Source organism: Vombatus ursinus, unplaced genomic scaffold, assembly GCF_900497805.2.
Source record: "Vombatus ursinus unplaced genomic scaffold, bare-nosed wombat genome assembly UNPS02014861.1, whole genome shotgun sequence".
In the NCBI taxonomy this organism is placed as follows: Eukaryota; Metazoa; Chordata; class Mammalia; order Diprotodontia; family Vombatidae; genus Vombatus; species Vombatus ursinus.
In genome coordinates, this window is record NW_020954639.1 from 10,007,929 (window position 1) to 10,129,824 (window position 121,896).

At 37.9% G+C, this 121,896-nt stretch overlaps 1 protein-coding gene and 1 pseudogene across 1 annotated transcript; both read left to right on the top strand.

Moving 5' to 3' along the window:
* The first annotated feature begins 42,406 nt into the window (after window positions 1-42,406).
* Window positions 42,407-114,315, top strand: KIF5B (kinesin family member 5B). The gene is made up of 26 exons (XM_027841521.1): window positions 42,407-42,554; window positions 61,030-61,117; window positions 68,582-68,655; window positions 69,729-69,833; window positions 70,559-70,607; window positions 71,056-71,111; window positions 71,200-71,287; window positions 71,427-71,551; window positions 75,052-75,156; window positions 75,547-75,692; window positions 76,499-76,647; window positions 78,286-78,479; window positions 85,430-85,498; window positions 85,939-86,145; window positions 87,097-87,240; window positions 92,314-92,502; window positions 100,714-100,831; window positions 101,573-101,634; window positions 101,728-101,837; window positions 102,510-102,611; window positions 103,634-103,694; window positions 103,774-103,845; window positions 103,990-104,094; window positions 105,141-105,357; window positions 108,698-108,830; window positions 111,758-114,315. Exons 1-26 carry the CDS (start codon window positions 42,429-42,431, stop codon window positions 111,762-111,764), a joined length of 2,901 nt encoding a protein of 966 aa, XP_027697322.1. The 5' UTR covers window positions 42,407-42,428; the 3' UTR covers window positions 111,765-114,315.
* On the top strand, window positions 92,717-94,892 carry LOC114027457 (annotated as a pseudogene).
* Window positions 114,316-121,896: the final 7,581 nt, after the last annotated feature.

Here is a 121,896-nt window from a genome sequence, read left to right on the forward strand (position 1 = left end):
GCAGCCACTGTGTCATGGAATTTGAGTGGATGATTGTGACACCTTAGTATTCATGAGCTACAGTATTTGAAAAGATAAAAAGTATAAAAATTTTTTTAAGTTGCTGCTTAGATTTTTTTGGTAAAGTTTTTTTTTTTTAAGTAAACCACCCTTCTTCAACTGCCTTTAAATTACAAGATAAATCTCATGGGAAGAAACATCTACAGTATAATGAAATTTGAGTTAAGTATTCAAATTATAGTCCTGTTGCTTATGTAACCAGAAGCTCAAAGCTTCTTAAAAAAAAAAAGTCATAAGACTTTCCTCATGAGTGGAGATTGATTAACTCAATCCACCATAACTGAGGGGCAGAGTTAGTGAAAGTTTCAGAGAGGAGAGATCTTAGTTTCTGGCTCCAAACTTCAAGAGAGAAGATATATAGTTCCAGATTCTAGAGGTCTCTGAAGGGAAAGACTGGAAAAAAGCCCTCATTTGGGGAGCTAACACTATACTCATGTCCCTATTCCCAGCTTGCTATACTAGAGACTTTTGGAGAATTTCCCTTTGGGTAAGATCCAGTGGTTGAGTTGAGATACTTCCAAGTGGGAGATTTCATTCACTCTGTACTGTATCTTTTCTGATTTCTATTTACTATTGGCTTAGATAGATGGGTATATTTGTTATAGATTATGTGTGGTCTTTGTGTAACTGGCATTTGGTGGGAAGAGGGTCAAGCCTCGGAAAATTGGTTTGGGATGTTCTTTCCCCATTAAGGGATAGTGATCAGGAATGCAGTTTGAACCTAAAAATTATTTTGAGCAGACAGACAAGATTTGGTGAGGGGGGTGGATAGTTGGGTAGATACAATTCTAGCCTTGTAGCCCATCTCTGAGGAGAGTAGAACCTTTGGTACCCATGTCTTCTTTCTCCTTCTGGCAGCAATCAAAGTCTCCCTTATAGGAATGTAGGCAGAGAAGACTCAGGAGATATCTTTTCATGACTCCTTGCAAATCACATCTAAGCAGACCCAGGTGGACACACATAAACTACATAATCAACACACACACACACACACACACACACACACACAACACTCTATATTTACTACCTGTTTGACATTAGACAAGTTATTCCCCCAACTTGGATTCAGTGACCTCATCTATAAAATTAAGGAATTGTATTAAATGATCCTCGTGGTGTCTTCTAATTCTAAAATCCAATGTTTCTGGCATTGTTTTCCCAAATTCTGATATGGAGAAGGAAGAGAAAGATATGCTGGGATATGTTGCTAGGGAGAAGCTGGACAAAGGTCATCAGCTTTCAAAATGTCCTAGCCAGCACAGCAGCTACTATTTATGTACAATAGAGAGGCTGCTTGGATAAAGTTAAAGTTGTTTCTTGATCATAGCATGTCCCAGTCTCTTTTTCATTTGAGAAAGTACAGCCCTGGAAACAATTCTGTAGGTCAGGGGATATGATAAGACCTAAGAATTACTATAGGGGCAGCTAGGTGGTGCAGCGGATAAAGCACTGGTCCTGGAATCTGGAGGACCTGAGTTCAAATCCAGCCTCAGACACATAACACTTACTAGCTGTGTGACCCTGGGCAAGTCGCTTAATCCCAATTGCCTCACCAAAAAAAAAAAAAAAAAAGAATTACTATCACAGGCTTCCTCCATAGTTGAACTGAGAGTCTCAAAAGAAATAGAAGTCAATTTAGTTCAGACCAGTTTAGAGAATAATTCTGTTAAAAGAAATTCAAAAAAGAGTATAGCAAACATAAGTAATCAATAGAAGGGTTATTTTCAAATGTATTCCTCCTCAATCTTACCTAGGAAGTCATCATCTGTAACAAAGAATAAAAAAGAAATAGAGGAAAAATAGAATAAGAAATAGAGGAAAAAGAAAAGTAGGTCAGCAAAACTGACCCTCACATCAACTGAGTCTGACAGGATAGTGAATGTTTTGTTTCCATAACTCCCACCTCAGCAAAGCAGGAAGGCTGCATTTTCTTATCTCTTCTCTGGGAGAGAGACATAGGCTCAACTAGTGAAGGTACCTTCCAAATCTGAAATTTCGTCATTCTGATTATGAAAAGATGTCAAAAGTCAGACCTTATCTCAGCCCAGACTCTGTACCTTCTGGAGAAACCTTGTCAAAAACAAAAACTTCTTAGTCACCGGCTGAGCTATCTAAGGAAGTCATAGAGCACTTCACATCTAAAGAAGGCTGAAGGAGTTAAGGAAATCTCAGAGCTATAGCCTTATCTGCAGAAAAGAGACTTATTAACCACAGTGGACATACACACACACACACACACACACACACATCCCTCCCACACTCAGTGGAAGGTGGACATGGCTAAAAGAATTGATGAAAGATCTGTACCCACAGCCTTCTTAGTGTATATGGTACCAGGTATTAGGCATCCCTAAAAATAGCCAGAGTTGGCGACCAGCTGGAGCCTAGAGCAGCTCTAGGCAGAAAAGTAATGGAGAGCAAAGTCTGGCCAGGAACAGCATATTCTGAGCCATCGGCAGAGAACGCATTAGCACCCTTGAAGCATCAGTAGCATGAGCTGCCCTTGCACATAGGAAAGTGCATATTCTTTGACACAGGTGCCTAAACCACAATATTCTGCATGAGTGTATGTCCCACACTTATTTCCTTTAAAGATCCACTTGTCCCAACAAGTATGTATTTATTCATGAAAAACTAAATTCAAGATTTGTGGGGAAGAATGTTATACCATATGTTATATTATTCAGTAATTTTTATTACTTTATTTTTTCATAGCTGACATGGGGCAGGGTGCCACAGTGGATAGAGAGCTAGCCATCAAACCAGGAAGATCTGGGGTTCAGTCCCCCTTCTGAAACATATTGGTATGTGTGACCCTGGGCAAGTCGAGAACCTCTCTATTTTCTAGACAGCTCTGTAAGACTATGATGCCAACCTGCACTGGTAAAGGGAGTTTCCTCACCTAGTAGTTCCCTCACCCAATGAAACCACAGGTCCAGTCCCTATCACTATTTATTTGCATTGCTATTTCATTAAAATGCCTTTGTTAAGAACTAAGTGTGTTCTATGACTAACTAGTAAAAGTAAACCACATTGGTAGGGGCTCATGAGCTATGGTACGGTTAGAATGACCCATAAAATACTGACAAACTAGAACAGCAACCTGGGGAACTCAGTAAAGGTGTTCCCCATAGGCAAAACCGAAATATGGCTAACTATAAAACAGCCTAGAATCTGTGCACAAAAACACTATGTAACCATCTGGAATAGTAAGTAAATGATACCATTATACTAATCTCTAATTCTGAAAATTTGAAATTGTATACATGGGTGGTTAATGACAAGATATCCCAACCTCTTTGTGAGTTGGAGCTACTTTTTTCATTTTCCCAAAGCCTTGAGATCATAGAGAAGATGAAGTCCATGAGTCTGGGGATGCTGACAGTAAATTCCTTCTGCCAATCTGGACATAGGGATGACCCTGCCAGCTCTATGTCCCTCTCTCAAGGGAGGAATGGGTGTCAGTAGCAACAAGCTTACTTGGCTATTTACCTTTTGAGATCTTTTTGGTTCATTTCTGTCCCCTGGCTGGGGAGAACTATGAAATCACTAGCATTTCAGGCTATTTGTGCTCAGTGCTAGAATATGCATCCTTGGGATATTTCAGACAAATTATTGCAACATGAACATTTTTACAAGATGCTAAACTATCATTTCGAGTCCCCACAACCTAGAACTCTCAAAATTATTTTACATCACATCTGAGAAGTAGCTATCACAATATCTGTCCTTTCCAGTTAGCACAGAGCAATAGGAGTGACTGAAAAAACATTTGAAAAACACAACATCGCCTTCTTTTCAATTAACCTTTTCCTGTCAAAATCAATAAACCAAATATTACCTTTAGGTTTCTAATCCAAGTCCTACTGAGGTTAAGACTGAATGAAAGATGTAGAACTTAATTCCAAGTTATTTGAAAACCATCTCCTCTTTTGTTTTTCTCCAAAGAGCAGGAGTTAGGAAAAGGCATTTTTCTGCAAAAAATCTTCCTTTGAAATCCAAGGCTTTTTAATGAGACATAACATAGCAAAAATGAAACAGTGGGCCTCTAGTCCATTCCTGCCTTCAATCTTCTCTCATTTCACTCTGCTCAAAATATCTCCTGTCTTTTCTAATTATTCCTTTCTTCCACGTCGATTTCCATGCAGTCTTTCTCATGTCCTTGTCTATGAAAGGTCTCAAATGTTTGCTTTACAAAAGGGGAGGCTTTAACAACCTTAAGAAAGAAGGTGGAATAGTGGAAAGATGGCTGGATTTAGCATTAGAAGTACCAGGTTTGAATTTGGGCTCTTCTACTCAGTACCTGCAGAACCTTAGGCAAATTACTTCCCCTCCTGGAGCCTCAGGTCTTCCATAAAAAGTGAGGAGTTAGTTAGACTAGATTGTTTCTGATATCCCTCCAAGCTCTAAATTCATACCCTCTCCCCATGCCAGATGATTCTCCAGTGATGGCAGCATTGGGTGGGGTTTGTAGTTTCCAGTGGCAGCCACTGTTTGCAGAGCTCCTCGATGCTATAAAGTCATTCAAAAGCAACTAGGAGAGTAGGTGCTTTGTTCTTTTCTCCTGTTGCTGTGCCCAGGATGAGAGGTCTGCTGTGGTTTTGCAGCTTGTGGCAATGAAAGCCTCATTACTTGGACCTTTGTTTCAGCAACTGGCTCAGACTCTGACTCCTGGCTCTCCCCAACCTTTGCCCTGAGCCAATGGCTTTATGTTTTCTTTCTATCTAATGGTCGGTAAGTGAAATGACTGTTACATTCAACAGCACCTGCCATATCGTTGACACTCCTATAGACAGTTAAAAAGGGTAAACAAAGAGAATTCTAAAAGTGGGTTTTTGGGGTTTTTTGCACTCTATTGGTCAATGAGTTTGCATTTTCGGAAGAAGTATCTTCACTGGAAAGACAGGTAGTAAACCCTATCGCCCATCTCCTCCCCGTCCCTCCGCCCTATCCCAGCCATCTTTACCTAGCCCGAGGCTTTTGACTCTTATAGTTGATCATCTATTTTTCTTATTTGGTTTGGATCTGTGATTTCACCAGGATCAGGAAGTTTCAGTATGGAAGCTTCCTCCAAAGGACAAGACTCCAAATCTGTAGCCAACTTGTTGTCATTGACATGACAGCATGTGAATAAACTATATCAAACTGCCTACCATTTTCAGAAGAAGGGAGGGAAAGGAAAATCTGGAACTCAAAATCTTGTAAAAATGAATGCTAAAATTTTTCTTGATACGTAATTGGGGGAAAAATAAAATACTGTTCAAACCACTTTAGAGTCATTGAGAGATGCTTGGGGGGGCACTGAAAGGGTTAAGTGACTTGTTCATTGGCAACAAGCAAGTCCATCTTCTATTCAGATCCACACCTCTGACTCCTGGCCCAGCCCCCATTTCCAACGAATCTCCCCTAGACCAATGTGGCAAACACCCAAGTTGGAGATGGAAAGCATCAATGAAAAAGAAAGCTAGGTGAATAGCAAGGGAACAGCAAAAATATCATGTTCCGTGGCATTCATCCCAGTGGATAGAGCACCAGGCCTGGAATCAGGAAGACCTGAGTTCCAATCTAGCCTCAGACACTTACTAGCTGTGTGACCCTAGGCAAGTCACTTAATCCCTGTTTGCCTCAGTTTTCTCATCTGTAAAATGAGAATAATAATAGCACCTGCTTCCCAGGAGGATCAAATAAGATATTTGTGGTTTAAAAAAAAAACACTTAGCATATAGTAGGTGCTATAAAAATAATTATTCCTTTCCGCTTCTCTGTCTTCTGGAGCACTAGCCTCAGTTCCTAATTAACCCTTCTTGAGTCAGGATAAGGAAGGGAAGGGGTTGGGAAACAACCTGTCAACATGGAGCAGAAGGAACTAAGGTCAGGGGACAGGTGCAGCACTATCATTCATTCATTCAACAAATATTTATTAAGTGTTTACCCAGTGCCAGACATCAGGGATATAAAAACAAAAATGGTCCCTGAATAAGAAAGAAAATTTTTAAAAATTGGCTCTCTCTAGGAAGAATGTACGCACCATATACTTTTAGTGTATTATTAACTGCATCATTAACATTTTTTCCATCACTTAAAGTCTAGATAATCAGCAAAACAATAAATCAAGCCCTGATATGTAGCATTGGCAGATTTCCAAGTTGTAAATGCTCACAATGAAAATTTAACAATCTGCTCCCCATGAACCAGTAAACTGACTCCGGGACACTCCTGACCCAAACCTAGAACTTGTAAAGGATGAGCAAAGTGCAATCAGGGTATGGAGGCAGATTGTGACAAGTTTTCAGTGCCAAACAAAAGAGTTTGTATCCTAGAGATAAATGGGACCCAGCCCAGACCTTCCTGAGCCATAAAATTCTTGAGGTTTGTTTCCCTGGGGTCCTACATCCTCTTGGGACCAACTGGACTGTACTCTGCAGTGTTTATGGACTGACCAGAGTTCCCCATAATGACTTTCCCGGCCTCAAGTTGCCCTATTACTGTGCCTACTTCTCTCTCGTTCCTGACATTGCCTGGCTGAGAACCATTTCCACGTCTCTTCGTCTCTGCTCCCCTGTGTTAGCGTCTCCTCTTTCGAGCGTATAGCCCTCCACCTTATCCTGCTGCAAGACTCCCATGCTGCTTTAAACTGAGTGGGATGAGGCCTCACACAGACTCTCGGAGATGAAGTTTAGAGCCTCTTGCTGAGGAAACAGACTCTTTACCCTAAAATATTTTGGGAACATGGTATCCCAGAGAGTTTCCATATATATGTCTTGACGTATTCAACCAGAACTGACTTTCCCTTGTGTTTTTTACATTGGTAAAATAGCGCAAGCAAGTTTAATTTTTGTTATTGTACCTATTTTCGTTTTGTCTAGAAAATAAGCATGATTTTTTTTTCCCTTTCAGGATATGAATTAAGAAGCCATTATTAGTTTGGCTTCTTTCCTACCATTAATGGAAAAGGAATTTGTCTGCTGCATGACCTTAATTTACACAGGGGATGAAACTGATTGAAGCTTCTACTTTCCAAAGAGAAGGCTAAGGGGGAAAACTCTAGTACTCTAGCTAGGGTCCTCTATCCTGCAAATTTCTGGAATAAATTCTTTCTTATAAAGAAGGAATTCTAAGTTTTTCCTATGACGGCCACTGACTCAGTCTGGCATCACTATAAGCTTCTTACATGATCCATTATTTCCAAAAGAAAAACTTTCTAGGGAACCAGTTAAACCAGAAAGAGAACTCCTCAGGCACTAATGTCCTTCAACTCTCCAGCATCACTTTGACAGAGCACTCCACCAAAACAGCCTTTAATAATTCACACAAAAAGACAATTTAAAGAAATCAAGAGGCACATGAAGAGGGGCATTATTTTTTGTCAATGCCTACAAATTAGAGCCACAGACATATGAGGAATTGATAGCTGCCCATATTAGTTGATTTAAAGGATGACATAAGGTTCTACGAGGTGAAAAAATTTCTCCCATCTGCTATTGTTTGCCCTTCATTTTCAAGGTAGAGCAATGACATCGTGACATGAGTGATGCCTTGATCTGCAAGTGAATTGGATTTCAGTGAGGCCCAGTTGCACAAAGTTTTAGCCTCATTCCCTCTTCCAGAGTCATTGAGACAACTGGTTATCACCCAGGGTGCAGTGGTTGTCCTTGGCATCTTCTATGTCTTACTAATCTCTAAGCGCTCCACAACACTAGCTTCAGTGGCAGGTGGAACAAATTGTTCTCATCCACCCATTCCGCCAGGAGAAGTCTTCAGGTGCTTGGGTTAGGCATCCCCCTAGCTCACCAATGGGTTTGAAGCCGGCAGCTACCTGCTATAGAGAATGGTAAATGCCCACATCTGGAATCATTTCTTTGAATTAATATATTATCTTCAGAATGGAATCAGGACAGAAAGCAACATTACAAAGAAGGTAACATTTGCCTGTGTTTTCTCCCATGTAATTTTTTGGTATGTAGTGTCATCCACCACATGGGACCCCTACCACAGCATTCTGTCCAGTGCCATTAGCACCCCAGGCTTCAGACCTCCCCAGCTAGTCCCTACTCTGCTTGACTACCCCAATTTACCTGCTTTGTATCCTATTCCTTTAAGAAACTAATCTAATTTAATCTATACTAAAATATTCATTTATTCAATAAACATCTGTTCAATTCAATTATTCCACGTGTAGTACACTGAGCTAAGAAATAGGGACACACCCAGCTTCCTCATTTTGCAGAAGAAACTAACCAGTGGGGTCAAGTGACTTGCCTAAACTCACACAGGTAGTAAGTGGCAAAGTGGGTTTGAACTCCGGTCTTTTGACTCCAAATTCAGTATTTGTTTGTTTTTCAACTGAGATTTGATCAATTCCTCCTTCTGGTCCTGCTATTATCCAGTCCTTAAAGCCACATGAGTAATTTTAAGTCCTCCTAAAAGAAAGAAGAAAAGAAAAGAAATAGGGACATAAATGAGTAAATAAGGTAATTTTTTATAATCATACTACCCTTCCCAAGGTGATATTTGCATATTAACAAATTCAAAAGAATTAATTAACTTAACTCAAAAGAATTTCAGGTACTTCCTGAGAGAAATATTTTGGTATAGGAGGGCCTTTCCCTTTCAAATCATCACATTTAAGCAGTGACCAAATCCACTTATTTTTAGGGTCAACTCCATCCACATGAATATGGAATCAGGCAATTTCCAATCATAGGAGAAATTTCTTTATCTGCGTTAATGCTCATTCAGGGATGGATGTGACAGCAGAGAGATCTAAGTGTCAGCAAAGTGCAAGAATGGGCAACCAGGTTCTCAAACTTTGTAAATGCATTTCCAGCAGGATACTCAGAACTTAACCCCTTCCCTTGCCAAAAGCTTTTAGTTCAGTGAATTGGAGGATTTTTTCCCCCATGGGATTTCTGACTTTTTAATCAGTCACTCAATAAGAAGGTATTAATTAAGAGCCCGCTCTATGCTTAGTTCTATGGTAGGTGCTAGAGAGCAGGGCATATTTGTTGGATCATAGTAGGAAATAAGGTTGAATAATAGGGGAGCCAGACATATAGAGGCCTGACTGCCTTAAAAGATAAGTAAGGGATTTTAAACTTGATACATTAGGAAACAAGCAACAAATGATGGGTTTTCCACGTAGAAATGAAAGGAACGGTAAGAAAATTAGATTTTCTTTACAGAAATTTGCCTTAACTACCATCTTGTGGTAGTTAAATATTCTATAAAGTGAGAGTAAATTATATAAAGGTAGGGATAGGACTAGATCTGTAATTTCTTTTCTTTTTTCTTTTTTTCTTTCTTTTTTTTTAAGGCAATTGGGGTTAAATGACTTGCCCAGGATCACACAGCTAGTGTCTAAGGCAGAACTAGAACTCAGGTCCTGGGACAGGTAGGTGGCACAGTGGATAGAGCACTGGCCCTGAAGTCAAGAGGACCTGAGTTCAAATCCAGCCTCAGACCAAATATTTGACACTTACTAGCTGTATGACCCTGGGCAAGTCACTTAACTCCAATTGCCTGGAAAAACAAAACAAAACAAAACAAAACCTCAGGTCCTCCTGACTCCAGTGCTCTATCTACTGCACCACCTAGTTGCCCCTGGATCTGTAATTTCAATGGTATAAGGAACTCCCAGGTAAGGAAACACCCTCTATCAATGCAAGTTGACATCATTTCCTCAACTTAAAATCTTGGAGAGTTGACCAGAACAAAGAGGGTTTAAAGTAACTTGTCCAGGATCACATAGCCAGGCTGTTTCAAGGGCAGAACTTGAATCCAGGTCTTTTGGTTTCAAGAGCAACTATACAATCATACAGTGTTAGAGCTGGAACAGAAGCAGCATGTATAGTGAACAGTCAGATGGTTTTGTAGTCTGAGAACCTGGGTTCAAATTCAGGCTTCTGCTAATTGCTATTGTGTGGCCTTGGGCAAATCACTTAACATCTATGAACCTCAGTTTCCTCACCTGTTAATAAGGGGGTTGGACTCAATGATTTCTGAGTTCTCTTCTAGTCCTAATCTGCGATTCTACGATGGGGACTGGAAGGTCTTCTCATCCAACACACAAAGAATGAGCCTCCAAGGAACCTTACGTAGTCACATAAATCCCATGGTTTTCATTTTGGCTCAAGGCTGATAAGTAGCTAGCTAGCCAGATATGACAGATAAATAAATGTTCACATTTCTATAATGTTTTAAGATTTACAACACAAAATACTTAGCAATTTCTAATTGAATACTAAACTAAAGTTTCTGAGGCCCAGCCTTATCCGTGATCTTTTCTAGGGTCAAAAGCCAAAGGGTTAATTTATCACTAGGGAAGATTAAAGCAAAAGGAATCAGCTTCTCAATAGCAGAGATAGACAGACAGACAGAAAGACAGACAGATAGATAGATGGATAGATGGATAGACAGAGAGACAGATACACACAAATATACATATATAAAAGTATATATACACACACACACATACAATCAAAATTCAACTTTTGTGGGAGTAACATTCCTAGAAAATAGCACAAAAGTAAAAAGTGCGAACATATGGGAAATAGGAGGTTAGATTCCCACAACCATCAAAAACTGTAGTATTTTGCCAAAGATTGCTGAAAATACACTTTTCTGCATACAGTTCTTTATAACAAAACATTAATTCTGATAATATGCACTTTTCTTAAACACAGTAACCATGAAATAACCCATAAAATGCAATACACAAAATAAAATTTGTAACATGAAAAATATTTTTTTCTCGCTAGTAATTCCCTAGAATTCTATGACCTTTTGTGCTAACACCTCAATTTAAAAAATTTAAAAATTAATTAAAAAAATTTTTTTTAAATATTTCAGACAAGATTCACTTTTTGTAACAATCACTGATTGTTACACCAAATTGGTGGGTAACCACAGCTACAGACGTTCCTGTATGAAGTTTATTTAACACCTTTACTTTCTCACTAAATCACATCACTGACTTTGCATGCTTGGGTTTAGAGCCCAAAGAACTTGGACTATGCTTTGGAGGCATAATTGCAATATAAAACTTGAGTTTTAAAGGCAAACAATGAAAATACATAACAAATGCACGGAGAGCTCTTTTCCAGGTAAGGTAAACAAGACAGTGAAGCGCCTAATAGGATACCAGCCATTCTACATACTCAAACACATTGGGCCTCTCTATTTTTCTCTGCTACGTGTACTGTGAATGTGTGGTTGCCAAAACAAAAGTGAAAATGAGATTACTAATAAAATCATGAAAATTAAACACACAAATGTTGAAGATTGAATATTCGTATATATGTACACATATATACATATATTTTCTCTAAATCTATTAATTATCATTTTTTTAAAAAATTCCCACAAGTCATGGGAGAGAACATAGGAATTAACTTATTCAGATAATATATAAATAAAATGCTACCCTAGTTACGTTTAACTATGTGAATAAACTAAACTAACAACCCCGTTGAAGGTCAAGTTATTGCAAAGATATAAAAACTGAACAAGTGTGGGCAGAGACACATGTGATAGAATTGTGAAGCAGTTGTAATCTATGAAGCAGGGCCTCTGGAATGTTGGAGAAGCAAGAATGTCAGTAATCAGTCCAAGAGGACACAGAGGTATGTGCTGGGTAAGCCAGACCCACCTATTTTAGCCACAGCACACAACTTTAAAACAAAAGATATTCATTCTCCACTTGGTCAAATGATATTTTGATCACATAAGCTAATAAAAATTTCCTTAAAAAATATAAAATGAAAGATGATTCTCCAAAATTCTGAAATTGTGGGAAGACTTTTCCTAACTAAAAAGGAGGCTGAAAAAAAGGCTTCATTTAAGCAGAAGTCAAATCAGTATTGAATTTTACTCAGATACACTATCAGCCGCCATGTAAAACAACTGGTCCTAGAGAGGGTAACACCATCCATCCTGTACACACTCAACAAAGATGCATTGATGGTGAGAATAAAAATTCAATTCAATTCAAATCAACAAACATTTATGAGGTGCCTATTATGTGCTGGGTAAGAAGACAAAAATGAAACAGTACCTGCACTCAAGGAGCTTATATTCTACTGAATGAAAAAGAGGATAAAATATATAGGATTCCCCCTGTGGTCTCATTCTTCCAATCCCCACTCACATTGGCAAGTTGGGTGCCCAGAGGGTATCTACTTCTCCACTCTGCTTTCCCTCCATAAGGTTCTATAAAGTAGCCTTGAAGGGCTTGTGCTTCTAATTCTGTCTCACAACCAGTATGCTTCCCAGTATCCATCAACTAGTTAACATTAAATGAGCTTTAGCAATGGGATATTCTTCCTGGGAGAATTAGCTCAAACTTAAAAGTACCATGTCAATGAGTTATACATGCAGAAAATGTCTGGAGTCCAGAGGTGCCTTGTAACTCCTGGCCCTAGGAGGTATTTTCTCTTTCTGGAGTCCATACCATATTCAATAAGGGACTGATTGCTCCCTTGCTCAGCTAGACTGGCTTCTTGCTAAATGTGTTATCTGAGCTGATGAGGATGATGTGGTGATGATGATGATGATGACGATGATGGTGATGATGATGATGACGATGATGATGATGATGATAACGATGATGATGATGATGAGCAATCTACTGGGTTGAGTCAAATGGGACTTTTAGCTTCTCTGATCGTGCTTCATTGGACCTGACTCCTGTTACCAACTCTAGTGGCTGATGGGAGGCTCCTCAAATGACTCTGATAAATTTCTAGGCCTCACCAGTCACCCTCAAAATGATCAAATGAGGCAATATTTGTAAAGCACTTAGTGCAGTGTCTGACACATAGTAGGTGCTATACAAATGGTAGTTCTTAATAGCATTAATAATATTATTGTTGTTGTTATTAAAGTGCACCCTTATCTTTCCTTTTAGGATATAAGGGACACAGAGGATTACTGTTCTTGTAACCAAATAATAGACATGGGTGCTGTAAGTCATATCTATTTGGGGCTTATACTGAATATATGTATAAATATATACATATGTGTACGTATGTAAAAATTTATATATGTATATATTGTATCTTTGCATCTCCATATCTCACAGTAGGTGCTTCATATATGTTTGCAGAATGAATGAATGAAGAAAAGCGTCACAGCCTGGAGTCTGCACTGGGTGTAGGATCAAATGCTAAAGAAATCATTTATGTTTACAAAACATAAATTATGGTTAAGGCATGAAATAACGGTTCTTCTAGCTCCTAGCTAAAGACTTCAAATAGCCTAGAAGAATTTTCTGGAAAAATTTAAGTATTAGAATAAAAACAATGATAATAGCTTCTAGAATTTATAAAGCTCTTTAATGTTTACAAAGTGCTTTACATTTATTATCTCATTTGATTAGACACTATAAATGAAAGTCTCTAAAGATGGAAACAAATGTGGCATAGAATACTTAAAGGTGAAGAAATTCTAAATACCATTATGTTTCTTGGAGGCTGGCTGCTTTTGGACCCACTCCTGGTGTTCTGGGTCTGATCTAAGGGATCCTTGGGAAGTCTGGCCAGACCCATGATCATCTGTAATCTGAAGGATCCAAGAGGAAACTGAGCTAGCCAAATCAGGAATTCAGGTTCATTGCATAAAAGAAGGCCCCAGATTCCAGCCTACTCTGTGACCCACACTCACCTAGGACCATCATGGATACATTCTAGACCCAGTCAAGGCTATGAGACATCTTTGAAATTGGCTTGATTTTATTGAAGTACTTTATACAGGGAATGATCTGGGGCTGGATGGGGTGGGAACAGGGATAGGCAGGAGACTTAACTAAGGTTACAATGGCATAGTTTATACCCTGAGTTTAGAGAAGAGCTGTCAGACACACAGCCTGTTTAGGCCACAAGAGGTAGGCAACATTTCTCAGTGCAACCAGAATCAGATTAAAATATAATTGGGAAATATTTAACAAAATTTTTAAAAAATACAATAGAATATAAATAATGTTAATGTGGTTTTCCAAGCAGGGGTCCTTTTGCATGGTTTAGTGAATCCCATTTCTATTTGAGTTTGACCCCCACGATCTAGAGGACCCAGGTTTAGGAACTGGTTTGAGCAAAGGGAATATGGCTAATGGTTTCTCACCTCAACGCAATTTATTATTGTTCTAGGTACCCAGTAAAACCTTCTCAATCAATATTTGTTGATGGGTTAACTAGACAGGAGTCCTTCCCTGCCCAGCTCACACAACTAAATGGTATCTGTTGTCAAAGTTCCAAGTGTGATAGATGTTCCCTAAAAGTATGACAAGTTCATTTGTTCCACCAGCAGAAACAAAATATTTGGAGTACACTCAGAAAACTGCAATCACAGTCAGCTATTTACTCTAAAAATGGAAGTGTTCCGTTCTGAATAAGTTATGAAAGAAACTAAAAGAACAGTCATGGCACTCAACCTCTAATGTCATCAAGAATATAAAACTATTATGATGCTGGACCTTTGAATGAGAATTGAGTATTTATTGCAAGCGTATTAGAATGTTAAATTTTTCATTGCCTGTGCTCCCAGGGCCCTTCGTCAACTGAGTGAAAATAAAGAAAATGTGTTCATCACATCTGTAGCCACTTTCATTCAAGATTTGGGAGAGAAACCTTTAGACCCAAAAGAATTTGTGTCCAACTGGTATGCTGAGGCTAGCTCAATTATGATTTGATTTAAATCCTATTCTGGAGGTCCTTTAAAAAGACAACATTTGCTGGGGAGCTACTAACGCCTGGGGTACTGTTGGTAAAACATTTTTAATATTAAAGAATCAGACTTTTTTTTAATGGAGCCCAAATAATAGTGGACAGAGAATCTGACTTTCAAGCGACACAGAAATCCCATGGGATAATCTATCAAATTATTTTATACTGTGAGTAAAGTTTTCTTTGAAATTTCTTTCTTTAAATTTTCTTTATTTCTTTTGTTGCCCATTTCTTCATTTTCATTATCTACTTTATGGCAAGAGTAGCTTGGGCAGCACTTGGGGGGTGAGAAATGCCTAGAGGTATCTCTCCAATTTTTTTTGATGCCACTTTTCAGTAAGCTAAAACCTCCTCAAGGAGAATGCTTTTCTAACAGTTGTTCTGCCTAATGACAAGCAAGAGAAAGAACCAAAGGACCAGGGGTCATGAACGAAGGGAAGGGGACATAGTCACTATATCACCTTTGGTTTCCCTCCACCTTACTCTCCCATTGTCTATTACGGATTGACCTATTTTAGATCAGAAGAAAAAGAGCATGGCATATTCTGATTGGGCAGGGATGAGGTTAGCCAGCACACAGCTGGAGTCATGGAAAGTTTGCCAGGCATTTCCTGATTTAGTAAATCATGTTGCCTCATATGATCATAGTCTTTAAAGTGGGTGCCCATATGGGCTCTAACCCAAGACTAAGATACATCTTAGCACAACTGAGAAGGAGACCAGGTACTAAAATCTCCATGGCAGCTACATTTTCATCCTTCACCCTCTCCTACCTTGGGTACAACAGCCAGATCCCAACTGGAGCTGGGGATACCCCTAGTGTATGGGCCCTCCCCTTAAATGATATAATGGTGGCAGAGCAGACGAAAGTCTTGGATATTCTCAACCATATCCTATCGGGAAGTTAGCTTTTAAAACCCAGTCATCCTCTATTTATAATCATGTTTTCTTTTTTTCTGGCCATGTTTGTTGATAATTTTCCAAGATGATTCAGTGGATAGGCTTTTATTTTTTAAAAATATATTTAATTCACCCAATTCTCCTTGCTACATAGGACTTATTTTCAAAATCCTCCTTTCTGTTCTCACTGCAAGGGTATAGACCTGATACTTAATTTGAGCCTTCTTCATTAATATCCTTCCTATTTCTAAAACTTTTTTGTCATTAGAACTCACTAAAAAAAATCTAAGTAAGAAAGTCCAAGATCTGATTCCCTTATTATTATTATTATTATTATAAATTATCCCTAAATTAATGGCTAGATTTCTGTTTGATTGTGGCAAAAATATAGCCCATTTAAAACTAAACGACTTTGGTATCAGTGGCTTTACTTTAAAGCTAGAATTTTGAAAAAATGCAAATCATCTTAACAATAGACAAGGGAAGTGTTTGACTCTTCTTACTTAAAGTTTAAACTTAACTTTACTTAAAATTTATACCAAATATCTCGCAGCATTGTCTAGGCAACCAAACTTTGAAGAAGCTATATATGTGGAGGTAATACTGCATCTGTGAGCTTTGGCTTTTGTTCAACTTTAAGAATTTAATCTAATAGCATGTAGGGAAAAATCATGAACTGTGGGAACAATGTTCCATTGTACTAAGTTAAGTGGACACATTACCAGCAGTGGCTGTTATTACATAAAATTCCAGAGGCAACTTCCACCATGAAAAAAATTACCCCAAACAAAAAATAAACAACAAATCTTAAATTCAAAGAAACCAATCAATAATTCCTAAGTGCAGTGCTAGGCATTAAAGGCACCAGAGGAGAGAAATACTTAAATCATGATTTAGTAATGTCCAGTGTTTTGTTATCCAGCACTTTGCAGTGGTCTACAGCAGTCATTAAGCAGGCTAAACATCCATTGTACGACCTTTGTAGTCAATCAGTGTGCAAGTTTGAATTTTATCACTCATCAAATGGCAAAAGTTTTATTTTGGCTCGTCATCCCCAGTTTTTTCATGCAAATCCTTTGATTCTGCCAAAGAAATGTAGCTAGAGTTCTTAAGATTTTTTTGTGTCATGGACCCTCCTTTGGAGGTCTGGTGAAACCTATGCACCCCTTTTCAGAATGTTTTAAATAGTATAAAACACATAGTACTACAAAAATTAGCGAAAATAAAGACATATTTTTTTTCTCCCATCCAAGTTTACAGAGCCCCTGAAATCTACCCACAGATGACTTGGGTATCTATGGACCCCTGGTTAAGAACCCATGTTCTACTGAGATCACAGAGGTATGGATCATTTGACTGGAATCACATCTTTAACAAAAATATCAAAGTTTCAATAATAGGAAGAAGTAGAAAAAATACATTTACAGCAGTCACTTTGAGACTCAAGAATGTGCATCTCAATGATGAGTGAATCACACTTGCTAAATACGGACTGAGGCAATGTTTGACAGTCTTTTTGCCTACCAGAATCAGCCATCTTACTTGGATTAAATCCAGAAGGTCATACTTAATCGTTCTTTCTGAAATTTCTTAATCATCCTTCCAATTAATGAATTCAACAGTTACTGACTGAGAATGAAAAGTATTCCAGGAGTATGAATTTGACAACATGGATGCCCAAGCACCATATGCCCATGGCATATGGGCAGTGTGTATCATGTATACTCAGGCACACCCTAATAGCTCCAACAATTATTTTGGTATCTCGTGTTTTAAGTTCACATTTTTAAAGTAAATTTTGATGTTATTTTTAAAAATTAATTTAAAATTAAATGTTAAATTAATTAAAATTAAGTTTACTTACATATTGTTACTTTGGTTTACTTCATGAATTAAAAATAAGGTCATTTATACTTCAGTATTCAATAAATGTTCATTTTTAAATATATATAATTCCTTGGGAGCATATCCCGATAAATTGTGCTGCTCAGAACACTTGATAGCAAGATGTCTCAGAATTTAGTTTTCTTGTCCAACTGATTCTTTGGCAATATACTAACTTACAGATTTTATAGAATCTAATGATGCAAAAATTAACTCATGCATGCGCCCTTCATCTTCCGGGCATGAGCCTTGGCAAATCCTCCATAAGAGGCCCTTTAACTTTCTAGGGGTCATCCTCTAGTTCTCTTGACATTGCATGTATAACAATAGAACACACAGGCTATCCCTTGCTCTTAATTGATTTCATATGTGTGTATAAAATTTAATATTATATAAACAAATAATTATATATTATATAACTTACATATAATTTGCAATATTTATATATACATATGTGAATGTATGTGTACATATATGTGCAAAGCAAGCTGTTTTATATATATTATCTCATTTGATTAGACTACATATTTTATATGTGTGTATATATATGCATGTATGTATGTGTGTATGTATGTATGTATGCATGTATGTGTGTGTATATATATATATATATAGCATATCTTTTTTAATGGCCACACATATCTCTAAAGATAATATCATTTACACAGTTTCTTCCAATTAATTCTTCATTGTTAATGTGTCATAGTCTATCCGTGCCCACTTTGTATCTCTTCACTGCCCTTGGGTGACCCAAAGCATTAAGTTTCTCTTGTTGTGTGACATCTCCATGAGAGCAGAACAGGGAGATGGATTGAGAGAACAGAGGATAGCTGGGCTGGGGTTTACAGGAAGGATGAAGAACAGTTTTAAGTAAACGGAGAAAGTGGGAGAATTAGAAGGATCAGAGACTGTCATCATAGAGGGTAATTTCAGAGTTCCACATCAAGGAAATAGAACAGTTTGGAGCCATGATGAAGTTGAGGGTAGTATTACCTTTGTGGTTGGTTGAGAAAGTGTGAAGGAGGAGGTTATAGAGGTTAAGAGCCTGACAAGCTGAGTGGCTGTGGCATTTTTTTAAAATAATTAATTTCTTTATTTTCAGTTTTCAACATTCACTTCCATAAGATTTTGAGTTTTATGTTTCCTGCCCCTCCCTCTCCTCTTCTCCTCCCCAAGACTGCATACAATGCTATGGCATTTTTAAGGGATATACACATACATATTGAAGTTACCAAGGATCAAGGCAGGGGAGGGAGTAAAGAGGATGATTGTGACCCAGGCAGCCAATTATTTGAGAGAGAAGAAAGAGTGTTGTGGAGGTCAGTAGATGAAAGCATCTGATCTGGGCAGGTGACATCCCAAAGATAAGAGGTTGCTGAGTGAGCGATAGCCACAGAGTATGGAAGTGGTAGTGAGAAATAAGGAATATATCGACTCCTGCTGGCTTAATATGTCAGGGGACATGACAGAAATAGTCAGCAGCACTAGAAAGAGTGACACGTAATGAGGAATCTTCAGAAGAAAGGCAGATCTCCTTAAGTGACTAAAGATGGAAGGAAGGTAAGAGCAAGAGATCTAGAATAAATGCGTGTCAATGATAGAACAGGAGCTCCAGATAGCGTTCCAGACAGGGACATCAGACGTAGATGAGAATGGAAGGAGAGAAGGCAGAGGAAAGCAGGTATGGAAGGGGACCCTGAGGTACAAAAATCAGGACAAGCTGAAATTCACCAGCCGTAAGAAAGGGGGAGACAGAGGATTCAGAAATTTTAAAACTGAATGGATCCCAAGGTTTTCATTGAAAAATTGGCTAGAATGATAGGCCAAATCAAGTAAGAAGAAGCATAGGGGCTAAGTTGTTTTTGTTATGTAGTCATTTCCAACTCTTTGTGACTCCATTTGGGGTTTTCTGGGCAGAGGTGCCGGAGTGGTTTGCCGTTTCCTTCTCCAGCTCATTTTACAGATGAGCAAACTGAGGCAAACTGGGTGAAGTGACTTGCTCAGGGTCACACCGCTACTAAGTGTCTGAGCCTAGATCTGAACTCAGGGAAATGAGCCTTCCTGACTCCAGGCCTGGTGCTCTATCCACTGAGCCACCTACCCGCTCTATAAGGGTCTATGCTTCAGTTCAAAAACCACCTTTACCAGTATAGAACAGGGAAGAGGTGGCTAGACAGCAATAGTGTTAGACATAGAGAAAATGCCCACAAATATCTGATAAGTTCAATTGATTTTTACAGCTCTTATGGCCTAATGCATTGAACCTCACTTTTTTAAAAGGAAATTTGTGTATGTATTGTTTGGGTCTGTCTATACTACCTATGTAATAACACAAGTTCTGCATAGAAAGTAACTAAGTCCACTCCTTAAGTGTCAGGTGACTCTCCAAAATCCTTGCAGGTGGCTGGGGAATGTGTGATGACAGCATGCCCATCCCCCATCCATCTTCTCAGGTGCAGCCAAGCGGAGTAGTGGGGTCTGGAATCAGTGGGGCCCGAGTTCAAATCCAGCCTAAGATACTTACTAGTTGTGTGACTGCAGGCAGGTCACTTAACCTCGGTTTCCTAACCTGTAAAAGTGGGTATAATAATAGCATCTACCTCCCAGAGTTACGAGGATAAGATAATGTTTGTAAAATGCTTTGAAAGCCTTAAAGTACTATGTAAATGTTAGATATTATTATCAAGCTTAAAGTGCTTACACTTGAAGGCATCATATATCATAAATGTCATGGCTTTGGATTTTAATTACAACATATAAAGATAACCACCCAGTCATGACCTTGATCTCAGAACATGTTAGTTTTCTTGTTTCTGCATGAAATAGTGCTTTACCACGGGGGGAAAATAACATAGCTCGTATAGACTTGCTCTTGTAATAATATTGTATCATCCATTAATTAAGCTAACAAAACAAACTGGTTTCCAGGTACAGTGTCTCGAAATGCAAAGTCTTTCCCTGTTAGAGATTTCCTGGTGTTTTATTGCATATTTGCACCTTAGGTATCCTTGAATGTGGAAATATCAGTTTTTCATCTAGGATAAAATAGAAGCTTCTCCGTTTGGCATTTAAGGTCCTCAGCAATCTGGCTTCCACCTACCTTTCTTGACTTATTTTATATTAATCTACTTTGCAAACTATGCGTTCTAGCCAGACTAGAGTACCAGCTGTATCCTGATCAAGCTGCTCCACTGCCTACTTCTTCATGGTCTCACAAGCTATCCTAGTCATGCCTGTGTAACACAAGTTACCCTGGTCCTCACATCTGAAAGGCAGTGTTACACTACTATCATAGCAGAAGAGAAGATGGACTTAAGGCTAAGCTTTGGATTTGTGTCTAGGGTGTCCCCACAATGATGATAACGTAACAAACAGAACAGCATGAGAAATGAATCCCAATCCCTCCAATGTCCAGGTTCTAAACCCATCACTAAACTCAGTCTAGATGCAGTGTGTGGGACTGGAACAGATGGTCTCCTTAATGGAAAGGGAACAGGTAAACCCCCCACCCACCAGGGTTCACTATTGTTAAATACAGATAAGGAAACTGAGGCCCAGAAAGTTTAAGTGACATGCCTAAGGTTACACAGATGAGTCTCAGAGCTAGATTTCAAACCCAGGTCATCTGTCTCCAAACACAGAACTTTTTCTACTTTATTCCCCATTTTTGTTCATGGTACCATCTTTCTGTGAGTCACATAGTCTCAATTTTTTTTTTCTTTCAGCCAAAGGCACGGTTAATTAGAACATCTGCCATATTGGCCAGACTCTTAAGGAATCTGAACATTTCTGAGCCATTGGCTAGATTTTAAGAATCTGAGCCAATCTCAAATTTTTTTAGTAATCTTCAAAACTCTTCCCTTTGTTTCCATCTCTATATACAGTCATTAAGTCTTGTTCATTATTCTTTCTAATATACTTTTCAATTCTTTTCTTATATTCATTCTTTTTCTTTTCATTCCCTAACATGACCCCTACCTCACACCGACATTTTAGGCCCAAACTACTGCAAAAGATTCTGAATTGGTTTTCCTGCCTCTCCTTGCTGCCCTCTCTCATCTGTCCATCATTGTGTTATCTTAATCTTCTTAAAATACCACTTTGGTCAGGCCATTTCCTCTCTTCTCAAAAACCTTCACTGGCTCCTGTTGCTTATAGAATTGGAGCTTCAACTCAGAGGAGCCAAGTATTCAAAGCCCTCTGCAATTTGGTCCCAGCAGAAATTTCCAGTCTTATCTCCAGCTACTCGCTTTCCCCAACCTTCTTCTCCAGCTAACTGGTCTGCTCAAAATTTTCCTGATACAAGCTTTTATTCAAGCCATCAAATGACCTCTGCCTTTTTCTCTTGCTAATTAAACTTTAACCATCCATTAAGACCCAATCATCACAGAATCTCAGAGTTTGAAGGGACCTTGGAAGACACATAGCCTAACTCTCATGCTCCCTCAACCATGAATGCAATAAGTTTCCAAGCCTTGTTGCTTCACCCCCACAATATCCCTTCCATTCATCACCTCTTCTCCACTCACAGTCACCAGTCCAGTTAAGACTTTCACCAGCTCTCACATGGAAGGTTGCTTTAGCCATCCGATTAGTCCACCTGCCTCAAGAGTCCACCTCTCCTCTTCAATCTATCCTTGGCAAAACTGCCAAAATGATTTCCTAAAGTACAGATCTGATCTAAAGTGCATATCACTTCCCTCCTAACTCCAACAGCTCACTATTGCCTCTAGGATCATATATTATCTCCTCTGACTTTCAGAGGCCTTCACAGCCTGATCCCAACATTATCATATATTACCCTCCTTCTCAGATGCTACAGTGCAGCCAAATTGTCCTTCTTGCTTTACCTGAAATACAACATCACCCATCAATTCCATGTCTTTGCCGCGTCTGTATCTCACACTTGAGACACACTTTTTCCTCATTTCCACCTCTTAGAATCTCTTGTTTTATTCAAAACCCTGCTCATGCACCACCTTCAGCATAAGGCATTTTCTGATCCCTTCAGCTTCTGGTGCCCTTCTGTCTTCCAATTTACCTTATATTTATTAATGTACCTGTTGTCTCCCTTGGCAGAATGTAAGCCCATTGATGGCAACAACTATTTTTCTTTTGTCCTTGTAACTTTGTTACCTAGCACAATTTACTGCACATAGTAGGTTATTAATAATTATTCCTTAACTGATTCTCATCCCCATTTATAGAAGGGAAACGTGCCTAGAAAAGTAAAAGGGCTTGCTCATGGACTTGCAACTAGCAAGTTGTGTCTCCACGGTTTGAAAATTTCTCTATTTTCAAAAAACTCCCAGTCTAATAGTGGAGATATGGTGGACAAACTAAGATTCATGTAAGTATGAGCAAGTAGACATAATAATGATGCAAGCACATTAGTGGGAAACAGTAAGTCAAAGAGTATGTTTGTGGTTTGAGAGATGGGTGGGGTTAATTAGATAAGATTTCCTAGATAATATGGACCTTGAAATATGGAAAGGAAGAATTTGGTTTGGAGGAATGGAATTCCATTGAAATACTTCAAAGGAATGGTATGTCCAAAGCCACAGGCACTAAAAAGAAAGGCATTGGAACCCAGCATTTCACTACATTGCTACATGCCTACATGATAATGCTATAAATATCAGCTTAATAATATACTATAATTACACTAAATAATATACTGTAATATAATTGAATTATCTTATAATACAATAGTAAAAACAACATCAAAAAGAAGAGAAGGGTTTAGTTATTACGATGCTAGCTATCAGTCAAAACCAAGTTTTTACTTTGCCTTTAAAATAAATGCATATATACACACATTTATATATAAAGATGGATAAATACAAGTTTGTATGTGTAAGTAAATCTCCATATCATATGTCTATTGAGTCCATTTTTAAACCCTGATATTCTCTATCAAAACAGCTGGACCCACAGTTGTCAAGGAAAAAGAGAGAGGCTAGATTGTTTGGGGGAAATTGCAAAATTCCCCATCTTTCCATCACAGGAAAGGTCCATCTTTCCAATGCAAATTTTTTTTATCAGTGTTACTGTATGGCAATGACACTTGGAACACCACTCTCTCTGAAGATCTAAAGGCAATGAAAAGGCACATGATAGATGTGAGCAAGCTGCAACATATAGCCAATAAAGACAGAAGTAATGGATGTCATGTAAGAATTGTAAGACGAAAATAGTAGGTGGGAAGGTCATGTGGTGAGAGCAAGGGATGACAGGTAGACAACCAGGGTGATCCACCATGAAGGAAACTCTCAACATGGGCAGAAAGCAAGAAAGGTTTCCAGTGTATTGGGTGGATCCCCATGGGAAAAGATGAGAAAAGTAGTATGGGGTGGGCAAAAATGAATGAGTTGCAATCAGTATCTTTCAAGGTAACTCCTAAATCTGTAAGATTACAAATCTGTTTCAGTATTTTTGAGTGTTTTCTATGAAAGTTTCATCACAAGATTGGATTCAAGTCAATTTAAATTTTCTGCCACACCAATTCTCTATCTACTAATGTCATAGAGAGGATGTTCTCCCCATCTGTGAAAGTCGTACCCACACCAAAGAAATCATAGGTACCTGATGTCACGAAGTAAGTATTCTCTTCTGGCAATGCTACACAGAAGAACAATATAGAATAATCAATGTCAAAACAACCAAAAGGCAACAGAAATATGTAGAGGGGGTACACATGGAACACCATATATTCTCAACAATGGCTGGTGCATCAGTTATATAACAGACATCATCAAGGATACACATAGCTTGGTTCTAGCTCCTTAAATAGAAGGATTGTTTCATTTACCATATTTGTGTGCTCAGCACCTAGCAGATGCTTGTTGGTTGATTGCTAGGAAGAAGGACTGGGCCTGTAAGGTATCATGAGTGAAGAATAAAAGATGGAAGACACAGATAATTTTTTTCCAGACACCATACACCACAGACTCTACTGAGTGTGGAAAGTTGCTCTTAGAAGCTCTGCCAATTCCCTAGGTTCTTTCCCTTCCATAGAAGGGTTTACCTATTGATTAAAAGATTTGTTTTTCATATCTAGTAGAGCTGGATTCCAGGAGTGTCCTTAAAAAGAACCAAAAAGGAGGGGCAGCTAGGTGGCACAGTGGATAAAGCACCGGCCCTGAAGTCAGGAGGACCTGAGTTCAAATCCGGTCTCAGACCAAACACTTGATTCTCACTAGCTGTGTGACCCTGGGCAAGTCACTTAACCCCAATTGCCTAAAAAAATAAAAAAAGAACCAAAAAGGACAATTTGCTCTAAAGCATAAACATCAGCACCAGCTAGAATGATTCATCTCTTTACTATAAGAGCTTAGAATTGCTACACCCCTTGACCCTAAGGCTCCCAAAGAGCAAAAAGACCTTCTTTTAGTGAATGTTGAAGACTATTACTAGGGGTAATTTCAGCTTGCAAAGAAACAACCCCAGCACTGAGGAGGTTTTCCATCAGCATTTGAGACAGCTCCTACATTGAGAAACTCTTGGGCCTCACAAAGCAAGCTCTAACTCAACTCTTTGAACTTCTCCATCAATAATTAAGACCAGAGATGCACACGAAGAAACATATGTTAGAACTCTTGTTATTAGAACAGTTCCTGGCTATTATGTCCAAGGATCTAAAGAACTGGGTATAGAGAGGAAAGGGAAGGCAGTCCTAGAGGATTTCAAGAGAGAAACTGATGAACCAGTTTCATGTGCATGGACAGGAAATGCTCTTGGAAGAGATGGATGTCATCCATGAGAATAGCTGTCACAAGTGTCTGTCTCAATCCCAGGAAGACCTAATTGAAATGAAAAAAAATGGGAGCTCCGCCCATTACAAAAGTGGTGCTGAAACCGAGACTGAAGATATGGATCCAGTCAATTAGGAAGGAGGAAGTTTCTGAAGATATGGAATCAATTGGGAATATCTCTATGTGGTAGATTTAGTGTGTCCACTTCCTGGGGTCTTGTATTCAAAGAATACAGGAAAGATTGGAATGACAACCCAGAAACCTTGGGGCATGGGGCGAGAGTGGGAGAAGATAACACAAATGTGATCCATGTGAGAAGGTTTCAGACAAAGCTCAGACCTTAATAAACATAAGCGAACACACACAGGGCAGAAACCCTATCACTATAATACAAATGAAAAGCCTTCATTTAGCACTTCCACCTCATTGGACATGAGAGAGCCCAGACTGGAGTGAAATCCCACAAATGTAATGAATGTGAGAAAGATTTCAATGGTTGAGCAGGCCTCATTCAACATCAGAAAGTCCAGACTGGAGAGAAATTCTATGAATGTGATGAGTGTGGGACAGCCTTCCCTGTGAATTGGGCCATTATTCAACATCAGAGAATCCATACAAACATATTCTATGGATGAAATCCATAAAAACTAGGAGCTCAGGCCTCACTAGACAGCATAGGACCAAATACATAGAGAGATTTTATGAATGTCCTACGGGGGAAAAGCATCAGTTACCATTGCAATTTTATCTGGCATCAGAGTAGGCACCTGAACAAAATGTATTTCTTTTAATATGTCAGATTGCTTGTGCATGGGTAAGTAGTATTTTTAAAAGATTTATGTTGTCTTTATATGTTTTAGAGAAAGTTATTTACCAGTAGGCCCTGGTACTTCACAATATTTTGAGGGGGATGAATAGCTTTGGAGACTTCTGCTCCTCCTGCCTTAACCTTCTCTTCCAAATTCCATTCAATCTGGACACCAAGCATTAAGTCAACGTATGACATTGGCTAAGTCACTAACTTGGCTTCCCTGGCTTCCTTCTGGTCTCAGTTAGAATTCCTCCTTTCTGCTAGAAGCCTTCCCCCTTAATTGGCTGTGCAGTCCTAAGATGATCTCCAATTTATCTTGTATGAATCTTGTTTGTACAGTTTTTTTTTTTATGTTGACCCATCTATTAGATTGTGAGCTCCTTTAGGGTAGAGACTGTTTTTGCCTGTGTTTGTATCCCCAGCACTCAGTACTATACCTGGACATAGAAGGCACTTGTTTACTTGAAAACCTCTCTTGCCTCAGTTTCCCCTTCTGTAAAATGTGGAAAATAATCCTAAACTACTTATTTCAAAGTTATGTTGTAGGAATAAACTGAAACAACCAATAGGGAAAGAAATAATGAGGGATGGACAACCTAAGTGCTAAAGTGATGTTCATAAAATATTCAAAGAACCAAAGAAAAATTTCTTGTGTATTGGATGGATCTGTGGGAAGACCTGACCCAGCACTATATAAGAAAAGAAAGTGTGCAAAACCTGCAATATGCATTAACACAGGAGTACCTACATGAGATCATGAGGTCATATCTACCTGAGGAAATATTTGATGAAAGATTGATGTTATGAATAGATAATGTGGTCTGAGGGTAGCAGAGGTGTAACACTCTATCTAATTAATAAGTAATCATTTATACTTCAATGAGAATGAGTTTTAGGTCCTTCCAGAGTGCAAATTTGATAAGGCGGAGAGATCTAGAGGGCATAGCCGCATCTGAGAGGGGAAGAAAAGAATATTTAGCGGGCTAATTCAGTTATGTTGAAGTATGGCTGGCCACACTTCATCTTCACACCCTGAAGAAACCTGTAGGCTAGGTTCCATTCTCCTGATTGGTGGCTGCCTACCCCTAGCATTCTTTGAAGAGGGGTATCAGCCATGTTTCACCTCACTCACAACTTGGACTTTCCAGACTTCTCCTCTCCAGCTGCCTTGTTCCACTACCCCCCTTCTATATCTCCTTTTGTCTTTCCACTATTGTCTTTTACCATGAAAATATAAGCTTCTTGGGAGTAGGGACCATCTTGCTTATTTCTAATTGTATCCTCAGTGCTTAACACAGTACCACATGGTACTAAAAATTTTATCTATCTATGATGAGATGAAAAAACAAAAGGGGGGGGCATGAATTCTGCAAAACTCAGAACTCAGTTAAAAGATCCAGACAAAAAGGAATTCTAACTGCATGTGAGTCCAACCTTGCAATCGTTTATAAAAGAATCAATTACGTTAGAGAAGCATCAGCAACTGTGCCAACGGCTCCCACGAATTTCCATTCTTGGCTCATGACACATTCTCCTTCTGTGCTAAATCAGCACTTTTAGAAACAGAGGCTCCTGACCGAAGGCCACAGCCTCACATAGCTTTCACAGAGATGATTCAATTCAATGAGTACTGAAGAGACACCTTTGTTAAAAGTTCTGAAAAGTTATAGAAATGCTGTTCATTCCAATTTGATCAAAACTTCTGTGGGTGGTAACAGAGAAGCATGACACTTTGGGGATGGGTGTGTGGAAAGATTAAATGCCTACTTGTCTACCCTGTACTATAACATGAAAAAAAAAATCTTCCCATATAGGAAAAATCTCATACCTGCTGATTGGTCTAGCTTTTTAGTTAATGAGAGGTTTTTTGTCGGTACATATAATACATATTCATTTATGGGGAGTTGTTCAGAACCATAATTCACCGATCACATAATTCTTTATAGCAAAAATATTGGCAAAGATAGGTGATGATGTCAAACTACCTAAACAAGTTATTTTAGGGGCAGCTAGGTGGCACAGTGGAAAGAGCACCAGCCCTGAAGTCAGGAGGACCTGAGTTCAAATCCAGCCTCGGACCAAACACCTGACACTTACTAGCTGTGTGACTCTGGGCAAGTCACTTAACCCCAATTGCCTAAAAACTAAAAAAAAAAAAAATCTGAACAAGTTATTTTTAAATTGATCAGCATAATCAATCGGAGAATGGCTGAACAAGTTGTGATATACGAATGTAATAGAATACTATTATGTTGTAAGAAATGACAAGGGGCAGCTAGGCGGCACAGTGGATAGAGCTCCAGCCTTGGAGTCAGGAGGACCTGAGTTCAAATCCGGCTTCAGGCACTTCCTAGCTGTGTGGTTATAGGTAAGTGACTTGCCTAGGCACTTACCTTCTGTTTGCCTCATTTCCTCATCCATAAAATGGGGATAATAATAGCACCTACCTCCCACAGTTGCTGCGAGAAACAAATTAGATAATAATTGTAAAGTGCTTAGCACAATGCCTGGTACGTAGTAGGTATCATATAAAATGCTAACTGTTATTATTATTGCCTTTACTTTCTTATGAGCACATAGCTTTATAGCTGGCAGGAAAACTTTGCTCTGTTTATTTTTCAGAAGCAAAGTTTCAACATTACCTCATAACTTTGCCAAGAAGGAGGGGGTAGAATTTGATGTTTACTTTGAGATCCAACCTCTGCATTCTTAAATATCATGTTTCCCACACTTAAAAAGCTCTAAAAGAATTCTTTGATGAAAAGGGGCTCTCTTACACATTCCCTGGGGTACTAATGATTCACCTCCTTTGGAGTTCCTTCATTGTTAATATTTTAAGGGCTGGTAGTCTTGTGACCTTAAGGTAACTGCCCTTGTCATTCACTCAATGCATTATCACACACCCAACTCACATTTATATACTATTCAAATGTGTACAAAGCACTTTCCTCTCTATTACCCTGTGAAGCTGGTAGTTGGGAAAGTATTATTGTTCCAAGTCTACAGACAAGGCTCACCAAAGGTCATATACTAATGAGGGCCAAAGCTCGAACCCTGGGCCCTTTACTAAGTCCACTGTACTTCCCCCTGCATCAGGCTGACTTTAGCTACAACCCAAGGGTATTCTTTATCTAGGAAGCATGGAACAAAGATGAAGCAAAGATGAGCTTTAAATATGCCGTTGGTTATTCAGTGGAAAACTCACTTTTTCTAATTATTTGGAGATAAAGGTGAGGAACATGAGATCAGTCACTTAAAAAGAAGTGGATGTTAAAAGGAAGAATTAAATTGTGGGTTGGAAGGTGCTCCTTTGTTTTCTCTGACTGAACAGTGGTATGGTATTTTTTAAATAATATCAATTCTGTTTCTTTATTCTGCACATGCTACAGATGTGAGTTTAAATTCCAGTTATCTGTGAAATGGACAATGAGAGCTGTTAGAGAGCATTTGGACTCTATAAAAAGCATATAGTGCTAAATTAGTATGATTCATTCACATTTATCAAGCACCTAGTAAGGGTACTGTATTGTGCTAGGGGCTGGGGAAGATCCCCTTCAAGGACCTTATACTTCAGTGAAGGTGATAAGACATTAATATATAACTATAGTTAATAACTATATAGTTATATATAATAACGATATAATACTATATAGTTAACAACTATATAGTTATACATAATAACTAAATAACTACAACACAAATGACTATAACACAAATTAACTATAACACAATAATAACTAAACACAAATTAATATATTAAAAGTGAATAAAAGAAATACAAAGTGCCATAAGTGCAGAAGTCTCAGCAGAGTTTTAATAGTTGGAAAGGGCTGATAACACATTTACAAGGTAGCTTGTTAGGCACACAAGAGGAATATAGGTGGTGCCTAAAGGTGTGGTAACCAAACTCCTCCAACTCTGGATTTTTATTGAACCCAATCCATGTAACAGTGGGGCCTAGAATACTTCCTGCTCCCTAGAAAGAAGGAAAATCTGATCTGAAACATGAGGTCAAAATAATTCTGTTCCATTTTAAAACTGAGGTCAATCTATGTTGAACCTTAGCCACCAGAGTCCATGCTGAGTACCATATATAAAAATGGGAAGTTCGGAGAAACACAGAGACAATGTGGACTAGTGAGCAGATTGCCAGACTTTACGTCAGAAGGACCTGGGTTTAAAACATGGCTCTGACTTACATGACGATAAGGAAATAATTTAACTTTTCTGTGCCTCAATTTCATCATTGCAAAATAGAGATAAAAATAATGTTTATGTAGTGCTTTAAGGTTTGCAAAACACTTTCCGTATTATCACATTTTATAACAATATCTACGGTACCTACTTTGCGCAGTTGTTGTGAAACTTACATAATAAAAAATAATAGGATTTATATTGATCTTTAAGGTTTGCAAAGTGTTCTGTTAATATTATCTTATTTTATACTCACATCAACCCTGGGAGGTAGGTATTATTATTATGCCTGCTTTATAGATGAGGAAAATGAGGAAGACCGAGGTTACGTGCCTTGCCCAGTCTCCCAGCTAATTAAGTGTTTGAGGCTGGATTTGAATTCAGGTCTTCCCAATTCCTGGACCAGCACACTATCAGATGTGCTACCTAGCTAATAATGTGTATAAAGTGCTTTGCAAACTTTAGAGTGCTATGTTAAAGGTAGTTATTATTCCCATTTCCTGGTGATATTTGAAAAGAACCTGTTCTGATGCCTCATTGTTGCCGCAGCTGTAACTTGGAGTTCTTGAAGACTAGATCACTGGAGCCCGAGCTTTGGTAGATGTCACGAAACTGAAAAGGTTTTTTACCTTTAATGAGATAGCTAGGGTCATTTAGATAAAAAAAAAGATTACTGTTTTAAGTCGGAAAACCTGTATTTGAATCTTGGCCTTGCCACTTATCATCTGGGTACCTTAACCTTTCTATGCTTACTACCCACTTCATAGGGTTGATGTAAAGAAAGAACTTCATAAACCTTTAAAAATGCATAAACAGAGTTGCTACTATAGTCCCAGAAATAACTAACTATAGTTATTGTCTGAAGACCAGCTCATTGTGAAGGTGTTCAAAACGAGAGCCATTAGGTGATGCTCAAAACCAGAACCATTAGGTGATGAAATTATTTTTAGCCCCAGGAACTTAAGAATATTGTCTATTAAAGTATAGAGAGATTGTAGTTTGCCTTGGTAGAGGGAATATCTGCACTGATAAAGTCAACTTCTGACACACATATTTGAAATTAAATAAAATCAAATGTTTTACATTTTTTTTATTGGTATAGCTCATATTACACTCAGCTCTGTATTCATGGGATCTCATGAGTTCAGCATGGGGTATTTTGGATGACAAATGTATCCCACTTGGCTCAAGCTCCCTGGGTAACCTTTAAAATCATCTGAATTCAGTTTATACCAGGCTAACAACAGACAAGGCGTTTAAATAAATGAAACAATCAGGACTACTGCAATCAGCAGAGGAAGAAGGAAAACAATCTATACACACACATTCTGGGGATCAGGGTCTCATTCCAAATGCAGAGAGTGTGGGAAACAATTTACTTTTTGAGACTAGTTCTCTGGGGAGGGAAGGGCATGGAAATCTCTCTTGCATGGTTGGATGGAAGGGTGGAGGAGAAGATTCAGTCATGCAATGTCTGAATCCCTGGACTCACGCATAGCATCTGCCACATTCTGTCTTCTGCCCAATCACAGCGGGACGACTTCTCTTTTTCTCTGTGCTCTTTCTGGTTTGTTCTGGGCAGCTGGCAGGCAGCCTGCATTGCTGTTGTCCATCCTGTGCTCAGTTCCATAACAATCACGTCTCCTCTTAGGTTTCCATAGCCTGTCTGTTGGAGTTGTCCTGTGACCAAGGTGCACAGTGTCACAGGAACTGAAGTCTTAGGAACTTCATCCAGGGCCAAATATTCTTAGGGTCGTGAACCTGGGTCTTGAAGAACGATAGGGGAACAAACAGTTAGTTTTCACAGAAGCATTGTTTTCAGAAGTGGGCCCAATTTGTGTGCCAGAATTTATATTTTTTGTCTTTTATTTTCAGACACATTCTTTGAGAAAGATATCTTCCAGTAGAACGCTGACATACGTATTCGAAATTAAGTAAGATTGAATAGTTTTTAAATAGTTATTGGTATAACTTACATTGCGCACAACCCTGGTTTAATGTGAACTAGTGGGTTCATCTCATCAAGTGCAATCCCTTCATTTTACATATGAAGAAACTGAGATGCAAAAAGCTAAGTAGCTTGCCCAGGATCACACTACTAAGTGTTGGAGAGAGGATTTGAACCCACATGTTCCTGGCTCCAAGTACAATGCCCAATCCATGACATGTGAGAAATGATGTCCTTCCTCCAGAAGTGTTCTCTGTAATCTGGTTTTTTTGTTTGTTTGTTTGTTTTGTTTTGTGGCTAGGCAATGGGGTTAAGTGTATAATCTGTAAAATGAGGACATTAGACCAGATGAATTCTAAGGTCCTTCCCAACTCTAGATCTATGTATTTATGAATGTGGGGTATATGAGAAGGATCTTGTGTCTTTCAACTTACTCAATTGTTTTCCCTTGGTAAGTCTATTTTTCTATTGTTGTTTTTTTTAATTTCTCACTGAAACAGTTTTAATACTTCTTGGAAAATAAATTACTCTGTTTCTAAATGTAAGAACACTTATGAAACTCTTTATATTAGGAGTTCTAGGTTGCTGTGATATTTTTTAAAAAATATTAATTTCACCAATCCTCAAGATCTTCCCAAACACAAACACCTGAATAATCAGTAAAGTCTAGAATTCACACAGAGGTTCTAAACATTTTTTCTGTAGTACTCAAAAAACAAAATGAAACAAAACAAAACACAAAAACCAACTGAAATAGTATTAGGAAGCAAGATCAAGCCTAATTTGGCAAACCATTCTTTAATCTACTTCTGCATATTGATTTGCAGATTCTTGACACATACTGTACTTCGATTCTGGTAAATCACTTTCTTATTCTCAGCACATTGGCAATAACATGGGGGTGGGGAACCTACCTCTGTTTGAATTATAGATACTGTATATGGAATTTCCATTTTGATTTGCTAACTCAATATTTTTTAAGTTCCATTTAATCACTTACAATTCTATTTAAATTTTTGAGTATAGTCTAATTTTTTTTTAATTGTCCAAAGCTAGATTGCTAGATGTATGGTACAGATAAATTCTATAGAAGATTACACTTTCCTAAGTAGGTGGTTTGGGATGGGTCTCCATAACACAAGGAAATGAAGAGAGTCGGCAATCTTCTATTTGGTTTAGACTATATAATACGTTGTATAACTTATTCCCCCACTCTCTCCAAATTAAAATTTGAAGACTAATTTATCAAATCCTCTTACACTGATCAAATAAATTGGAATTCTCCTTTTCATTTTGTAAGTAAATCAAGAAGATGAGTCAATAAGAGTCACTTTTGCATTTAATAGCTTTGTTTCTGTTGTTGACATGTATGAATAAAAAGGTTTTTCAATCTAATAACACCCCCACATAAAGCTACAACTCTTAATTGTATGAGTTTTATATCCTCCTATTGACAATGTCCCATAAATGAAGACAATCTTCAAAAACACAGACCATTCATTTCTATGGTTATGAATAAAGTTTTTGGTGCCCACGTGGGCACCTAAATTGAACACCAATAAATGAGGTGGTTAGAACATTGTTTTAATATTAACATTATTCAAGTATAACACTTAAATGAAATATTTCTAGCTCAAGGATCTTGAAAAGCACCATAGTTCCATTTACAGAGTGTACACACATCTTTGACACAGTAAATGATAATTATTAAAGTGTTTGTGCAGCTGAAACTCAGAGGTGAGGCTGCAGTTGCCCTGATTAAGGCAGTACCCTTCTGCAAAAGGTTTTAGATTGGGCTTGTTAAAACATGACTATGATTAGGATGGCAGTAACTTTGCCTCCCCATTCCTGAAATAGTCTCCGGTTTTAAACCTTTTCATAAGAAAAGCTGCATAGTGAAAGACAAGACCTCACAGAGAGAACTCAACTTTTGGCAACTATCACACTGTCGGGTCTCCAAAGGAAGAACAGAAGTGTTATTGCCCTCTTTCTAAATAATCTTGTGTTTGACTTCTAGTCTTTCAGCGCCATAGCACTGAATAGAACTGAATAGGAAATGGGTAGTGATGACACAAGAAGGCCCTGCCCAAAGGTTCGTCATCATTAAAGTACGTATTGAGGAGAAGCCTAGTCTAACTACCAGTTAGAAAAGCTGGAAGTACCAGTACGTTGAGAATGTGTCCCTAGAAAATGGAAATTCATGACGTTGTCTCCTTTGCTTCCTAACCAATCCATTTAACGCTGGAGTTTTTGTCCGTTTATTTGTTTAATTTAGGGGAAACAAATTGCTACTGCAGTAATGCTAGATTTGGAGTTGAGTAAAAGGGATTGAACAGTCATTCTTACCATATTCATATTAAAAGATAAAGTCTTGATAGTCCCCTAAATGGACAAGGTGTCAGAAACATTCACTTCAGAGAAGGTCACCTTAATGTCCAGTCTGGACTGTTGCTTTAGCAGTTGGCTTAGAGTAAATGAAGTGGCCATGGGGAACATCTCTGAACAAGTTTGCAGGGGGAGCTGTAGGTATGAGGTCATCTACAAAATAAAGTAAAAGTGTAGAATTTAAATAAGTCACAGACTCTTTCTTTGTGTTTCTTTTTTAAGCAGAATGACTGAACGAAGCTGACCAAGTCTGTCAAATCATATTGTATGAACATATGAATGTTAGACAGAACAAACTATACTTCTTGTCACTTTCTCATTTATGTATATATCCTTCCATATTATAAAGGACACTGTTGATAATGGGTCCTTCATAAACAAAAAGGGAGGCTTCAACTTTAGCTTTGACATAAAGGGTTCAGAATCATGATCCATCCAGTTTAGTTTTCAACCTGAGAAGCTCATGCTATAGGGAGGGCACGGTCATCCTTTGACCAACTTCAAAGGTTAGGGAGAGGCCCCAGAATTTCCCTCCTTAAATGAATAAGTATTTCTTCAAATTTTATTATGTCTAGTACTGGTAGGGATAATAAAATTCATGAATTTGAAGCACTGTTCCTGCCCCCCAGGTTATAATCTAGTTAATGCAGAATTATCGCTGGTGAAACACTGAGGAGTTAAGCTGAATCATTGTGACTATAAGTGTAGTAAGTATTAACAGAGAAATCAGTATGTTTGGAAAAGGCTTCAGAAAGGAGATGGGCCTAGAGCAAGGAAGGGTAGGATTTAGATTCGTTGTTCAATAGTTTTTCAGTCATGTCCAACTCTTTATGACCCCATTTGGGGTTTTTTGGCAAAGATAATGGAGTGCTTTGCCATTTCCTTCTCCAGCTCATTTGACAGATGAGGAAACTGAGGCAAACAGGATTAAATGACTTGCCTAGGGTCACACAGCTAGAAAGTGTCTAAGGCCAGAAAGATGAGTCTTCCTGCCTCCAGGCCTGGTGCTCTAGGCACTATGCCACCTCGCTACCCCAGGATTTGGACAGGCAGAGGGAAAGATGGAGAATATCCAGGGCAGGATAACCTAAGCAAAGGCTCAGAAGTTTGAATAAATCTGATATGTAGGGGGCATAGGGAATATCCTGGCTTGGCTAAAGCCTAAACTGAACTAATTATCTCTCTCCTCCAGTTCCCCATCCCCTTCCAAATTTCCCTATTACTGTCACAGGCACCATCCTTCTAATCACCCAGGCTCAAACCTAGGTTCTATCTTTGCCTCTTCACTCTCTCTCAACCCCCATATTCAACCAATTACCAAGTCCTGTCATTTCTACTTTCATAGTATATGTACGTCCCCATCTTTCTTCTGACACCTGCCCAACGAAGGCCCTCGTCACCCCCCATCAAGTCTACTGCAACAGCCAACCTAGGTGGCTGGGTGTATAGAATTCAGGGAGCAGGGGGAGACTGGAAGGGAGACCAGTTTAGAGGCATGAAATGGGGGGAACAGCAGCTGTGGGGGAAATGCCCTGGATTTGGAGTCAGAAGAGCTTTATGAGTTTGGACAAGTCTTTTAGCCTCATCTATAAAATGGGGATAACTGGGTAATGTACTAAACTGCACTGCCAACAATAAATCATTCTACAAATGTCACTTGTTATTTGAGCAGTAAGAGTGAAATGGAGAGGAAGGTGTGAATTCCAGAGAAAATTCAAAGGAAGAAAGAATAAAAATGGATCAGAGGTTAGGTACAGATTGTCATTATTTTATGAAAAAGTGGTATTCACAAAGTTGGCTTATAAATCAGTTGTTTGGAACTCAAAACCCATTTTTCCATAGGAACAATATTATAAATGGGTGGTTAGGTTCTCAAGCCAGCCCATAAAATAATGTTTAACTCTGTGGTGTGCCTGAAGCATAACACTATTTAAGCTATACCTAACTATCCCTCGTAATATTGTTTCTATATAAAAATGAATTCTGAGTTGTAACTAACTACTTCAAAGATGGAGGGAAGGAGATGAGAGAGGTATAAGTGGTTTATATTCTCCAGGGTACCAATAACTACTTTCTAGATCAGCCTAAGAAAACATAACTCAAATCAGAGGACAATAAACCCCTTGGAAAACAAAGACCTCAGATAAAGATGTACTGTAAGCTTTTTTACATTTCATTCCCAAGTTGAGTATTAACAAATTAGGGATGGGGGAAGAAGGAAGAATTAAAGACCACTCCAAAGTATTTAGTGTAAGAGCCTGAAGAAATAGTATTAACTCTAATAGAAACTGGGTTATTCTGAAGGGAGTCTTTGGGGTTGGGGCAGGGAGAAATGATAACCTACGTGTATAAAGTCCTGTAAGGCATAAAGTCTTTAAAGCACTTTTCTCACAACATGAGGTATTTGGTAAATGTTATCATATTTATTTTACAAGATTGGAAACAAAAGGCTATGAGAGGTTAAGTGAATCACCCAGCCATTGCTTACCTGAGATGGGGATTTAAACTTTTAAGTCAACACTGAAACTCTTACATCACACTGCCCCTCTCTGAGTTTAGAGAATCTCAGTGAATAGAATCAGTGTAGGAGGCTTGCCAAGGATTGGGGACTGGCTAAACAAACTATGGCGCATGGATGCAATGAAATATGACTCCACTGTAAGAAACTTTTAATACAAAAGACACAGAGAAGCATGAGAAGATTTATATGAAAGAGGGCAGCAGAACCAGGAAAACAATATATGCAACGACTACAACAATGCAAATGGCAAGAAAAAAAACCAAAACTGAATGCTGTATAACTATAATGACCAAACCTGGCCTGGAAAAAAACGGAGATGGAAGATACACCTCTCTCTTCTTACAGACTTAGAAATCTATGGGTATGGAACAATGCTTCTGTTGTCAGACTCAGGAGAGGTGTTAGTTTTGCTGAACTGTTTTTTTCTTCTTTTTAAAAATCATTTGTTAAGAGGGATGGCTCTGTAGGCAAGGAAGGGGGACGGCTGTATTCAGAAATAAAGTTGATTAAAAAAAAAGAAATGCTTTGATGGTGAGTAGCTTCCTTAATAAACCATTATGGACCTATTTTTTTTTCTTTTGAATTCCACTGATGATGTGAGCTCCTGGTGAGTAACTTCCTCTATCAGTGCAGATCAGGGCCTTCTGGGTAATTTAAGAGTCTCCAAATGTTGCCTGAGGCACTGGCAGGTGATGTGACTTTGCAAGGGTTTACACAGCCAGATGTGTCAATGGCAGGATTTCAACCAAGGTCTTTTTGACTTCAAGGCCGGCTTTCTACTACACCACCATGTCACAACTATACTTTATTAATTTGTGGGAAATTTTTTAAAAACTAATTTTACTTTATGCCTCTAGCCCACTTGAAGAAGTGTGTTCCATATATTTAGTATTCCACAACATGGCCTTGTGACTAGAGAACATCCAGAAAACCTGGATTTAAATCTTGGCTCTGATGTTTCCTTACTAGCTATGCAATACGGGCAAATTACTTACTCTCTCTGATCCTGTAACTTCATCTGTACAATGGGAATAAGACCTATAGCATTTAGCTTATAGAGTTGTTTATAGTGAGGGTCAAGTGAGAGATATACAAATGGTACTTATTATTTGTGCTAACTCCTCCTCGTTTTTCTTTATCTATGTTTCTTTGGCAATCATCTTCATTTTACCTGCAATAGGGTGCACATGTCTCTATTTTTGCTCTCATTTTGCTCCCTTTTTGTTTTCTTACATCCCTGATCTGGGCGTTTTCTGACACCTCCCCCTAGGATTGGAACATAAAGCCACAAAACCTCCAATCCTTTCTTTTGTTCCGGAAATCCCAACCTGATGAAGGGATGCTTCAACTCTTCCTCTCCCTGCTCGGAAAGGAAACATTTTTTTGTACAGTCTTTGATTTAAACAAACTATAAAAAAAGTGATGTTAACTGGAAGTGACCCCTAAACAGAAAGATATGTGACTAGGTCAACTGCCAGAAGGAAATGAATGACAGTGAGTCCTACATAGAGTTTTCTTAAAACCTGCTGCCCCTTCCATGAATAATAACAATAACTAACATTTATAAAGTGCTTTAAGATTTGCCCTGTGTCACTCCTACTGCTCATCACCTTCACTCTTACATACATGATGCTGAATGAAGATGGAGGAAAGCACACAACTATTCTGTGTTCACTACAAATTTGTTACACAATCTTAATTGGGCCCTCATTGCTGCTAGGCAATCCTACTATACCCCTTCATCAACTCCCTACCCCACTCTCCACAGCAGCTCTTCCAAATCCTTTTTATCCCTCCTCAAACCTCGAAAACTTCTCCCTCCCCTCACCACCTCAGACGAGAACCTTGCCTCACATTTTATAAAAAGAATTGAGGCCATTTATCATGAGGTCCCTCTTCTCCCCTCTTCCTCATCTCCTATCATTCAGATGCCTTCTGCCACCATCTCCTCCTTCACTCCTGTCTCACATGATGAAAGGGTCTTACTTGTTAAAAAGGCGAGCCCCTCTATTTGTTCCAGCGAACGTACTCCTTTCCTTTTCCTCCAACAGACTGCCCCCTCTGTCATCCCCACCCTGTCACTTATTTTCAATCTCTCCCTGTCTACTGACTACAACCATGCCCATATCTCCCTCATCTGAAAAACATCCTTTCATCCCTGCTAACTACCCTATAAATTTTCTGCTCTTTGTGGCTAAACTCCTTGAGAACGCCATCTACAATCGGTGCCTCCACTTTCTCTCCTCTCACTCTCTTCTTAACCCCTTACAATCTGACTTCTAACCTTACTGTGCCATTGAAACGATTCTCCCCAAAGTACTAATGATCTCTAGTTGCCTTTTCTCTACTCTCATTCTCTTTGCCTCTGACACCTGCTGATCACTCTCTCTTCCTAGACACTCTCTCTCCTGTCTAGGTTTTTGGAATGCCATTCTCTCCTGGTTCTCCTCCTACTTTCCTGACTGTTCATTCTCTGTCTCCTTTGCTGGATTCTCCTCCATATCATGCCTTCTAATTCTAAGTGTCCCCCAGGGTTCTGTCGTGGGCCCTCTTCTCTTCTCTAAACTACTTCACTTGGTGATCTCATCAGCTCCCATGGATTTAATTACCATCTCTAAATTGATGATTTTCAAATCTATCTATTCTGCCCTAACTTCTCTACTAACCTCCAATCTCACATCTCCAACAGCCTTTCAGATATCTCAAACCATATTTAATGTCTAGTCAACACAGCAAATTCAACATGTCCAAAACAGAGCTCATCTTTCCCTTCCTAAGCCCTCCCCTGCCTGATACCTTCCCTATTACTGTAGAGGACAAGACCACCCTGCCAGTCCCTCCGGCTCACAACCTAGGAATCGTCCTGGACACCTCACCATCTCTCACCCCCCACAACCAAGTTGTTGACAAGGTCTGTGGATTCTACCTTGTAACATCTCTCAAATACATCCCCTGGTGAAGGCCCTCATCACCTCACATCTGGATTACTGCAATAGCCTGCAGATGAGACTGCCTGCCTCAAGTCTTTCCCCACTCCAATCCATCCTCCATTCAGCCACTAAAGTGATTTTCCTAAAGCACAGGTCTGATCATATCACCTCCCTACTCAATAAACTTCACTGGCTTCCTATTGCCTTCAGAAGCAAATACCAAAATGCTCTGGTTGACATTCAAAGCTTCTCATAAACTAGCCCCTTCCTACTTTTCCAGTCTTCTTCCACCTTACTCCCCACCACATACTCTTCCATCCAGTAACATTGGTCTTCTGGCTGTTCCACAAACAAGGCACTCCACCTCCTGGCTCCAGGCATCCTCTCTGGCATCCCTCCCCATCTTCACCTACTGACTTAAGTCCCAACTAAAAACCCACTTTCTACAGGAAGCCTCCTAGAACACCTCTTAATTCTAGTGTCTTTTCTCTGTTGTTTCCTATTTTTCCCGTACAATTTCTTTGTTGCCCCTCCCATTAGACTGGGAGCTCCTCTAGGGCAGGGAATGTCTTTTGCCTCTCTTTGTATCCCCAACCTTAGCACACTGCCTGGTAAGCTTGGAGTAGTGATGATGGTGATGGAGTAGTCTTTTATTTCCCCTCAGGGCCTGATAGGGGCTTCATAAATGTTTATTGATTGATACTTGTTTTCATTTGATTTGATCCTCACAACAACCCTGAGAGGTAGGTGCTATTATGTTCCTCAATCTATAGATGAGGCAACTGAGGCTCAAAAGAAGTTAAATGACTTGTCCAGGATCACACAGCTAACAAACATCAGAGTTAGGAACTGAATTCAGGTTTTCTTGAGTACAAGTTTAGCAATCTATCCACTGTCCCAGCTATTTTCCTTATTCTTAAATAAAAAAAATTATTGGTAAAAAAAAATCAAATTAAAAAAGTTCAGTTGTCATAAAAAGGTATTAATTGTAAAAAATAAAAATCAAACTTAAAAATTGTCATCAAAAAGTATTAATCGTAAAAAATAAAAATCAAATTTAAAAAGTTCAGTTATCTTAAAAAGGTATTATTGGTTTAAAAATAAAAATCAAATTTAAAATGTTCAGTTGTCATAAAAAGGTATTATTGGTAAAAAAAAATAAAAATCAAATTTTAAAAGTTCAGTTGTCATCAAAAGGTATTAATTGTAAAAAATAAAAATAAAATTTTAAAAATTGTCATCAAAAGGTATTAATGGTAAAAAATACAAATCAAATTAAAAAGTTCAGTTATCTTAAAAAGGTATTATTGGTTAAAAAAATAAAAATAAAATTTCAAAAGTTCAGTTGTCATCGAAAAGCATTAATTGTAAAAAATAAAAATCAAATTTTAAAAATTATCATCAAAAGGTATTAATGATAAAAAAAGAAATTTAAAAAGTTCAGTTGTCTTAAAAATGTATTATTGGTTAAAAAATAAAAATAAAATTTAAAAAGTTCAGTTGTCATAAAAAGGTATTATTGGTAAAAAAAAAAAAAACTTAAACTATAGTTTATAAAACCATAAACTATAAAATAGTTCAGTTGAGTCATAAAAAGTAGGGTATTAGTGAGAAAAAAAAAAAGTTCCGTTGAGCTATACATTTCTGGGACACACACAAGTCCCACTAGAAGCCGGGCAGGAAGAAATGTGCCTAGGAGTTGGCCAGGGCGGGGGGAAGGGAGCAGAGGCAAGGAAAGAGGCCCCTTCACGCCTGCGCCCTAGCCCTCCCTCCCTCCCTCCCTCCCTCGCTTCCCGGGCTCACCGCCGCCCAGAGTGGAGCGGCTGCGCACTGCATACGGGCCGGGGCCGGGCGGGCGAGTATTCCCAGAGCCGGGCGGGTAGGCGAGCAGAGCAGAGCGGAACCGGCGTGGGCTGAGCGGAGCCGAGCCCAGCCTGTCGTTCTCGGCCCGGGGAAGAGGCCACGCTCCCGCCTTCGCGGGACTCCGCTTCGCCTCTGCCGCTTCCTCTGCCAGGGGTGGGGACGCCGCCGGACACGCCGGACGCTTCGCCGGTCGCCTCGCCGGTCGCCGCCGCCATGGCCGCCATATTGAATCGGAAGTGAGGCGGGAGGGGGCAGAGGCGGCTGCCGGCGCCGGCGCCGGAGGAGGTTGGAGTCGCTCTTCCCGGCCGCCCCCGCCCCAGGGGAGCCCGGCCCGGCGCGCGGCTCGTAGCGGAGCGGCTCGGTCGGCGGAGCGCGGCCCCCGCGCACAGCCCCGCTCTCCCGGGTGCCGCGGCTGAGCGGCGGGGAGGGGCTCCGGGCCTCGGGCCCCGGCCGCGAGGAAGATGGCGGACCCGGCCGAATGCAACATCAAGGTGATGTGCCGCTTCAGGCCCCTCAACGAGGCCGAGATGGCCCGGGGCGACAAGTACGTCGCCAAGTTCCAGGGCGAGGACACGGTCATCGTCGCGGTGAGTGTCTGCCCTGTCCGGCGCGGGCGCGGGCTGGGGGGGGCGGGGTGCGGGGCGAGGGGCGCTGCAGCCTCCTTCCCCCCAACGCCCTTTCCGGCCGGGACCGCGGGGTCCTGCGCCCCAAATTCCAGGGCGTTCGAGTTGCCCGCACGATCCAGCTACTTGTTGGTCCCCATTGGAAACTCTGCCTGTCACTTCGCTGGGTCCAGGGGGCGGGGGGAGGGGCTGGAAATTAACATTCCAACTAGAACTGGGCTCGGTCCCTTCCCACCCCACCGCCCGACCCTGTACTTGTGCTTCGTTCAGCGAATGCAAAGTTGTTAGCCATTTGTTCAAAGTGGCCGTGAAAGAACGAGCCAGCTTGCTTTCGGAATCAGGCTGCCAGATTTTTTTAGACGAGAAATAGCGAAGTGATCAGAGAGGGATAGGTCCCTCTCCCTGCCCCACCCCCAGTCTTTTTGCTCTTTGTCAAAAGGAAACTGGACCGAGTTTTAAATTTTCGTTTCAAAAAAGGTAATACTGTCGTGTTGTATTTTGACCCAAAAGGAACTTCGCTAGAAGAGATGGATCGGTTAACTAGACCTTGTTTTCATTTGATTAGTTACATACCTGAAAATGTAGCCAAGTTGTCCCGTGCAGTCCAGGCCTGCCACAAAGGAAATTACAAAGTTACTTGGTGAAGGAAGTGAGTCCAATAGTGCTGTCATAGTTCCTATCTGCATGAAGATGCTAGTAGTGACTAAGCTTTCTCTCGAGTGAGGCGAAAGACATCGAAGTTAGTTTAGAATAGTGTACTGGACGAAATATTTTAGGATACGTTCAATATGCTTTCCCATATATGTGGTGACCCTAAAGTGGATAGTAAAATAATGCCTGCATTGAACTGGTAAAGACTTAATTCTTGTTTTCCTGATGATGCCGGGGCAGTCTGTAATGCTAGTTAATTACTTTGTATTTTAACTTATTTTAATTTTAGCTGCTGACAGAATTTTAGCTGCAAATATTCCATATTTAATAACACATTTAGGGCAGTTTAATTTGGAAGGAAAATCAGAGTCATTTGTAGCATTTGGAATAGTGGAGAAGTTTTAGAACCTTAAAATACATGGTAAAGTGTTTTATTTTGTTTCTTCCCCCTCCACCCCATTTGGTCTTCCCAAATTCAACTTCAGAAAATGAATGACAGCTCTAAGATGGTAGCTTTTCAGTACGGTACGGGTCTTTGACAAACAAAAGTTGACTAAGTGCCAACAGATGGATTGTTGAAGGACTTGATATCAGTCTAATTCTTAGTCGGTAGTCCCTCATATCAAAAGCTTTTACTCTAAATTCAGGAAATGAATAAGTATTTAGGCTTGACCCAGGAGAAGTCACCTTCCAGAAAAGGACACTTATAGGGTATATTACATGATAAATTATAACCTTTTTCCTTGTAAATTTATTCTTCACATATTATCTTCCACAGTTGTATTTGTTAATGTTAGTATTTATCCTAGGATTTGGTGGTCATAAGTGTAATAAAAATTAGGTTGCAAACCCAGACACAATGTGTGAAGGAAAAGTTGGAAGAAATCATTGAATTATTGTCCCTACTAAGCATAGATGCCTTAATATTTCATTATTCAAGATTTCCTTGGTGTAAACAAATGGAACTAGGTAAGGCAAAAAAAAAAAAAACCAAACCACAAACAGGTGACCCAGTATGAATCAGTCATGAACAGTTGGGAAGATTTGGCATTTAGATAAACTAGGGAATAATTTAATTTTGTTTGAAAAAAATACAGTACAGGGGGTTGCAGAAATGCAAGTATAGCTTTCAGATTTGATTATGAGGACTTCAGAACTGATGTGTTTATTATCAGTACATCAGTTGTTGATTTAGAGTGGCTTTTTTTCTCTGGATATACCTAGGGATTTTATTTTCCTCAAGACCTGAGCCTTGTATTTTTGTTGAATTCTAGTAAATGGATTACTTCTTTTTTTAAGCAGGTAGTTAAATGTTTTTGTTTATTTACTAAAAGTTTTCTAAATGTAACCATTAGTTTGCCATTCTTTTTCCTGAGTCATACTGATTAAGCAGGTAGTTAAATGTTTTTGTTTCTTTACTAAAAGTTTTCTAAATGTAACCATTAGTTTGCCATTCTTTTTCCTGAGTCATACTGATTTTTTTCTTAAACATGTCTCCCCTCAACTCAACTAAATAAACTTTTATTAGTGAAAGGTACAGGGAATACAAAGACAAAAAATGAAATAGCTCTTGTCCTTTTAAGGAGTTCATCTACCAAGATTGAAATATTACAGCAGTCTGAATGCTGCTATGGAAGTTAATGTAAGAATCCTACTTTTCTTCAGCATTCATTTTCTATTCCTCCATACTTAAATGCCTTCCTATCCTTTTCATAGATATGACTAATCTGCACACACATCAATCTCATTTATAGTCAGTTGGTCTCTGTGTAGCCCTTGTCTGTTTCCTGATTCATCATTTCTACAGGTACAATACATATAATGGATAAGTTTGCTATATGAATTTAATTAAAAATTAATTTGATTTAAAAAGAATTTCAGCTAGTACAAAGTTTAATACCTGCATTGCCCTCTGAGTTTTAGGAAAACAAATGTTTATAGTTCAGAGAATTAATGTATTTTGATTTTTGCCTTTATATTTGGAAAATAAGACTTGATGCCACATAGAAACAACTTGTTTAGTTACAGAAAGTAAACTTGCTCAAACATCAATAAGAAAAACAATTCCTACCTGTTTGGGCAACATTAAGGTGGAGGAACATGCTGGTTTGCATCATTTTTAGTAGCTTTACTGTATAGGAGAAACTCAGCATGTAGACATAGAGAAAGTAGGTTTCCTTAAAACAACAGGAAAATGAACAGGAAAAAGTACTTCCTACCTGTTGTTTCACCAATTAGGTAGAGCATGCTAGTTTGCATCACTTTGCTAAGCAGCATTCCTTTTATGGTGAATGACTTCACACAGTGGAGTCTGCCAGAACCAAGTATAGGCAGTTGTGGCTCTTGAAATGAGAGGTGGATAAAACTGATTAGGTCATCTTGGCCATTCCCTGGCCTGAGGAGAACAGAGTAGCTTCAATTTGAAGTGCTTAGTGTGGTTTTTGGCGCTTCTGGCTAGCCCAAGATGGACATTTGATATAGTAGTAGATAGATAGTAAAGAGAGAGAGAGCAGCATCTCTGCCTTGAAAAATATAGAGGAGTACCTCTAGACATATTTGTTGTTGTTTTTAACAGGAAGTCTTCAAAAAAGTTGGTTTCTATCAAAACATAAAGTAAATGGATATAAGGTTGTGATAGTAAACCATAGTTGCGTTTTGGATTCACCAAAGTGTTGGCCTAAGTGAGGGAAACCTAAAGTAATTTCTATTTAGAATTCCAGAGGAAGGCTGATTCTTGAGCAGAATTATATGTTTGACTTTGTTAATAACCAAATTTGGCATTCAGTTTAGTCTGTATGGATGTGTGAGAAAGAATCATCATATATAAAAAATGTAGGATACAAACATAGTCCAGGTAATTGACCCATTTCCTTTTTTTTTTTTCTTGACTCCCAGTCATGTGAATTCATCTTGTGACTGAGTGCCTGTATACAGGAAATCTGAAACTGAGTATGTCTAAAGATAGGTAAATGGAAAAGTTCCATAATATATGTGTCTAAGGACATGTCTGTAGTTAAGGACCAGGTTCTAGAGTGTGTGCATGTCAGAAGTTTGAGTTTTCTGTTGTTCACGCTTCAGTTGGAAAGTTGTTCAAGATGTTTCAGTGGCCCCCTATTACCTCTAGGATAAAATACAAAATCTAGCATGAAAGCCCTTTACAAGTGTGGCTCCAGCCTACCTTTCCAAACTTATTTCATGTTACTTTCTTTCTCATACTCTGTTGTGTTCCAGTTCGACAAATCTTTGCCTCAAGGCTGGCCCACCTCCTTTTCAGTATTTCTGACACTATTTCTTGAGTGTATTAATGGAAGCATGCTAAAAATACACTTGCACCTAGTCTAGCATGGCTGCCGAAGAAATGTTCGTGTAAATATCATTTTTGAATTTTTTAGTCTTTAAAGTGAGGAGTTTTTAAACTACTGAATTAGATATACTCTTTACTCCCATTTACTCCACATATCCAGTTAAGTCTTGTCATTTCTACCTTTCCATCTCTCCTCTGTGTCCCCTTCTCTTCCCTTACAACACATGCTGCCCTGATGCTGGTTTCAGTCTCCTCGTGCCTCACTGCATTGCATCCTCCATTCAACTGCCAGAGTGATTTTCCTAAAGCACACATCTGACCATGTCACCCCACTTCCCCCCAGAAAAACTCCAGTGGCTTACTATATTACCTCCAGTCCAGAAGCTCTTCCCAGTCCTCCCTCACTCCTCCCACTTGTAGCATTATTCTTCTGAGATTATCTTCCATTTATAATCTTGTATATGACTGTTTATCTTGTCTATATATACCTTTTTGCATGTTGTCTCCATTAGGATGTGAGCTCAGAGGAGAGGAACTGTTTTTACTTTTTTTTGAATCCCTAGCTCTTAGCACAGTACCTGGAACATAGTTAATTGTTTAATAGATTCTTGCTGACTAATACACCAAATATGATCAGTAATTATAAAACTTCTTAAATTGCTTTCTAATATAAAGTATCATTTATATTAAAGCCATCTAATGCTCCTAACAGGAAACTCAGGTACTCAAATGGATGTGTCCTTTCTACTGTGCAGATAGCTTCTAGTCCATGCCTTTTTTCCTTTCCCAAGCTACCTGTCTGCTCCACCTTTTTGACATAATGTTTAGAATGGGTACAACACCAGAAGTATTTTAAACTTTAGAAGTTAAAACAATTAAGACAAAAGAGCACTTTTGAACAATTAGAATTTATTAGCCATCATGGTCCCAGAGTGAAAGCCTTCTGTTTCTTCCTGGTTTGAATTGTGAGGTATACTCTTCAGTTTTAGTTGTCATCTCTATGTCTTTGCACTGGTTCCCCCCCCCCTTTTTTTTTAATCGGGTATGGAATTTAAAATGTGTTTGCCATTAAGATAGCAATCACAGATGACGGAACCAAGTTTTATACTGGCTGATAGAGGGAGCACTTGTTCAGGCTTCCAAGAATGAGTTTAAATAAAACCCTGACTCTTGGCCTTGTGATTTCTACCACTGGACTAGATTATTAAAACAAATAACTTAAAAAAAAAATCCTTGAATAGGTAAGGTCTTCAAAACTGGAGTAGACAAGGTCCACAACTGTCAAATTTGATCCTAAGGGTTTCATGACTCCAGTTTTTTTTTTAAAAAAGACATCTCCATCCTCCATTCCTTTTCATTTCTGCGGCCACTCCCCCCCCATCTGTACCCCATACCTTACACCTATATTTCTTGCACTTATTTCTTAACAGATATACCTGCCTCTCTACTTTCCACCCCACATATTAGCCAGCTTAATCTGCCTAAAGAAATACTGTATTTGTAAATGTTTTTAGAAATATTTCTTTAAAGTCTTTAATGGTTTTTTAATTTTTGCCTATTGCCTACCGAATAAAATCTGAACTCCTTATTCTGGCACTTAAGACAGTCTGGCTCCAATTTATCTTTTCAAAGCCTTTCCTTACTATTCTTCTACCTTTATTTTTTTCTTTTTTTTTTGGAAAAAAAAATTTTCTTAGATTTATTCATTTTGAACTTAAAATACAAAAAGACTAAAAAAAATTTCCAAATACACAGCACAACATAAAAAAAGGATTCAGTATAAAACCATGAATTTCCATTTAACACTGTTTGCTTTTTTTGAAAAACTATTAATACTAGACATTGCTTCCAAGGCTACACTGTTTTTCTGTGTTTCCTTCTAAGTTTTCTTTTGTTCTCTGCAGTGCATTACTCCCCTAACTTTAACTTTATATTCTGTACAATCAGGACAACTTATTATCTGATTGAAATATGCCAGGCTTTCTGAAACCTTCTTCATCTCTTATGGCCCTGCCTATTGAAATCCTACTCATCTTTTAAGGCCCAGTTCAGATTCCAGTCTTAGATCTCTGATCCTTTGATTCAAATACCTCACCTTCTCCATAATGCTTTCCCTGATCACTAAAGCCAGAAGTAATTCCACCTCCCTGAGTATTCTTGTAACAGTTAGTTTGTACCACTAACATAGCACTTAATACAAACAGCTTTGTATTGTAGCTATTTGAATACACTTTAAAATTCTTGGTAGAATCTAATCTCTTTAAAGACAGAGACCTGGTCTTTTACATGTCTACTTCACAGTGCCTTGCACGAACGAGTTTTTGAATAAATAGTATAAATATAATTATGATGTAAAATAAATTATTTTAGTTCCATAGAAAGCATGTTTACATGGTTCATTATAGCTGTAAGATTCTGTATTAAATGCATTTATTTCTTTTATTAAGGTTTTTTAGAACTGAGAAATTAAGTTTTTGTTCTGTTTATAGTTGCAATATAATTGAAGAATGAAAGTATAGCATTTTTCTTTGAATTTTTGTATAGCAGTACTATGAATCTGTTTTTTCAAAAGAAATGTTTTAGTCTTTATTTTGGAAGGGTTGAACAATAAAGAACAATATAATTGGCTTTTTCTGTGAGTTTTTTTTTTTTGGCTACAGAATTTTTTTAATCATCAAAACAGTTCATTGTCCTTTGTTATACAGAATTGACTAATAAATTTTTATTGAAATTTTAAAAGAGCTCTAGTAAGGGATTTTTTAGAAGACTAGGATAAAACTGAGTAAATGTCTTCATGATGAAGTGAAGTATTGAAGGATCTTGAAATATCACCCGAAACTCCCACTTACAGGGCAATATTCCTTGTTCCTCATACAATCCATAAAGCATCCAAAATAAAAGAAATTCAGGGCCTACTTCGCTGTCAAGTTTGCTCTGCCTTAATTGCCCTATCCCTATAGTATTTTTATCAGTCAGTCAATAAACATTAAGCACCTGCTATGTGCCAGGCACTGTGCTAAGTGCTGGGAAGTGGTTTCTGTTATTTAACCTTGACTTTGGTTAAGTTTGAACTCTTGGGAGGCCAGTGATTACAATTGTTTTGCTGAATGACTACTTGCCTTCTCCTTCTAGAATTTTTAAAATTTTTTTGACTTTCCTGGCAGAGTAGAGGTGAAGCCAAGTAAAAGTTTACTTCCGCACATCCATTTCAGCTTTTTTACATATATTATATCCTATATGTTCTTCATCTTAAGAGGCTAGGTTTTAAAAATTATTTAATTTTCATTTACTCATGTTGTATCTGACCCTCTTAGTATAAGTAATCAAGAATTGACTGCTTTTTAAATAGCATAGATTGAATTATGAAATACTTGGTTCATAATAATTGCTTGTATTTATGTAGCACTTTATTATTTACAAAGTACTTAAAACAATCAAGTAAATATAACTGCAATAACAATCCAAACAATATAATTGGCTGGTTTTTTTTAGGGTTTTTAGGAGTACAAGGCTTACATTTGTTTGTCTACTCCACATAGTAAGCACTCTTTAAATATTTGTTGTTTTGATTTTCAATAAGAAAGAAGTTTGCAGAATTTTTCAAATCCAGATCCTTTCAGTTAAATGTACCTATTGGTTAATATATTGTTGATATTTTCTTTGTAGCCAAGGAAGTAAGATTCAAGATATTTTGTGTTCCCTCTGTTTTGTGTCCCCTCCGAAGATTGCTGAGATTGTTTACTAGGTAGATGGAGACACATAAAGCAGACAGGTTGAAGATTCACTATTTCTTTCAGAGGTAGGAAACTATTTGAGAGCTGTTTTAATTCCCTTTTCCTTAGTGAAGACATTGAGATAAATTTAAAGATGTGTCACAGGTGTGCAATAATAATAATAATACCTCATAATTATATAGCACTTTAAAGTTTACAAAATACTCTCCTTAGAACTCTGTGAAGTAAGTAATACAAATATTATCCTCACTTTACAAAGATACTGAGGTTTGTAGAAGTAAAAGGACTTAAATAGTCATCCATTTAGTGAGTATCAGGGCTAGAATTTGATTCAGGTCTCCATTTATTATCAAATAAGACTGAGTCTGCTCTATCGTCTTTTTTTTTGTTTCTGTTCTCTACCTCCATATAAATATGGTCTTCAATTGTGGGTCACTACTGCTTATTAGTTTTGTTGTGTCTTATTCTTCTTTGTTATCGCCTACAGTGGCTTACCACAGTACCTTTCCTGTAGTAGGCTCTCAGTAATATTTGTTGAATGAATGATTGGCCAAGATTTCTAGTAGATAACAAGGAATGTGTTATTGTATTCCATCTTAAATAGCAGACCAAGTGGGTTTGAAAGGGCTTACTGCAAACATCCCACTGCCTTGTCTTATAGCTTCTGATGATTCATCGTTTTCTTTATTATGCTTAGCTCAAGGTGATGGTACTTGACATTTATATTTTTTGCAGCTCTATTGTACCAGCTCTGCTTTGGTTTAAATGGCGCTAAGTGATTCTCTAGTTATATTGGAAGGTAGCATGGCATGTGGAAGAGCCTTAGGGAGCATCTTGTCCAATGCCTACAATTTACAGGTGAGGAAACTGAATTAGAGGATTATAGATTTAGAGCTAAAAGGGATTGGACATTGAGTCCAACCTTATTTTACTGCTAAGGAAATGATCTTTCCTCTCTCTGAAGAGTTAGGTTAAGACTTGTCTTCTTAAATTATACAACTAGTGATGTTCATGATCATTCAGTAAATGATCTCTTAACTCTTAGTTTACTTAGTTTACTGTAGGAAAGTATTCTTATTTTTACAAATGAGGAAACTTAGACTTAAAGGTGACTCATCTACAGTCGCACATGTATCAGAGTCAGGGTTTGAACCTTGATCTTCTGAATTTAAGTGCATTGCCTGTTTTACTAATCCCTGTTGCCTTGGGAATATATAGAGGTTCAGATGACAGTGGACCAAAATTATACAATTTAGTTCCCTTTTCTTGTTCTGCCACCGGCCTCGGGGGCAGCTGTCACAAGAGCGTCATCGAATTTGGAATCAGGATGTGGGTTCACATTATGGTCCGTTGGCTTATTAACTCTGTGACTTTGACCAATTCACTTACCTCCTCTGAGGCTGACTTTTTCTTGTCAGTAAAATTGAAGGGTTTGATTATAAGTTCCCTTCTCTAAATTAATCAGTTTTCTAAATCTTTAAATTATAGCATATGGCATAGCGACTAAGTTAATGTATCAACTTGGAAATCCTTTTGGAGAAGAACTAAAAAATTTTTTTGCTTGTTATATGAAAATGAACTTTTTCATTTGAATGTAAAATGAACTTAATCTGCTAGGTAGTTTAGTAGTTCATTCTGTATCAATTTTTATCTTTAAACTATAATAATAGGATAATAGTAGTGTCTAATCACAAAAATAACTAAGCCATTTATCCTGTTTTTAATGATTTCCAGAGTCAAGTTAATATTTACTCCCTGCTTTTCAAAGGAGTTGAAGACATGGGTGAGGACTAGGGAGACTGACAGAAAATTACACGTAGGTGAAATATGAATAAGTAAAGTACTACTTGGTTTTGGCTCCATTTATGATTTGGGCTTATCCCCAGGGATAATGGTAAGAGGTTCACATTTATATAATATTTTATGGTTTCATAGTAATGGCAAGCATTTATATAGCACTCTGAGGTTCACAGTGGTTTAAAATGCACTTTTCTCACAACCCTGTAGGAAAGTATTCTCATTTTTACAAATGAGGAAACTTAGACTTAAAGGTGACTCATCTACAGTCGCACATGTATCAGAGTCAGGGTTTGAACCTTGATCTTCTGAATTTAAGTGCATTGCCTGTTTTACTAATCGCTGTTGCCTTGGGAATATATAGAGGTTCAGATGACAGTGGACCAAAATTATACAATTTAGTTCCCTTTTGAAGCCAGAACACTCAGGCATGTTCTTACCAAATATCAATAATAAAATACAAGATTATTAGACCCTTTGTATTGTTTTATATTTATCCTGAAGTATATTGTGATCTCCATGTTGGTGCTAGAGCTCCTTTAGCTTCTTAGAGGTCTTACAACCTGGAGATAATCTAAGTAAACATGGAAATTCATAATGGGGAGAAGGAGGTAAGGATCATGTGAGAGAGTATTTCTCTTGATTTTTTTCTTTTCCTGCCATATTCATGGTGAGTTAATACAATATAAATTCTCAACAGACAAATATTGGAGGTGTATAGAACTGAATATTGAAAGATAATGTTAGTTGAACATGGGTCATAAATTAGTGCATATTTTGTCATCAATAAAGAAAATTCTGTATCCTATTAGAACTACCAAGTCTAACACATCTATTTATTGCCCTTGCAGATATACCCTCTTATAAGAAGTTGTGCCATGAATCATTCCCTCTCATATTCAATTTCTCCTTTCTGCCACTCCTTTGCTACCTACAAACGTGATCAGCTCTTCTCATCCTAAAAAATTACTTTGACTCTGCTTCTGTCTCCTCAAGCTGTAGCCACAGAAATCCTTTTTATAGTGCCAAGTTAGCGAGCCTCTGCAGTTGCTGCTCTTGGCTTCTTGCAATCTGGCTTCTGTTCTGTTCTCTCCAGGGGTACTATGGTCTCTTACCTGCTGAATCTGGTGGTCTTTTTTGGATGCTCATCCTCTGCAGCTTTGGATATTCTTAACACCCACTCTCATATATTCTTTCAGCCTTTGACTTGTATGTTAATCTTCCTCCCCTTTTTTTTTTCCTCTCTGTTTGGTTATTCTTCCTAAATACTCACCTCTGTTTTTGCTACTCAGTTCTCTCTGGGTTCTGCTACCTGACTGACTACCCTTCAGTCATCTGTGCCCTGCCCCCATCACCTGTGAGTGTTCCACAAGTTCAAGAACTTTAAAATTCCCATCTGACCATAAGCTCCTGTCATTCCATATTTGCTTATCCTTCATTCCTCCTGAAGCTATTCTTCATCCCACTGTGACCTCTAGTCTCTTTACTTCTCAGTGTTTCATGGATCAAAATGAAGGTAAACTGAGGTACAGAGTTCTGAGCACGTTGAATTTATTGGTAAGGCTAGCAGTTACCAATAAAGGGGGTTTGTTTGTCAGTTGCCATGCAGATGACTTCCAGATTGCATATAGTTTCTCTCCCGAGCTCTAGTCCTTGCTCTCCAGTGACTATTAGACATTTCCAATGAAATGTTCCCCAGACATCTCCAATTCAAACTATCTAAAATGGAATTCATTTTTTTGTGCCCCAGACCTTACCCTGCTTGCAGACTTCCCTTTTTTCTGTTGCAGGTACCATCATCCTTCAATAGTTGCTCTGTTTGTCAACATTGGAGGCATCGCCTACCCATCCCTTGCCTCACCCCCATATCCAGTTTAGTTGTCAAATCTTGATTCTCCCTCCATATATCATATGTGTCTCCTTCTTTCCACTTATATACCACCCTAATTCTGGCCCTCCCCTATTACTTCTGTCTTGGACCGTTATCGTAGTCTCCTGTTGGTCTCCCTGCCTCAGGCTTCACCCTTCCATTCCACACAGCCACCAAAGTTATTTTTCAAAATCAAGTCTGACCACATCATGTCTTTAGTCAGTAAACTCTAGCGGCTCCTTATTGCCTTTCGGATCAAATATAAGCTCTTCTATTTTTAAAAGCCATTCACAGCCACCTATATTTTTTGCATCTTTATACATGATTCCCCTTCCTGCACTCTCTAATCTAGTGAAACTGGCCTTCTGTCATTTCCTCACACATGCTCTTCCATCTCCCAACTCCTTTATTTTGCACTGGCCTTGCCTCAGTTTTGTATTTTGAATACCCTTGCCTGTTATTCACTCTTTCTTCCTTACTGCTGCCTCATTAGAGGACACAACTCAGGCTCCAGCTTTTGCCTGAAACCTTTCCTGATTCCTGACCTCCCCCACCCCCAATGTCATCTCTTTCTAACTATCTTGTACTTCTTCCATGTGTGTTTACATGCATTTTGTCTCCCAAGATAAACAGTTAAACTCCTTGAGAGTAGGAGTTATTTATTTATTTTGTATTTGTATCACCAGCACCTAATACAATGCAAGGCATGTTATAAGTGCTTGTTGAGTCATTGATTCCTAAAGCATAGGTCTGACCATGTCTGTCCCTTACTCCAAAACCTCTATTGACTCTAAAATGGAAAAATTCTTTATTTGAAATTTAAGCCCTTTGTAGCCTAGTTCCAGATGACACTTTCCACTCTACTTTCTAGCCATAGTGGTTTTTTACATAATATTCCATCTCCAGTTTCCATGCCTTTGTCTGAACAGGCTGTTCCTCATGCCTGGAATACTCTTTTCATCTCCACTTATTTTACATATTGTTTTCCTGATGGCATGAAAGCTTCCTGAGAGAGAAGCTGTTTTGTTTTGTCTTTGAGTCAACAGTATCAGGCACCTAGTAGGTCAGTAAGTTGGTCAGCTAGCATTTATTCAGCACCTATGTGCCAGGCTTCCTGCTAAATGCTATGGCTACAGAAAAGGTCCTGCTCTCAAGGAGCTCACAGTCCTTGGGGGGAGACAATGTGCAAACAGCTATGTGCGAGATAGAAGCAGAAGAAGTTGGGGGTAATCTCGGAGAGAAAAGCGCAAAGATTAAAGAGAACTGGGAAAGATGAGACTCTGGCTGAGACTAGAAGAAAGCCAGGGGAGGTGGGAGATAGGAGATGAGGAGGGAGAACATTCTAGGCATTTGGAGCAGCCAGTGAAAATCTCTAGAGTAGGGAAATGGAGTGTAGAGGAACAGCATGGAGGCCAAGTTTCACTGTATCCTAAAGTATGTGCATAAGGTATAAGGTAAGGTATTAGAAAACTAGAAAGGTGGGAAGGAGCCAGGTTATGAAGGACTTTCAAAGCCAAACTGAGGATTTTATATTTGAAGTAATAGGGAGTCACTTGAGTTTATTAATAGAGGGGGGATATGGTCAGATCTGCCCTTTAGGAAGATGCATTAGACAGCTGAATGGAATATGAACCAGAATGGAGACCAGCTAGAAGACTCTTGAAATAGTCCAGGTGTGAAGTGCTGAGGGCCTGCACCAGGTTGGTGCTGGTGCCAGTGGAAAGAAGGGGGCATATAGATGAAAGATGTTGGAAAGGTATAAGCAACAGACTTACCTATTGTTGAAAGACAATGAGGAATTGAAGATGACAGCTAGATTTTGAGCCTGGCTAATTGGGAAGATGGCGATACTCTTGACAGTAATAAGAAAGTTAGGAGAGTCAGAGAAAGATAAATTAGTTCAATTAATTTCAGTTTTGGACGTGTTGAGTTTAAGATGTTCACTGGACATCTAGTTCAAAATATTTAAAATATCCAATAGGCATTTGGAGATGAGATTAAAATTCAGGTGAGAGGTTGAGAGCATCTCAAGTAGATCTGGTCATCTGCATAGAGATGATAATTGAATCCATGGGAGCTGATGTGATCGATCAATAAGAGAAATAGTGTAAACGGAGAAGAGAAGAGGACCCAGGACAGAGCCTTGGGGGACCCCTTTAGTTAGTGGATATAACCTAGATAAAGATCCAGGAACAGAGACGGAGAAGGAGCAATCAGGTAGGAGAAGAGTCAGCAGAGACTGTTGCTTTGAAAACCTAGAGAGAAGAGAATATTAAGGAAGAGAAGGTGATTAGCAGTGTCAAAGGTTTCAGAGTGGTCAAGAAGGATGAGGATTGAGAAAAGGCCATTAATTTTGGCAATTAAAAGATCATTGGTAACTTGGGCAGCTGGATGGCACAGCCAATAGAATGCTGGGCCTTAAGTCAGGAAGACTCATATTCCTGAGTTCAAATCTGGCCTCAGACGCTTACCAGCTGTGTGTCCCTGAACAGGTCATTTAACCTTGTTTGCCTTGGTTTCTTCATCTGTAAAATGAATTGGAGAAGGAAATGACAAACTACACCAGTATCTTTGCCAAGAAACCCCAAACGGAGTCATAAAGAATCAGACACAACTGAAAAACAGCTGAACAGCAATAGTAACTTTGGAAAGATTGTTTTGGTTGAATGATGAGATTGAAAGCCAGACTGTAGAGAATTAAGAGAGTGAAGAGAAAGGGAATAGAAGCACTTACTGAAGATGCCCTTCTCAAGGAATTTACCCAAAAAAGGGAGGAAAGCTATAGAACAATAGCTAGTAAGAATAGATGGATCAGGTGAGGGTTTTTTTGAGCATAGGGGAGACGTGGGCATGTCTGTAGGTAGTAGGGAAGCCGCCAGTAGATAGGGAGAGATTGAAGATTAATGGGAGAGCAGGAGTGATGGGTAAATTTGCTAGAGAAGATGGAATGGAATGGGTTCATTCCTGCGTATAGAGGGGTTTGCAAGGGGAGGCCCACCTCTTCATGTGAAACCAGAGGGACAGAGGAGATAGTTGAAGAAGGCATCTGAATGACATTAGATGAGGAACAGAAGAGAAGATGGAAGGCTCTACTGATGACCTCATTTTGGGGGTTTTTTTGTTTTTTTCCCCCAGTTAAAGTCAAGCTTCTCAGCCAATAAGGTAGGGGAGTGGGGAGCTGTGGGAGACTTAAGGAGGGATGAAAAGATTTGCAAGAATCTCTGTAGTGAGTGGGTTAGTGAATTGATTAGGATGTCAGATGATTGCCTTACCATAGTGAGAGCCCAATAGAGGTGCTTAAAAAATGCTTGTTGATTAATCTGAAATTCAATATCTTGCCTGAACTTCGGTCTCAGATATCTTTAATACTTAATCAAAATTGCCCTCTGGGTATCCTATTGGTATCTTTTAACATGTCCAAAGTGTTACTGGATATTTTCACCCTTAAATCCTTCCTTCACCAGACATCCTTTTTCTTAAGAGACAACCACCATCCTTCTAATTTCCTCAACTTTATACTCCAGGAGTTATCTTTGATTTTTCCCTTGCCCTTCATCCCAATCAGTTTCCATATCTGTTTGATTTTTCTTCCTTGGCGTTTCTTACATCTTACTGCTCTTATGGCCCTCTAGGTCCTCATGTGCGGCCCTTTGACTGAATCTAAACTTACAGAACAAATTCCCTTAATAAAAGGATTTGGTCTGTAAAACTTGGACCGAGGCAAAAGGCTGCACCCAAGGACCTAAAAGACCACATGTAGCCTCAAGGCTGAAGAACCCCTGACCTAGCTACTCGTCTAATTCAGAGCTTTTATTACCTCTCATCTGATCTATTGTAATAGCTTCTTAATTAGTCTCTTTACTCCAGTCTCTCTTCTGTCCAGTCCATCCTGCACAGTTGTCAAAATCTTCCTCATGTTGGGTAAGTCACCCAACATGTCTAGGACTGTTTCTTCATCTGTAAGACAAGAGGATCGGACTAAGTGGTTTCTAGTGCCCCTTTTAGTTCTAAAAACATGGTGTTATTAACCTTCTTTGAAAATTTTATTTTAAAAGAGGAACAAAAATGGCATAATAATTATCATAAAATTGTAGATGTAGACCCAGGAGGGACCTCAGCGGCTATCTATTCCATCCCTCCCATTTTACAGATGAAGAAACTGAGACCCAGGGATATTAAGTGACTTGCCCAAGGTTCATAAGTAGTTAAGTATTAAAGGTAGTATTTGAACCAAGGCCCTCTGAATCCAGAATTAGGGCTCTTTTCGTGTACCATACTCCAAGATGTCTAAGACCAAAGAAAGCTTTATTCTAGAAACTCTACATAATCTGTAGTCCTGAACTCAGAACTAAATTTAGTGTCCAGAGAACATTTTCCTGAAAGAGGGAGGTGGGAAGGGAGGACTTTACCTGGCACAAAGTAGGCGCTATATAAGTGTTGGCTGGTGGTAGTAATGGTAGTAGTAGTAGTTGTAATATATACAACTCCCTGTGAGGAAACTCTTTATATGTACCTTTTCTTCAATTTATAATCTTAACAGAGCTGCCTGGGGCATTGACAAATTGTGTTTTACCTAGGGTCACAGATTAAATGTCAGAGGTGAGAATTGAACTACTCTCCTACCTGATACTGCATATCAAATATAAAGAATCTCTGTTGGGCCTGTATTACATTGAATTGTCACAGAAGCAAGCAGGTGACCTGAATGAATGTAGGACTGAGGGTATTTGTAGTCTTAGTTCTTTTAAACTGTTGGATTTAAATAAGGATTAAGTTAATGATTTACACATCCTTTAGACAACAAAAATTCAAATGATTGGTGGTTGAATTTTTTCTTTTTAGAAAACTGTTCTGTCTTGCGATGAAAATGTACTTTCTCTGAAAAATGAATTCTGAAACTATATTCATCTTATTTTATTATGTCCAAAGGAGGAAATATGAGCTAGAGAAGAAACATAAAACAACTTCAGCTCAGCGTGCCTACAAAAAAACTAAAGCATTTTGGCCTACTTTGGCTACCTTCTCAAAATGAACTTGTATAACTGAAAACCAGTGGTTGTTAGTGTTAATCTGTGTATCAGCATTATGGCACTGGTGTTTCAGAGCTAGGGAAAACAGTGGCTAATTGTCTTAAGTCAAAGTTGTGGGGAATGTTTAGAAGCTAAAAATAAGATAAATTTATGTAATTTCTTAATGATTTGTTTAAGTTAAGCTAGTGTGCGTTTCTTGAGCAGTTGTAGGAAGTGTGCAGAATAAATGATGCATGCTATGTGTGTAGCAACAACTCCCAAGTACAAGATTATCAAGTATAAAAATACACATAGTGAAGCAGAAACTAAATTTCATACATTCATATGTAATACATTTTAAATTCAATAAACATTAATGTACAGCTGCTGTATGTAAGATGTCAGGCACTGGAGCAGAGGACATAGCACCAGCTGGTGGAGGAGTTTATAGGCTCAGAGGGTGAACAAACATACAACATGCACAAAAAAAATATATAAGGTAGAATGTGATGAGAAAAAAAGAAAGATTCAGACAGAATTCTTTAGGAAAATGTACAGAAGGGGAAAAAAATTCTTTGCTGCTGCTAGACTATAAATTCTGTAAGGGACAGTACTGGTTTAGCCATGTATATGCCCCAACCCCTAGTACAGTCGTCTGTACTCAAGATTCTCAATAATTGTTTCTTGAAAGAATGAGTTAAGGAATGACTTTCAGGGTGAGTTACTTGAAGGAGATAGAACTGAGCAAAGTCCCTGAAAGAAGAGAGCTGTTTGAACACGTGAACATGAGAAGGAAGGAAGTGTATTACAGTCATGAAAAATGGCCTATATTGTGGAGTACATGGAGGTAGAGTTGGGTTCTGGGAACATTTTAAAAGTCTACTTTGGGGGGGAAGGTATGTGTTGAATGTTGCATGAAGAGAAGTAATGTGAATAAATACAGAAAAAGTAGGTTATTGTCATTAAATTCTAGGCTAAATAGATTGTATTTTATGCTATAGACAATAGGGTGCCACTGAATATTTTGGAATAAGGGAGTGATATAGCCAGACCTGTGCATTTTGAAAGTTATTTTGGCAGCTTCATAAAGAATGGAGTGGAGAGAGAAGAGACTCATGATGGGGTAACCAGTTAGGATGCTTACTGTAGTGACCCAGGTAGGAGATTGAAGGCCTTAACTTGAGTGGTGGCTGTGTGTGTATGTGTGTTCGTGTGTGTGTGTTCATGTGCCCCATTGACTGGGTAAGGGAGAAGGAAGATGGACACAGAAGATAATCAAGGTGGTTAAATTGACAGGCATCTGATGGGAAATGAGGGGTAAAAGAAAGGAAAGATTCAAAAGTATCTGAAATTTTGGGACCTCAGTGACTGGGAGAATCAAAATGGGAGGAGCAGGAGGAAGATGAGTTCAATTTGAGACATTTCAAAGTTGTGGTGCCAAGAGTTTTTAAAAATCAAAGGAAGACCTCTGAGAATTTGGTTAGGTCCTGTGGGAGAGATTTATGAAATAAGTGGTCAAGAATAGCGTAGGCTGGGAAGGCACGAAGAGATCATAGCTGAACTGTCCCCAAGACAAAGGTCTGTGTCATGCCAGTGTCACAGGTATATCTCTAGGGCCTAGTTTAACATAGTACACTGCATTAGTAGGAACTTTAAATGAGAACTGAATTGAAGGAATGGCATTACTTATTTAGCTAAGATCTTAGATACATCTAAGCCTTTGCTTAGGGTAGTGGATACTAAGGAAAGATTGATGAGTATGTATTTTAGGACCTGCTGTGAACTCAGTATTGCCACTATTCTAGATCAGTGGTGTCAGATTAAAATAGAAACAGATTCTTGTGGGCAGCATACCACAAATTAATATTATCTATGTTGCATTGTATTTTTATTTAGTTAAACATTTCGCAATTACATTTTAATCTGGTTTGGGCTGCTCAAAAGTTTTGCTGGGAGAGTTTACATTTGTGTAGAGGACTTCACAAGGTATTTTGCTTGCATCTCCTTTGGTGGACTTTGTTTAATTTCAATTTTCTTTCTTTCTTTTTTTTGTGTGTGTTTGTTTGTTTTTCAGTCCAAGCCTTATGCATTTGATCGTGTATTCCAGTCAAGCACAACACAGGAGCAAGTATATAATGACTGTGCAAAGAAGATAGTGAAAGGTAAATATAAGTCATCTATTTCTGAAGATACTGTTTTGTGTGAAGCTTCATCCTGGGATTCTTCTCACCTTACAGTGTCATTGTAATTTTTAAATATTCTTCTAAGTTAATAATCATGGAGGGAAATTGTTGTATTTTTAATGCAAAATGATGATGGTAGTTGTCTTTAGTAAATATTTTATTATGTGGCATTGTACAAATGATCCTGCATAAATTTGTGTAATGTCCACCACCTCAAAAACCAGGTTATGAATATAAACATAGTCTTATAGGCTAGGTTGAAAACTGAAAACTTCATTTCTTACCGTACTTTTTTGTTAACATTCACATCACAAAAGAGTTTCTAAGGTAATAAACTAGAATTAACGCAGCACAGCAGCAGAAAAAAAATTGCTAGGCAGATTTCCAGCAGCTTATAGAAAATGACAGTTCTTTCTTAGTGCATGCTTCTACTCCATTATTATTTTCTTCCCAAAGACCCCTTCTAGCAGTAAGCAGGGAAGCTGCAAGGGAATTCAGCAACAAAGATGATCCAGGTAGATGTATTCCAGGCCAAAAAATTAAGTTAGTATAAGCCCAGTTGTATTTGGTTTTTGTTTTGTTTTGTTTTGCTGGGGGGAGGGGTTGGGGGCATTCTTATTTTTCATTCCACAGATTCACAGAATCTTAGAATTGAAAAGAACCTTAGCCATTATGTAGTCTAAACTTCCAGTGTAGGACTTCTTTCTCTACCAACTCTAACAAATGGAATGGCCCTCTAACCCTTGTCCAATTATGTTGGGTGGTGAGGGCTTAACTGCTTTTAAAATGCAATTTATTCCATTTTTAAAACTACACTAATCATTAGAAAGCTGAATTTTACATTGAATTACACCTACCTTTCTTTTTGTTTTGTTTTGTTTTGTTTTGTTTTTAGGAAATTGAGGTTAAGTGACTTGCCCAGGGTCACACAGCTAATAAGTGTCAAATGTTTGGTCTGAGGCCGGATTTGAACTCAGGTCCTCCTGACCTCAGGGCCAGTGCTCTATCCACTGCACCACCTAGCTTCCCCTACACCTACCTTTCTAACTTTCCTCAATTCATTCTAGTTCTGCCTCCTGGAGAACCCCAAAACAAACTACTTTATTCACATTGATGCATTTTTTAAAATGCCTCTTCAAACTGAATGGCTTCAATGCAACCATTCTTGTGCTATCATTTCCAGGCCCCTCTCCATTTGGATTGCTCTCCTTTGCATACACTCTAGGTTGCCAATTTCTCTCTCAAAAGGGGAGGATTGAACATAATATTCAGGATACCTGAGTGCAGAGCACAGTAGTGCCATTACTTCTCATAATCATTGTGATTAATGCTGCCTTTCATTGCTTTAGCAGTTTTAGTGGCTACATAACACACTTGATTCATTGAGTTTTGCAATCGGCTGAAAACCCCAAATCTTTTTCAGGTGAATTCCTATCGAGTCAGGTCTTCCAAATCTTATACATATGCACTCATACAATTGAGTTTTTAACCTAAGTGCAAGAATTTAACTCATTTTGTTGACTTAAACCAGTGTGTTTTAAACTTTAAAGATTGTTTTGAATTTCAGTTCTTACTAGCTAGCTTTCCAAACTTTTCATCAAATTTCTAGCCAAATGGATTAGTAGGTACTTATTAAATGCTTTCTAACTGATTTATGAGCGTGCCATGTGCCTTCATATAAGTGATGTTTAGAGAACATTAGGGGGGCAGCTAGGTGGCGCAGTGGATAGAGCACCGGCCCTGAAGTCAGGAGGACCTGAGTTCAAATCTGGCCTCAGACCAAACACTTGACACGTACTAGCTGTGTGACCTTGGGCAAGTCACTTAACCCCAATTGCCTTACCCCCCCCCAAAAAAAAAAAGAATATTAGGGAAAGAGCTTTGTCAGAGTCCACTAGAAACCTTCCTCCTGATTAATACCAATACATTAATCAGTAACTGGAGTACAATTGTATAATCAATTGCAGAGCTGCCTAACTGTACAGTCACATAAACCAATTCATGAAGAACTTTGTCACAGATTTCAATTTGGAAAGGACCTCGGTGTTCATCAGATCAAACCTTCTTATTTTACAGACGAGAAACCGGCCCAGAGATGATAAACAACTTGCCCAGGGTCACACGGCTAGTACTTGTCTCAGGCAGGATTTGAACCCAGGACTTTTTGACTACACCTGATTTGCCTGGGGTTTCTGTGATATCTAGTTTATTGACACTGTCTACAGAAGAGTCAGTTTAGTTTGGTATGGTTTATTTTTTGTAAACCTATATTGGCTCATGGTTCTTACCCCATTGTTTCCTAAAGACTCATACACTATGTGCTTAATATTCCATTCTCCATTTTTGCCAATCATCAGTTTGGGCTTATTTATCTATACTTTCTGAAAGTTGCCCTTTACTCCTTTTTAAAATGAAGACATTGTTCCATCCCCAATCTTCACGCTATTCTTCCTGATATCTCAAAAATTACTGGAAGTAGCTCTCAGATCAAATTTGCAAGTACTTTCAGCAGCTTGGTATGTAATTATTTATAACTATAGACATATCTCCCTTGAGAACTGGTCCTATTACTCCTTGCTTTGATCACATATTTTTTAAATGGCCTTTTCTATCCTTAGCAATTGTCAGTCAGTAAACATTTACTAAGTGCCTACTATGGGCCAAGCACTGTGCCAAGCCCTAGGGATACAAAGAAAGGCAAAAGACAGTCTAGATATGTCTCTGACTTCAGGGAGCTCATGGTCTGATGGGGCAAGAAAACACACAGAAAAGGGGGCAGGGGGAAGAGTAGGAGAGGGGAGAGGGGTAATTAAGGCCTATAGCTGAGTGGGAAATGATTAGATCGATGGCCTCCTAAAATAGAACTCTCTGATGTCCACTCCTCCACCCTCTCCAATCAGAGGAAGGAAGGGGCCTCAGAGGCAGGGGATATTGAGGAGGCTTGAGTTTCAGAGGTGATATGTTCTTTCAGGAACATGAGTTTCTGGAAACAATGATGAAGTCCAAGAGAGCTGCCAGGTGGGAAATGGTTGTTGTGAGCTAAGCACAGCTTTTTTATTTTTGGAAAATAGAAACATTATTATATGCTCGTTAATTTGAGAATATAAGATAATATATAAAAAACTGTAAAGTACTCAGCTAATGTAACATTCCTCTTAGATGTGTAGCCTACCTTTTTACTGCCCTTGATTTTCTTGCCTCTCCTTGCATATTTTGCACATACACAACTAGGTGATTCAGTGGATAGAGTGCCAGGCCTAGAGGCAGGAAAGTCATCATCCAGAGTTCATATCTGGCCTAAGACACTTAGTAGCTGGGTGAGCCTAGACAAGTCATTTAACCCTGTTTTGCCTCAGTTTCCTCTCTGTAAAATGAGCTGTTGAAGGAAATGGCAAGCCACTTCAATATCTTTGCTAAGAAAACCCCAAAATGGGGTCACAAAGAGTCAGACACAACTGAACAGCAACACATCACACAGTTGTCTGTATAGCAACACTTATTTCTTTAAGTTCATTTATTTATTAAGGGAAATGTGAAGATGCCTTCATGGAACTGTCAGAAAGACTATAACGCACAAACAACTCTACATCATTATGTGATAACTGTGCAATAACGAGTATAGACTATAACATAAGAAGAACATAGTACTGAGAAATGAGGAAGGACAGATTTCCAGGTGGTGGGATTAGTGAAGGCTTCATAGGAGAGTTGTACCTTGAAGGATAGGTAGGATTTTAAAAGGCCCATGTAAGGGTAAGGGATTTCCAGGTAAATTGAGTACTATGAACAAAAATGCTAGGTGGGGAAGTGCTTAATGTTTATTTGGTATGGTGGCTGCTCCAGTTTGGCTAGAACATGCTTCATGTAGAATGGCGTAAGATAAGGTTGCATGAAACTTTCCTTCTTCCCCCTCATCATAAGTAACTTTGGTCCTTAAATCTCCTGTAGCACTTTGTTCTCCCCCTTTCCAGTGTACTTAACTATAACATAGACTGTGACATTATTTCTGTGTTTGTCATATGTGTCACCACCACCCCACTAGACTGATGTTTAGGACAAGGCATGTGTCTTATCTAAACCTTGTATCTTCCCCAGAGCCTAAAATGCTGTCCCAAATGGTAGGTGATATATTTTTATTGAATTACAGGGTTATCAGGTTGTAGAGTAACTTTTATGCCAGACTGAGGAATTTGGACTTTATTATATATTCAGTAGGCCCCGAGTTGATAAATGCAGATTAAAACAACTGTGAGATACCATCTCATACCCATCAGATTGGCTAAGCTGACAGAAAAGGAAAATGACAAATCCTGTAGGGGATGTGGAAAGATAGTGACACTGATGCACCATGGGTAAAGTTGTGACAAGTCCAACCAATCTGGAGTACAATCTAGAACTGTGCCCAGAGGACTGTAATACTGCATACCCTTTGATCCAACAATACAAATTCTAGATCTATACCCTAAAGAGATCAAAGGAAAAGGACCAATATGTACAAAAATGTTTCTGTCAGTTCTTACTGTGGTGCCAAGAATTGGAAACTGAGGGGATGCCCATTAGTTAGGGAATGACTGAACAAGTTATTTACACACACACACACACACACACACACACACACACAAAGAGTATATACATGTAGTATATAATAGTAGTATATTAGTAATAGTAATGGTATAATATATACATATATAAATGTGATGGAATATTATTGTGCTATAAGAAATTATGAAGATGATGGTTTCAGAAAAATCTGAGAAGACTGATATGAATTGATGCAAAGTGAAGTAAGCAAATCCAGGATGAAAATCTGCACAGTAACAGCAGTACTGCAAAGATAATCAACCATGAAAGACTTAGTAACTGATTGATACAATGATCCACCATAATTCCAAAGGACTCATAATGTGTAAAATGTTTTCCACTTCCAGATAGAGAACTGATAGACTAAGGGTGCAGATTGAAGCATATTTTCCTTTCTTTGTTTTTCTTGCTTTTTTCCCCCAGATCATGGCTAATGCGGAAATGTTTTGCATAGCTTCATATATATATATAATGGGTGTCATTTCTTGCCTTCTCAATGGGTGGAGGAGAGGCAAGAGGGAGGTAGAGAATTTGGAACTGAAAGTAAATTTATTTTTAAACCTAGTTATATTCAGTAGGAAAGCACTGAGGAATTTTGAGCAGAGGATAGACATGAGCAAATCTATACATAACGAAGATTAATCTGGAAGTCATGTGAAGGATGGATCTTAGGAAGGAAAGACTAGAGCAGTGGTATGCTGGCACCAGCTCATTGGCCACAACTGATTGTTAAATTTTCACTATGAGCATTTGCACCTTAATAAAGTGGCAAATGCTAAAAATCTGGCCTGATTTATTGTTTTGTTTTTTATCTAGACTTAAGAAAGTGATGTTAAAAATGTTACTAGTGCAGATTAAACTTAAAAGTTATATCATGTGTACCTTTTTTTTTTCCTGAAGATTCAGTTGTTAAACAATTACTAGCACACTCCCAGACTAGGCACAGGGAGCTGCAGTAGGCTGTTGTAGACGTAGGGTCAACTCTTTAAGGGCAAAGTCTTTTAGTTTTTCCTGATCACTTCCCTGATCAAGCAGTTTGAGTATCTTCCCAATACCTTTAGAATCAAGTATACACTCCTTTGGTATTTAAAGCATTTCACATTCTGGCTCCATCCTGTCTTTTAAGGATGATTGCACATAATCCCCCCTCTCACTCTAACCCCAGCCAAATTGGGTGCTGTTCCCTGAAATGGAGAGTATTTCCCACCTTCTTTGCACATGCTATCCCCAGTGCCGGGAATGTTCTTCCTCCTCAGGCCCAGCTTTAGTACCACTCCCTTCAAGACACCTTTTCTGATTTCCCCTTATGAGAGTGATCTCCTACTCCCAAAATCACTTTGTCTGTATCGTACATTTGCTTGTGAACATATTGCTCCCCTCAAGGTCAGCAGTTGTCTTAGGTTTATAGCTGTATCCACAGCATCTAACACATCGTGGGTGTTTAATAAATGCCTGTTGAATTTAATTGAATTGGTTAAGAGGCTATTTCAGTAGTCATCAAGTAGATAAGATTCCCTGAACAGTGGTAGTTGTAGTAGGAATTGGGGGGAAGTGGGATTGATGGGGAGAGATTGCCCAGGTAGGATTGACAGGTGACGCCTGATTGAATCTATAGGGAAAGGGAGGAGTCAAAGATATCTCCAAGATTTGCCATCTTACTTAGGTGATTAAGCCTAGGTGACTGGGTAACTACTTTGACCTACTCATTTAGGTGGTTTCAACTTAAAGGGCCAAGCCAGCCCGTGACTCAGGTTTTAGCAGGAAAGATAAGTTTGTGTTTCATAAAGTGCATTGAGGGAATTCTACAATAATTGAATATTACGAAGACTAATTTAGGAACAGGGAATTTCATAGGATGTTTCTGATTCATGATTTTATTCTGGAGTTGAAGCAAGGACCAATAAAATCTATGAAATTCCCCATTTTCCAAGTTTATAATGAAAGAATAACAATCTCAAATGTTGTAGGGGGTGCAGCTAGGTGGCGCAGTGGACAGAGCACTGGCCCTGAAGTCAGGAGGACCTGAGTTCAAATGTGGCCTCGGACCAAACACTTGACACTTACGAGCTGTGTGACCCTGCGCAAGTCACTTAACCCCAATTGCCAAAAAAAAAAGAATGTTGTAGGAGAAATTTATTCCTGTTTGTAGATTTAACATAAATCATAATATTCCTTTAATTTAACACTATTTCACTTTTGGTTATTTCCTTCAAGGTCTTATAATAATGGTTTTGTTTTGTTCTTTTTTAGTAGAGGCAATGAGACAATAGATAGTGTGCGCTAGACTGAGATTGAACATTTATTAAATACCGACTGTGAGCCAAACATTGCGCTTCCATCTTTCAGGGGGAAAAAAAATCAAGTTTTATCAGTCCCTGGTAAGAAAGAAAGGCCCTGGGTCCAATCCCAGTCCTGACATTTACCATTTCTGTGACCCTGGGCAAATCACTTAACCTGTTGTGCATCAGATAACTCTCTAGGATTTATTTACTAAGTCTTAGATAAATTGTATTCTGCTCTGGCAAAGGAACTGCTCCACTCTCAAATCAAAAATCCTTTTTACAAGTCATAAGAATTAAACTTAGACTTTGACAGGTTTATAACTTAGAATTTTAGTAGACTTTGTTATATATCAACTAGTTTGAAGAAAAATTAACTTGAGTTTTTTCTCACCAAATTTTGCAGGATTTAAGAATTTAGGCAGCTCTCTTAAGGGTTTTAATTATTTGAGAGTTTTTTGTCTTGATAATCAGGAACATATAACATTTTCTTGCAACACTTAAAAGCAGTTCTCTGAATTTTGTTTAGGAAGGCAAATTTCCTGACATAAAATTCTTTTTTTTTTTTTTAAACTTCTTATAGATGTACTTGAAGGATATAATGGTACAATATTTGCATATGGACAGACATCCTCTGGGAAGACACATACAATGGAGGTAACAAATTGTAAAATAAGTTTTCCTCTCCTTTTTTGAGTAGCATGTCAAGGCCATTAGTGTATTTTTTCTATTGACAGTAAAATTCTTTTAACAGTTATTTTGGACTTTTTGCTACTTCTCTCCAAGAGGCAATGTATTTGGAATTATTAAAGGTTTATTTTTTTAGTGATGTTGTCATAGCCACAAAATAGGAAGAATTTGGGGATCTGCTTATGGTACAGCAGCAAAGTACAGAAATCAAATAATTTTCTTTTCTGGAAGTTGATTTTTTTAAATAGTTTAGACAGTAAGTTAAGAAGAAAAATCGATCCTATTGGACCCTAAAAACTTTGGATCCTATCAAGTGGCCCACTTTATCCCTTCTTTATATTAAGCATTTGCTGTAGTTCTTAGCAGCTTTTTTGAGGAGGTTTTTGAATGTTTATATGCTGAAAGTTCATAATGGTGATATATAGCAGGTTTGGTTTTTTGTTTGTTTGTTTTTTAACTCTGTTTTTGGAAAAGAGACAACATTGCCTTTTCTTTGATCAGTAGGTTGCCTCAGTCACCCACCTGTTCTGAGCAGGAGGTCTGAGCGCAATCTACTGCTGCTTTAGAAAACAGTATGTTGAGCATCTGTATTGGGGAACTAGTTTGATTACAAAAGTCAGAAGTGAAAATCAGTTGAGGCATTTCTAATATTTTAATACATTTGAATTGAGCCAGAAGGAGAAAGAAGATTGTTGTAAATAAGGAATTTCCTTTTTTGGATATGCCTATTATTCCAGTGACCTGGAATAATCCAAGCTTGATTATTAGAATACAATCCTAAGAATAGTCAGGTAAAAAATAATATTCATCCTTGGGATCATGGTGATGGTCTGCTATATTTTGATACATGTATGTCCAGAAAATTTTTTTTTGTCTGGCCATATTTAATAAAAACACAATTATCATATTATTTCTGTCTTTCCTGTTCACTATTGATTCATTTTAGTTGTAAAAGGTTTGCTCATAGATTTTTTTTCATTAATTGCATTAAACATATGTAGCCCATTAAAAAGTTGAATGTTTTTTGTTGTTCCATTCAGGGTAAACTCCATGATCCAGATGGAATGGGTATTATTCCAAGAATAGTACAGGATATTTTTAATTATATTTACTCTATGGATGAAAATTTGGAGTTCCACATTAAGGTAAACTTTTGAGAGATTTATTTTCATTCAGCTTTTAGGATGATTACAGTTAAAATGTACGTTAAGTGGTTGTCAGGTTTGTATTTGATAAGTTTTTGAAAAAATGAGCTTCAGCACTTCAGACTTACTTTGTACTTAGTGTACTCAGTCTTGTGTTATAATTTTTTGTGTGCATACCTTATGCTCTATTAAGTGATGGGGTTCTGGGAGGCAGGGGCAGTATCATCTTGAAGTGATAGCAGCTTGCACAGTGCCTCTGCGTAGACCTGTAAGAAGGTAATCTGGTTTTGGATACCTGTTTTTTAGTTTTGTCTTTGTCCTAGGTGGGATGGTTCCCAAAATCATTTTCTGGCTTGCCTTGTTCACTGCAGCCTGCCCTCACACCAGCAGATCTGGGTTCTGGAAGACAGACCATTTTCATATGTCTAATTAAAATCTCTCAAGGTCCTAGTCAGGGAGAATCTGTACCACATGAAGCTGCTTCTCTGCAGATGTTTAACACTCCTTTGGGACAAATCTACCCCTATTTTTTTAACTGATAAAGCCAGATAGCCACATCATCCTCGACAAATCACTTAAAAGAGAAAGAGAAGGAAGGAAGGGGAAAAAAGGTTTTTTGGCTTATTCTCTTTTCACTTTCTCTGTGAATAGACTGAGAATATGTATTATGGAATGTAGTGGCAATTGAGTTTTTTCCCTTATTTAATCTTTGTTTTTTCCTTTAGGTATCATATTTTGAAATATATTTGGATAAGATAAGGGACCTTTTGGATGGTAAGTTGTATTCTTTCCTATTATCATCTCTCTAGGAATAATAGTAGTTAATTATGTTATGTCAGAAAGAACTCTAAAGATTTCTTTTTCTAATAGAAGAGCTTTTGGTTACAGTATATTAAAATTGCCTTAAATTATGCAAAATGGCATTTTAAAATTATTCTTGTAAATTACAGTTGTGAGCCTTTTGATAACACAACTTGAGGCATATATTTATGGATACTTTAAAAATATTGAGTATTGATAATTGTATAAATCTTTTTGTTTAGTGGTAATGGAGTAGTCTTTTATTTCCCCTCAGTGCTTTTGAAGGCACTTTTAAAATAGTAGTTCTTGTCTGTTTGTCATACTGCTCAGAGGGGAAAAATTATAATAGCAATTTCTTAGCTAATGTCACATTTCAAAGGATATTAGTTACCATCTGACAAATAACGTTTTCCTATTTCAGTTTCAAAGACCAATCTTTCTGTTCACGAGGACAAAAACAGAGTTCCCTATGTAAAGGTCTGTATAAAGACTATAGAATGATTTTGTAAGAGAAAGTACACAGTGATGGGAAAATAATCTTCATACTTCAAAAATTATTTTCAAGGGTTGCACAGAGCGTTTTGTATGTAGTCCTGATGAGGTTATGGATACTATAGACGAAGGAAAATCTAACAGACATGTAGCAGTTACAAGTAAGTAGAATGTGTAAACTTTAAAAAAAAATCCTTTGCCATTGTGTTTCTAATGTAAAATATGCCATCTTAAAAGAAATTATCAGAAAAGGAAATTAATGGCTAATCAAATGATTGTTTTAATATGTTTTCATTATAGATATGAATGAACATAGTTCTAGAAGTCACAGTATCTTTCTTATTAACGTAAAACAAGAAAACACTCAAACAGAACAGAAACTGAGTGGGAAACTTTATCTGGTAGATTTGGCTGGTAGTGAAAAGGTAACATTTTTCTTTTTCTTTTTTTTTTAAATATTTTTCTAGGTGTATACACATAACTGGATTGTTTGTTCTTATGCAGTGTTTTGTATACCTTATTAATTTTGGGGGAAAATATGTAAAATATGATATAGTCTATATTTCAACCCCTGTAACAATTGTTATGGGTCATAGTGTGATTAATTTGATTGTGTTTAACACTCAAACCATTGAATTTTAAGTGATATAATATAAATAATATCGCATTCCATGGTCTTATTTATAGTGAGACACTTGACCTAAATATTTGGTAATGTTTTCAGTGTGGATATATTCAGATTGTATTTTGTGTAACTAAGTTCTATTGGATATTGGGTGTATGAATATGCTTGTCCCATAATAGGTACTTCAGAAATATCTGTTGATAGTTATTTGTTCAAAAGTTGTCTCATTTATGGGTCAAGATGGATGAATTTCAAACTTTTAGTTATACTTACATTATAATGTGTAGAGGATTATTTTCCCTTCAGAGTCCACTATTACCTGGTCCCCTTTACCTGTCCAACTTTATTACCCCTAAAACTAGGCCTCTCTTCTCACTCTCATCAGTATTTTTCATGGACATTCTTGCCTCTCTGGCTTTGCTTATGTTTTCCTCGCTCTTGCATGCTTACTCACAGTCTACATATTTTTTTAATATGATTTCAGGTGCCGCTTCTGATACAAAACTACCCCTGAAAATGCTAACCCATATTGATAGCCCATCTTATTTTAGTTTATATTGCTAAATCACCTAGTTAATTTAATTTAGGGTTAAATCATAGATGGTGGTAGATCTAGGAGTATTCTTAGAACTCATATAATATGTCAAATCCCCTTACTTTATAGATAAGGAAACTAAGATTCAGAAATGTAATTTATCAGAGTTCATATAAGAAATTGGTGAAAGAACTTGGGGAGTAGAACTTGGATCTGCTGACTGGTAGAAGTTGTCCTATATGCTACCTTTTTTTGTTTGTTTGTTTTTTTGGCTAGGCAATGGGGTTAAGTGATTTGCCCAGTGTCACACAGCTAGTGTCAAATGTCTGAGGCTGAAATTTTAACTGAAGTCCTCCTAACTCCAGGGCCAACGCTCTATCCACTGCGCCACCTAGCTGCCCCGTGCTACCTTTTATATACACTAATTGTTTCTTGTTTAATGAGTGTGTGTCCATAACTGGATTATTAACTTTTTAAGGGAAAGACGTTATCATTTGCTCTCTGTTTTCTGTCATGTGCTAAGCCATATATTGGCATGTACAGAAAGTGCTGGAGTTAGAATCACAGAGACTTGAGTTTGAAGCCTGCCTCCGACATAGAGGCACAGTGGTGGAGTACATGGAGAATGTACTGGATTTGGGTCTGAGGCCCTGGAGTTAAATGCTTGCCTTCTTGTTTACACCTGTGTGACCTTGGGAGCTTAAGTTCACTTACATGGAGCTCAGTTTCATCTGTAAAATAAGGGGTTTGAACTAGCGGACCTCTAGGGACCTAGTTTTCAGTCTTTGGTACTTGGAGTGTACAAACTATATGACCCTAGGTCCCTTAACTTAATTCCTAGCACATAGTAGATAAGTCACATGTGACTTGTGATTTATGTGATTGGAGATGTTCCCAGGACATCCCACAGTTGCTTTGAATAACCTGTCACAGCACCTAGTAAAGTACTAAGGATATAATAAGCAATCAGATATTTTTGAATCTAATTGAAAAGTTTTGTAATCAATAGTATTTGATGTCATTCATGTTTCTGAGTGTCTGGTATGGGATTAACACGTGGAATCATGAAAAAATGTGTGATGCAATGGAAAGAGTTGTTTGGCCTAGCAGTCTGGATATGGGCTCTGAGTACAGTCGTGGTTGGATCACTTGCTAGCCAGGTGACCGTAGCAAGCAACTTAAGTGCCCAGAGCCTCAGTTTCCCAAGTATAAAATGGGATCCTACACATTCTTAGTTAAAAATAATGACCTTTCAGGGCAGCTAGGTGGCACAGTGGATAAAGCTCTGGCCTTGGAGTCAGGAGGACCTGAGTTCAAATCCGGTCTCAGACACTTACTAGCTGTGTGACCCTGGGAAAGTCACTTAACCCCGATTGCCTCACCAAAAAAAAAAAAAAAAATACAAAAATAATGACCTTTCCCCTTTCATTCTTAGTGTGTCATTTGGTTTTGTGCCTCTCTGGTGCATTTATCATGTATCCATGTGTTTTGTAATTATTTGTTATCTGTCATGTCTCCCTGTGTGATTACCCTTAATGAAATTAAGATTATCTTTCTCTCTATCAAGATTATCTAGACTTTATTCTCAGCACTGTGAAGTGTTTTATTAAATACTGAATTTCAGTTCATTTGAAATAATTATCTAAACATTTCATGCTTAAAAGAAAGAAACCATTTTAGATAGTATTTTCTGGCCATTGTACTATATGTCCATCAACATTATTTAGCACAAATAAGTTAGACATTGTCACATTTCTGCATAAATTTGGAATCTCCAAAGTAAAAAGCAACAAATGTGACATATTGAAAAAGGGAGAGACTGGTAGACTTATATCCAGAGCCCAAGGTTACAATAAAAGAACAAAATAATAAAATTTGTAAAGTATTTAATTATTCCGTTTCAACTATGAAGCACTGATACCATATCAGCAAACATTTCAGCACTATGTACAGAACAGTGCTCCAGGATTTCCAATTCTTAGGTAAGACATAGTCCCTGTCTTCTTGAACTTTTTAGTAGAGAGTTAGAATGCATACAGAAGTAGTTGTAATACAAAATAGCAAGTATAATTAGAGAGGGGCAAAGAACTCTTATGTTAGTAATGGTGTCTGCCAGTCCTGCTCCACCTTCTCCCCCAAAAATATCTTTTTCAGAAATATAGTATATGAAAAATATCAAGGTAACAAGTTACGGCATCGCTAGTAAATAATTAAGATTTTGTTGGGAGTGAATAAAATAATGGGATGGAGGGGGCCCGAGATTTTATAGATGTGGAAACTCCCTGTATGGGTACAGATTGGTAACTCGTAGCTAATTTAGATTCTTAGAGATTTGTCTGGGACACTGAGAGATTAAATGCTTTTGCTAGGTGGCACAGGAGATAGAGTGACAGACCTGGGGTCAGGAAAACCTGAGTTCAAATTTGGTCTCAGACACTTACTAGCTGTGTGACTATGGGCAAATCACTTCACCCTGTTGGCCTCAGTTTGTTGATCTATGAACTGGAGAAGAAAATGGTAGACCACTCCAGTGTCTTCCAAGAAAACCCCAGATGGGCTCATGAAGGGTTGGATATTACTGATAATGACTTAAACAACAGCAACCCTCTGAATATATTTCAGAGGTAAGACTCAAACCCATGTTTTCCTGGCTTCAAAGCCTGCTTCTATATGCTGTGTCACACTGCTTGTGTCAAATTCCAGCAACTTTACTTTAAAGAACATAATATTCTTGTGGTTTAATTTTTTTTAAATTATGCATATAGGTTAGTAAAACTGGAGCTGAAGGTGCTGTGCTGGATGAAGCTAAAAACATCAACAAGTCTCTGTCTGCTCTTGGAAATGTCATTTCTGCTTTGGCTGAGAGTAGTGTAAGTGTCATTAACTGTGTTGTTTTTAAATTTTTTTTAAATTTAAAAACTATTCTTAGATATATACACAGAAACTGTGATCCATTTCTAATAATATAAATTATATGGGAAGCTATTGTGCCCTGTATAACAGTGCTGAAATATTTATTGGGTGAATGAAATCGTTATCAGTTTTGGATTTCCATTTTATAGCAGTAGTGAAGTTAAACAACTACCTCATTTCAGCTATCTAAATTAGGCAATTAACGTTAAATGGACACATTGAAAAATATTCAAGACAGTCTTGCTCTGTGGTGAATTTTATTAAGTACCTCATGTGCTTTATTTCAGAACTTTATAATACATGATCCTGAATGCCTAAAAACTATATGAACACACTTTTTTTTATAGACATATGTTCCCTATCGAGATAGTAAAATGACAAGAATCCTTCAAGATTCACTAGGTGGCAACTGCAGAACCACTATTGTCATTTGTTGTTCTCCATCATCATATAATGAGTCTGAAACAAAATCTACACTCCTATTTGGTCAAAGGTGAGTTACTGAAAATGCAAATTATACTCTTAATAAATATTTGAATAAATGAAGTTTGAACTTTTAAAATTTATTGTCTTAAAGCCCTAATAAAACCTTGTTATATAGATTTTTTTTTGAAAGCATATATAACTCAGATTAACTGACATGTAAAATATATATACACCTTTATATAATTGGTATCTATTATTATTAGAATCTGTATTTTATATTTAAAATATAGGTGATCCAATTTGGTTAACTAAGTATTACAATTTTCATCAGTTCTTTTGAAACTTAAGATAAGGTTATGACTAAGGAAAGAAAATTTAATTTTGCTAGGATTAACAGAAAAATAAAAAATTGGATCATATCATAAAATGAAACCAGTATAGTTTTGACAAAAGTTGTTAACTTAGAGCAGCCGTTGTGTGCTCTGGGATGAGGAGTACTTTGAATTTCATAGTAACCATAGGAAAGTCAGATCATAACATTATCATTAACTTAAAATATCCTGAGGTCAGCTTTGCAGGTGCTATAAAAGTTGTAAACCATTCCCCCCCCACTTCCCTTTCCTATTAAGAGCTTCTTACAGTTTGCAAACCCTACACACTGTCGCCTCTTAAATACACATTAAAATTATCCCTTTCTCTTTGAGTAAACATCTTTCTGTATTCATTCTAAAATGTGGCGCTTAGGTAAGAATGGATAATATTCAATTAAGTTGTATACACATTTTATTACGTAGTCATAGAATCAGTTGGAAAGTAAATATATTTGAAAATAACTAGTTCATCCTTGTTTAATTTTTTTTCCAATTTCATTAGAGCCAAGACAATAAAGAACACAGTTTGTGTTAATGTGGAGCTAACTGCAGAACAGTGGAAGAAAAAATATGAAAAAGAAAAAGAGAAAAACAAGACATTACGTAACACCATTCAATGGCTAGAAAATGAACTCAATCGATGGCGAAATGGTAATGAAATTAAGCTATCACATTTTCATGCTGGTGAGCCCATAACTATAGAACAGCTATTTAAAATGTTGGGGAATCCAACATTAAGGTAAATTAAAATACAGACCAAAGTAGTTGTCATTTAGATAGCTTTGAAAATAGGTATTTAAGAAGAAAATGTCAGATGTTCTCATAAACTATCATTAGGCTCTCTAACAAAATGACCCAAGATAATTGAAACAAAAAGAGTTAAGAAAAAGTGTCAAAATTCAGCTAAATATCCAATTTAATTCAGAATTATATGACTTCATTCACTTTTTCATGACCGTATCAATACTCAGCATATCTAGTTTTAACTTGGCCAACTCTAGGGTATGATGATCATGTCTCTACTTTACTTTTAAGTAGTAAGGAGGTAATGGTTAATAGGTTAAAAACCAAAAATGACCAGGAGTCCAGAGTTGTAGGAGTAGGTATATGTAGATGATTAAAAAGAAGCATTTTGTATATATGAGACTAAATAACATAAAAGGACATATTTCATAATCGTAGGATTAATTACCACCTTATCAGTGTCAGGAAAATGTCTTCAGCTGTTAATACACTTTTTAATTCTCTGATTTGTAGTTATTTACTAGCATGACTAAATTTCGATGAGTGATACTAAATTTTTGTACATTTATGGGTTCTCAGTTTTTGGGTAGACAGTTTCAGTCATTTAACAAGCATTCAGTGTCTTCTGTGTGATTAGTGTTGTACTTGGTGGGGGTGAAGGTACCGAAAAGTATAAGCTATATTTATAAGCTTACAAAGAATTTACAAATATGAAACAAAGCAAACAAGACAATATATAATTAAAGGCTAAATTGTATGATATGGAACAAGCGCTGTAGGGATTCAAAAGAAAGAGTGGGTACAAGAATAATTAGGAAAGCTGAAAGAACTTTGTCTTGAACCGCAGACAGGATGGATAGGTGGGAAAGCAAACAAAAGGCCACATCTTTTTAAGAGAACAATGTGAGAAAAGACAGAGTTGAGAACAACTATAATTTATTTGCAGGACATAGACCACCAAATGTGACTGAGGTATGTTGGAAATAATGGAAATGGATAGGCCGGGTTAACCGTTGATTGTGGGGGGAGCCTTGAAAACCTTTGTGGCTTGGTGTGGGTGGATAAGGTGGTAGATTAGCTTGCCAGGATTATCAGGATAGATTAAGGAGGGATGCAGTAGGAAGACTTGCTATAAACTATTGGAGTATTCCATGTGAAGGGATGAGAGCCTGGATTAGGGTGGTGATAATAAAATTGAGAAGAGACTTTTCTTTTTTCTTTTTTTTTTCTTTTTTCTTTTGGTTAGGCAGTGGGGTTAAGTGACTTGCCCAGGGTCACACAGCTATTAAGTGTTTTGTGTCTGAGGCCGGATTTGAACTCAGGTTCTCCTGAATCCAGGGCCAGTGCTCTATCCACTGCGCCACCTAGCTGCCCTGAGAAGAGACTTCAAAGGAAAATCATCTGGGTTTGGTGATTGACTAGATATGAAGAAAAAGGACAAGTCAAATATGACTAGATATAGACAAGGAAGTTGATAGGAGAAGGTTGAGTTCAGTTTTAACATGTTTGGTTTTATTAGACAATCATTCCTATGTCTTATTTAAGGGGAAACTGTGCCGGTTGATGAGCAGTTTGACAAAGAGAAAGCCAACTTAGAAGCCTTTGCAGTAGATAAAGATATTACTGTCATCAACGATAAGCCAGCAGCCACAATTGGAGTTACAGGAAACTTCACTGATGCTGAAAGAAGAAAGTGTGAAGAAGAAATTGCTAAATTGTACAAACAACTTGATGATAAGGTAGGAATTGTTCTTATTCGGGATTGTATTTGAATTTGTGCATATTATTTGCTTCTTGACAAATTGTTTTCATTTGGATATGAATATTTTTTCAACTAATAATATGATGGTCCTTATGACTTTATTCTAAATGCATCTTTTTAGTCTCTCTCATTTCAGCTGAATTTCTTCGCTTTTATTTGTATTTCTATCTTTGGCATATACCATTTCTATCTTTTTGCATATACCATTGTTCAAATTTATTATATCTCTGGTTCTGCAACCATGCTGTCGGATAATTTCACCAAATTCAGGAAACATTTATAAAATTCCTGTTATATGCTAGGAACTGTACATAGGTGCTGAAGGTACAAATACAAACATAAGTTTCTCCCCTTGAGGAACTTACATTGCAATGAGGGTGGGGTGGGGGGCTGACAATATCTTCAAATATAAGTAAGTACAAAATATCGGCAGCATTTCAGAAGGGAGAGAAAGTTAATACTGGGGGAAATCAAGAAAGGCCTCCTATGAAAAGTGGGCTCAGCTGGACTGTAAAGGAACCAGGAATTCCAAGAGGTAGAAGATAACCTGGGAGTGCATTCCAGACGTGGAATTCCACCTGTACAAAGGCATATAAGAAAGGGATGAGAAGTCACGAGTGGGGAATGGCTAGCAAACCTATTTGACTAGAATAAAGAAGGCAAAAAAAGGGAATAATATGAACTATAGCTATAATGAGAAAAAGAAGTCGTATTAAAGAGAACTTGAAATGTGCCATATTGAGAATTTGAATTGTATTTTATCTTAGAGGCAATAAGGAACAGCTGAAGATGTCTCAGTAAGGTAATGATACAGTCAAATATGTTTTGGGAATATCATTTTGAGAGCTGTGTAGAAGGAAGATGAGAGACAGGGACACTATTTAGGAGACTCAAAACAGTCCAGACAATAAAATTCTGAATCAGGTTAGGGGTTGTGTGGGTGGATGACAAGGGATGAATACAAGAGATGTTACTGAGGGATAATCAACAGGACATGACAGCTGATTGGGTATGAGGTCAGGAAAGGTTGAAGATGGCACCAAGATTGTGAATCTGAGTGATTGGAAGGATGGTGATAGCCAGAAATAAGGAAGTTTGGAGGAGGTATGGGTATGGGAGAATTCCAGTGAATTCCACTCTGGTCATTCCAAAATGAGATGCCTAGGGTCAGCTAGGTGGTGCCATGGATAGAGCTCCAGCCTTGAAGTCAGGAGGACCTGAGTTCAAATCTGACCTCAGACACTTGACTAGCCGTGTGACCCTGGGCAAGTCACTTAACCCTGATTGCCTTACCAAAAAAAAAGCAAAATGAGATGCGTACAAGGTAGCCAGGTTCAGAAAGCAGTTATGAAAATGGGACTTGAATTCTGAAATAGTTGTGTAGAGTACATTTAGATTTGGAAGGGATCCCAAAGATCATTCAGGTTACTGTCCTTTTTTATAGATAAGGAAACTGATACCCAGAAAGGCTAAGAGACTGCCTCACCCTATAAGAATAGTAGGCGGCAGTACCAGAATTTGACTCGTGTCCTCTGATTCAGAGTGAAATTATCCTTCCTCAACAGTATATGACTGGATATGTAATTTGGGAACTATCTATGGAAATTAAGGAGTAAAGACTGTAGAGAGAGACAAGGGCCCAGTATAGAGCCTTTGGGATCATGCATGCCTCGTGAACAGGAGCAAGAAGATGACAGAGTAAAGGAGACTGAGAAGAAACCATCAGACAGGGAGGAAGAGAATAACAACAACAAAAAAAAAAACACCAATGGCATGTAAGCTTTGAGAGGAGAGAGCTGGTCAACAGTATTAAGAGCCTCAGAGAGATCAAATAGAGTTAAGATTGGGAAAAGGCCAGTGGGGCTGGCAGGTGCAAGGTATCCTGGGAGAGAGTAGTTTTAGTTGTCAGTGGGAACAGAAGGTAAATTTCAAGAGATCAGAAAGCAGGTGGGAGACAAGGCAATGAATGTAGATAACCCTCTCTAGGAGCTTGGCTGAGCTGGAATATAATAGTTTGAGGAGATAGCAGAGTCAAATGAAGGTTTTGTAAAGATGGGGAAAAGGCATATTCACCAACAAGGAAGAAGTGAGGGTAAGGAAACCTTGAAAAGGAATGATCAAGCAGTAAGCCTCTGGAAGAGGATGATCAAAGAAGGAGGGGGATGAAGGGCACACATTAAGGGTAAAGAGTCTAGAGAGAAAGAGGCCTGATTCAGGGTTTAGGGTACAGAAGGGAAGGGGGGCAGGGTAAGAGAAGATAGGGAGAGAGAATGAAGGGGTGAGAGATTAAGGAGGTAGCTATTGGGAAGAATATAGTCGAGAGTCAGAGAAGAATTAAAGAATTACTCTCCAAAAGTGATGACCCAGTGAAGATTACAAAACAATTTTGTAGTGGACAGTCTGTGCCATTGTGTGACTTTTTCTAGTAGTATGTGAATAAAGGAAAAAAAGATGAATGCTAGAAATAATGGAGGGTTGAATTTTGGCAAGGTATGACCAACAGTCAGGCAAGGGGAAAGGGAATTTAAGAATAGCTAATAGTTTGTGGTCAAATTGATGAGCTGTTGGATCAAGGCTGTGAAGAGCAAGAAGTAAAACCAAAGAAGGAGGAGTAGACCTTGGAAATAGGAAGAGGTGGAGGAATTGGGAGTCATGATGACAACAGTAGCTTTAGGGGCAGCTAGGTGGTACAGTGCATAGAGCCCTGGCCCTGGAGTCCGGAGGACCTGAGTTCAAATCCGGCCTCAGACATTTGACACTCATTGGTTGTGTGACCCTGGGCAAGTCACTTAACCGCATTGCCTAGCCAAAAAAAAAAACCCAAAACCCAGTAGCTTTAGGAGGAATAAGGAAAAGGAGAAAGTTGTGATTGGAGAGAAAATTTTCAAAATTCTAGGCATGGAAGAAGATATTTATGGGTGATGATCAGATCCAGCTTATGACTTTGCCTGTGTATGGCTGATGTAGAGTGAAGTTAAAGGTTCTGAGAGTTTAGGGCGTTGATGAACTGAGAGACCAGCATGTTGAGGGAATATCAGTATGTATATTGATATCTCTTGAGAGCCAAGGTTGAGGTCTAGAGAAAAACAGTGAGCCAAATACTGAACTCCTTGAGAAACTCAGGAAGGAAAATAGAAAAGCAGAGGTGAGGAGATGATTATAACAAGGATTTGGCCTAGGTGATAAAAACTGATGGGATGAGCCTTAAAGGGAGAGCTTACTGAGTGATGATGGTGAAGAGTCTGGAACTGAGAATGAAGAGCAGGAAGTATGTCTACTCCTGGCTCAGTGCCTTCAAAGGAGCTTAAGAGAAAAACACTAAATATTGAAGAAAGTGGCCTGTGCCTTCTAGGAGAAGACAGATTTTTTTTTTTTTTTACAAGATAGAAAAAAGTGAACCTGTTGCAATAAAGGAGAGTTTGTTAGCAGTAGGGCAGGGATTCCAGAGAGCATAGTAGAGAAGGATATAGTTTTGAAGGGTAGGGCTGAATTGGTAGGTGGGAATGAGAGCACAGAAGAGAAGGGGGGTGTATTTTCATTTAAACTGAATCATAGGGACAGGGGGAACAAGTAACTGAGAATTTGTCTACATACTAAGTAGAATGACATCCCAGGGATTCTGAACTCTTACGTGAGCCAAACCCCATTCTGTATCTCCTGATTCCTCATTCTCATCCTTCCCACCCAAAAGTTTGAACCAAACTCTACCCTGCCCTTTCACGCTTCCCTCTGGAATGCCTGCTCCATAGACTACAGACTTCTCTCTCACTCCTGCAATGTACTAGCTATTATTGAAGCCTGGCCTCCCTGGCCACTCTTCCCAGTACTGGCTGCACCTTTACTCATTTTCTTCAGCCCACTGGTCAAGGCAGGGGAATTGGAGTACTGCTTGCTCACATTGCCATTTCAGGTTCTCCTTCACTCAGTAACCTCATGGTCTTCATATTTTCCACCTGATCAGAATTCTAGTAAACAGCCACTAGAAGTGGCCTTACTGCAAAGCTAATCGCTCTTTTTGTTCCAACGATCCTATTCCATCCTCTCTCCTCTCGCAGATTGCCCCTTCTGTCATTCCCACTCTTGTCACTTACTTTCAATCTCTTTCTGCCCACCAGCTCACTTCCTACTGCCAACAGACATTCTCATGTCTCCCCCATCCTGAAAAAACCTTCACTTGATCTTTCCATACTCTCTATCATCCTATATCTCTTTTGCCCTTTGTAGTAAAACTCCTTGAAAAGACCATCTACACTCGGTGCCTCCACTTCCTCTCTTCTCACTCTTTTCTTAACCCCTTACAATCGAACTGCTGACCTTATTCCACAGAAACTGCTCTCCAAAGTTTCTAATGATCTCTTAGTTGCCAGATCCAATGGTCTTTTCTCAGTCCTCATTCTCTTTGACCTCTCTGAAGCCTTTGACACTGTTGATCACTCTCTCTTCCTTGATACTCTCTTCTCTCTAGGTTTTCAAGATACATTGGTTCTCTTCCTACCTATCTGACTGCTCCTGTCTCTGTCACCCTCTAATTGTAGGTGGCCCTCAGGGTTCTTTCCTGGACTCTTCTCTTCTCCCTCTATACTACTTCACTTGGTAATCTCATCAGCTCCTGTGGATTTAATTGCCATCTTTATGCTGATGATTTTTAAATCTACCTTTCCTGCCCTCGTCTCTCTGCTGTCTTTCATCTCTAACTGCCTTTCAGACATCTCAAACTGGATGTCCAGTAGACATCTTCAACTCAATATGTCCAAAACCAAACTCCTTATCTTTCCCCCTTAACTCTCCCCCGCTGCTACTTCCACTATTACTGTAGAGGACAATACCATCCTCCCAGTTCCCCAGGCTCGAAACCTAGAAGTCTTCCTAGATTCCTCACTACATATCACCCCACCATGTCCAAGCTGTTGCCAAGGCCTGTCAGTTTCATCTTTGTAATATCTTTGGAATACACCCTCTTCCCTCCTCTGACCCTGACACCACTCTGGTATAGGTCATCATCACTTCACCCTGTGCTATAGCAGTAGCCTGCTAGTGCATCTGCCTGCCTCAAATCTCTGCCCATTGCAATCCATCCTCCATTCGGCCACTAAAGTGATTTTTCCCAGTGTAACACGGCCCCTACTCCTTACCTCCCCTTTTCCCGCACCATTAAACTCCTATGGTTCTCTGTTGCCTCCAGAATCAAAATTTACAAGATGTTCCTCCTAAAAAACCCCCTTTTCAGTCTTCTTCTACCTTACCCCCCAATGCAGTCTTCAATCCATTGACACTGACTTCCTGACTGTTCAGTGAATAAGGATACTCCATCTCTTAGCTTTGGGCATTTTTTCCTGACTTTCCCCTATACCTGAAATGCTCTACCTCCTCCACTCCAACTACTGACCTCCCTAGCTTCCTTTTATTTCCAACTAAATTCTCTTCTTTTACAGGAAACCTTCCCTAACCCCTCTTAATTCTAGTGCCTTCCCTCTGTTAATTATTTCCTATTTATCCTGTATATAGCTTGCATTATTTGTTTGCATCTTGTCTCCTCCATTAGGTTGTAAGCTCCTTGAGGGCACGGACTATCTTTTGTCTTCCCAGCACTTAGCACAGTGCCTGGCATGTAGTAGGTACTTCATAAATATTGATTGATTGTTTATTAATTAACTAATTGATTGGATGGTTGATAGAGGAACCTCTATAGTCCCTGGTCCCACTGTGTCTGAGCCCAGAGTCAGTATCCACTGTCACTGTCTCTAACTACCACAGGCATAAGACCTGTTACAGTTTTTAGACCCTACTTACTGATTAGGTCCCTCGTTGCTATAATGAACTTATGCCACAGATTCATCCCATGATGTGGGAGACTTGAGGCATACTCAGGAGATCAACTCTTGATCTAAAATCTCAGAATTCAAGTTCTATTTTTTAAAGGAAAAAAAAAATCTTCCAAGGGGAAAGAATAGCTGTCTGGGACATAGCAGAGCTAAGATGTAGCACCCAGCAGGACTGGGAAATACAGGAACCCTAGAAAATCATCAAGAAAAAGAGTTGTGATTGGGAGCAGAGTGGAATCGAGATTTTATCAGGAAAGTACAAAGATATCCTGGAGTGTCAGTAATATTAAAAATAGTTTTTAAATGTACTCTAGAGCAAAAGCAATTTTGGTAGAAATAGTGAAGGAGAAAAATAAGAAATGGGAAAATAGTTATATAGTTATGTTTATTGTGTGTGGCCTCAATCTGAAATATTTCCATAATGTAATTTTACCATGACACTTCAGTAAATTGTATAAAACCTAACACTTCTTTGTATTTATTATTTTTCACTTACAGCTTGGACTTTATAAAACATACATTCAAATCCTGCTTCTGGCACTTATTAGTTATATGACCATGGGCAAGTCACTTAACCTCTCCCTTAGCTTCAGTTTCCTCATCTGTAAAATGGGGATAACAATCCTGGTTATACCTATTTGACAGGATTATTGTCAGGATTAAATGAGTTAATATATACAGAGTGTTTTAAATTGCAATATTAATAGCAGTAATTATGGTTATTGAAAATATTTTTTAAAAAGACTTTGGTAAAGAATAAATTTGTGTTTCCTTGTTTGTAGTATAATAAATTAGACATTTATTATAGCAATGGCTATTTCAAAAAAATAGTAGCATTTTAATATTTTTCTTGAGAAAAAAATTAAACCATCTTGAATTTAAATACAATTTTTGTCTCACCTTTTCTGTATGGCAAAAACAGTTCTTTTCAATATATAAAAAAATAGGATTTACTTGTAATTTTTTATTTGAAATTTCAGAAAGTTCTTTTTCTATTTCCATCTTACATGTGTACTTAATTATCTTATAAGCTATTTACCAACTAATCAAGATTACAACTAACTTTTGAGACCTGTTAATAACTGATTTTTTAAAAAAATTATAGGATGAAGAAATTAATCAGCAGAGCCAGTTGGTAGAGAAATTGAAGACACAAATGTTGGATCAAGAAGAGGCAAGTTTCACCTGCTTACCTCCCTATAAAGTTTCAATTTGTCATGAACTTAAAATTAGAACAACATGAATTCAAACCACATTTTTTAGTCCTTTACAGATCTTTCTCTTGCCCTCTTCCCCATGCCTTAAATCTCACTAAAAATACATTGTCATATCTAAGCCAACATGAATTCCTAAAGAAAGAGTTGTTGCCTCCATTAATTTTTATCGCTGATCCCTGTGTAATTCTGGGCAAAGTCACATGTTTAATAAACAGGAATGAGATGTCAAAGATCAGTGGAAGGTGATATAGGTAATAATTTACCTGGATCCCCATCTCTGTACTTTCTGCTTGTGCCCAAGAAAGATAGAGGTAGGAGATTAGAGTTAAAGCAGTGTGCATCTAGCCTTTTCCTGTGTTAATACTTTGATGAAAATGGCCACATGTGCCCTTTGCAGCTTCTAGCGTCCACCAGAAGGGACCAAGATAACATGCAGGCCGAACTGAACCGCCTGCAGGCGGAAAATGATGCCTCCAAGGAAGAAGTGAAAGAAGTGCTGCAGGCCCTGGAGGAGCTCGCAGTCAACTATGATCAGAAGTCTCAGGAGGTTGAAGACAAAGCCAAGGAGTATGAACTGCTCAGCGATGAGCTGAATCAGAAATCGGTAAGCGAATCACAGTATGTTCTTGTTTCTCATTTTTATCATTTGATAAATTTCTGTCTTTCATGGTTCTCGCTTGACAGTTATTTAGATTTCTTTCTTCTCGATAAGGCTGGGCATGGTTGTACATTGATGTTCATGGTTCTAAGTTCTCAATCATCAGTTCTTGCTCTACGCCAAAACCTCCTTGTCTTTTACTCTTCCGTTGTTAACAACAACAGCAAAAAGATGTATTAAGGTTACCATTATATTCCCCCATTATGTCTGTGTGTGGTTACTGTTAAAATGATTATTCTCTGACTTTCTGATGGGAAGAGAACTTTTTTAAAACTTCGATCCCATTTTTCAGGGTGACAGATGATGGTAAACTAGCAAACTGACTATACTACTAACTAAGAAATTAAACTGTACAATAATGAAGGGAATTTCATTTTATTTGCAATTTCAGTAAATTATTTGCACTAGTCATTAGTATTATAACTTTTCATTTAAGTATTTTTTATAACATACCCAACAAATATTTATTGATCTGTTGTTTACCATTTTCATTATGATTTCCTAGAAAGGTGGGATTTATGTAGAGTGTTATAAGTGGAAAGAACAATATAAATGCCTGCTGTTAATATATTTCATTTTTTGGGGTAGCTACTTGCATTTTAAACTGTTACATTTGTACAAAACAGGCAATCTTTTGGGGGGTAGATGGTTTATGGAATTCTCTACCAGTACAGATAGGCAACTGCTTTATGGTTTATAGTCTTAAGGAGAGTTGCCTCAAGTAATGAAGGCTTAGGTAATATTCCCAGCATCACACAGCCAAAATCTGTCCCAGGCAGGATTTGAACCCAAGTCTTCTTGATCCCAAGGCCAGCTTTTCCTACTATACCATGCTTCCTCTAGCTTGAATAACTAGGTTATTAAATTATTTTAACAAATATTTGATTTTTTTTAAAGGCAACTCTAGCAAGTATAGATGCTGAACTTCAGAAACTCAAGGAAATGACAAATCACCAGAAAAAACGAGCAACAGAGATGATGGCCTCTTTATTGAAAGACCTTGCAGAAATTGGAATTGCTGTGGGAAATAATGATGTCAAGGTAAATATGATGGTCCAATCATAACTATAGTTGCCTGTAGCCAATTTTATATGGTATCCCAAAAGTCTTGGTGCAGTTTTAAGCTTACGACTTTGGGGTCATCGTGCGTGCGTGCGTGCGTGTGTGTGTGTTTGTGAATGAATTCATTTCATACGTTAAAAAGATTTGCAGATTTTTCACAGGCCTAAGAGTCCTGACTGAAAATATTTTAGATTGTTGAGTCATTTTAGTTGTATCTGATTCTTCATGACCCTGTTTTGGGGGGTTTTTTGGGCAAAGGTACTGGAGTGGTTTGCCATTTTCTTCTCCAGCTCATTTTACAGATGAGGAGCCTGAGGCAAACAAGGTTAAGTGACTTGCCTAAGATCACACAGCTAGTAAGTGTCTAAGACCAGATTTCAACTCAGGAAGACTCATCTTCCTGATTCCAAACCCAGTGCTCTATCAATATGTTGCACCCCGTAGCTGGCCCATTTTAGATTAAGTCTGAAGTAAATCAAGCCATAGACTGTCAGTTAAAATAAAAGATGAGCTTGTAAAACCCAAGACTGCTGATATATTTCTTCAGACTTCTAACGTTCACTGACATTGCATATGTCGTCACTACTAAAACTCATGAAAAATTTCAGTGGCATAATAAGTGGGGGGAGGGGCCACAAAGGCTGAAAATGAGTCAGTCTAACAGCAAATAACATAAACTTGGGGCAAGAAAAATTTGGATGCTGCAATAAGTGATGGTTTAGACTTTGCCTTTTAGTTAAAATCCAGCTTATCATTAGAAGACCTCTCTCAATTTCAACTCAGGAAACATTGACCAAAGGCCTTTTATATACAAAGCACTTCTGGACTGAAGCATTTCTACTGCATTCCCAACAAGTGGTCATCCAACTTAAATTCCAAAACAAGCTCAATTTATACACTCCATTCCCATTGTGAAACTTCACAGAAAAAATTTTATGCAATTGTTGTGCAATACTCCATTTCATTATTTTTAAAATTTTTATTGAATTAAGCTAGCATTTATTTTCTCTCCATCTCACCCCACCCTCACATTGGAAAAAAAAAATAGTAATAACAAAACCCTTATAGCAAATACATATAGTAAAGCAAAACAGACTCTCACATTGGTCATGTCCAGTATTCATCCATCACCTCCTTTTCATGAGGTGGACAACAATTTTCATCATTAGTCCTCAGGAGTCATGGTTGATCATTGATCAGAGTTAAGTCTTTCAGAATTGTTTGGTTTTTTTTACAGTATTGATGTGATAGTATAAGTTGTTTTCTTGATTCTGCTTACTTGGCTCTGTATCATTTCATACAAGTCTTCCAAGGTTTCTGTGAAACTACCTCTTCATTTCTTTTACCCTGATAGTATTCCATTATATTCATGTGCCATAATTAGTTCAGCCATTCCCTAATTGATGGACATCCCTTAGTTTCCAGTTTTTTTGCCACTACAAAATGAGATACTAAAAATATTTAGGACCATTTCCTCTTTCTTTGATCTTTCTGGGTTATAGACCTAGTAGCAGTGTCACTGGGTCAAAGGGTATTTTTACAGTTTAGTAACTTAGGACATAGTTAGCAAGCCATTTCATAATGGATGGACCAATTCATACCTCTGTCAAAATGTACCTGTGTTTCAGCAGTCCCTCCAGCATTTGGCGTTTTCCCTTTTGGTCAGATTTGCCAATCTGATGGATATGAGGTGGAACCTCAGAGTTCTTTTAATTTGATCTGCAGCATTTTTTCATATGGCTATAGATGGATTGAATTTTTTTTTTTTAGAACTGTCTGTTACATCCTTTATCCTTTGACCATTCATCAATTAAGGGCTGCAAACAGTATATTGTTAAAACTACCAGAAGTAGGCATGAAAATAAGCTTTTACCTTGTCTCTGTTAACTTGTTTCTCAAATTTTGATTGCTCAGAAAGTTCTGAGACAATTATCTTAAAGCTGGAAGCCAAATTACTGTGCACTATGTTCATTGCTGGGCATACAAATACAAATAAAAACAAACTAGACCTTACCCTCAAGAAGCATACAATCTATTGGGGGAAGACAATACACATAAGGAAGCTGTAAAAGGGAGGAAGGAAGAAGGTGCCTAATGAGGAGGCATGATGGAGAGTTCCAAAGAAGTCTCAGAGCATTGTAGCTGGTGAGAAATATAGAGAAAAACTGGCTAAGCCCCCTTCTCAAATAGAGGCCCTGGAGCCCATGGCCTAGGCCTCTCCAGTCAGAGGAGACTGTTAAGATGTAGGTACCAGGCAGATTCAAAGGAAAAGAGATTGCTGATCAGTATTTACTTGGCTATCATTATTCTTCCCTTTTCAATAGCCTGAAAATTTTGGTCTGTTTATGGTAGAGGTGGGATTTCAGAGGGTGTAGGAATCTTACTGGAGAATTAAAAAAAGTTGAAGACCACATGATTTAGAAAGTACTCATTGTTGAATAAGATTCCAAAATTTGAGAATCACATTTTCGTTTTTAGCAAATTTCATGTGTTAAGTTAAAATATATGTGTTGAAAAGATAACTTGGAAAAATTATGAGTAGTGGTCCCACTGACTCACCTAAAGTCGCACACGTTTCACACATGAAACTAGAATCCAGATCACTTGACACTGATCCATATTTTTCTTCACTGTGATAGTATGTAGCCTTGAAAAGCCTTCCAGATAAGTGAGGGATCTTTAATCTTATCACAGCAGAGTTTCTAGTGTGGGCTATCTGTCCACCAAAGCAGAAGGCCAGAATATATCACAAGGCAGATAAGCACTAACTCCAGAGTTGCCTGAGGAGCCTTTGGGCAAGAGAAGGGACTTGCCTGGGGGATGGGGGGGGGGGGCAAGGCAGCTAATGAATGTCAGATGGGGTTTGAGCCTAGATCCCTGTGACTCTCAGGCTACCCTTTCCATTGGCCCCACTCTGATCCAGTTTGGGGTGTGTTTTCACTGTTCCTGTTTAATGGTTGGGCCGTTATTTTGATCATAGGATTTAGAACTAGAAGAAACTTTAACATCTGTCATAACCTCCTCATTTTACAGATAAAAAAATAGACCCAGGTTGGCTCATGGCTTAGAAAAGGATGTGGCAGTGGCAGTCAACTCACCTAATGTGTTTGTTTTCTCAATGAAGAGTCTGAGTCCCAAGGGGGTTGAATGACTTTCCGAAGGCCACACACCTGTAAGTGGCAGGATTGATATATTTATACCCGAGTTCTCAGACCCAACTGCCACTGTTCTTTCACCGGGCTGGCTCCTCAGCTCATGCAGTTAGTATCAAGTCAGGATTTGAACTAGGTCCTTCTGTCTCCAGTTCTAGTACTCTTTCTACATTACTTTCCCAACAGAAATGCCCACCATTGGACTCAAACCCATGGTCTTCACATTGAGAGCCTTATGTTGTCATCTGTGAGAAAATAAAAATTCTCTGTAGAGCTCATTTTTAGTTGTGACATGAAGTCATACGTTAGAGTTGGAAAGGATCTTAAGGAAGAATGGCTCATCTAATCCCCAGATAGCTAGCTTGTTTATTAGTTTCTACTAGATTGTAAACTCTCCTAGAACAGGCCCTGTGATTTCTCTACAGATAGTGGTGGTGCTTAATAAATATTGACTGAATGAAGGAATATTAAGTAACTATCTGTGAATAAAAAGTACCCGAAAAAGCATAGAAAAGTTAGTATTTCCCCAAAATCATCACCCAAATCAAGGATCTTAATTTTTGTCAGCGTATCTCTCTAGACCAGGGGTTGTGTCATGGACTCCTTTTAGTCTGGAGAAAGCTATGAACCTTTTCTTGGAATCATGTTTTTAAATGCATAAAAGAAAATATATACAAAAAAACAACCAACTATATTGAAATAAAGATGATTTTTTTTCCCATCCAAGTTCACAGACACTCTAAAATCTAACCAAAGACCCCCTTGGGGTTCTGTAGTTCCTAGATTAAGAACCCCTTCTCTAGATCCTGAGATATGATAAGTCTTCATACTGAGTTACATACATTTAAGAGGGTGTATGCTTCAAAATAAACACCCCAACCTTGCCTACGTGAGTTGATGTCAGCTGTTGGAGTTATGCCACATTTTACCAAAAGTAATATGATCTAAAAATCCTCTTTTAATCTTAGAAGTGATCACAAGTTTATTAATGTGACAAATCTGATTTGTGGCGAGCTAAAATACTGTCTAGCACAATTTTCCATCCTTAACCCTGGAGTCTGGTGCTTGGAACACAAAAATTAACTTCAATTGAGAAAATCTAATATAACATAATGCTGTTTTAGTAGACAGTTATTGAGCCTCCCTCTGTGCTTTGCACGGTACTCTTCTTACACAAGAAAAATGAAGTGATAGGGCTTAGACACAGTTCTTTCTTAATATTCTTAGTGGTGTTCTCACAGCAGCCTAAACTTCCTCTTAGTATTAATTCATTAATAGTCTAGGGATGATATTATTACAGCTGAAATTACTATGGGTATTGAAAATTTTGCTCGTGAAAAATATTTAAGAGGCAGAATTGTATTTTTTTAGGCCCAATGTCAGATCTTTTTCTTAGCCTATATTCACATATTGTGTAACATTGTATTTTAAGTAGTAGAAACTAGAGGAAGGAAAATTCGAGCAGGTTATAATTTGGGCCAGTAATTTCCTTCCTTTTTAAATATGAGAACCCCTTTTTAATGTCAGATTTCATGGACCTCCACATTCTGATAATACTTTCCTTTGAGAAAATTCATAATGACAGAATGGAAACACTCAGTATATATATGAATTATCCCACAATTTACAATATATTCCATAGCACTACTGTTTCCAATCTCTTGCCTTCCCCAAACAAAACAAAAAAAACTTAGCAATCACCCCATAGGTTGGGATTCTTTGATGTGAGCTTTGAAAGCAAAAGTTGAAAGGAATAAGCTGAGCCCAGATATGAACAGAATTTAAGTAAATGTCACATGGATTTTGCAAATATTAACTTTGTTGACAATTTTGGATTCTGATCTTCCACTAAAATATTTTATTGCTCCAATGTTCACATGAGCTTAATTTTTCTTCTCAGCAGCCTGAAGGAACTGGCATGATAGATGAAGAATTCACCGTTGCAAGACTGTACATTAGTAAAATGAAATCGGAAGTGAAAACAATGGTAAAACGCTGCAAACAGTTAGAAAGCACCCAAGCTGAGAGCAACAAAAAAATGGAAGAAAATGAAAAAGAATTAGCAGCATGTCAGCTTCGTATATCACAAGTATGTATTATACCACGTAGCTTAGAGTTCGATTATTGAAATGTCTTTATAGTTTTAATTTTAAACCAGCTTTGTTGGGAAATACTTTTGGAAAAACAAATTTCTATAGTTTAACTGAAGTGAAACACATTGGGATTAATTCAGAGAGAATATTGATTTTTATTTTCTCAGTGTGACATTACAAAATAATATGATGGTTCTGAGTAGGTTACACCTGTCATTCAATATAATTCATCCTCCCTAGAGAATTTTTTCACTTCCAAAAAGAAAAGGCTACTAAGAGTAAGATCTAGGAATCCTGGCTGTATACCTGTTCATCCATTCTGGAGAATGAAGAGTGATTGAAATGAGACCACCTAGCACATTGTTCAGGAATTCATTTCAATTCACTTCATCCCTCGGACACTTAACATGTGCAGTAAACCAATGCTAGGCACTCTGGGGACTCAGAAGATAAAGAAACAATGTCTGGTTTTGAGGGTGTGAGGTGGGAATGAGATGAATAACAAATGTGAGCTGAGAGACAAATACAAGAAAGTCAGACAGTGGGGTAGGAGAGATTTGAGAAGGGAATGAACACTTGGTGCTGGGAGGATCAGGAGGGGTTTCATAGAGAAGATAAACTTAAGTTGGACCTTGAAGAAAGAAAACTATTTCAGTTTGAAAATGTGAGGGGAGACCATTCCCTCTTTGATAGTGCAGATGGAAATGGGCAGGAGGGCATTGGTGAAAGGTCAACAGTTTGGTTTGACTGAAAAGAGGTTACATGGATGAAAGTGGTGTGGAAGGAAGCTGAAGAGCAGGTGAGAACCAGATTGTGAATGGTCTCAGATGCCAAACTTAGGAGTTTATACTTTGTTAAAGAATGGGAACCACTGAGTGAGCAGACAAGTTCCATGATCACTGTCGTTCATCAGGAAATTACCTTAGGAACAGTGTGAAGAGAATTTGACAACAGAGATTGGAGGCAGGAAGACCTGTTTAAGCAGCTCAGTGCACCGGATGCAGCCCAGATGTCTCCCGCTGTCCCCCATCTTCTCTCTCCTCCCACCCTCTCTTTTCTCCCGTGGACTTTCCAGTTATTTAAACTAATTTCTTTGGGTTGAGGTGAGGACAGGCCCAAGATAGAGAGCACAAGGTGAGGGAACAGAGCAACAACTGAAGTTCAGAAACTGCTGCAGCCAGCTGAATGTTCTGTTGGAATAGTAGTGCAGATGTCAGCAAGGGTCTGTGGCTTGAACCTGATTGAATTTGCACATAATTGTGGCCTTTGGGTGACTGCAAAACTGAGGAATTTAAAAGTGAAAGACCTTTTTACTTTAGAGCCTTGGTGTTTTGCCTTTGACATTTTTCCCTAGCTTTGAATTTACTGGACAGGTTTCTGTCTGCCCCAAATGTCTTGAATGTGCAGGATTAAGTTCCTTCTATCAGTCTGTGAAATCAACAGAAGAGGAGAGAAAAGTTCCATTGGCCTCTACTTTGATCCAAATTAGCCAATAAATTCAGCTTCTGACCTGATGGGAATGGAAAAAAATGTATTCGAGAAGATGTGTTAGAAAGTCAAAGCCACTATTGCCTTTCAGTTTCTACAGCTCTTATTATTCATTCATTCATGAGAAGTAACCATTTGAAAGGAGAAAGAAACTGAGTTTCAGGAAACTGGAAGTTTTGTTAATGGCATGTCACTGTATGATTATATTTTCTAAAGCAAAGCCTTCTGTGTTGGGATTGTCTATAAAATTTACAAAAGAAGTAGAATGACTTCAGGAACACTCCAAGATAAATCAGAAATGTCTGGCCTTCTGGCAGGGCTTGACTTGAGTACACATCAAACACATGTTCTAAACCAAATGTTGAGAAGTTGAAAATGAACTGTGTCTAGGCATACTGCATGTCACCTGAAGCATAGTTATTCTAAAATTGCGTGAAGCTATCTTCATAGGACTCTTAAAGTGAATAAGTAGTCAACTATTTTGGTTTATTTCACATCAGAGCTCTGGGTGCCAATAGAAGAATGGATTTAAATTGTGAAGCCTGAAACATAACAACTGTGTTAGCACTGATATTTTCATACTTGAGGAGGAAGTAGGCTGTAGTTGGAAATTTATTTTATTGTAGTTGGAAATATTACCTAAATTATTATTCTATTTGAAGCATGTTTGTTAAAACTAAAACACAAATGTGAAATTTTAATGCAGAGTGACAAAGATGGGAGACTATACTATGAATTGGCACTTAATATTGATCCAGTCTAGTAGTATTTGGATCATTATACTGATTCTAGGTAGTATTGAAGGCAAAGTGTGATTGACTTTAATGAATACGATGCAATCTTAAGTGTGATTGTAATTGTGATGCAATTTCACATTAAAACAGATCAATTTCAGAAACATAGTATGATGCGCTTTAGTATACAATCAGGGTTGTTAGTCTTTGAAGTAGTATAAACAACTTTATTAAGCCATATACAACTTAATTCAATACAATAATTCTAAATTTTATTTTTATTTGGCATATTTTTTCATTTAAATTTGTTTATGAAATTGTACAGAATGTGTAAACAGACCTGTTAAATTTAAGTGATCTTCAACATTATCTTAGAGAACAAATAATGTGGTATACAAGGTTTGATGCGGAATAGTTTTTATCTCAATCTCTACTCCCTCAGCCCCCTTTGAGAAAATTTGTTCTGTAAAGTTTGGATTCAGTTAAAAGGCAACACTTGAGGACCTAAAAGGCCACATGTGGCCTTGAGGCTACAGGTTCCCCAGCCCTGCTCTAGAACTTTTATTTTTTTTATCAGTTCTTTTTTTAATTAATTTATTTTTAGTTTTGAATATTCACTTCCACAAGATTTTGAATTCCAGATTTTTTTCCCCATCTCTCCCTTCCTCCAACCCTAAGACAGTGTGAATTCTGACTATCCCTTCCCCCAATCTGCCCTCCCTTCTCTTATCCCCCTCCCCTTCTATTTTCCTGTAGGGCAGGAAAGATTTCTATACCCCATTGCCTATATATCTTATTTCCCAGTTGCTTGTAAAAACAAATTTTTTTTTTTTTTGGTGAGGCAATTCGGGTTAAGTGACTTGCCCAGGGTCACTCACGGAGTTAAGTATGAATTGTCTGGTCTGAGGCTGGATTTGAACTCAGGTCCTCCTGACTTCAGGACCAGTGCTCTATCCACTGTGCCACCTAGCTATCCCATAAAAACAATTTTTAACATTCATTTTTTAAAACTTTGAATTCCACATTCTTTCCTTTCTTCCCTCCCCATCCACCCTCATTGAGGAGGCCAGCAATTTGATATGGGTTGTACATGTGTAGTCATGCAAAACATTTCCATAATAGTCAGTTGTGAAAGACTACTGTACTTCCCTCCATCCTGTCTCTGGCGCCGTTTATTGTCTTGTCTCCTTTGACCCTGTCCCTCCTCAAAAGTGTTTGCTTCTGATTACCCCCTCCCCCAGTTGGCCCTCCCTTCTATCATTTCCCCCCTCTCTTATCCCCTTCCCCTATATTTTCCTGTAGGGTAAGATGGATTTCCATACCCAAATGAGTGTGTATTTTATTCCCTTTCTGAGCCAATTCTGATGAGAGTAAGATTCACTCATTCCCCCTCACCTCTTCCCCTGTAAAAAGCTTTTTCCTGTCTCTTTTATGTGAGATAATTTACCCCATTGTACCTCTTCCTTTCTCCTTCTCCCAGTACAATCCTCTCTTACCCCTTAAATTTACTTTTTAGATATCATCCCTTCATATTCAACTCACCCTTTGCCCTCTGTCTATATATATATATTCCCTCCAACTACTCTAATACTGAGAAAGGTCTCATAAGTTACAAATATCATCTTTCCATGTAGCAATATAAACAGTTCAACTTTAATAAATCCCTTATGATTTCTCTTGATCTAGAGCTTTTAAATAAAGATTGCTGTTGGCAAGAAATGGCACCTTGTTAATTTAGACCTTTGTTTGTAAAGGAATACAAATGGGATATGTCATGGTCAAAATGTCCCTGTATCAAAAGAAAACAAGTATTGTCTCCCCATAAGATTCAAGTAAGCAGCAATTTAATTTACTAATGATATGGTAGTTGGAGCAGTTGAGTCTTAGTGGTAGGTTAATGAATCTAAATTGACATACAGTATGTCCTAGAAGTCTTAGTGCATTTTAAAGGCTAAAACTGAACTACATTAAAAATTTTGGGACACCATGTATAGTGTTGAAAGGGTATATAGTTAATCAGTACGGTATATATACAGTGTGTATAACTTCCACAATAGCTGTAGCTAATTAAAATTTCCCTTTGACATATTGCAGAAAAATTTCCCTTTCACGATACACCAAAGAACCTCGGTGTATCTATCTTATACTTCATTTCATAACATTGTATAAATATTAGATGAACTCTTCTGTTATTCCTAGCAACCCAGTTAATTGAAGAATTTCTGTTCTGACTCATCATTGCCAACTTAAGTTGATTAAAATAACCATTGTCTTCTGGTACTAAGAAATGAACCTTGGAATAAAACTGTTAAATGGAAGGGGGGAGAAAAGGAGAAGAATCTGTTATAAGAGTCATTGTAGTATAATGTAGTGTTGGATTTGGAGTCACAAGACCTGGGTTCAAATTCTGATCATGCCAGTTACTGTATGACTTTGAGTTAAGTTAGTTAATCTTTTTGGGCCTCATTTTTCTCATCTGTCAAACTACAGTGTTAGACTGAATAGTCTCTAAGGCTTGAACCAGCCCAAAATCTGTTAGGTGAACCTGAGCTATGTAGGGTTAGAAAGGACCAGGTAGGTGTGAGAGAGATTGTTGAAATAAAATCAGCACAACCTGCCAGTTCCTTGGATCTGAGGGATCCAAGAAGAGCAGGTGTCAAAAAATTAGTCTTGAGAATTTGATCCTTACAGATAACAGAAAGGCCAAGTCTTAACAAGAGAATTTGAGTTCAGCTTTAGATGTCTTGAGTTTGAGGGGATTATAGAACAATCCAAATGGAGACCAGCATTGTCTTGAGTTCTCCTACTTCTCTGATCATTCTTTGTCTTTTGACTGCTCTTCTTCCTCTCGCTCGCTAAAATACGGTGGTCTCCTAAGGCTTCAATCTCTTAATCCATCTAGGAAAAAAAACATCCTGGGAGCTAGTGATGAAATCCATGACATCAGATTTGTATGTACACAAACGTCCAGAGTACAAGTGCAAAGCAAAAACAATAACAACCCTAGATTTTCTAGTGCCGACAGGGAGTGTGTGACCTCATCAGTATCTCCAGAACTGAAGGCAGTGATACCGAGGACTGGAATGTGCCTCGGAAAGGGCATACGAGAAAGAATTGAGGTTGGTGTGGGTGGAATAGCATTGCATGTTAAGAAGATAGAGTCATGTGATGAATCTTGACTTTGGGGGAGAGATTTTAAAAGGAAGGATGGTTAGGATCCTGTGATAAAAAGTTCTCTTTCCTGGGTATCGGTAGAATGCCACTGAGGTTTCTTACAACTCTAGAGTAAAGTTAGCCCAGAAGGGATAAGACACTCTCAACAATTAAATTATAAAGATATGAAAAAAAGAAACAGTGCTGATAATCCGAATATGCACAGGGAACTCACCAGTCAGTTTAGATTTTTAAAAAACATTGAAAGAGGGAAGGAAAAGAAGCTAATAGGATGAATGCAAAAGTTTGGGAGTGATCATGCAGAAATCCTCTAAGGAGGGCTCAAGCTCAGAAGAAGCCAAGGCTGGGGGGCTGAAAACAAAAAAGAGCTCTTTAGCTGCATTCAGGGAAAAAAGACTTAAAGAAGGGGTAGGGCTGCTGCTTGGGGAGGAGGGAGTGATAATTGATGACAGAAGAGGCAAAGTGACTCCATTCATATTTTGTTTTCTTTGCTAATGAGAACAAATTTAGAAATATGAAAGAAAAAATGGTTAATTCGGAGCTGATAACCAAGATACTACCAATAAGAAATAGAGCAGCAAGATACCCTTAATGTTCATCTGACCCAGATGAACACCTTCAGGAACTGAAAGAACTGCGGATGGGGTTGCTGGGCTGCTTAGAGTGATCCTGGAAAGGTCAGAGATGAGTCCAGTTGTTGGAGGATTTGACACGGGCCAATGTCCCTGCTTTCTTTCAAAAATTAAGAGAATGCCATTCTTGTGGGAAATAGGAGAAATAAAAGTGAAATGAAAATACATTTAGGAGGATACAAAACTGATTCTAAATATACAGTCAGAGCAGTTAATCAGTAATGGTTCGTGTTTTGTTGTCAGTCTGGAAGGAGATCTCCAGTGGCAGGACCTGGGAATTTGTGCTCGGTTCTGTGCTTTTTACCATTTTAATCAGTGACGTGGATATTGGCATATATGACATGGTGATCAAATTTGCAGCTGATGTGAAGATAGGAGGAATAACTAACACAGTGAATGACTGAGATTGAAAAAGATTTTGACAGGCTAAATTGAATAAGATGATGTGATAAAGAAGGGTAAAGATTTACATTTGTTGAAAAAATCAACTTCACATGTGCAAGATGACAAGAGCTGGCTAGATGACAATCCATCAATAAAATTGGGGTTTTTAGTGAACAACAGCCTCAGTGTGCTTCAGCGTTGTGATATAGTAACTGTAAAAGCCAGTCTGTTCTTTGTTAAGAAACATGTACTTTGTGTGTGTGTGTAAGTAATATATATATAATATTATATATGTGATATATACTTATATTAAGAAAAATATGTTCTTAAGAAAAATATACTTATATATGTATATGTAATATATGTTATATATATTATATATACTTATATTAAGAAAAATATACTTATTAAGAAACCTATAACTACAGATAAGAATGCCACTTTATTATGGGCTGGTCACATCTGGAATGGCACATTCAGTTCCAGGTGCTACAGTATAGAAATGACATTGATAAGCTGAGTAGCACTTAGAGAAGGGCAATCATGCCATATTAGGATCATTTGGAGCACCCAGTAACATTTACCCTGAAGCAGAAGGGGGGTGGGGGGAGAAGGTGATGCCTTCCGTTGAAGAGCTTTTGTCTGGAAAAGGCTAGGCCTTGCTCTGCTTGGCCCCGAAAGGCAGAGCTAGGAGCAGCGGGTGGAAGCTGCACGTGTCAGGAAGAGCTTCCTGAAAATGTACCAGTGCAGAAGGAGACTTCCCCGGAGTACAGGCTGTGTGTACACTGCAGCAGACTGTAGAGGGATTGCATTGGACGGCCACAGAGTTTCCAGCTCTGAAGTTGTTCTGTCATTCTGATGCAGCAGTACTAGAAGGGGACAGGTTGAAGATGGGAAAAGCAGAGGGGATGAATAGAAGGAGCAAGGACACACATGGAGGGATGGCTTGGCAAGAAGGACACCCTCATCTTCTGAAACAGGAAGGAAGGAGAAAGAGGATTCAAAGCTTTCAAGGTGGTAGCCGTGTCAGTAAAACAAGTGGCGGGGTCATCAACAGGAGATGTTAAGGAAGGAGACAGAGGTATGTGGAGGAGGTTTGAAATAGTTGCTTTGGTAATATATTGAGATGCGAACCTGCTGCAAACAATGCCTAAAATCTTAATGTGTCCCTTTTCTTGTTCTTATTAAACAGAATGCTTAAGGGTAAGAAAGGGTCTTGAGGATCACAGTAAACTAGTAAAATTAACAACCAGTGATGTGGAACCATTGTCAGAAAATTATGCCGTACTGTAGGGTGACTTCTCAGGAATAGAATGTGTAAGGCATACAGAAAAATTATATGGAATAAAGTTAAATGGGGGAAAGCATAGAAATACCACTATCATTGCCCTCCCTTCAAGACTACTGTTTTCCAGTTGACACATTGGCTAAGTTCTTAAAGATTTTAAATCGGGGACTTTGTAGTTTGCTGTATATTTATTTTCTTTAACATTTATTTATTTTTAAAAGTTTTTATTATCTCTTGCTACCCCTGCCTGCAATGAACAATCAAAAAGAAGAAAAGAAAAGAAAGCCCTCAACAGCAAATACTACTAGCCTAGCAGAACAAATTCCCTCATTGGCCATGTCCAAAAACGTATGTCTCATGATTTTATCATATATTTGAAAACATTAATTGCCTGGACTCTGATTTTTTTATGAGATTTATTTTATTTATAAGATTCTTTTGCCACCAAAGTGGTTGAGATTTTTTTCCCCACTTCAGATTACTCCAAATATATTTTTTCTTTGAAAGCATGAAGCAAAAATCAAGTCATTGACTGAATACCTTCAGAATGTTGAGCAAAAGAAAAGGCAGTTGGAAGAATCTGTGGACTCCCTTAATGAAGAATTAGTCCAGCTGCGAGCACAAGGTATGTTAATTTCTTATTTTCCAGTGGGTATATTTCTTGAATTTTGAATTATACATGTGTATTGTGGGGCTATTCCCTTCATGCTAACAAACTGGAACCCCAGAAATTTCATTGCTCATTTCAATCACCTTTGAATATTGCATTTTTCTCCACTGCCTAAGCAAAGCCAAGTTAGCGATTTTGATTTTTGTATTACCAGCCTTTCAGAAATCATCCATGTTGATTCTTCCTTTCAGCCAACTTTTATTTTTACTAATGAAAGGTAGTAGAGATAGGGACTTGGTTTTTTGAAATTACATTTTAATAGGTATAAGACTAATCTGGGAAACTACTTCATGCATAACAATGAAGTCACATTGAAGACCTGGGTCATAAGGAATTGTAAACTGTCCAGTTTCCTATAGAGTCTTCCTGTCACATCTGCACCCAAGGCCTACTGCTGCATTCTAGGAATAAATAATTCTCAGAGCTGTCCCCTCTCAGCCTTCCCAGGAGCAGGAAGGGAACTGTTTGAATTTCAAGGGATTTTGTATATAAAGTAACAGTAATAATTTAGGAATTCAATATGTCAACAAACATTGTGGTTTTACTAACTGCTAATGATGTGAGGCAAGATTTGCCATTTAGGATGTGAATAATTGAAAGGGTTTGGGGGTTGACAATTATTGCTGCAGAGAAATGGGCCATATTTTCTATAACCTGTATTAGAAACATGCTGTTCTTTTCCTTTCCCCTGCCCAGAGAAAGTCCATGAAATGGAAAAGGAGCATCTAAATAAAGTTCAGACTGCAAATGAAGTTAAGGTAAGCTCATTTTTATGTTACGATCTTAATTTTTGATACATCAGTGTTCATTTTTGACCTTTTTTGTTTGTTTGTTTAAAAAAACTGTTTTAGCAAGCTGTTGAACAACAGATACAAAGCCATAGAGAAACTCATCAAAAACAAATTAGTAGTCTGAGAGATGAAGTTGATGCGAAAGAAAAGCTTATTACTGATCTTCAAGAGTAAGTGTTTGATTTTTTATTTTAATACATTCGCTTATACATTTACAATTTAATTTCAACAAAAGTATATTTGGGAGAGATTCAGTGGGGAAAAGTAGGATAATCTTTATATAAGTAAACACAGATAGATACAGGTATTTGTAACATTTTCTTTGAATTTTGAATCATTACACAAATGCAGAAATCAAAACTGCAGGTAGGATATTTTCCTAAAAAATACACATTTCTGATTGAAACATAAGCTCTGAGTGAAAAATTTTGAAACTTTTAAGTTGTTTTTCATTTTAAAATGGAGTGGTGGAATTTACTTACTTTTCTTTTTTTAAAAGTCTTAAGAAAAATCTTGAGACAATAGAAATAAAAAAATTATTTGAAATTACAAACAAGCAAAAGTAAAGTATGTAGGAACTATTGTCCTTACATATTACCGTTTATGCAAGTCTGTGTATAAAACAGTATTAGTTATGTCAAAAAAGATCAGTTGTGTGAATGATAATATTTGGCTTTTTTTTTTTAACATGGAGCTTCGTAGTAAAAGAGAAATCTTAGTTTAGATATTAGGAAAAACTTGACTGTGAAAACTGAAACTTTGAAAAGTCTTAACACTTTTCTGAGTCTATTTTGACACATTTTATAAAGCTAATATTACTTATGCCTTTTGTTTTTCAATAGTCAGAATCAGAAAATGATGCTGGAGCAGGAACGCCTGAGAGTTGAACACGAGAAGTTGAAAGCTACAGATCAAGAAAAAAGCAGGAAACTACATGAACTTACGTGAGTGAGAATTTTAGCAAAATCTAAAATAGGAGACTGAATTGGAGTAATGAGGAGAAGCTGGGCCCAACATAAGGCTGTAGGCAAAATGAGGTCGCCTGAATGCAGGTGGCTGGAACTTGTCTTTAATGCATACAACTAGTAAGCAAGATGGACCTGCCCCACTTGCCTGCTGATGCCATTGTTTTAGCTGGCTGCTACCAGGTGTGAATCATTAAGGAGAGATGTTTCTGTTTATTTAACAATTCACTGGGTAGCAAGTGTAGTAAAGGCTTGATTATTCTTAAGTCAGTTAGGTTCCTTTGGAACTAACGGTTTGTGATCTAGAAAAGCTCACATAACTAACCCTACAGTTTTCTTGCTTCTCTGTCTTATAAGAGAACAGACTAGCTGATATCAGAGATTATTTTAAAAGCAACTTCTAGAGTATGGTCATAATGACAGACTCAACCCCAGTCACCCATATCTCATGTGTCTATGCTACTATGCAACCATGACTAGTCACAATAAATACCCTAAGGCATGTAAGATCCTGGAGTGCTTTCTGATTCCTCAAAAGAAACTTCAGTTTATGTTTAGTGTGGTTTTAGTGCAAAGTAATATTTATCATATTCTAATTCTCTGATAATTTTAATATCTGCTTAACTGCCAGTTAACCACCTCATTCCACAACCATCATTTTGATTCACAAACACTTAAATCAGTACCAGTTGTTATCTCTTTTTGTGCACACTTCAAACAAATAATTTTACCTCTTTCCACCATTGAAGCATTTCACTTTTCTGTGGAAATAGTGTTCTATATATCCCATAAGTAAGAGTCTTGAGCGTCAAACAAATTATACATGTAAGATTTTCAACAAAAATTTCTAATTCACTCTAACAATCTAGCTTCTATTGGATGAAAGATTTTTTTTTCCTCTCTTCCTGTTACATAAAGCCAGGTTTTGTTGAACCAGAAGATAAAATTGGTACGTTTACATGCATAGCTATATGTACATATTTTTTATTCCTTATTTTTAGTGTCATGCAAGACAGGAGAGAACAAGCAAGGCAAGACCTGAAGGGTTTAGAAGAGACAGTGGTAAGAGGATTTAAAATTTTGGATTTTACACTTATCCAAAATATGAAATATTAAGTTATAAAAATGTTTTTCATTCAAGGCAAAAGAACTTCAGACTTTACACAACCTTCGGAAGCTCTTTGTTCAAGACCTAGCCACGAGAGTTAAAAAGGTAATTTAACATCCTTGAAATTCTTGTATTGGCCCTTTAATTTTATGTGTAAATTTCACTTTTATGCCTTTAGTTTTTCTTAGTTTTCTTAAATAATTTTATATGTTTAAATACTGATGTGATTCATTATCTCTTTGTTCTCAGAGTGCAGAGATTGATTCTGATGATACTGGAGGTAGTGCTGCCCAAAAACAGAAGATCTCCTTTCTTGAGAATAATCTTGAGCAGCTCACTAAAGTGCACAAACAGGTAATAAAATGGAGATAAAATGACTTGTAGAAATGCCAGTTACTTGAAAGGCTTTTATATTTTTGTCTGTCATTCAGAGGCTTTCCAGTCCCTGTGGTCTAGAATTCCGTGAGACATATTTTCAGACCCTGAGTTTTTTCTGTTAACTGCAGTATACAAACAAACTCCCAAGAACTTTAGAGGAGGAGAGGAGAGGAGGCTAATGGATAGGGATCTTTTGTTAGGAGTCTCCCTCCCTGAGAAGCAGACTAACGAAACCATGTAATTGTATAGCCTCTGCAGGTTCTTGAAGTTTAGTAAGCATTGATGGATCCTCCATTCTCAGTTTCCCTTCCCCTGCCCCAACCCCTAGTTGCCTGATCAGTAATTCTTTCCAATTTTACCAAGATTTGCACAAGATAGTTCCTCAGTAAAAATGTGAACTGAATGAGATAGTGTTAGTTTAATAACGCAAATGTCATTTGTATAGCTAAGAATTGTGTCATTTGGGATTATTTTTGCTAGTTTTTTTCTTTTAAACCTGACCTGTAATTTCATTGGTGTGGAGAACGCCCAGTGAGGAAGCTCTCCCTTCCATTGCCAACCTGCACTTGCTCAGCAGCCCAGTCTGAAAGAGTAGCCTCAAGCCCTGAGAGGCTAAGGAACCTGGCTACGGTCACACAGGATTTGTCCCAGGCATCAGCCGAGGCCAGCTTTCTGTCCATTTTGCCATGCTTCCTCTCTGTATGTTTTATATTGGGGATAAATGAGTAGTTGAGTTCAGCTGACTGGGAAAAAGTCACCAGCAAGTGGTAGATCTGGGGTTTCGGCTCAGTTCTTCAGACCTCACAGCCAAAGGGCTCTTCCTCCTACACCTGCAGCTGCTTTGGGGAGAAATGTATGTCTTCAACTATGCCCATGTCCATTTCCCCTTTCTCTGGAGGAAGAGCTGGAGCAGGTTGTATGTGTTAAAAGCAAAAATGCCAGAAAATAGGTATTTACCTTGTAAGTGAATATGGTTGGTTAATATTCTAAAGAGTAAATCATTCGCTTTGACTTACCCTCAGTTGGTACGTGATAATGCAGATCTTCGCTGTGAGCTTCCAAAATTGGAAAAACGACTTAGAGCTACAGCTGAGAGAGTTAAAGCTTTGGAGTCGGCTCTGAAAGAAGCCAAAGAAAATGCCTCCCGGGATCGTAAACGGTATCAGCAAGAAGTCGATCGGATTAAGGAAGCAGTCAGGTCAAAGAACATGGCCAGGAGGGGACATTCTGCACAGATTGGTGAGTAGAACGTGGATAAGAGCTTGTTTTTTTTTTTTCCTCTGAAACTGTTCTCTCTCTCTGTTTTCAACATTCACTTTTATAATATTTTGAGTTCTAAGTTTTTTCCCCTCCCTCCTCTCCCCCTTCCTCAAGACAGCATGCAGTCTGATATAGGCTATAAATGTATAATCACATTAAACATATTTCCACATTAGTCATGCTGTGAAAGAAAAATCAGAACAAAAGGGGAAAACCACAAGAAAAGAAAAACAAAAAAAAAACAGAAAAAAAGAGAAAATAGTATACTTCAATCTGCATTCAGACTCCAAGGTTCTTTCTCTCGATGTGGATAGCATTTTCCATCATGAGTCTTTTGTCTTAGATCATTGCATTGCTGAGAGGAAAAGAGTTTTGAACTCTCGTTTTAGACCAAATGACTTTCATTTAGACAAATATTAACTTGATTTATTTCAGATGTGCTATGTGTGCTCTAAAACTACATGAGAAATAGATTTTTGGACTTTTATTTAATCTTCAAAATACTAGCCAAAAGGCTTTTCCATTTACAAATATAAACTGCATTTCTCTGTGCTTATAGTCTTTGGTCAGAGTGCACTGTGTAGTATATAGAAAAACTACAAACCAGAATCAGAAATTCTAGAAGTGCATAATATTTAGAATACTAAATGACAAAAGTGAAGCCAAATGCAAATCAGGCTTTGTTTAACAAGGCAAGATCGTTTCACTCTTATATCTCTATGATCCTATTATGGAATTAAATGATTTGACTTGTCAGCATGAAAAAAATATTGTTTTATGAATTGGTTAAATCAGTATTCTGTTCGTGTTGCTGAATGGTTAGTTCTTGAAATCATAATTCTCTAAAAACAATTTAAATGAAATAAAATAAAAATATATTTATTTGATGGTTACTTTAGTTTGTGAATTTTGCAGTGTTTTCCACTAACAGACTTTATATATAAATCAGTGGATTGGATCTTTAATTTCGTCAGTTTAGAAATTCCCTTCAAAATAGCATGATTGAAACCTACCCCTGCCTTTTCCTACCATGTGATTTTTGTCTCGGTCCTCACTCCTCCATAGGGAATCCATCTAGCTTAATGGAGGGCTTTTCTTTAGGTCTTACAATAGGGGAGTGTACCAGTACAACTTTCAAGCTCTCATTCTATTTTTTATTCATCATCCTTCTTAATGATATCCCGAGTTTATTTTTTCTCCTTCAATTGGAAGAAAAAAATAAAAACAAAATTCTTCTAACAAATGAGTATAGACAGTCGAAACAAATTCCCATATTGGCCACATCCAAAAATGTGTGTTTTATTCTGCATTTAGTCTATCACCTCTTCTGACCTCTTTTATGCCAAGATTTCTTAAGGCTTTGTTTTCACAACTATCAATAAATGAGCTTTAAGCTACATCATAATGTAAATAAATCTGCTCTTCAGAAGCAGCATATTTGGAAAGTATGTGCCAACAAAACACTAACTTCCATAAGTTAAGGGTGGGTATTAAAAGTGAAAACCTTTTGTGGCCCTTCTGAATATCCTGGAGATAGACATAGAGGCTAATTACTCTCCCCCTCCCTATCCTCTCATAAATACTTTTTAAGTGAGGGGGATCCTGCCCCGCCATAAACTTCATAACCACACAGAGACCACCCTTATAGTCTCTAGTCTTAGGAAAATGAAATGTAGCACCTCACAAAATGGGGGAATGCTGCCTCTCAATTGCATAGTCATTTAAGTGAGGGGGTGGAAAAGAGGGTCCAGTTCTGAACTGCAAAACATGCCCACTTTTCAAGTGCAGGAAAGGGAGAAGACCCAGCAGAGAGAAAATGCAATAGGAAGGAAACAGTGCTGTGCACTGTCCTACAAAGCTGGGAGAGCTGAGCATGTCATAAAGGAGGCTCCCAGGGTCAATGAATACAGGACATTGGATTTGATAGTCAGGAGGGGACATTTTTGAAAGGGGTGGGGGAAGCCACATTACCAGGGGCTAAGAATTGCGTGGGCAGGAAGGGGTGAGAGGGTGAAAGTGCCATAGTTTCAGCACAGCTTACTTGCAGATGTAAAAGAAAGTGGGCAGAATTTTTTCTTTTTCTTCTTTCTTTTTCTTTTTTTCATTTATCTACCTATCTGTTTAATGTCTTCTAAAGAACTCCATTATGTTATCCGTCTTACAGCTTTGGTAAACTACTGAAAGTAGGAGTGGAATCAATCCCAAAGAGAAATGCGGCCACTAAGCCATACATAAAGATCCCTGTGGGCTGCACATTGACTTAGAAAACCACATAATCTGTGTTCTATTTTATTTTTATTTTGTTAAATATTTCCCACAATTATATTTTAACATGGGTTCGTGCGGCATGCTGGAATGTTACCTCTGCAGTAGACATTTTAGATTGTGTTTAGTTATGTTCTAATCTCTAAAGAAGATTAGTTGCTTTTTTATTATTAAAAGTCTGCATCAGTTAATAACCTACCTATAATCACCATTACTAGGAGAAAGATCTAAATTTTGTATTTTCCTCCTCTAAAATATTCTCATCATTCAACCAGTAAAACAGCATTAAATGCCTACTATGTGCTAGGCACTGGAAATACAGAAAAGACAAATGTTCCTGCCCCTCAAGAAGGGCCCCCAGCAAGATGTACTTGTGTGTGTGTGTGTGTATATATATACTTACATACAAACACACAAATATGGAGGAGGGCACAACCAGTTTAGGGACTGGGATAGGGTGTGGACTAGAAAAGGTGACTGACTCCCTTATCACCCAGCTCCAAAGCCTTATATAGATCTGCATGTTCATTGAAGCAAAAGCCAAAGAGGCTTTGAGTGCAAGCCCAGGAAACCCTTGTGTACAGAGGCCTCAGCAGGCTGTTCAAAAGGACCCCACAGAGGAGCCGTGGCATATTTTGTTGGCACAATAGTGTGTCTGTCTGTCTGTCTGCTTGTTACACAAACAGACAGAGAGGAGGAAAAGGGAGTTGATGTTACTTCAGTACTGCAAGGAACTATGGTTTCATCTGTGTGGGCTCAAATACTGAAGTTGATGCTGTCGATTTTGAGGTAGTATTAATCTATTTTTAAAATCTAAAATAGTGTGTAGGGGGATGTGAAGAGCTTATCTGATTGTTGTTTTAATTTGGGGCACTTTTTGGACGTAGTCATAGAACTCCAGTTTTTTTTTAGCCTGAACTCATAAAGACACAAAGACCACCCAAGAAAAGACGTTGTGATATATGCTGATGGAGGGAAAAAAAATCATACTGATTTAATTGCTTGAAAAATTGTGATAAATGGTGTTCAAAAGTCATTCTTTACTTTTATTTAGCTAAGCCCATTCGTCCTGGACAGCATCCGGCTGCTTCTCCAACTCATCCAAGTGCAATTCGTGGGGGAGGCGCGTTTACTCAGAATAGCCAGCCTGTGGCAGTTCGTGGTGGTGGAGGCAGACAAGACAAAGTGTAAGTGTTTGTACTTGCAAATTTTCTGAATTTTTTTTTTATGCTATGCCCATTGGGGATCAAAGAAGAGTAGAAAAATTTGAGATACTTGATTTTGAAATGTTTTAAATAGCTTTTTGAAGCCTTAATAGAATCAAGATTCCTAAATGAGTTTGAATTTTTATTAGAGGCACATATGTGCTATAGAAATTATTTTTTAAAAACATTTTTACTGTAATAGCTATAATTTTGACTTAGACTTTGTGTACTGGCCAGGTAATCAGTAATTAGATGTTAATTTAATGATTGACATAATGTGAATGACATATAATAATAATTGACATAATTTAGTGATTGACAAAAAAAGGGCAGCAGAAAACATTTCATGATGACCAGTTACTTATGATATAAAAATACATAGTCTGTTATTGAAGGCCCCAGATGCTCCTGTCCTGGACCCACCTAGAAGTGATCTCTGTTTCCTTCTGTTTCCTCCAGTTTCTCACAGAACTCTGCCTAAAAACCTCTCTTAGTCAGCTACCATCATCTTACTTTTCTGACAGTTATTTTTCTACAGTTTTAGACTCCTTTTCTATATTAAGTAGTCCTTGAGGGGAAGGCTGTCTCCTCTAATCTTTTCTCCAAAACCCACTCCCCATTTTGACTTTTTCCTTTCCCGCACATTCAGCCATTTGTCAGGTTGTATCCGTTCCACCTCCATAATCTCTCAGATGGCCCTCTTTATTTCCACTACCTCTGACTTCACAGAAGCTATTATCACATCTGAATATTTGCAGTAACCTCTATTCTATTCCTCTTTCCCTCAAACCATCCTTCATGTTGATGATAGAGCTGATCTGAACGTGGGGAAAATTAGCCATCTCTCCTCTTTTCAAAGCCCTCTAGTGATTTCCTATTGCCTGCCCAATCAAGTTCAAACTCCTTAGCCTAACCTTCAAAGCCTTTTCCATTATGGGAAATTCCCGACCTTTCCAGCCTTGTCTTATACTATTTCATTCTCTCTGTGTTTCATTTCCCCCAAACTGAACTACATACCATCTCCCATATATGTCTCATACTGTCCTGTATCTGGGCCTTTTTTCATAAATCACACCCCTCCCTCTGTCACTCTTCTTCTTGGACCTTACATAGGATACAATTTGCAGTTTCCATGCTTGTGCATCATTTTGCATTATAATTTATGCATTTGTTGTAGCCCATTATTAGGTTGTGAAGTCCATGGGGGCAGCAATTATATTTTATTTTTATCTACCACCAGGACCTGGTGCTGTGCTGTGTGCATAGTAATCACTTAATAATTGTTTGATTTACAGTAGGAAACAAAACCAAATGGCATAGAGGTTCATCTTTTTAGAAAAATCAGTTAAAGAATTTTGAGTTGGACCATCTTTGAAATCATTTGGTCTCTTTTACAAATGAAGAAACTGAAGCCCAGAGTTGTTAATTAACTTGCCCAGAGTCGTACAGTTTTAGATATTCAGTTAGTTGGCAGAGCCGGTATCAGAACCTGTCTCCTGACTCCCCCCCCCCCCCCCCCCCCCCCCCCCCCTTTCTGCTTTATAATACCTTCATAATCTTTTTTTTTTTTTAAACATATCATCAGACGTATCATGAATGCCTCAAATATGTGATTTCACTTTGATGACTCCCATCATTACCAGTCATAATCCCTCCAGTAAATGGATAGATGAGTTGCTTTGGTCAGAAAAATTCAACAAGCATTTTGTAGTCAGCCTTCCCTGGACAAGGTCTGTGTTCTGTCCATATTCCCCACAAAGGAGGCATTGCTTGACCTGGGTAGAAGTTAGAATTTGAATTTCAAGCAGTTCTGATGTTTGTTTGCCATTACTTATTGGTCCCAATCATATACCAATTTAGATGAGCTGTATGTTAATTTAGATTGTTTCTGCTTCCTGTTTGGGTTGGGCTTTAGGAAGCCGTGGAGATGCTTGCACTAAAAACAGCCAGTCAGTTTTTGATGATGGCCCTTACAGTGTTACCATGTATAAACTGCACCACTCCTTCTTGAGAATGTGGAAGAAGGACAATATTGTGCTTAAATTAACTTGAATTTTGAACTTTTAAGTGCTGTGTAATAGCAGTTTTGCCACATGAGGGAGATAGAACCCTCTCTATACTTTAGCTATGTTGGCAACACTAGAAACTATTTTAAAATACTGGGTTCATTTTATTGTTTGTTCTGTATAGTGGAGACACCCACCCTACCCCACTCCATCCCCCTATCCTAAAGAATGGCTAGAAAGAAGCTGTGAAAGTTTTTGTACAGTAACTTGAGATCATTTTATCTTAAAAATTCTAGTGTGACTGGAACAGTTCAGATTGATTCCTTCTACTAGAAAAACAATTCAAAATCCCACTGGCAATCATCATCGTTATTACTGATTCTATTACTGCTAAGCTATCTGTGAATTAATTTTAACACTTCTCCCTGGATGAGGAACCCTATAGCACCTGAGAGAATGGTGGATAACAGTCTCCCTCTTTCCCCTTTTGTGAGGATCTCTTTCCTCCCTCTTTTTTCTTCATCCCATTTTCTTCTTTTGCTCTTTTTGCGCTCTATTGTCTCCACCTTTTTATTTCTGCTCTGCTATCCTTGCCAGCCCACTCGAAACTATTGTTTATTCTTTCCAGTGATTCTAAAGACTTAAAAAATAGTTAGCTTTTATTAGCTTATTTGTGTCCCTTTCTATGATGTTCAAATGGAGGTAAATGGAAGAAGTCTTTTTTTAAAGTTTGGTGAGTAAGGTGGTTATTGATGTAGCTTTAAAAAGTATTAGATTATTCATAAATTTTAATCTAGCTGTTTTGAAATTGTATCACCCCACTTCATAATTACAACAGAAAATCAAGAATTATTTGTAAATTGAAATACTAATTTTTCTTTGCTTTTTTTTCCCCTCTTTCAGCTGTTGAAGATGATGTGTTGTTATCAAACAGAGAGAGCCTCATTCCATGACTATAATCTCTCCGCTCCAGGGATTATAGGATTATAACTTTTTTAAATGTATAAATTATACCTGGCCTGTACAGCTATTTCCCACCCAACTCATCTTGCAAATTCTGCTGATTCTCAACAAAACTAGAGTGCAATTTTGGCGTCTTGGAAAATTGACATGTAATTTCAGAGTGTAGCCCTGTTCATGACACGATTTGTCTTTCATGTCTTAAATTTAGCCTGCACTGTGCCAAGTTGAATGTACTCTACAGGTTTAAAAAATATTTTAGTTTAAGTTACCTTCCTTCTTTTGTGTGTGTTTTCTTGTTTTAGGGAACATGGAACAAGGTTGGAGTTTAGATTTGATATTGTTTTACCCCTTATAACACTATGTGTCCCACTGTGTGTATCAGGGCAGCGCTTAAAGACTCCTGGAAATGACATCAGGGCTAAAATTTATTTGTATGGTTTCTGAAGTGTGCTTCTGAAAATCATTTGGGCACTGAAATCTTGGAACTGCATAACTAGACATTTCAGTTTCAACCAGGCTGCTTAACTCTTAATCTGATGAAATGCCTGTTGCCAGGTTATTTTTAGTTAAATACTATATATTAACAAGTAAACCTAAGTTTACACAAGAGAGTTGGTTTGGCAAAGGAACATTTTTATGTGTTGTTCCTGATTCTATACACAATATAGTTTGATGAGGTGAAAATATCCTGCTTCATTCCGGTTAGCCTACTAGCTGGCACAGAAATCTGACAGTTAATTTATCATCTCTAACATAGCAAAAGGAACTAGAAGGGTCTAGAACTAAATTTAATTTTTTATTCTCACATTATCAGTAATATATCAATGATCTAAATTTAGCATTTGGAAATTGAGAAAATGTGAAGTAGCTTAAACAGCTAGATAATTAAGTAAAACACACTGATGCACGTAAAATAGGAATTAGTTCATTTTGGTCACCCATCCCTGAGGTGTGTTTTAAGATTGTTCTACACTTGAGTTGTACACTATAATTTATTTCTGGTTTAGTCTAGAAATATTGGGATGTTTACTCCAAACCTTTTATATTAAATGAATCTTTTCTTTTTTGCCTTGTTTGCAAGAGTCACTAGTATATTCATGAAATAAAATGGTTTCTTTTGTTGGCTTTAGTCCATGATTTTGTAATTAGATCTAGACTTTTTAACCTGTTGCTCCCAGTTCTTCCTCAGAGGATTAAAATGAATCAACGATTTCATTTAAAAAGTAATATCAATGATATGGAAAAGAGATCTCAAATCTTTGCTTCTTCTAGGGCTTTTAGCAGGATTTAGGGAAAAATCAGGGTTTGGGAGCTAATACTGTAGGAACTCTGAAGTTCTTTATTAGGACGTTGGTGGCAAAATAACTTTTTAAGCAAAGTTTTATATACAAATATTTGTATTGTGAAATTTGGAGCCATTGTCAGAAGTTTCAGACCCTAATTGGCTTACTTTTCTATTTCCTTAACTACTGTAATTTCCAGTTTTTGTAATAATTTTGATTTAAAGGGTGAATTTATTTATTTATTTTTTTGTTAACAGCCAGAAATCTTTGCTGTTGCGGTTTGTAGCCCTTAAAGTTGATATTTGCTTTCAGGACTGATCAAAAAAGAAGCACTCCAAAATTCAAGATGAAATCTTTGTGTGCAGCAAGATAGGCAATTTTACTAAGAAAGAAAATCCTGCAACATTTGGGATGAAGATAAGAGTTTTCTAACTGAAAACACCTTTGTCTTGCCTGCCTGATGGGTGCATATGCTTAGACATTTGTATTTCACTTCTGACTGCAAACTGGTTTTCTTGGAAATATACATAAATGAAGCAGATTTTTTTTTTCTCTTTTGTCTGTCTATGGTAGTTTCATTCCTGTAAGTAAAGTATCACGGGTATCGGTGCTGAGCATTGCTGTGTAACAGTGCAATTGTAACTAGCATGTAGCTCAAAAATATACATTACCTTTTTATATCTTAATAATTTTTTAATTTCTAATTTTAAACCTTTTGCAAAGTTTACCAAGAATTACATCTAAATTTTTTAAAAGGAACTGCTCTTTGGTTCTGCTACGGTAGGTCAATGGAACAGAACATTTACTCTTTGTAAATGAACATTTTCAGTCTCTAATAGGACCCTGACGCAATGCTATTTCAATTTGCAGTATCCCTTTTTTGGAGTGGATTTTATTTTTATGTTCCTCTGAATTGTCTTGTTAAATGGTTTAGAAGAAAAACTCAGTGAAATAAAAGAATAATATTTATTCATGGTGATCAATTAAATTATTTGCATAATTTAAGATTACTGACTCGCTACTGTGTGTAACTCTAAATTTGACATGAGATGACATGAGTGAATCTACCTGTGGAAGACATTGGCTTAATTTCAGTGCGTGAAGAAGATACATTCAAAGATAATTGGTTTGGGGAAGACGCCATATAGTTTTAATTTAACCTGCATGCTGTAAATGTATTTGTGTTTAAATAAAGAGAGACAAAAAACACTGAAATTTAGTGACTTTATTAAAACTTTGAAATCAAGTATTGTTGTTCTGTTTTAGTAAGACCAAATTACTTTTCTTTTGGCATGATGGCAGATTGTTCATTAATATCTTTACATTCATTTTCTAAAATTTTATTGTAGCCTTTATGGGTAGCAGATGTTAAATATCCCTACTCCCAGGAATTATGAGCTTGAAATGAATTATGCCATCAATTTTTCCTGTTTCACTTCTATACACTTTCCATTATAAAGTTTTATTTGGGCTTAACTGACTTTATTGAGTTTCAAGTTTGAATGTGGCCCGAAATTTTATTTTTGAGATCATTAGTGGACATACAAATACAACAGGAAGACTAAATTTTAAAAGAGGAACTTGGTTTCTTCCTCTAAATTATCTTGTCTTTACGTGGAAAAATAAATGGTGACAAGAAGGATAAATATGCTTTTTGTACATTGTAGGTACTCAGTGTCAAAAACTATATGGAGTCTGTCTAGATTATGGCTTTCCCTAAATCAGTCATCAGAAGCATCCAAGTGGTAGCATCTTGCGGTGCTACCCATTTCAAAGCAAATTATAAAGGTAAGTTCAGGCATTTAGGGAAGTGTTGAATAAAAAGAGGTCTGAATTTTGTGAATTTGCATATTGATAAGTAGAATTGGGAGATTGTTACGGGATTTCTAAATGAATGACTCATAGAATAACAACTTTTCCCAAAGGTTTCATGGAAAAAACAGCCTAAACAGCTTATCAAAGCGATTAGTAAACTCTTAACATGCTTTATAAATGATAAATGTGAGTTGTTATTATGACACCCTTTAATTATAGCCCAAGCTGACAACTAATTCAAACGTTACATGTGGTACAGGGAGAAAAACTGTAGGGAGAAAAAGCACTCCAGCAAAAATTTAAAAACTGCTGTCAAATAAGAGTAGAAGGATGAGGAGAATTAATAGGCTCGTGCCTCCAAACTGCCCAGAACTCCGACTTCACAGTGACAGGATGGCCTATTGACCAGGACAGCAAGGAGGTCTTAACCTTCTTCATCTCATGGACCTCTTTTTGGAACAATGTTTTTAATGCATAAAATAGTATTACAAAGGAAACCAATTATGCTGAAATAGAGTTACAGAAATATTTTAAACAAGATCATAGACCAGGGGTAAAGAACCTTTTTTGGAAAATCTTTATGAGCCATGGAAAATGTGACCTTTCAGACTGTTTAGTGCGTGAAGGTTCAGTCTTCCAGTTTGAGAATGGGAACCCAAAAAAATCCCTTTTAAGCTTTTATTCTAGAAGTAGGATTTGAAGCAGGGTCTTCCTGACTCCAGACTGGGTCTTTGAGGTAGCTAAATAGCAAAGTGGATAGAGCTGCAGACTTGGATGCAGGAAGTTTTGAGTTCAAATCCTGCCTCAGGCAGTTATTAGCCGTGTGACCCTGGGCAGTTTCCTTTTTCTGTGAAATGAGGATAGCACCTTCCTCACATTTGTCCTGAGGTTCGAGTGAGATGAGATTTGTTAGCATAGTGCTTGGCACATAGTAAGTGCCATATAAATGTTAGCTGCTATTATAGAAAATTCCACGCAATCCATACAAACACCTCAGCACCCACCAGTCCAACTAAAATTGGATAAAAACAGGTAGTCATGAAAGTGTGTGAATCTAGGTTATTTTTTAAATGTTTAATTAGAGTATTTTTCAATTTTATGATCCTCTTTGTTGAATCTATAATATGACATGACCTAGAGTGCTCAGACAAGAAAGCATTAAGAATTATGAAATGGTAAAGTGATAAGGGTCAACTAGTCTATCTTCCCTCAGCCATTAGTTATGCCTCATATACTTAAAAACTCACATTTACATAATGTGCTTTTATATAGTATTTCTCTGCTTGTATCTGAAGTGACACTGGAAGCTTTCAGGTTTTCAGTTCCAGTGTAAAAATTAGCTGGTCCCTTCCATACGTTGGGTTGCGATCAAATTGCACTACTGATTTCATCCTACCGTCTCCCACCTCCTTGCACTTACGCTTTTGTCTCCCGTGCCAAAAACATATGACTTCTTCATCTTTGCTTATTAAAAAAGTCTTTTTATTCAAGGCTTTGCTTTGTTCCATCGCCTCCAAACCTTCCCAGATTGCTCCCACTTGTAAGTGTGTATCCCACAAATTTTCCTAGAATATTTTCAGCCTCCTTTTACTGTATCACTCTTCACTTTGCATTTATTATACTTATTTCTGTAAGTTTTGTCCAGAGACTCTTAAGTTTTTTCACCATTGTATTCCCCCAACACTTAACACAGTGCCTAGCACATAGTGGGCATTTAATAAATAGTTGAATGGAATTGACCCAACATAAGAGGCAGTTCATTACATAGGAAAGAACTTACTCAGAAATTAATATGTTGCCAAAACAAAAGGTATCAATTTTTTTTAAGTATTTGCTCCGTTTCAAGTTAGTTTATAGGGCTTTTCATCATTTTTTGTTCAGTTTCAAATTGCCTGGGTTTTAAGTTAAAAAATCTTCCTAGATTAAATAATGAAATGGCTACACGAGCTTATCAATATACTCCCTTCACGGATGCAGGTCACAGACCATATATGTGTCATTCCATTTTAACTCTTGTCAGTATTCTCTCATAAGTTATCCATAAAGGATCCATCCAACCCGCTACAAGGACATCTTTATTCTGTAGGTACTTGGTGGCCTTCAATTGTTGGCCCTTTTCCCCTAGCTCCCATTATGTGAGGACGTTTTGTAGTAATATATTTCCTAGATATCTTTTACACCACTTCTGGCATGTAGTCACTGATCAGTACTATGCTCTAGCCCACCTGGCATGTAATCAGTTTAGTGCTATCCTCCAGCCCATCTTTAGCCAATATATTTCTTCCAATTGCTCTTCAAATCATTCACAATTTCAATTCTTAGGAGATTGTAGTCAGGCTTTCTTGGTCAAGTATTGGTTGGACTGGATGGGATTCTGAGTACTAAGAAACTGAAAGGCTGAAAGACAACATTTTTTTAAGCCCTTGCTTCAATATTGCCATACTATGGAAAGAGCACTGGACTAGAAAAAAGGAAAACTTACGTACCTCTGCCAGGTGTCTTTGGGCAAGTCATTCAGCCCTGTTAGGTGGACTTGGGTTTTCTAATCTCTACTTTCATTCACATACAGCCTCACCAGAATGTTTAAGTCATTCCCAAATACTGGACGTTTCATTAAGCCCTTAATACTTAAAAATTAAGTTTTGTTTTTGGTCAAGACCTGTGGTTTCATTGGTATAGAGAACTCTGACTTTCTTCCCTCAACTAATACAAGTTTTAGAGAAATACCTGGCACACTGAATAGTTAAGATGATTTGCCTAGGGTCACACAACCACTTATATGTCAGAGGCAGGTCTTCCCAGCTCCATAGCTGCCTCTTCCATCTACTATGCTATGCTGTTTCCAAAAATTCTAAGTATTCATACCTAATATTGAGGATTTTTGAGTCTCAGTAGAAATGATACTGAAATGACAGACCTGGAGAGGACCTAAGAGAATATGAAACAACCCCTTTCCCCCCACTTTACAGATTAGAAAACTCAGGCCCACCTAGAGAGGTCGAGTGACTTGTCTGAAGTCACCTTGCTAATTAGTGGCAGTCAGGTTTCCCATCCAGCCCAGGTTTTTTGTTTGTTTGTTTTTTTTAGTACATAGCGTCAAAGCTTTGGCTTACAGAAAGGGGCATTTCATCCTTTTAGTTTCAGGATAATTCAGAGTAACAGTAACTCAAAGGCCATCTAATCCAACCCATACTTGACCAAGAATCCCCTCAATAAGATTCCCAACAAATAGTAGTCCAAGCATGATTTGCTCATTGTCTTGACTCCTGGGCCTCAGCAAACAATTCTATTTCTATTTTCTGCACCATATCTTTTCACATACTTGAAAACAGCTCCCATGGGGTATTGTTTCTCAAGGCCTTTCAATGTCCTTATTTTCCTCTGGAATCTAACTTGTCACTGTACTTCCTAAAATGTGGCACTAAAATTGAAAATAGACATGAGCCAGCCAAAGAAAGATAGAAGACAAATATCACCTCCCATATTCTAGTCATTATACCTCTCTTAATAGAACCTAAGGTCACTGTAGCTCTCTTGCCTGCTGTTTCACATGAATGATTCGCTTTTCACTAAAACTCCCAAATTTCACTGAAACAAACTGCTGTCTAACCAGACCTCCCATGTGCTGTACTTAGGAAGTTGTTTAAAAAAAAAAAAAAGCCAAGTGTAGGATTTGGCCTTTCATTCTAACTTATTGGTATCTTTTGGATCAGAATAATGTTGTCCAACAGGTTAGGTCTCCCAGATGTGTGTCATCTACAAGTTTGGTAGTCATTCCATCTATGATTTGATTTGAAATATTCATTAAAAAAAAAAAAAGTAGAGCATACGACCAAGGGCAAATCCCTGGGGACAGTCAACTTAAGCCCTTCCTCCAAGCCCAGTAATTAATGACTAATCTTTGGGCCTGGTCATTCAATCAGGAAGAGTTTCTTAATTAACGAGTTTGAGAGAAGGAGGTAGTCAAGGCTTGTGGAAGTTATGGAGGGAGGTCCTTACTGGGAAGGAGGAGTGGATTTTTCTCTATTTCAGCCACAGTATGTAGCAGCAGATTTACTCACCTAGGAGGTTGCCCATCCAAAATTGACAAGTCGTTTGAGAGTTTCAGTCACAGTCAAGCAAGCAGAGAGGCATGACTACAGAGAGATGAAGAAGGAAGAAATTTCAAGAAATGTGACCCATGGCAGCAGAGAAAAGACAATGACAGGTTGAGCTACAGATAGTGCTTGCCAAGGAGAGAAAAGACTTCGATGCCCTTCAGAAGTACCACAATTGGGTGTGGCTTGGCACTCGTGTTCCCCACAGGCTTACCTCACTACAATAGCACATTAAATTTATTCCCACCCTTCCCACTGATCCTGCATTTGTGAGAATGTATATAAGGTTTCTAGGTGAAGTATTCTGTAGTCTGCTCCGTTCAGGCCATTATTTCTACCTCCTCCCCCACCCCCTTCCCTTTAATAAATTGGACACTGTCTCTGGAACCCTCAGCCCAATACGTTAGTTTTTGACTTATCTTGCCCAGACCTAGACCTCCATGCCACTTCCCTGACCACTCTACACCGTGTCACTGTGCATTTCCTGCCTACAACTCCAGCACACAAACATACATTTTCCAGCTCCCTTTTATGTGTTATCTTCCCCTAATAGAATTGTTGGGAGTAGGGATTGTTTTGCTTGCTTATATTTGCGTCTCCAGTACTTAATACAGTCCCTGGCATATTGTAAATGTTTAAGAAATGCTTCATCTATCTACTGTTCTTTCTATGCCATCTTAGTAAATACCTTTGCTTAGAGCTAATTGTGTCTAATGGCTGATTGTTAATGGGAAATATACGGGTGAGGGCTCATGAGCACCAGTGATTGAGTGTAGATCTCCAGGGTTATCCCAAGAACCCAAAAGTAGTTGCCCCAACCCTGCAAACCTACAAGTTCAAGTGCAACACCTACAACACCATGGAGGCTCATGTTGATAACAGAAAAATCAGCATTTTTTTTTCTTTTGTTTCAGACTGAAATTGGACGATATGTTTTTTGGTGTGTTTCCTTGCAAGTCAGAGCAATTTCTTTTCAATATGTGCTTAGTTGAATGATTAAGTACTAATTTCTGCTGTATTATAGCACACATTGTGGATTTTGCATCCCCAGAATGTTGATGCCTAGGAGTTCACATTGAACACACTGCCCCAACTTTCACTGTAGGTTTGCCCCCTTGGGTCGGGGGTATGTGTATATGATTCTCATAGATTCTAGGGGTAACTCTATGGTCACCAACTCTGAATTTGTGTGATTCTGTGATATAGCAGAAGTCAGCACCACTCCTCCCTTTGACCTTTACTGACAGTATCTCTGGATCTCCTTTATCATCCTGCTCCCCGATCTTTGGGGAAAGCCTCAGAAGTATCTCTGCAACATTCTTCTGCCCTACACCTTCTTACAGGTCAGGATTCACTTCTGCCTCATAAGAATATTTTTCATCTTGATTTTCCCTGTCAATGAGTCAATAAGTACAGTCCTATAAGAATGCAAGCAACCAACCCAGGAGTTAGGTATGTTTAATGACATTGTCACTTTATTCACATTTAACTTGATGTTGAGATGCTAACACGCCAAATATGAAATGTTTAGTTTCCTCTGCATGTGTGCTTAGAAATCATAGCAACCATTCTAAAATGATTTAAGCAATTCATTTTACTCCTACTTAGGGTCATGAGCTATTTAAAAGGGCTAAGAAAGGAGTGTAACACACAAGCAGGGCAATAACAAATAAATGTCCATTGTCCCTTGGAAGATAGAGAAGATACTATCAGAATGAACTACAGAAAACACCCACATCAACCTCTAGGGTACATTAGCTTCCCAGTAAATGGTGAATTATGCATACTACTTTTCTTGAAGTAACTGGAATTTTGCATCCCCCCCTTCCACATGTTGCTTCAAAAATGCATTTTTATTTTATACAGATGTGGGCGACTTAGATTGAACACAAAAAATATGTTTCAAGGCCAAGGAGATGAATCTGGAACTCCAAAGGCTACTTTTGCTTCCAGTCGTCTCAGTGACAAATGGAAACATGGTTCATAAGGGGAACCCTCTCCCGTCCTTCACTAACTTCTGTCACATTAAGAAATGTGACGTGAATCACAATGGCCCACCAAGTTTGACCTGCCTAAAATTTCTTAGCTTAACTCTTAGTATATTTTACACAGTAGTTATCTTTTCTTCAGACATTTACAGATTTGTTCTGTGCTAGCACAGAATAGAATCAGGTTATGGAATGTTTGGTCTCTGAAATATTTCTTCAATGTCCTTATTTTACATTTTATATTTTGAACTTTGGCCAATTTTCCTCCTTTCCTCTCCAATAAATTTTTAATAATATACTCTAGTAATGACTTAATTTAGAAGGAAACAGAGAGAGTGTGTATGGAGGGGAGATAGGCCATCTTGTTAATAGAAATAAAAATAGAATAAAAGCTAACATTTACATAGCACCCACTGTGTGCCAGGAGTGCTAAGAGCGTTACAATTATTATCTCATTTGATCCTCATAACAACCCTGGGAGGAAGATGCTGTTATTATCCCCAGTGTGCTGATAAGGAAACAGGTAAAGAGAGGTTAAGTGACTTGCCCAGAGTCACCCAGCTAGGAAGTGTCTGAGGCAGGATTTGAACTCAAGTCTTCCTGACTCCAGGCCCAGTGCTCCATCTATTATACCACCTAAACAAGTAAAACATTATTTTTTCATATTCCATATATTCCAAGAACTTATTTTTTTCAGTTACAACAGATATGTGTGTGTATGCATTCACCTAAACCTGTATTTCGGAAAGCCCTTTTTTTAATTAGCAAAGCCTAAATTCTAGAATATATAGATGGCAATTTATTATCCTCTTTGTCACTGAATCATGTGATTTCTGAGTTGGAAGGACCTTTCATGATCAACTAGTCTAGTTCTTAACCTTGCTTGTGCCAAGGAT

Bases quoted from the DNA above. Each gene is read 5' to 3' on its own strand.
- KIF5B (XM_027841521.1), top strand. From the start codon at position 42,429: ATGGCGGACCCGGCCGAATGCAACATCAAGGTGATGTGCCGCTTCAGG. The intron at 42,555-61,029 runs GTGAGTGTCTGC...TTTGTTTTTCAG, and splicing joins AGGACACGGTCATCGTCGCG to TCCAAGCCTTATGCATTTGA. The intron at 87,241-92,313 runs GTAAATATGATG...TTTTCTTCTCAG, and splicing joins TGGGAAATAATGATGTCAAG to CAGCCTGAAGGAACTGGCAT.